Source organism: Muscardinus avellanarius, assembly GCF_963383645.1.
Source record: "Muscardinus avellanarius genome assembly, chromosome: 10".
In the NCBI taxonomy this organism is placed as follows: Eukaryota; Metazoa; Chordata; class Mammalia; order Rodentia; family Gliridae; genus Muscardinus; species Muscardinus avellanarius.
This window is the reverse complement of record NC_137796.1, coordinates 58,275,912-58,417,093: the sequence shown is the minus strand read 5'-3', so window position 1 is coordinate 58,417,093 and position 141,182 is coordinate 58,275,912. Positions and strand designations below refer to the sequence as shown.

Here is a 141,182-nt window from a genome sequence, read left to right as displayed (position 1 = left end):
TTACAAGCATGCGCCACCACGCCTGGCTTTTATTTTTTATTTTGAAACAGAGTCTCACTAAGTTATGGAAGGCCTCACTAAGTAGCTGAGACTGTCCATGAAACTGTGATCTTCCTGTCTCAGTGGATCAGGGTTCACGGACAGCCTCAGCTACTTAGTGAGGCCCTCTGCAACTCAGTGAGACCCTGTTTCAAAATAAAGAATAAAAAATAGGACTGGGGTGTAGCTCAGAGATAGAATGCCCCCAGGTTCCATTCCCAGTACCTCAAAAAAAAAAGACTTTTTAAAATAACTTTAAAATTTTTTATTTATATATTTTTTATGGTTGTGAGGATTGAACCCTGGGGCATTCTACCTCCAAGCTGCACCCCAGCCCTATTTTTTATTCTTTTTTTTTTTTTTTTTTTTTTTTTTTTGCGGGTCTGGGGATGGAACCCAGGGGCATTCGACCTCCAAGCTATACTTCCTGTCCTATTTTTTTTTTTATTCTTTATTTTGAACAGGGTCTCACTAAGTTGCAGAGGGCCTTGCTAATTAGCTGAGGCTGTCCGCAAACAGCAATCTTCCTGTCTTAGCCTCCTAAGTGCTGGGTTTACAAGTATACACCACCACGCCTGGCTTTATTCTTTTATTTTGATACAGGGTTTCACTGAGTTGCAAAGGGCCTCACTAAGTAGCTGAGGCTGTCCATGAACCATGATCCTCCTGTCTCAGCCTCCCAAATGCTGGGATTATAAGAGTGAGCCAAAAGCCAGGTAGTTTATATATATATATATATATATATATATATATATATATATATATGTATGTATGTATATATATGTATATATACGTATATATACGTATATATACATATATACATATATATAATATATATATAAAACATATATATATGTTTTATATATGTTTTATATATGTTTTATATATATTTGGCAGTACTGGGAATGGAACCCAGGGGGTATCTTACTAAATTGCTGAGAGCCTCACTAAGTATCTGAGGCTGGCCACAAACCTTAAATCCTCCTGTTTCAGCCTCCCAAGTACTGAGATTACAAGCATGCGTCACCATGCCCATCTTTATTTTTTTTAATTTTTGTTTCTGGTGTGTGTGTGCGGTACTGGGGGTGGAACCCAGGGGCCTTCTACCTCTGGGCTACCCTCCCAGCACTATTTTATATTTTATTTGGAAACAGGCTCTCACTAAGTTGCGAGAGCCTCACTCAGTAGCCGAGGCTGGCTTCGAACCTGCGCGATCCTCCTGTCTCAGCCTCCCAAGCGCTGGGATTACAAGCGTGCGGCACCACTCCCAGCTTTATTTTTTTTAATTTTAAAACAGGGTTTCAAGTGGGGTTTGGTGGCACATGCTTATAATCCCCGTACTTGGGAGGCTGAGACAGAGGATCACAGTTTTGCAGCCAGCCTCGGCTAGTTAGTAAGGTCCTGCACAACTAAGTGAGACCCTGTTTCAAAATAAAGAATAAAAAATAGGGATAGGGTTGTAGCTCAGAGGTAGAATGCCCCTGGATTCCATCTCCAGTACTCAAAAAAAAAAAAAAAAATCAAAACAAAACATAACAAAAACAGAGTCTCACTAAATTTTCCAAGCTGGCCTTTAACTTATGATCCTCCTCCCTAGCCGGGCATGGTGGCGCAATTTTGTAATCTCAGCATTCGGGAGGCTGAGACCGGAGGATTGTGGTTCGCGGACAGCCTCAGCTACTTAGTGAGGTCCTCTGCAACTCAGTGAGACCCGGTTTCAAAATAAATAATAAAAAATAGGGCAGGGGTGTAGCTTGGAGGTCAAATGCCCCTGGATTCCATTCCCAGACCCGCAAAAATAAATAAAATAAAATAAAATAAAATAAAATAAAATGATCCTCCTCCCTTAGCCTCTTATATTGAAGTCATAGTTCTGGGTCACTGTGTTCTGCTCAAAACATGTTTCTTGAGAACCTGCTATATGCCTTACACTGTTCTAGATATGGGGGATTTGAGGGAAAATATCAGTATGTGCCAAATTATCCTACCCTGATGGAGGTGACATTCTATTGAGGGAGAGAAGACAGTAGATAAATATTTCTTAGCTGGGTGTGTTGGCAAATGCCTGTAATCCCAGTAGTTGGGAAGCTGAAATAGGAGGTCCACAAGTTCTAGGCTGGCCTCAGCCACTTAGTGAAACTTCAGCAAGTTAATGAGTCCCTGCTTCAAAACAAAAGTACAAAGAGACTGGGCATGATGGCTCATGCCTTTAATATCTGTATTTGGGAGGCTGAGTCAGGAGGATTGCAGGTAGGAAGACAGTCTCAAGAACTTAGCAAGACCTTGTTGAAAATGTAAAAATTAGCCATAGCTGGGTATGGTGGTGCCTGCTTATGATCCCAGAATTTGGTAGGCTGAGACAGGAGGACCTCAGTTCATGGCTAGCCTCAGCTACTTAGTGAGGCCATTTGCAACTCAGTGAGACCCTGTTTCAAAATAAAGAATAAGGCCTGGTGTGGTGGTGCATGCTTGTAATTCCAGCATTTGGGAGGCTGAGACACGAGGATCGCGATTCACGGACAGCCTCAGCTACTAATTAGTGAGGCCCTTTGCAACTCAGTGAGACCCTATTTCAAAATAAATTAAAAAAAAATAGGGCTGGGGGCGTAGCTAGGAGGTAGAATGCCCCTGGGTTCCATCCCTAGTACCGCAAAAATAAATAAATAAATAAATAATAAATAAAGAATAAAGAATAAAAAAACAGAGCTGGGGGTATAGCTCGAAGGTAGAATGCTCCTAGGTTCCATCCCCAGTACCGCAAAAAAAAAAAAAAAAAAAAAAAAAAATTAAAATTAGCCAGGCTTGTTGAGCGTCTGTAATCTCCTTAGATCAAGTATAGCCACAGCAACTTGGGCCCTGTGCAACTTAGAGAGGCCCTGTTTCAAAATAAAATAGGGTTGGGTTGTAGCTCAAAGACAGAATGCCCTTGGGTCTATCCGCAGTACCATTAAAAAAAAAAAAAAAAAAAACAAAGGCTGTGAGTGAGCCAGGTGTGGTGGTGAGCAGTCTGTAATCCCAGTACTTGGGAGGCTGAGCTAGGAGGACCAAGGTTTGAGGACAGCCTCAGCCACATAGTTAGTTAGACTCTCAGCAACCTGGTGAGGCCCTGTTTCAAAACAAAAGTTAAAAAGTGCTGGGGGTATTGTGGGAGGTTTACCATGACTGGGTTCAATCCCCAGTGCTTAAAAAAAAAAAAAAAAAAAAAGTGACATTTGAGCCAAGCGTTGCAGGAGGTGAGAAAGGGTGCCACAGGGTTCTCTGGGGTGAGGGTGGGAAGAGCAAGTACAAAGGTCGAGGTAGTGAGTCCATGTGCCCTAAGACCAGGAAGGAGCACGGCGGGGCTGCAGAGGAGAGAGGGAGGAGCACGGCGGGGCTGCAGAGGAGAGAGGGAGGAGCACCGCGGGGCTGCAGAGGAGAGAGGGAGGGGCCTGGAGCCTTCTAGGCTTCTGTCCAAAATTTGGCCTTGGGGACAGAGGGTGCAGCTCAGTGGCAGAGCCCTTGCCTAGCACTGGCGAGGCCCTGGGCCCTGTCCCCAGCACCCGCCTCTCAAAAGCGCCTTTTGCTCTCTCATCTGGGGGACCCATCTGTGTCTTAGTGTGCTCTGGGGATATTTCTCAAGAGGAGATTGCTAAACTTTGGGGAATTTTGCAAGCCAGTTGTTAAACATGTCTATTATTATTATTTTGTGAGTGTGTGTGTGTGTGTGTGTGTGTGTGTGTGTCTGGGGATGGAACCCAGAGGCATTTGACTTCCGAGCTACACCCCCTGCTCAATGCTTCTTTCTTTCTTTCTTTCTTTCTTTCTTTCTTTCTTTCTTTCTTTCTTTCTTTCTTTCTTTCTTTCTATTTATTTATTTTTTGGTGGTACTGGGGTTCCTGGCAACCCTTCTACCTCCGGGATACACTCCCAGACCTATTTTTATACTTTTTATTTGGAAACAGGGTCTCTTAAGCCAGCTCGGCTGGCTTCAAACCTGCTCAATCCTCCTGTCTCCGCCTCCCAAGCGCAGGGATTACAAGCATGCGCCACCACGCCCGGCTTATTCTTTATTTTGAAACGGGGTCTCACTGAGTTGCGGAGATCCTCACTAAGTAGCTGAGGCTGTCCGCGAACCGCGATCCTCAGGTCTCAGCCTCGCGAATGCTGGGATTACAAGCGTGCGCCACCACGCCTGGCTAACATGGCTATTATTAAAACTGAAATGACATAAGTTACAAAAAATAAATGATATTAAACATAATAAAAAGCCAAATGTTATTGATTCCTAAATCTTTTCTACTTTGTGTTATTACCTCTTTTTTAATTAATTACTTAATTTATTTATTTTGTGGTACTTGGGATGGAACCCAGGGCCATTCTACCTCTGAGCTACACCTCCAGCCTGATTTTTTATTCTTTACTTTGAAACAGGGTCTCACGAGTTGCACAGGGCCTCACTAAGTATCTGAGGCTGTCCTCAAACTGTGATCCTCCTGTCCCAGCCTCCCGAATGCTGAGATTGCAAGCTTGCGCCACCACAACTGGCACCTCTGGTTTTTGTTGTTGTTTTGGTGGTGGTGGTAGTACAAGGGCATTCACTGAACTCAGGAGCACTAGACCACTGAGCTACAACCCCAGCCCTTATTTTTTGATTTTGAGACAGGATTTTGCTAAATTGCCCAGGCTAGCCTCACACTTGTGATCCTCCTGCCTTCCCCTCCTAAGTAGGTGAGGTTCCAGGCAAGCACCAGCATACCCAGCTCACCTTGGCTCCTGAGGTTACTAATATCCAGTATAGCTGTACCTGGAAATCTTACACTGTGAGGTAGTTATCTCTCCCAAAATCTGCATTCTGTGAAGTCACTTTGGTAACTTACAATCAGCCACGGTGGGGCCCAGGGTGGAGCTCAGTGGTAGAGGGCTGTTTAGCATGCACGAAACCCTGCGCACTCTATCCCCTGAACCATAAGCAAATAAAAATGAAACCTGGGTGTGGTGGCACATACCTGCAACCTCAGTACTTCGGAGGCTGAGACAGGAGATTCTTAAGTTCACAGCCAGCCTCAGCTACTTAATGAGGCCCTGTGCAACATAGTGAGAACCTGTTTCAAAATAAAGAAACAAACAAACAGGCCAGAGCCTGTAAACCCAGCATTTGGGAGGCTAAGCTTGGAGGGTCATAGTTTGAGGACAGCTTCAGCTACTTAGTGAGGCCCTCCACAAATTAGTGAGACCCTGTTTCAAAATAAAGAATAAAAAATAGGGCAGGGGGTGTACCTTGGAGGTCAAATGCCCCTGGCTTCCATTCCCAGACCCGCAACAAAACAAAACAAAACAAAAAACAAAAAACAAAAAAACCAGACCAGGAGTGGTGGCACACGCTTGTAATCCCAGCATCTGGGAGGCTGAGACAGGAGGATCTTGGTTTGCCAACAGCCTCAGCTTCTTAGTGAGGTCCTTTGCAACTTAATGAAACCCTGTTTCAAAGTAGAGGATAAAAAAATAGGGCTGGAGTTGTAGCTCAGAGGTAGAATGCCCCTGGGTTCCATCCCCAGTACTACAAAATAAAAATAAATAAAATAAAATAACATATAAATTTAAAAAAACCCATAAGACTGATAAGAGATAGAATGCCCCTGGGTTCAACCCTCAGTACCATAAAAAGAAAAAAAAAAGGGGGGAAAGCTGGGGTGTAGCTCAGAGATGGAATGCTCTTGAGTTCAATTCCTAGTGCCACAAAAATAAAATAAATAAAATTAAAAAGAAATAAAAATAGGTCTGAGGGTATAGCTCAGGGGTAGAATGCCCCTGGGTTAAATCCCTATTAACACACACACACACACACACACTAAAAAAAGACAGCTGGGTGTGGTGGTGCACACTTGTCATCCCAGCATTCGGAGGCTGAGACCAGAGGATCGCGGTTCGTGGACAGCCTCAGCTACTTAGTGAGGCCCTCTGCAACTCAGTGAGACCCTGTTTCAAAATAAAGAATAAAAAAATAGGGCTGGGGGTGTAGCTGGGAGGTAGAATGCCCCTGGGTTCCATCCCAGTACCACACACACACAGATAGAAAGGAAAGAAGAAAATTAAATAATTTTAGAAACTCTTTGGTGGGAGTATTTACACTAGAGAAATGGGCAAGCATTGTAAGTCAGGACTGTTTCCTCCCCAGACAGTTAGTGGTTAAATATTTATCAGCACACCACCACACTGCAGATTTTTTTTTTTTTTTAGGTACTGAGGATGGAACCCAGGAGCATTCTACCTCCAACCTATACCCCCAGCCCTATTTTTTGTTCTTTATTTTGAAACAGGGTCTCACTGATTTGCAAAGTAGCTAAGTAGCTGAGGCTGTCCTTGAACCATGACCCTCCTGTATCGGCCTCACAAATGCTGGATTACAAACCTGCACCACCATGCTCGGTTTATTATTTATTTTAGTTTAGTTTAGTTTTGGCACTGGAGATTCTTCTTCTTCTTCTTCTTCTTCTTCTTCTTCTTCTTCTTCTTCTTCTTCTTCTTCTTCTCCTCCTCCTCCTCCTCCTCCTCCTCCTCCTCCTCCTCCTCCTCCTCCTCCTCCTCCTTCTTCTTTTTTTGGTGGTATTGGGGTTCCTGGAAGCCCTTCTACCTCCGGGCTACACTCCCAGACCGATTATATATTTTTATTTGAAAACAGGGTCTCTTAAGCCAGCGATGCTGGCTTCGAACCTGCGCAATCGTCCTGTCTCTGCCTCCCAAGCACGGGGATTACAAGCGTGTGCCACCACGCCTGACTTTATTCTTTATTTTGAAACAGGATCTCACTAAGTTGCAGCGTACCCTCACTAAGTAGCTGAGGCTGGCCACAAACCTTCAGTCCTCCTGTCTCAGCCTCCCAAGTACTGGGATTTCAAGTATGCGCCACCACACCTGGCTCCCATCCCCATAAAATTTAAGGTGATATCAGAAGTTCTGAAGGGCCAGGCGTGGTGGCACATGATTGTAATCCCAGCATTTGGGAATCCCACAGCGTATTTCAAAATAAAGAATAAAAAATCAGACTGGGATTACAAGTGTGCACCACCATGCCCAGCTATTCTTTATTTTGAAACAGGGTCTTACTGAGTTGCAGAGGGCCTCACTAAGTAGCTGAGGCTGTCCACGAACCGTGATCCTCCTGTCTCAGCCTCCTGAATGCTGGGATTACAAGCGTGCACCACCACACCTGGCTTAACTTTTTATTTTGATATGAGGTCTTGGTAAATTAACATGCTGTGGCATTGAACCAGCACTCCTCCTGTCTCAACCTCCCAAGAGCCTCCTTCTATTATAAAAGCAGCATAGAGTTCCATTGCATGGAAGGGCTGTCATCCTCTGCTGGTCCCTTCCAGATGCCCCCTTCGCTTGATGACAGTCTTTTGCTAATGCAGTAGTCTCCTAGAACTGCCCAGACTACAGCTATGATCTTAGGGTTTCCAATTGTTTCTACCTTTTTTTTTTTTTTTTATTGCAGTACTGGGGATGGAACCCAGGGACATTCTAGCTCTGAGATACACCCCCAGCCCTTTCTTTCTTTTTCTTTCTTTCTTTCTTTCTTTCTTTCTTTCTTTCTTTCTTTCTTTCTTCCTTTCTCTCTTTCTCTCTTTCTTTCTTTCGTACTGGGAGTGGAACCCAGGGGCTTTTTCTACCTCCAGGGTATACTCTCAGACCTATTTTATATTTTATTTTCAAACAGGGTCTCACTAAGTTGCCCGAGAGCCCCACTAAGTAGCTGAGGCTGGCTTTGAACCTGTGTGAGCCTCCTATCTCTGCCTCCCAAGCTCTCCCAAGCTCTGGGATTACAAGCGTGCACCACCACGCCTGGCCTTGTTCTTTTATTTTGAAGCAGGGTCTCACTCAGTTGCAAAGGGCCTCACTAAGTAGCTGAGGCTGTCAGCGAACCTGGACCCCCCTGTCTCAGCCTCCCAAATGCTAGGATTACAAGTGTGAGCCACCACTCCTGGCCATCTCTAAGTATTTTTACAGCTAAAGTCTTTACTATAGATAAACATTAGGGCAACCAACATAAATCCCTTAAAGAATTGTTGTGTTGCTGGGGGCGGTGGTGCATGCCTGTAACCTCAGTATTTCGGAGAATGAGGCAGGAGGATGGCAAGTTCAAGGCCAGCCTTAGCAATTGAGTGAGCTACTCAGCAATACAGTCGGACCCTGTTTCAAAATAAAAAATAAAGCCGGGTTTGGTGGCGCACGCTTGTAATCCTAGCATTCAGGTAGCTGAGACTGGAGGATCCTGGTTCGTGGACAGCCTCAGCTACTCAGGCCCTCCACAACTCAGGGAGACCCTGTTTCAAAATAAAGAATAAAAAATAGCGCCGGGCGTGGTGGCGCATGCTTGTAATCCCTGTGCTTGGGAGGTGGAGACAGGAGGATTGCGCAGGTTCGAAGCCAGCCTCGCTGGCTTAAGAGACCCTGTTTCCAAATAAAAAAAAAATATAAAATAGGTTTGGGAGTATAGCTCGGAATTAGAAGGGTTCCATCCCCAGTAACACCAAAAATATAAATAAATAAATAATAAAAAATAATAAAAATAGGGCAGGGGGTGTAGCTTGGAGAACAAATGCTTCTGGATTCTATCCCAGACCCGCAAAAAAAAAAAAAAAAAAAAAAAAAGAATAAAAAATAGGGCAGGGAGGGGTTAGGCCGGTGCCGGGGCCAGCAGCTGGCATCAGAGCCTTCTGTGAGGCAAGGCCGCTACTGAGGCCTCCGAGGCCAGGATCGAAGCCTGCTGAGGGGTTAGGCTGGTGCTGGGGCCAGCGAGGCCGGCATCGGAGCCTGCTGTGAGGCAAGGCCAGTGCTGGGGCCTCCGAGGCCAGGATAAGAGCTAGCAGAGGGATTAGGCCGGTGCCAGGGCCAATGGCTGGCATCGGAGCCTGCCATGAGGCAAGGCCACTACTGGGGCCTCTGAGGCTGGGATCGGAGCCTGCCAAGGGGTTAGGCCGATGCCGGGGCCAGCGGCCAGCATCGGAGCCTGCTGTGAGGCAAGGCCAGTGCTGAGGCCTCCGAGGCCAGGATCGGAGCCTGCTGAGGGGTTAGACCGGTGTCGGGACCAGCAGCTGGCATCGGAGCCTTCTGTGAGGCAAGGCCGCTACTGAGGCCTCCGAGGCCGGGATCGGAGCCTGCCAAGGGGTTAGACCGGGGCTGGGGCCAGTGAGGCCATCATCGGAGCCTGCCGTGAGGCAAGGCCGGTGCTGGGGCCTCCAAGGCCGGGATCGGAGCCTGCCGAGGGGTTAGGCCGATGCCAGGGCCAATGGCTGGCATCAGAGCCTGATAGGAGGCAAGGCCGCTACTGGGGCCTCCGAGGCTGGGATCGGAGCTTGCCGAGGGTTTAGGCCGGTGCCGGGGCCAGTGAGACCAGAATCAGGGCCTCCCATGAGGCAAGGCCGCTGCTTGAGCCAGCGAGGTCTGGATCAGTCCACCGAGTAGCCAGGCCACTACTGGGGCCGTCAAGAGTGGGATCGGTACTTGCAACGCGGCATGCACAGAGAAATATCACAGAAAATAAAAATCAGATGCTTCTTCTAATCAGCAATAACTAGGAGGAAAGGGGCAACAGGAAGAGGTCGAGCTATAGAAAGGGCCCTATAGTGAAGCAACTAAGGTGACCAATCAGAGGGTGTGGAGTAGGGGAGGATGGAGCCTCTTTAAAACGCAGGAGGTACATAAACAAATGTATCAAAGTTAATCACCAAACAAGCATGGGATCCAAGGAGGGGGAGGGAATGGGATGGGGACTGGATGAGGGCTAATTGGATGATGTGTGCTTGTATATCCTCTCAAATCTTGTACTCCAATGTGACTGATATATGACTACAATGCACCAATTTATTTATTTATTTATTTATTTATTTATTTATTTATTTAGCGGGTCTGAGGATGGAACCTAGAGGCATTTGATCTCCGAACTACACCCCCTGCCCAAATTTTTTGTTCTTTATTTTGAAACAGGGTCTCACTGAGTTGCAGAGGGCCTCACTAAGTAGCTGAGGCTGTCCGCGAACCGCGATCCTCCAGGTCTCAGCCTCCCAAATGCTGGGATTACAAGCGTGCGCCACCACGCCCGGCTTTACAATGTACCAATTTAAAAAATAAATAAATAAAATGGAAAAAAATAAAGAGAAAAAAAACTGACAGTTTTATTAGTTTCCAATAAAAAAAAAAATAGGGCAGGGAGTATAGCTTGGAGGTCGAATGCCCCTGGGTTCCACCCCCAGACCCACACACACACAAATAATAATAATAAATAAAACGGGCTGGTGGTATAGGTTGGGGGTAGATTGCCTCTGGGTTCAGTCCCTAGTACCACACACAAACAAACAACAACAACCAAAAAAAAAGACTTGCTGTACCAAAGGGTGTGGGAGGTTCTAAGGGGACTGGCTGCTGCCTGGTAAGTTTCCAAAGAGGTCGTACGAGTTCCACCCCCAGCAAATGTGTCAGAGTGCACAGGCGGCTTCCAATGTGGCCAGCTGGGCTGCCCAGGCCCTTTGATGTTCCTGCTGCCCCTAGGACAGAAGCCTCTGGACTTTCATAGTCAGGCCTTGTCCCTTCTTACAAGACAGAAGTTTATACTATGACCTCAGGGTGACCCCTTGCAAGTTCTACATGGCAGCCACCTTGAAGATCTGGTCTCTGTCCCTGAAGTGGGCCCTGTCTCCACCACATTTACATATGCCTTTCTTTTTGTTTGTTTGTTTGTTTGTTTGTTTGTTTGTTTGTTTGTTTTAGTGATACTTGGGATAGAACCCAGGGGCATTCTATCTCTGAACTATACCCCAGATTTTTTGGGGGGGAATACTGGGGATGGAGATCAAGGGCGGTCTACCTTCAGGCTATACCTCCAGCCCTCTTTTTTATTCTTTATTTTGAAACAGGGTCTCACTGTATCGCGAAGGGCCTCACTTGTCTCAGCCTCCCAAATGGTGGGATTACAAGCGTGCGCCACCACACCCAGCCACCCCAGACTTTTTATTTATTTATTTTTTGGCAATAATACTGGGGATTGAACCTAGGGACATTCTACCTCCTAGCCCTATTTTTTTTTATTCTTTGTTTTGAATTAGGGTCTCACTAAGTTGTGCAGGGCCTCACTAAGTAGTTAAGGCTAGCCTTGAACCTGCAATCTTCCTGTCTTAGCCTCCCAAGTACTGGGATTGCAAGCATATGCCACTATGTCTGGCTCACCCTAGTGTTTTTTTTTTTTTTAATAGTGTCTTGTTAAATTGCTGAGGGTCTCAGAAAATCGTTAAGGTTGGCCTTGAACCTAAGATCCTCCTGTCTCAGCCTCCCGAGTATTGGAATTACAAGTGTGTACCACCATTCCCAGTTTTGCTTATGCCTTTCTTTCCTGGCAACTTAATTCCTATGGCTTCTCATCAAGATAAAGCCACTTGTCTATATCCTCTATCAATTTGACCTGTTTTTCTTTCCAAATGTTGAAAAATTGATGTTAACTGTATTTAGTAAAATCTGGAATTGCCAGGTGTGGTGGTACACACCTTTTGTCCTAGTACTCAGGAGTCTGAGGTAGGAAGATCACAAGTTTTAGGCCAGCCTTAGCAATTTAACAAGACCCTGTTTCAAAATAAAAATGGGTGGGAGTGTAGCTCCTGGCGTGGTGAAGCATGCTTATAATACCAGCACTTAGGAGGCAGAGACAGGAGGATCGCACAGGTTCGAAGCCAGCCTCAGCTACTTAGTGAGGCTCTCAGCAACTTGGTGAGACCCTGTTTCCAAATAAAGTATAAAAAAGGTCTGGGAATATAGCCCAGAAGTAGAAAGGTCCCTGGCTGGGTTCCACTCTCAGTACCACCCAAACAAAAATAAAAAAACAAAGCCCCAACATGTACACACACACATGCAATGCATACATGCACACAGACACACAGACACAGAAAAAAGTTTAGCCAGGCACGATGGTGCATACTTGTAATCCCAGTACTTGGTGTTATGGTTGTAATGGCACCGTGGGCTCTTTTCCTCAATTCAACTAAGATTTGTTGAATTGGAAAATTAAAACTAATAGTTTGGTTGCAGCCTCAACAATTCTTTATTACAAGGTCAGTAGGAAATAGAAAGGGAAGAGAAGAAAAGTAGTGTGCCTAGCAGCCACACTGGAGAGCCCAAAAATGGAACTCTGCCCCCTCTCCATCCTTGATCGTGTGTGTGTGTGTGTGTGTGTGTGTGTGTGTGTGTGTGGTACTGGGGATGGAACCCAGGGGCCTTCTACCTCTGGGCTACCCTCCCAGCCCTATTTTATATTTTATTTGGAAACAGGGTGTCTTAAGCCAGCTGAGGCTGGCTTCGAACCTGTGTGATCCTCCTGTCTCAGCCTCCCAAGCATGGGGATTACAAGCATGCGCCACCACGCCCGGCTATCCTTGATCTTTTAAATATAGATTTTGTATTGTATGTTCTTATCAGTATTATCAAGGCAATGGGCTAGTCACTTTTTTTTTTCCAGGTGGTGCCTCTTTGTCTCTAGACAGTGTACTTACTAAGTGCAGGGGTCAATAATTTACCTTGCTTTTACCTCTGTTGTCTTGGGCTGTGTTGTTTGTCCATCAACTATAGGTGCTTTGAAGTAGCAAGTGAGGTTACTTTCCTGGGTCCCAAAGAATAGGAGGGGGCCGGGCGTGGTGGCGCACGCTTGTAATCCCAGCATTCATGAGGCTGAGACCGGGGGATCGCGGTTCGCAGACAGCCTCAGCTACTTAGTGAGGCCCTCTGCAACTCAGTGAGACCTGGTTTCAAAATAAAGAATAAAAATAGGCCAGGGGGTGTAGCTCGGAGGTCAAATGCCCCTGGGTTCCATCCCAAGACCCGCAAAAAAAAGAAAAGAAAAAAGAATAGGAGGGAAATAGAAGCACAAATTCCAGCTAATGTAGCTGTGTGTAATTTCTAAGAGCAAGGCATAAATAAGGCTTTTGCTATCATTATGGCTCAAGAAATGCACCAGGCAGAGTCACTGTGATCTTAGGATTTTCAGTTGTCTATACATATTTTTTAAAATTTTATTATTATTATTTTTTTCAGTACTGGGGACAGAATCCAGGGCCTTTCTACCTCCAAGCTACACCCCAGCCCTATTTTTTATTCTTTTTTTTTTTTGTTTTGTTTTGTTTTGTTTTTTGGTGGTACTGGGGTTCCTGGAAGTCCTTCTACCTCCGGGCTACACTCCCAGACCTATTTTTACATTTTTATTTGGAAACAGGGTCTCCTAAGCCAGCGCGCGCGGCTGGCTTTGAACCTGCGCGATCCTTCTGTCTCTGCCTCCCAAGCGCGGGGATTACACGCGTGCGCCACCACGCCCGGCTTTTTATTCTTTATTTTGAAACAGAGTCTCACTGAGTTGCAATGGGCCTCACCAAGTAGTAGCTGAGGCTGTCCTTCAGCCCGCGATTCTCCTGTCTCAGCCTCCCAAATGTGTGGATTACAAGTGTGCGCCACCACACCTGGCTCTATATGTACTTTTAAGGCTAAAGGCTTTACTATGGATAAACATTAGGAAAAAGGGCAGAATGAGAGGGAAGCCCTGCAGTGTAACAGCTGCTGCCCCTTCCTGCCTGCATGCCTGCATAGGCTCTCACTCTTTCTTTTACATTTTGGAAATTAATACCGGAGCAATTTTCCAATAACTGCACACCTGGGAGGCTCAGACAGGAGGATCACAGGTTTGAGGACAGCATCAGCAAGTAGTGAGACTCTCATCAACCTTGAGAGACCTTGTTTCAAAATTAGCTGAGACTAGAGGATCATGGTTTGCGGACAGCCTCGGCTTCTTAGTGAGGCCCTCCGAAACTTAGTGAGATCCTGTTTCAAAATAAAGAATAAAAAATAGGGCATGGGGCCGGGCGTGGTGGCGCACGCTTGTAATCCCAGCATTCGGGAGGCTGAGGCCGGAGGATCGCGGTTGACGGACAGCCTCAGCTACTTAGTGAGGCCCTCTGCAACTCAATGAGACTCGGTTTCAAAATAAAGAATAAAAAATAGGACAGAGGGTGTAGCTCGGAGGTCGAATGCCCCTGGGTTCCATCCCCAGATCCGCAAAAAATAAAAAAATAATTAGGGCTTGGGGTGTAGCTCAGAGTTAGAATGCCCCTGGGTTCTATCCCCAGACCTGCAAAAAACAAAAACAAACAAAACAAACAAACAAACAAACAAAAAAAACCCAAAAATAAAAAACCCTAAAATGTGTGATTTACATCCTTCCACATGTGGTCCTCCCCACCCCAGGGCACCCAGTTGGGCAGTTGGATGCATAAGGATTCTGAGCTCCTATTCCTCTGTTTCTTTCTTGAAGTGGGACTTTGGGGCGCACTTTCTTTGTCTGTACCTGAACAAATCGGGCTCACAGGTTTCTTTTTTCTTCTTATCCTGTACTAGGGATTGAAATTAGGAGGTGCTCTGCCACTGAGCTACATCTCCAGCCCTTTTTATTTGCTTTAAGAAAGGGTCTTGCTATGTTGTTCAGGCTGGCCTCAAACTTGCAATCCTTCTGCCTTAGCGAGCTTCTAGAGTTACTCTCTCTCTCTCTCTCTCTCTCTCTCTCTCTCTCTCTCTCTCTCTCTCTCTCTCTCTCTCGGAACTGAGGATTGAGTACAGGGGCATTCTACATTAGAGCTACACCTCCGGGCCTATTTTTATTTATTTATTTACTTATTTATTTACTTATTTATTTATTTTTGGTGGTACTGGGCTTCCTGGAAACCCTTCTACCCCTGACTACACTCCCAGACCTATTTTTATATTTTTATTTGGAAACAGGGTCTCTCAAGCCAGCGAGGCTGGCTTCAAACCTGCATGATCCTCCTGTCTCTGCCTCCCAACCGAGGGGATTACAAATGTACACCACCACGCCCAGCCTCCTCCAGGCCTATTTTAATTTTTATTTTGAAACAAGGTCTTGCTAGGTTGATGAGAGTCTCACTACCTACTGAGGCTGTTCTCCAACCTGTGATCTTTCTGTCCCAGTCTCCCAAGTACTACCATGCCCAGCTAGGCTAACTGATTTCTTTCTTTCTTTCTTTCTTTCTTTCTTTCTTTCTTTCTTTCTTTCTTTCTTTCTTTCATTCTTTCTTTCATTTTCTCTCTCTTTCTTTCTTTCTTTCTTTCTTTCTTTCTTTCTTTCTTTCTTTCTTTCTTTCTTTCTTTCACAGATCTGGGGATGGAACCCAGGGGCATTTGACCTCTGAGCTATACCCCCTGCCCTATTTTTTATTTATTTTGAAACTAAGTCTCACTGAGTTGCACAGGGCCTCACTAAGTAGCTGAGGCTGTCCGAAAACCCCAATCCTCCAGTCTCAGCCTCCTGAATGCTGGGATTACAAGTGTGCGCCACCACGCCCGGCTTTCTTCTTTCTTTTTTTTGCAGAACTTGAAATTGAGACCAGGGACATTCTATGTTTGAGCTACACCTCCATCCCTATTTTAATTTTTATTTTGAAATAGGGTCTTGCTAGGTTAGTGAGAGTTTCACTACTTGCTGAGGCTTTCCTCAAACCTGTGATCCTCCTGCCTCAGCCCTCCAAGTACTGGAATTACAAGTGTGTGCCACCATACCAGCTAGGTTAACTTTCTTTCTTTCTTTCTTTCTTTCTTTCTTTCTTTCTTTCTTTCTTTCTTTCTTTCTTTCTTTCTTTCTTTCAGTACTGGGGATGGAACCAAGGAGCATTCTACCTCCAAGCTATACCTCCAGCCCTATTTTTTTATTTTTTATTCTTCTTTTTTGTGATACTGGGGATAAAACCCAGGGGCAGTGTACCTCCGAGCTACACCTCAGCCATATTTTTTAAATCTTTTTATTTATTTAATTAAATTAAATTAATTAATTTATTTATTGTAGTACTGAGGTTGGAACCCAGGGGCATTCTACTTCTGAGCTATACCCCAGCCTTATTTTTATTCTTTATTTTGAAACAGGGTCACACTGAGTTGCAAAGGGCCTTACTAAGTAGCTGAGGCTGTCCGTGAACCACTGCGATCGTCTGGTCTCAGCCTTCAAAATGCTGGGATTACAAGCGTGCGCCACCACAGCCAGCTAGGCTGACTGGTTTCTAATCTGCACTTAGCCAGGCTCAGTGGTGCACACCTGTGATCCCAGTACTTGAGCGACTGAAATAGGAGGCTTGTACACTGGAGGACAGCCTCAGTAATGTAGCAAGAATCTCAGCAACCTAGCAAGACCCTGTTCCAAGACAAATAATTAAAAAGAGGTTGGAGGTATTACCGTTTAAGTGGTGGGGGTTCTTTTTCTTGTTTAACTAAAGTTGGTTGAATAGAAAAATTAAAACTAATAGGCAGCTGGGTGTAGCTTTAACAAATCTTTATTACAGAATCAGTAGGAAAAGTGAAGGAAAAAGCAGCTGGTACACACGCTGGAGAGCCCGAAAATGAAACTCTGACCCTTTTTGGGACCCCAACCTTTATTTATTTTTATATTTATTTATTTATTTATTTATTTATTTATTTTATTTTATTTATTTATTTTTGTGGTACCAGAGATGGAACCCAGGGGGTTTCTACCTCCGGGCTGCACTCCCAGACCTATTTTCTATTTTATTTGGAAACAGGGTCTCACTAAGTTGCTGAGAGCCTCACTAAGTAGCTGAGGCTGGCTTCGAACCTGTGCGATCCTCCTGTCTCAGCCTCCCAAGCTTGGGGATTACAAGCGTGCGCCACCATGCCCCGCGGATCCCAAACTTTAAATAGATTTTTTTTGGCGAGTCTGGGGATAAAACCCAGAGGCATTTGACTTCCGAGGTACACACCCTGCCCTATTTTTTATTCTTTATTTTGAAACAGGGTCTCACTGAGTTGCAAAGGGCCTCACTAAGTAGCTGAGACTGTCCACAAACTGCGATCCTCCTGTCTCAGCCTTCCAAATGCTGGGATTGCAAGGGTATGCCACCACGCCTGGCTTAAGCAGATTTAGTACTGGTCTCTTCTTATCAGCGTTCCCAAGGCAGTGGGCTGGTAACTTATTCCTTAGGCAGGTGGTCCTCTTTGTCTCTGGACAGCGCACTTACTGAGTGCGGGGTCAAGGCTCTGCCTGGCCTTTGTCTCTATCGTATCGGGCAGTATTGGTTGCTCATTGACTATGGGAGCTTCAAAGCCGCACACGGAGCTTACCTTTCCTACACCCAGCCAGGCCACAGAGAAGAGGAGGGAGACAGAGGCCCTGATGCCTCCATATTGTTTTAGGGCTAACAGCTTCCACTGACTCTGAGGCTTTTACTATAGGTTAATCATTAGAACGAAGGGCAAAGGCAGAGGGGAGCTCTGCATCGTAACAGCTGCCGCCCCCTCCCTGCCCGGGGGCCTGCAGCACCCAGGCCCTGACTACTTTTTACATTTAGGAAATTAATACCAAAGCAATTTTCCAATACCGGCATAGGAGGAATAGCTCACAGGTAGAATGCCTCTGAATTCAATCCTGTAACACACACACACACACACACACACACACACACACACACACACACACCAATGCCCTTCAGCCCGCTGGGATTACAGGTGTGCACCACCAGGCCTGGCTGCCAGCTGCCAGCGCTCCTTAGCGGGCTGGGAGGACTTCACCCAGAGCCTATTAATCAGCAGCTGGCCTTTCCTTTGCTGACATGCAAATTCTGGCACATCTTAAACCGTGAGGCTGTGGCTATTTGGACCTTTCTCTTGGGTCCAGTTGGCCTCACACAGCTACAAGGAGAATCTACTTCAGGGCTTCTCTAGCCCCAGGTAATTTGAGCCAACACTCAAAATGTCCTAGTCCTTTAGGCCAGCCGGCCCAGCAGGTGACGCCCACAGAGCTACTAAGAACGGGCTGTGTGTCTACTTCCAGAATTAGCCCCTCACAGGGCCATGTCCTCCCATCTCCCCCTCCACTCCACTGTGTTCCCTCAACCTCCAGTGCAGAGCCTAGTCCCTTCAGAACCCCCAAGGCAAGGCCATTTCTCCTCAGCTCCAAGCCCCACCCACCAATAGGCTGTGTCTCTCCAAGCCACCAGGGTAGAGCCTGACTAGCTCCAGACCAGGCTCCCTTAAGGGAAAAGTTAAGGATCCCAGTACAACATGCAGTAGCCAATCATGATGGTGCATGTTTATAATCCCAGTACTAGGAAGGCTGAGACGGGAGGATTACAGGTTCAAGACCAGCCTTAGCAATTTAGTGAGGCCCTTGGTAACTTAGCCCCTGTTTCAAGATAAAAAGATAATAAACCAGGCATAGTGGGAACACTTGTAATCCCGGCATTCCCAAATGCTGAGATTGCAAGGTGCGCCAACACACCCGACACTATTTTTTTTTAATTCTTTATTTTGAAACAGGGTCTCACTGAGTTCCAAAGGGCCTAAGTGGCTGAGGCTTATCCGAGAACCATGATCCTGTCTCAGTCTTCCAAATGCTGGGATTACAAGTGTGTGCCATCATGCCTGGCCCTGAGACCCTGTTTCAAATTAAAGAATAAAAAAAAAGAGGGCTAGAGGTGTAGCTTGGAAGTAGAATGCCTCTGGGTTCAATCCCTAACACTAAAATTAATTAGTTAATTAAGGCTCCACCTCCCATCTACCGATTTCTGGCATTCCTGGTCACGCTAAGGGCTTTAGCAGTCCTTGCTACTGATCTAGGGACTCATAAATGCAGACCTGAGGCTTGGGCTGGAATACCTCCCCAGGGAGAGCTGAAAAGCTGGGGCCACCTCCACCACCACTATCCTATCCTCTTTGGAAGCATCGAATGTCTTTCTATTCTAGGTCACCTGAGCCCCAGGACACTAAAGACTGCCAGGCCAAGCTAGTGGTGACAGGGACAGTTGCCCTGGGAAACTCCCCCCCACACACACACACACTTTGGCTGGATCTGGGGAAGTGAGGAGGGCAGTGCTGGACACTCCAGCCTCCAAGTGCAGAAACCCCAGTGACAACGTGTCTCACAAGCCACCGACCGGACAGCCCGCAAGTGGGGGAAGTCAGCTCTTAAATAACTAACTAGGAAGGCTGGAGGGGCAGGGCAGGCCCTTCTCCAGTTCCCCAGGGTGCAGTGTCCTGGCCAGGCACGGGCGGAGGCTCCTCCACTTCTCAGATCACCTGTGCCCGAGGGTCCCACCACAGCGTCCTTTCCTTCCTCTTTGTCTGAGTCAACCCACAGGAAGGAGGGCCATCATGGGGACACAGCAGAGTTGGACACAGCCCCCACGCTCAATTCAATGGAGAAGGAAGATCCATCCCCAGACAGGGACCACCCAGCGTGGAGAGGGTTGGGATGGGGAGTCTGAGGGCCTGGAGGGACACCAGCCTGGGAATGTACGGGACTTGGGGTCCTTGAGTGGGAAACTGAGGATATTGCTCAAAGGGAGGAGACGGGGTATGAGAAACAGAAGCGACAGGGTGGGGCTGAGCCGGCCAGAGGGACAGTTGGTAGGGCTGTTAGGCCAGTGTGGGCGACACAGTGTTGAACTTGAGACACTTGATATACAATAAGATGTGTATGTTACTTGCAGTACAGTATGTGTACACACATGAACATATAAATTAAACAAAAATTTCACAAGACAATAATAAATTTTATGCCGGGCGTGGCGGTGCACACTTGTAATCCAGGTGCTTGGGAGGCGGAGACAGGAGGATCGCACAGGTTCAAAGCCAGCCTCGCTGGTTTAAGAGACCCTGTTTCCAGGTTCTTTTTTTTGGTGGTACTGGGTTCCTGGAAACCGTACTACCTCCGGGCTACACTCCCAGACCTATTTTATATTTTATTATTTTATTACTGAGAGCTTTACTAAGTAGCCGAGGCTGGCTTCGAATCTGTGCGATCCTTCTGTCTCAGCCTCCCAAGCACAGGGATTACAAGTGTGCACCACCATGCCTGGCTTATTTTTATTTTTAAAATAGGGTCTCACTAAGTTGATTCAGAGTCTTATTATTTGCTGAGGATGTCCTTGAATCTGCGATCCTCCTGTCTCAGCCTCCCAAGAACTGGATATATATATATATATATATATATATATATATATATATATATATTATATGCATATATATGTATATATGTATGCATGAATATATATATATATTAGGGCTGACCATATAGCTCAGAGGTAGAATGCCACTGGGTTCACTCACTGGTGCAACGAATAAATAAAATAAAATGGGGCTGAGGCTGCAGCTCAGAGTTAGGGTACCCCTCAGCTTAATCCTCAGTACCTATAAATAGGTAAAGAAAGAAAGAAAGTAGCTAAGTGTGGTGGTGCATGCTTGTAATTCCAGCATTTGGGAGGCTGAGACAGGGGGATCACAGTTCTGACAGCCTCAGCTACTTAGTGAGGCCCTTTGCAACTCAGTGAGACCCTGTTTCAAAATAAAGAATAAAAAATAGAGCTGGGGATGTAGCTTGGAGGTAAAATGCCCCTGGGTTCCACTTCCATTACCACAAAAAGAAAGAAAGAAAGAAAGAAAGAAAGAAAGAAAGAAAGAAAGAAAGAAAGAAGAAAGCTAGCAAGCTAGAGAAACGAGTCTTACAATCAATCCTCCAATGATAACAATATCTACTGACACAAGAGTCCCTTGGATAAAAATGGCACAATGTTTGCACAGAACCTACACACATCCTCTTCTTTACTTCAAATGATCTCTGGACTACTTATAAGACCTAAAACAATGTAAATTCTATATAATTAGTTATTAAAGCTGGGCGTGGTGGCATGTCTGTAATCCAAGTACCTGGGAGGCTGAGACAGGAGGATCACACGTTCGCGCCAGCCTTGGATACTTCGTGAAGCCCTCTGCAACTTAGTGAGACCCTGTTTCAAAATAAAGAATAAAAAATAGGGCTGAGGGTGGAGCTCGGAGGTATAAAGACCCTGGGTTCAATCTCCAAAACGGCAAAAAAAAAAAAAAAAAAAATCCTTCTAAAATCACAGGTGGGCTCTTTAGGACCTTTCCAAAGCCCTGCCCCTCGGGGCAGCGTCCGGTCCTCCCTGGTCCCGCCCCTGTACAGGGCTGCCCCTGGATATAGGCTGAGTTATTCAGCCTTCGGGTGACTGGCCCTCCCGGGTCTCAGGCCCGCAGCTCGCTCCCAGCAGGGTTCCAGCCAATCGGCGCTCTCGGGCCCACCCCGCCTTCCTAAGCCCCGCCCCACCCCGCCTTCCTAGGCCCCGCCCCACCCGCCTTCCTAGGCCCCGCCCCTGCCCTTAACCCTGGCAGCTTCCGCCGAGCTGGCTCTTAAGCCACATGGCAGGCTGGGGAAGGTTGTGTCTCCGCGCTTACCTCGCGCAGCCTCTGGCCGCCGGCTCGCGCACCCAGGGGTCTGGATTTCCTCTCCCAGACCCAAGGGTCTAAGTTCCTTCCTCCTGGAGCTCTGCTTCCCGGGCTCCAGATTCAGGCTCCTAGCCTTCAGTTTCCAGGACCCAGACACCTCGGATCCCCGCCTTCCGGACCCCGGCGTCCAGGATCCCCGTCGCCTGGATTTAACTTCTTGCAGACCTCTGCCACCTGGGCACCCTCCTGAAGCCAAGGACCCCACGTGCCTGAGATACTCCTGTGTTCCCAACGCCCAGGGCTCAGAAACCCAAGCGTTCAACTCCCAGCGTGGGGGCGTCCGAGTCCACCAGAACAGAGGAGCCCCCGCGCTCCCCCTCACACTCAGCCACTGCAGCTTCCGAGAGCCAAGGAACCGCGACGCCTCGAACTCGCGACGCCGAGGCACACTCCAAGGTTTCAGCCAACTGATCTCTCAGTGCAAAGAACGTCAGCCTCGGGGGAAGACGCCCCAAGAGCTTCCAGCCCCAGGCGCTGAGGAGCCCCGGAGCCTCCCATCATGGTGGCGGATGCTCCTAAGGCGGACCCCAAGGGGTTTTCGGAGCCCGCGGCGAACGGCGGCCCGGTGCTGGATCCCAGAGAGGACCAGGATGCGGTAGCAGGCTGCAGCTGCCGTTCCTGGGACCAGGTGCGCCGCTGCCTTCGAGCCAACCTGCTGGTGCTGCTGACGGTGCTGGCCGTGGTGGCTGGCGTGGCGCTGGGGCTGGGGGTCTCGGCCGGCGGCCCGCAGGCGCTGAACCCCGGACGCTTGACGGCCTTCGCCTTCCCGGGCGAGCTGCTGCTGCGCCTGCTAAAAATGATCATCTTGCCGCTCGTGGTGTGTAGCCTGATCGGCGGCGCCGCCAGCCTGGACCCGAGCGCGCTCGGCCGCCTGGGTGCCTGGGCGCTGCTCTTTTTCCTGGTCACCACGCTGCTGGCCTCGGCGCTGGGCGTGGGCTTGGCTTTGGTGCTGCAACCCGGCGCCGCCATGAACGCTTCGGCCCTGGCCCTTGTCGCGGTGGAGCAGCCCTTCAGAAAGGAGGTGCTAGATTCGTTCCTGGATCTCATGAGGTCAGACCCTGGCGGCGAACCGTGGGAAGGGCTCCGGTAGTAGGGATGGAGGGGTTGGCCACGTGGACCGGAGGGGTGTGGGCCCACTAGAGCGAGACATCCCCTCTTAGAGCCTTAGGTAAATGGGACAGGGTGATGGAGGGAGCTCCGGTACCTTGAAAGGGTGAGGATAAACTCCGGGGGGCGGGGGGGGGCTTCTAAGTTTGGGAACCTGGGTACATAAGGGACTCCATATGACAGCTACAGGCATCTCCATGTAACAGTTATAGATCTTACAGGGGGAGGAGGAAAAGCAGAACTTGGGGATCTTGTGGTACACAGGGTCTGGAGGCTCTGAGGACACCCCTAACTGGACAGGAGCATGAGAAACTATGCAGGGATCTCCAGCATCAGCTGGATATCTGGAATCTTTGGGCAGCCGAGGGCCCTAAGATGGGGCTTCTGGATCAATATTTGGGACCAAGGGTGTCCACACCAAGTGCCACCTGGACACAGCCAGGCCTTTTTGTTGTTGTTATTTTGGCTTTTTTCTTCTTCTTCTCAGTCTCTGTTCCTTTTCCCAGGTTTGCAGAGGCCTGCCCACTTTCTTTTTTTAGCTTCCAAATCAGCCCTGTGACCCCCTGCTGCCCCCACCTTTCCATCCCACTTCCTTCTCTGTCTGAGCTACCCCACCTAGGGGAGCCAGTTAGAAAGAGAAGCAGATTCGCTTCCTTTCTTCTGCTACCCTCCCCTTTAAGGGGGGCAGACTGGGGTCTATGGAGCCCTGCCTTTGAGACCTCTGATTCAATGTCTCCAGGTTGGGGAGTTCCTGGGCGAAGAGGAAGTAATGAGTCACTGGGGATGCCTCCCCCCCTCCCCCGCACCCTCCCCTGTCCCCCTGCCATCAGTGCCACCGAGATGAGACACACGCCAGGCTGGGTATCCACAGTTGCCGTGGACAACACCTCCTGGCTGGGGGAGATTAGCCTGGTCTTGGCCCAGCCCCGGGCTGTAAGGGGCACACCCACTCCCAGGCTGTTTATGAGCTCAGGCTCCCCCCATTTGGAAGCACTGCGAGACTTAGCTGGAACATCTCACGGTCACATGGCCTTATAGACAGCTGACATGCAGCTGGACACTGGCACCCAGAAATCCTCAGAGACGTGGCCTTACACCAGCTGCCACACACATACGCACCGTTTAGCCCGTCCACCTGGATTCCTAAAGCCAGGCTCAGAGCGCAGCACACGCTCACCTGCGTGGCCATGCATGCAGAGCTGTACTGTGCCGGGTCTACCCGCTCCGCCGACACTGCTCCTAACCCGCACCCAGGCCCCCAGCTGGATTTGAACACTTGACGGCCTGTCTGTGGTCACACGGGAGCTGCTGTGCATACACATCCTCAGGAGGGGGAGGATACGGGGAGTTAGTGCTCCCGAGACAGCTGCCAGCTCCAGGGCCCAGTCCTGCCATTTCCTAGCTGGGCAAGTTTTCTCGCCCTTCTGTGCCTCGGTTTCCCCTTCTGCAAAAGAGTGTAATCGTGCTTATCCCAGGGCTGTGTGGGTGGAACGAGTTGGTCTTTGTAAAGTGCTAACTGCCTGGCCACAGATGGGTTAGCAGCGGCTCTTTCCACCTTCACACAAGAGTGGCCTTGTGAGCCCCATGCATATTCATGACGTGAGCAGCCACCCCTGGTTGCCCTCTGTGGGCCTCCCCCTGCTGCTTTCCAACCTGCTCAGGCAGCACCTACGGGCCTGCAGCACCCCGGGGTGGTACCAGCCCTTTTCTCAGTCTTCCAGGAAGTAGCTGATGCAAGACGTCCTGGGATTAAGTTGACTGTGGGGGCAGGCCTAAGGTACAGGGTGACCAGACCCGGCCTGCCTCTGGAGCCTGGCATTCTTTACTTCTAACCCATAATCCCTTGGGCTTGGAATGCCAGAGGAGTCCAGTTCAGATTCCCACACTCTGAAAAGGTGTGCAAGCCACATCCAGCTGCCTGACAGAACCTGGAAGAATGGGTGACGGTTCCTCTCACCTCGCCAAGAGGCCAGTCCAGACCCTCCTGCTCTCCCTTTCATGATGCCATCTAATGCTACTCCTCACCCCCGTGTTTATTTCTACAGAAATATCTTTCCCTCCAACCTGGTGTCTGCAGCCTTCAGCTCTGTAAGTCTTTACTGGTAACCTGAGGGGCAGGGTGGGGGTGGGCAGGAAGGGAGACAGTCATAGCCTTTGCCCCCTGATTTGGGACTGTCCCTGGGAACATGCAAGTAGCTACATGTGAAATCCTAGGACTCGAGTAGCTCCTGGAACCCACCAGTGCCTTTCCCCACAGAGAGTATGGACAAGAAATGATCCCAGCTACTCTGAAGTTGAGAAAAGGGGGTTGAAAGGCCAGCCTACACAACTCAGCCACACCCTGTCTCAGAAAAATAAAAAAGGGCTGGGGCCTGGTTTGTAATCCCACCATTTGGGAGACTGAGACAGGAGGATTGGGGTTCGAGGGCAGCCTCAGCTATGTAGTGAGGCCCTTTGCAACTCAGTGAGACCCTGTTTCAAAATTAAGAATAAAAAATAGGGCTGGGAGCTGGTCGTGGTGGCGCACACTTGTAATCCCAGCATTTGGGAGGCTGGAGAAAAAAATAGGGCTGGGGGTGTAGATCAGTAGAATACCCCTGGGTTCCATCCCCAAAACCACAAAAAAGGGGGGGGTGGATGAATTGTATTATGTAGCTCAGAGGCAGAATGCCCCTGGGTTCAATCCCCAGTAGTATGTGTGCATGCATGCATGCGTTTGCATGGGTGCGGGCGCGCACACACACACACACACACACACACACACACACACACACACACGTTATTAATAGTCTAATAGTCCTTCCTTAGCGGGGCTACTGGCAGATGAAATTGAGTCGCATGGGTGCTGAGGACAGGCTGTGAGCATCGGTGGCTCCAGGAGGAGGTGGGGAGCCTCCGTGCCAGGTGATGCTGACTCTTGGCCCCTCACCTGCAGTACTCCACCACCTCCTACAGTGAGAGTTGGATCAATGCCACCTCCCCTGGACAGGAATGGATCAGGATCAGGGTGAAGGTAAGTGCTGGGGGCCACGCCACGGGTTTTCCAGTTTTCTTCCTGCCCCAGTCTTTGTCTACCATCTGGGTCCTTTGTCTACCATCTTTGTCTAACTGTGCTCTGTAAAATTTGCTTTGAACTCTGCAAAATGCCGGGCACAATACCCTTGTGGTCCCAGGATTTGGGAGGGTGATAAGGAAGGATTGCAGATTTTTTTTTGGGGGGGGGGGTTCTGGAGATGGAACCCAGGGGCATTCGACCTCCAAGCTACACCTCTGCCCAATTTTCTTTCTTTCTTTCTTTCTTTCTTTCTTTCTTTCTTTCTTTCTTTCTTGGATCTGGGAATGGAACCCAGGGGCATTCGACCTCCGGAAAACACCCCCTGCCCTATTTTGTATTCTTTTTCTTTGGGGGGGGGTTCCTGGAAGCCCTTCTACCTCCGGGCTACACTCCCAGACCTATTTTTACATTTTATATTTGGAAACAGGGTCTCCTAAGCCAGCGCGCGCGGCTGGCTTCGAACCTGCGCGATCCTCCTGTCTCTGCCTCCCAAACGCGGGGATTACAAGCGTGTGCCACCACACCCGGCGCTATTTTGTATTCTTTATTTTGAAACAGGGTCTCACTAACTTGTGGGCGGCCTCACTAAGTAGCTGAGGCTGTCTGCGAACCGTGATCCTCCGGTCTCAGCCTCCTGAATGCTGAGATTACAAGCGTGCGGCACCACGCCCCGCTTATTCTTTATTTTGAAACATGGTCTCGCTAAGTTAAGGAGGGCCTCACTAAGTAGCTGAGGCTGTCCGCGAACCACGATCCTCCAGTGGAGCTCAGTCTTCTGAATGCTGGGGTTACGAGCGTGCGCCACCATGCCCGGCTAGGATTACAGATTTGAGACCAGTGTGGAGTATATTACCATGACAGTTTCAAAATAAAATAAGCTGGGTGTAGTGGCACATACCTGTAATCCCAGTACTTGGGAGATTGAGACAGGAGAATCACGGGGTTGAGGCCAACCTCAGCTACTTAGTGAGTTTCTTCGCAATTTAGTAGGACCTTGTTTTCTTTTTTTTTTTTTTTTTTTTTCTTTTTGGTGGTACTGGGGTTCCTGGAAGCCCTTCTACCTCTGGGCTACACTCCCAGACCTATTTTAACATTTTTATTTTGAAACAGGGTCTCCTAAGCCAGCGTGCGTGGCTGGTTTAGAACCTGCTCAATCCTCCTGTCTCTGCCTCCCAAGTGTGGGGATTACAAGCATGCGCCACCACGCCCGGCTTAGTAGGACCTTGTTTTAAAATAAAATACAGGCCAGGCATGGTGGCGCACGCTTGTAATCCCAGTACTTGGGAGGCTGAGATAGAAGGATCGTGCAGTTCGAAGCCAGCCTCGGCTATTAGTGAGACCCTCCACGACTTAGTGAGACCCTGTTTCAAGATAAAAAATAAAAAATAGAGCTGGGGGGGTATAGCTTGGAGGTGGAATTCCCCTGAGTTCAATCTCCAGTACCACAAAACATAAAAATAAAACAAAAAAGTAAAATACAGCCAGGCATGGTGGTGCACGCTTGTAATCCCCACGCTTGGGAGGCTGAGACAGGAGGATCATACAGGTTCAAAGCCAGCCTCAGCTACTGAGTGAGGCTCTCAGCAACTTAGTGAGACCCTGTTTCCAAATAAAATAGAAAATAGGTCTGGGAGTATAGCCCGGAGGTAGAAAGCCTTTGGGTTCCACCCCCAGGACCACCACCAAAAAAAAAAGTAAAATCAAAGAGGGCTGGGGGTATAGCCCAGAGGTTGAATGCCCCTAGGTTTGATCTCCAGTACCAAAAAAAAAAAAAAAAAAAAGATAAGGCTGGGGTTATAGCTTAGAGGTAGAATGCCCCTGGAATTCATAACCAAAATAACAAAGAAAACAAAAATTGGCCCCACTTTGCCACTCCCCAGCCCCTGCCATGTCCCCCTGTGCCCTTAGGACGAAGCCCAAGCTCCTCGTCACAGCCCTTGGGCCGCTTCCTCGTCCCCAGCCTCATCTTGTGACGCCCTCTGTCCAGCTTATTTTTCTCTAGCCGCAGTGCATTTCTTTCTATTCCTTTTCCCATGGGTCTGGGAATCAAACCTCAGGGCGCTCTATCTCGGAGCTCTCCCACCAGCCCTTTCAGTTTTTTCCATCTTGAGCCAAAATCCCGCTAAATTACTGCAGGTCTCGCTACGTTGCTGGCCTGCAACCGTGATCCTCCCGTGCTGGGATTACAGGCGTGTGCCACCTCTCCCCGGCTCTTTGCATTATTCGAACGGCCAGCGTGTGCTCACGTCTAGGCTTTGCACTTGTTTCCTCTCTCTAGAATCTTCTACCGCCCTTCTTTACTCCATTCGCGTCTCCTGTCCTCCGGCTTCAGCTCAGATGCCTCTTCCTACAAGAAGCTCTTCCTGACACCGCCCCCCACCTCCGAGCTGGCACCCCTTCTCAGCTCCCCCTGCCGGCCCTGCTGACTCGGGGTGACTCCTGGCGACAGATCTGCTTCCCCAGGACCTGGACTGGGAGGCCTGGGAGGAGGGTCCTGAGGGCTGTCTTGTCTCGCTGGGCAGTTGGCTGAGTGCCTTCGCTCCCCCTCGTCTTGCAGGTGCCTCAGGGGAAGGAGGTGGAGGGCATGAACATCCTCGGCCTGGTGGTGTTTGCCATCGTGTTTGGCGTGGCCCTGCGGAAGCTGGGCCCCAAGGGGGAGCTGCTCATCCATTTCTTCAACGCCTTCAATGACGCCACCATGGTGCTCGTGTCTTGGATCATGTGGTAGGTGGTGGGAGAGGAGCCGATGCTATATTCCACAAGTTGCTAAGACTCTGATGCCGGAACACTGTTGGTCTTGTGGGAAGCTGACAAAAGGCACCTAGGCTCTAGCCACCGCTGGGTTAATGCATCTCAGAATTGTAGTGGAATCATATAGTCACCTCTCTTTTTTGAGGGTAAGGGGCTTAAACGCAGGGGTGTTCTACTTCTGAGCCACACCCTCAGCCCTATTTTATTCTTTTCTTTTGCAGTACTAGGGATGAAACCCAGGGGCATTCTACCTCTGAGCTACGCCTCCAGCCCTTTTTATTTTGTAATGGAGTCTCATGAAGTTGCTGAGGGCCTCCCGAGTAGCAGAGGGTGGCTGCGAACCTATAATCCTGCTCCAGCTTCCTAGGTGCTGAGATAAGGGGCATGCGCCACTGTGTTCCACACGTTAGTCCCCTTTGAATGAAGGAGCTAAAGTAGTGCCTACTTCATAGGGTTAGATGAAGACGGAATGCGTCACTGAAGTACAGATGAACTGCCTTTGAAAGTGATTTAGGAAGCGGGCCACAGTCCTTTTAACTACAGTATTTCGGAGGCTCAGATAGTAGGTTTACAGGTTCTAGACCAGCCTTGGCAATTTAACATGACCTTCTTTCAAAATAAGAAATAAAATAGAGCTGGGGTAGCCGGGCATGGTGGTACACACTTGTAATCGCAGTACTTGGGAGGCTGAGACAGGAGGATCCAGGTTCGCACCCAGCCTCAGCTTCAATATAAAGAATAAAAAATCAGACTGGGAGTATAGCTCAGAGGTAGAATTCCCCTAGGCTCCATCCCCAGCATCCACCCCCCTCAAAAGGGCTGCGGTGCAGCTCAGAGATAGAATGCTCCTGGGTTCAATCCCTAATACCTCAAAAAAAGTGGTTTACGGGCCAGTCGTGCTGATGCAGGCCTGTAATCCCAGTATTTGGGAGACTGAGACTGAAGGATTGCAGGTTTGAGGCCAGTCTTTGCAACTTAGGGAGGCCCTCAGCAAATCAGCAATAGCTTGTTTCAACATAAAGAGGTCTGGAGCTGGGCATGGTGGCACACACTTGTAATCCCAGCATTTGAGAGGTTGAGACAGGAGGATCATGGTTCACAGACAGCCTCAGCTACTTAGTGAGACCCTTTGCAACTCAGTGAGACCCTGTTTCAAAAAGTAAAGAATAAGAAATAGGGCTGGGGGTATAGCTCAGAGATAGAGTGCCCCTGGGTTCCATCCCCAGTACCGCAAAAAAAAAAAAAAAAAAAGTAAGCTGGGCGTGGTGGCACACGCTTGTAATTCCCACGCTTGGGAGGCTGAGACAGGAGGATTGCACAGATTTGAAGCCAGCCTCAGCTACTTAGTGAGGCTTTCAACAACTTAGTGAGACCCTGTTTCCAAATAAAATATAAAACTAGGTCTGGGCCGGGAGTGGTGGCACACACTTGTAATCCCCGCTCTTGGGAGGCTGAGACAGGAGGAGCACATGGGTTCAAAGCCAGCCTCAGCTACTTAGTGAGGCTCTCAGCAACTTAGTGAGACTCTGTTCCCAAATAAAATAGAAAAAGGTCTGGGAGTATAGCCCGGAGGTAGAAAGCCCCTGGATTCCACCCCCAGTACCCCCCCCCCACACACACACCAAAAAAAAAAATAGGTCTGGGAGTATTGCCCGTAGATAGAAAGCCCTGGATTCCGCCCCCAGTACCACCAAAACAAAAACAATAAAAATAAACTCATTAATTAAAAAATATGCTTTTTTTGTGGTATTAGGAATAGAACCTAGGAGCATTCTACCTCTGAGCTACACCCCACTTCTATTTTTTATTTTCTTTCCTTTCTTTTCTTTCTTTCTCTCTTCTTTCTTTCTTTCTTTCTTTCTTTCTTTCTTTCTTTCTTTCTTTCTTTCTTTCTTTCTTTCTCTTCTGGGGATAGAACCCAGGGGCATTCGACCTCCAAGCTACCTTCCCAAATTTTTAATTCTTTATTTTGAAACAGGGTCTCACTAAGTTGCGGAAGGCTTCACTAAGTAGCTGAGGCTGTCTGCGAACCGCAGTCCTCTATCTCAGCTTCCCAAATGCTGGGATTACAAGCATGCACCACCATGCCTGGTTTATTATTTATTTTGAAAAAGAGTTTAAAAATTGAATTTTTTTTTTTTTTTTTTTTTTTTTTTTTTTTTTTTTTTTTTTTTTGGTGGTACTGGGGTTCCTGGAAACCCTTCTACCTCCGGGTTACACTCCCAGACCTATTTTTATATATTTTTTATTTGGAAACAGGGTCTCTTAAGCCAGCAGGCTGGCTTCGAACCAGCGCGATCCTCCTGTCTCTGTCTCCCAAGCATGGGGATTACAAGCGTGTGCCACCACGCCTGGCCTAAAAATTGAAATTTTTGAAAAAGGGTTTCTAAGTTGCAGAGGGCCTCACAAAGTACTGAGGTTGGCCACAAATGTGTGATCCTCTTTTTCTCAACCTCTCAAGAACTGGATTACAAGCGTGCTCCACCATGCCAGGCTTAAACAATGTGCTTTTTGACAGCCTCAGCAAATAGTGAGACTCTCATCAACCTAGTGAGACCCTGCTTCAAATGTGAAAATAAAAGCCGGGAGTGGTGGCGCATGCTTGTAATCCCTGCGTTTGGGAGGCTGAGACAGGAGGATTACGATAAATGGACAGTCTCAGCCACTTAGTGAGGCCGTTGTAACTCAGTGAGACCCTGTTTTATTTATTTTTTTATTATTTATTTATTTTTGGTGGTACTGAGGGTGGAACCCAGGGGCTTTCTACCTCCGGGCTATACTCTCAGACCTATTTTCTATTTTATTTGGAAACAGGGTCTCACTAAGTTGCTGAGAGCCTCACTCAGCTGAGGCTGGCTTCAAACCTATGTGATCCTCCTGTCTCAGCCTCCCAAGTGCGGTGATTACAAGCGTGCGCCACCACACCCGGCTGAGACCCTGTTTTAAAATAAAGAAAAGAGCCGGGCGTGGTGGCGCACGCTTGTAATCCCTGAGCTTGGGAGGCGGAGACAGGAGGATCGCGCAGGTTCGAAGCCAGCCGCGCTGGTTTAAGAGACCCTGTTTCCAAACAAAAATATAAAAAATAGGTATCTTGGGAGTGTAGCCCAGAGGTAGAAGGACTTCCAGGAACCCCAGTACCACAATAAAAAAAAATAAAGAAAAGAAATAGGTCTGGGGGTATAGCTCATGGGTAGAATGCCCAGGTTCCATCCCCAGTACTGCAAAAAATAAATAAATAAAATAGAGCTAGGCATGGTGGCGCATGCTTGTAATCCCAGCATTCAGGAGGCTGAGGCTGGAAGATCGCAGTTTGCAGACAGCCTCAGCTATTTAGTGGGGCCCTCCGCAACTTAGTAGGACCCTGTTACAAAATAAAGAATAAAAATAGAGCAGGGGTTATAGCTTGAAGGTCGAATGCCCCTGGGTTCCATCTCTAGGCCCTCAAAAATAAATAAATAAACAAACAAATAAATAAAATAGGGCTTCAGGTATAGTTTGGAGGTAGAATTCCCTGGGTTCAATCCCCAGTACCACAAACAGACACATACACAGAAAGGTGCACACCTATAATCTCAGTACTTAGGAAGCTAATATAGGAGGATAAAAGTTTAAAGGCCAGCCTCAATAACTTAGTAAGACCCTGTCTTAAAGTGAAAAATAGCTGGGCGTGGTGGCACACGCTTGTAATCTCAACATTTGGGAAGCTAAGACAGGAGGATAGCAGTTTGAGGCCAGCCTCAGCTACTTAGTGAGGCCCTTTCCAACTGAGTGAGACCGTTTCAAAATAAAGAGTAGAAAAATAGGGCTGGGGGTATATCTCAGAGGTAGAATGACCCTGGGTTCTATCCCCAGTACTGCAAGGAAAAAAAAAAAGGCCAGGCATGGTGGCGCAGGCTTGCAATCCTAGCATTCTGGAGGTGGACACTGGAGGATCACAATTTGTGGACAGCCTCAGCTACTTAGTGAGGCCCTTTGCAACTCAGTGAGACCCTGTTTCAAGATAAAGAATTAAAAAATAGGGCTGGGAGTGTAGCTCAGAGGTAGAATGCCCATGGGCTCCATCCCTGATACCGCAAAAAAAAAAAAAAAAAAAGTCTTGACTAATAGAAACCCTGTGCTGCAGGGTCAGCCTGGGCCCCCACCCTGGTTCTGCCGCTGTGTCTGTGTGCTCTACTATTGGTTACTTAGTCCCTGTATGCTTTGCTTTCTCACCTGGAAGATACAGTAAATCGTACCATTCTCAAAGGGCACAAGTGAATTAAAACATATAAAGTTCTTGGAGCAATGCCAGGCCTGTACCATGTCATAGTAAATGATAATAGTAAATATTTATTTAGCACTGTCTTGTTTAATTTCTGGGCACGGCCCACTGGCCGGAACTTGGGCATCTGGCCACACCTAGCTGCACAGGTGGCTAGGAAGTGGTGCCCTCCTAATGAGGAGGAACAGGGAGAGAACTCAGGCACGGAGGTGATCGTAGGGGGCCTGAGGAGGATGTACAGGCAGCCCTGGACTCTTCCCTCCAGGAGAGGGTGATGACAGTCCCACCAAAAGCACAGCTTCTTCCAGCTGGCATCTTTCTTTCTCTCTTCCTTCCTTCCTTCCTCTTTCTTTCTTTCTTTCTTTCTTTCTTTCTTTCTTTCTTTCTTTCTTTCTTCTTTCTTTTAGTACTAGGGATGGAACCCAGGGAGGGACATTCTACCTCCAAGCTACACGCCCAGCCCTATTTTTTATTCTTCATTTTGAAACAGGGTCTCACTGATTTACAGAGGGCCTCACTAAGTTGCTGAGGCTGTCCGCGAATCTGGATCCTCCTGTCTCAGCCTCCCAAATGCTGGGATTACAAGCGTGCGCCACAATGCCCGGCTTGGCATTTTAATTTCATCTCGCAGTTTTTGTGAGGCTGGCAGCATTCCGGGCTCTGTTTTATAGAGCTGTTTGGTGTTTCATTCTATAATCAAACTCCTTGTGGGCTGTGGCAAAGATTCAGTGATGATCAAGGGCCCCGTGCGTTGTAAATGCCCCATACCTGGGAGTTACTAAGATCTGAGCCACGACTTCTTATTTTTCATGATATGCTGAGAGCCCGTGGGTTCAAGGTCATGCCAGCTGCTCTAACAAGCAAGCCCAGAAAACAATTGAGTCACACGTGGTGGGTGTTTCTTTCTCACTCATGACTTAAGTCCAGATCTGAGGACGCTCCTCCAAGCTGCGTTGGAGCACATGCTGGAGCACCCAGGCTTTTATCTCCCCACTTCACTCCTCCCAAAGAGAACAGTCTTAGGAGACAGCGGAGGGTTCCATGGCCAGGCCTGTGAGTCGGGCCCCACCTTCAGCCCACAGCACTATAGGCATCTTGACCTTAGGGAACACTGGGAAATGGGGCCAGGCGGGGTACTAAGCACAGCACCTGGCCATTGTGGACAGCTGGTCTGCAACGGTAATCTGTCTTTCTTCTGATTAGGTATGCCCCTGTGGGCATCTTGTTCCTGGTGGCCAGCAAGATTGTGGAAATGGAGGATCCGGTGGCGCTCTTTGCCAGCCTTGGCAAATATATCCTGTGCTGCCTGCTGGGCCACGCCATCCACGGGGGCCTGGTGCTGCCCCTCATATACTTCTTCTTCACCCGCAAGAACCCCTACCGCTTCCTGTGGGGCATCATGATGCCACTGGTCACCGCCTTTGGGACCTCCTCCAGGTGTGCCTTGCTGCCAACCGGGGTGGGAATTTTGTGTAAAGGGGATGGAATGGGTGTCAGGCATCTGAACTCCTGAAATTTGTTTAGGGACATTAGATCACAAGGGGCTAATTCATCAGATTCTCAAGGTCCTGGATTCTACCACCATCTCTTAAAACTATTAGGAGCCAGCAACTTAAGACTTTGAGACCCTGTTTCAAAATAAAAAATAGTTTTGAAGATGTAACACAGAGTTTATTTTTTATTTATTTATTTAATTAATTTATTTATATTTATTTTTGGTGGTACTGGGGTTCCTGGAAGCCCTTCTACCTCCGGGCTACACTCCCAGACCTATTTTTACATTTTTATTTGGAAACAGGGTCTCCTAAGCCAGCGCGCGCGACTGGCTTCGAACCTGCGCGATCCTCCTGTCTCTGCCTCCCAAGCGCGGGGATTACAAGCGTGCGCCACCACGCCCGGCTAACACAGAGTTTAAATGCTCCCAAATTTAATTTCCAGTACCACAGAAAAGGAAAAAAAAAAAAAAATTAGGAAACCACTGCCTTAGAGATTTCTTCCTCTGAAAAAGCCAGACATGGTGGTGCACGCTTGTAATTTCAGCATTTGGGAGGCTGAGACAGGAGGATCATGGTTGGTGGACAGCCTCAGCTACTACTTTAGTGAGGCCCTTTGCAACTCAGTGAGACCCTGTTTCAAAATGAAGAATAAAAAATAGGGCTGGGGCCGTGCGTTGGGGTGCATACTTGTAATCCCAGCATTTGAGAGGCCGAGACCGGAGGATCGCGGTTCAAGGACAGCCTCAGCTACTTAGCAACTCAGTGAGACCCTGTTTCAAAATAAAGAATAAAAAAATAGAGCTGGGGGTGTAGCTTGGAGGTAGAATGCTTCTGGGTCCCATCCCTGGTACCGCCCAAAAAAATTTCTTCCTTTGAGCTGGGCATGGCGGCTTACACCCACAATCTCAGTACTTGGGAGGCTAAGACAGAGGATCCCAGGTTTATGGTCAGCCTCAGCAATATAGCAAGACCCTCAGTAACTTAGTGAAACCCTGTTTCCAAACAAATATAAAAAGGGCTGGGAGTATAGCTCAGAGGTAGAATGCCCCTGGAATCAATCCCCAGTACCATAAATAAATAAATAAATAAATAAATAAATAAATAAATAAATATTACCAAAAAGCAAAATAGGGCTAAGGGTGTAGAATATCCTGGGTTCAATGCCCATTACCATAAAAAAAAAAAAAAAAAAATTTTAAAGCCTTCCCAGACTTCACCTGGGGGCTCCTGCTCTACTCCAGATCCAACCTGGGAGAGCGCTCAGGTGCTGTAGGGTTTAGGTGTGAATGAGGTGGGTATTTTGAGAGCTAGTCTCCACTTCCCCAGGCTCATCAGTAGTATTAGTAGTACTCCTGCACGACGTGGGATCCCTAGTGCCCTCCTTCTGTGGGAGGAGAAGGGCGCTGAGCCCAGGTGGCTGCGGGAGGCAAAGCAGATAGGTGGGGCCTGAAAGTGGGCGGGGCTCTTGGCTGGGCGGGGCCTGGGTCTCAGCCTCCGGTGCTCCTTGTCTGCAGCTCCGCCACGCTGCTGCAGATGATGCAGTGTGTGGAGAAGAACGGCGTGTCCGAACGCATCAGCCGCTTCATCCTGCCCATCGGCGCCACGGTCAACATGGACGGCGCGGCCCTCTTCCAGTGCGTGGCTGCCGTGTTCATCGCCCAGCTCAACCGGCAATCCCTGGACTTAGTGAAGATCATCACCATCCTGTGAGCGCCGGCTGGACCCCGGGACTCACCCGGCCCCGCCCGTCGCGCTCCGGAGCGGCCGCCTCACCTGTCCTCTCTCCCCAGGGTCACAGCCACGGCGTCCAGCGTGGGGGCGGCGGGCATCCCCGCGGGCGGTGTCCTCACCCTCGCCATCATCCTTGAATCCGTCAACCTTCCCGTCAAAGACATCTCCTTGATCCTGGCTGTGGACTGGCTGGTGTGAGTGTGGTTTGGGGGTTGGATGGATGAGGGGGACCCTGAGAAAGGAGATGTGTCAGAATGTAATTGAAGGAGAGAGGCAGGAAGGAGTTTTTTTTGTTTTTTTTTTTGTTTTTTTTTGTTTGTTTGTTTTGCGGTACTGGGGATGGAACCCAGGGGGGATTCTACCTCTGAGCGACACCCTCGGCCCTAATTTTTTATTCTATATTTTTGAAACAGGGTCTCACTGAGTTGCAGGGGACCTCACCAAGTAGCTGAGCCTGTCGGAAAACCACCATCCTCCTATCTCAGTCTCCTGAATGCTGGGATTGCAAGCGTGCGCCACCACCAGCCTGGCCCTGGGAAGGAGTTCTAAAGGGCCTTCCCTTTAGACCTCAAGCTTGCCAGTCAGGAAGAAGGTTGGCATCTTTGGGGTTCTAAAAGGAACCCCGAGCCCGGTGTGGTGGCTGAGGCCTGTAACCCCAGTACTTGGGAGGTTGAGAAAGAAGGATGGCAGGTTGGAGGCCAGCCTCAGCAATTTATCCATGCCCTCAGCAAATTAGTGAGACCCTGATTCAAAACAGAAAATAAAAAAGGCATCCCACTACTTGGGAGACTGAGACAAGAGGATTGCAGGTTCAAAGCCAGCCTTGGCGTCTTAGCAAGATCTTGTTTAATAAGACATAAAGTCAGGCTGGGTGTATAACTTGGAGGCAGAATGCCTCTAGGTTCAATCTTCAGACACACACACACATACACGGAGCAAGGGGTGTAGCTTGGAGGCAGAAAGCCCCTGAGTTCAATTCCTAGTATCACACACAGAGAAAAACAAAAAAATATAGAGCCAAATGGCATGTTGGCACACACCTGATAGCTCGGAGATAGAATGTCCTGGGTTCAGTCTGTAGTAAAACACACACAAAAAAAAGAAAAGAGCCGGGCGTGGTGGTGTACGCTTGTAATCCCAGCATTCAGGAGACGGAGACAGGAGGATCATGGTTCGCAGACAGCCTCAGCTACTTAGTGAGGCCCTTCATAATTTAGTGAGACCCTGTTTCAAAATAAAGACTAAAAAATAGGCCAGGGGGTATAGCTCAGAGGTCGAATGCCCCTGGGTTCCATCCCCAGACCTGCAAAAAAAAAAAATAAAAATAAAAATAAATAAATAAATAAATAAATAAATAAAAATAAAAAATAAAGAAGGAAATACAGAAAAGAGAAGGGTTTCAGGAAGAGGGGCAGGGCTTGGGCCTTGGCCCCTTTCCTCCCATCCCTTCCTGCTCACTTCCCAGACACTTGTTCTCTTTTAGGGACCGATTCTGTACTGTCATCAACGTGGAAGGTGATGCTTTTGGGGCAGGACTCCTCCAAAATTACATGGATCATGCAAAGCTGCAGAGCCCGGAGCCTGAGCTGATCCAGGTGAAAAGTGAGGTGCCCCTGAACCCGCTGCCTTCCATAACTGAGGAAGGGAACCCTCTCCTCACACAGTATCGGGGTCCCACTGCCAACGCTGCCACCTGCGAGAAAGAGTCAGTCATGTGAACCGCAGGAGAGAGCTTCCCTGTGCTGCTGGGGGGCACATTGGACATGGGGTGGATAAATGGACAAACTGGGGCTCGGGAGAGCCAGGGACCCCTGCCTGGCTTCTGGAAGGAGAGCTGGGGGCCTTACTGCTGGGTATATTTGCATATATGTTGAGTGCCCTCCCCAAATTTCCTACTCCTCAATTCTTATCTTCCAACCAAAGCAATAATCCCCCCCCCTTACCACCACCACCCAGACTCACCTGGCCTTCCTGTCTCAAGGTGCAGGTCATGAGACAGAATTCTGGTCTACACCTCGGAGGGGAAGGATGTACCCATGTAAGAGTGGTTATTTTGGTGGCTGTAGCTATAAATGTCATTACTCCAGAGGACATTTTTTAGTAATAAAATTGAGTGTCAAATATATTTAATCAGGTGTCCTAAGAATTTGACTAAAAGCAGTAACCATGACAACAATAAAATGTATATTGAGATGGAGTCTGAGCCAGGCGTGGTGGTGAACACATAATTGCAGTTCTTGGAAGGCTGAGTCAGGAGAATCACAGGTTCAAAGTCAGCCTCAGGAACTTAAAACCAGGTGTGGTGGTGCATGCTAGTAATCCCAGCATTTGGGAGGCTGAGACAGGAGGATCGTGGTTCGTGGCCCGCTTCAGCTACTTAGTGAGGTTCTTTGCAACTTAGTAAGACTCTGTTCCCATATAAAATATAAAATAGGTCTGGGAATATAACCCGGAGGTATAAAAGCCCCTGGGTTCCACCCTCAGTACCACAAAAATAAATAAATAATAAAAAGAAGAAGAAGAAGAAGCAAGCCGGACATGGTGGTGCACGCTTGTAATCCCAGCATTTGGGAAGCTGAGACAGGAAGATCACAGTTCGTGGCCAGCCTCAGCTACTTAGGCCCTTTGCAACTCAGTGAGACCCTGTTTCTAAATAAAGAATAAAAAAGAGGGCTGGGAGTGGAGCTTTGAGGTAGAATGCCCCTGGGTTCCATCCCCGATACCCCCCCACCCCCCCAAAAAAAAGAAGAAGGAAAATAGTGTCTTGCTATGTTGCTAAGGCTAACCTCAAACCTGTGATTGTTCAGTCTCAGCCTCCCAAGTACTGGATGACAGACATTCACCAGCACGCCTGGCTCCTTTCTTGAGTATTCTAATGGGATCTTGCCCTGTGCATGTTGAACTGTGTTGCTATTGATATTATCTTCCCACAAGCCTATGATTGCACCAACCCAAGTCCAATTGTAGATGGTATCTTGAATATCTTTGACATCTTTTGGGTTGGTTATAGCCCATGTTCATTGCTCTGTAGAAGGGAAAGAGTTCATATCTGATTGTGCATGGTATACAAACATAGCCACTAATAAGTCTCAGTGTTGAGTAATTAAACAATTTTTGTTTTATTTTGGTACTGGGGATTGAATCCAGAGGCATTCTACCTCCTTCTCACCAGCCTGTCCCCTGGGGCTCCTCCTCCCCGTCGCCTTGTGGGCCCCATGTCTTCCCAGTTCCCCTTCACTGCTGGCTTGGTCACTCCAGCCACGTTGGGCCCTGTGTTCTTTTCTTCTTCTTCTTTTTTTTCTTTTTTCTTTTTTTGGCACTGGGGATTGAACTGTTATATACAAGTTTAGCAAGAAATGAGACTTGAGAGTCCAAGGGAATGTGCCAATTGAAGCCTTTATTAGCTGGCCAGCGGCGGTACCCTCTGTCTAGAAATCTGACTGGAGGGGCACGCCGTCTGTGGGGAGAGGGTTTTATAAAAGGAAGAAGAGAGAAAGAAACCAGAGGGGGGAAAAAAACCCACACGCAGGTGGCAGCCTTGAGTAGCAGCACTCTTCCCTGAGAAAGAGGCATGTACCACCCTTTCCTGCAGTTAATAAAGCTAATGCTCGTTGATTCTGTAAGCCCACCTTTGGCAAGGAGAGATTCAAAGGAGGTAGAGGGGGCATTGACTTGCTGTCCTAAGCTTGTTTTCAAAATCCTAGGCTAGCTGGGCGTCGTGGTGCACGCTTGTAATCCCCACACTTGGGAGGCTGAAACAGGAGGATCGCGCAGGTTCGAAGCCAGCCTCAGCTACTTAGTGAGGCTCTCAGCAACTTAGTGAGACCCTGTTTCCAAATAAAGTATAAAATAGGTCTAGGAGTATAGCCTGGAGGTAGAAAGGCCCCTGGGTCCCACTCCCAGTACCACAAATCCTGGGATAGAAAGACACTGTGTCCAAGGGCTCCTCCAGCCAATCCAGCGGCCCCAAGGGATTATACTGAATTGGCTTACCAATATGGGCAGAAAGGCTGCCCTACAGGACGATGGGTGGTGTGTGTGTGTATGTATGTATGTGTGTGTGTGTGTATATATATATATATATATATATATATATATATATATATGGTGTGTGTGTGTGTGTGTGTGTGTGTGTGTGTGTGTGATACTGGGGTTCCTGGAAACCCTTCTACCTCCAGGCTACACTCCCAGACCTATTTTTTATATTTTTATTTGGAAAAATATTTTATATTTTATATTTTTATTTGGAAATTTATATTTATTTTATATTTATTTATTTTTATTTTTATTTGGAAACTCTTAAGCCAGCGAGGCTGGCTTGGAATCTGTGCGATCCTCCTGTCTCTGCCTCCCAAGCACAGGGATTACAAGTGTGCGCCACCACGCCCAGCTTGAGGGCAGCTTTTTGGTGTAAACTTGGTCTCCTGGCTGGTATGAGTGCAGGATGGGTAACTTGTGACTGCCAACCGAAGGGCAGGCTACGTCAGTGGTCTTTTTAATCTCTGCCTGGACTGATTGCAATGCTGGAAGTCAGTTCCCTGCTACCCCCAGAAATTCATGGATTTGCCACTTGGTGGTAGGCTGGGGAATCTGCAAAATAGCTTGAACACGATCAACTGAGAGACTTCGGTTTTATTTTTACAGCCTATACCTCAGGTAGATGACTTGGGAATGGCAAATCTGAGCCTTTTTGCAGATACTCTGCAAAATCGGGAATAAATCGGTCAGGTAATGTGGGCAAAATGTGTAGAGGCCCCACTGGTTTTAGGGCCACCTCCTTTGCCGTCTGATCAGCCAAATTGTTGCTTTGAGCCTCATGGGAGTTTGAAGACCTCGAAAATGGATAATGGCCACTTTTTTGGGGAGCCAGATGGCCTTCAGGAGGGCTAGGAATTCAGGGACATTTTTTATTTCTCGTCCTCCCGAAGTTAGGAGGCCTCTTTCTTTGTATATGGCCCCATGCACACGGGCAGTGGCAAAAGCATAGCGACTGTCCATGTAAATATTAATAGTCTTTTCTTTCCCATAACGGAGGGTTTGTATCAGGGCAATCAGTTTGGCCAAAGTCCCGTGTCCTAAGGCTTGGGCCCATATTACCTTGTCAGCCAATACCACAGCTGCACCAGTGTACTGAACACTGTCCAGGATGAAACTGCTACCATCTGTGAAGAGTTCCTCGTCCAGCTGTTCCCAGGGTGAATCCTTTAAGTCAGGTCTTGTTCCCTGGAATCTCAAGGCAGTCATGTTCAGATGTAGACGGGTCACTATCCAGCAGTATGTAGCTGTATTTAAAGCTGATGTAGAGAGAAACTTGACCCTCTGGGCATCAAGGAGGAAAGTTTGATAATGGGTCAACCGAGCATTAGAAATTCATTGGTCTGGGCCGGGCGTGGTGGCGCACGCTGGTAATCCCCGCGCTTGGGAGGTGGAGACAGGAGGATCGCGCAGGTTCGAAGCCAGCCGCGCTGGTGTAAGAGACCCTGTTTCAAAAATATAAAATAGGTCTGGGAGTGTAGCCCGGAGGTAGAAGGGCTTCCAGGAACCCCAGTACCACCAAAAAAAAAAAAAAAAAAAGCCAGCCTCAGCTACTGAGTGAGGCTCTTAGTGAGACCCTGTTTCCAAGTAAAGTATAAAATAGGTCTGGGAGTATAGCCCGGAGGTAGAAAAGCCCCTGGGTTCCACCCCCAGTACCAAAAAAAAAAATAAATTCAGAAATTCTTCAGTCTGGGAGAGACTTGATAACAGTCTCAACTGCATGTGGTGCCACTCTTTGAAGTTCTTGTCCCATCGCTAGCTTGGAGGCCTCCTTAGTTAGCAGAGCTATGGCAGCTACTGCCTGTAGGCAGTGTGGCCGCCCTGAGGCAACATAGTCCAGACGTTTGGAAAGGTAGGCCACTGGCTTTTTCCAAGGTCCCAGGCTTTGGGTAAGACCTCCCTTAGCAATACCCCTTCTTTCATCAACATACAACTAAAATGGTTTGTCTAGGTCAGGGAGAGTCAATGCAGGTGCCTAGATTAGGGCCTGTTTTAGAACCTTAAAGGCTTTTTCTTCTGCTTCTGCCCAACATACCTCCTTCCCTGTTCCCCATGTAGCTTCATACAATGGCTTAGCTATTTCTGCAAGTCCTGCTATCCACAGACAGCAGTTCCCTGCTACCCCCAGAAATTCATGGATTTGCCACTTGGTGGTAGGCTGGGGAATCTGCAAAATAGCTTGAACACGATCAACTGAGAGACTTCGGTTTTATTTTTACAGCCTATACCTCAGGTAGATGACTTGGGAATGGCAAATCTGAGCCTTTTTGCAGATACTCTGTAACCTAATTCCTGTAATGTCTAATAAATCCAGGGTTGCATCATAGCAGTCAGACATAGTTTGGGTTGCCAGAAGTAATTATCCACATATTGTAGCAAGACAGTCTTGGGGTGAGCATATCTAAACATTTGCAAATCTGTGTGTGTGTGTGTGTGTGTGTGTGTGTGTGTGTGTGTGTGTGTTACTGGGGGTGGAACACAGGGGCTTTTCTACCTCCGGGCTATACTCCCAGAACTATTTCATACTTTATTTTTTTATTTTTTTATTTTTTTTTGTGTGTGGTACTGGGGTACCTGGAAGCCCTTCTACCTCCAGGCTACACTCCCAGACCTATTTTATACTTTTTTAAAATATTTGGAAACAGGGTCTCTTAAGCCAGCACGGCTGGCTTCAAACCTGCGTGATCATCCTGTCTCCGCTTCCCAAGCACGGGGATTATAATCATGTGCCATCACGCCCAGTTTATTTTATACTTTATTTGGAAACAGGGTCTCACTAAGTTGCTGAGAGCCTCACTAAGTAGCTGAGGCTGGCTTTGAACCTGTGCAATCTTCCTGTCTCAGCCTCCCAAGCGCTGGGACTACAAGCATGTGCCACCGCACTCGGCCTTAAATATTTGCAAATCTTGACTGAGGGTTTCATTGAACAGAATCAGCGAGTTTTTGAACCCCTGGGGGCAACCTGGTCCAAGTTAGTTGCCCTGAGAATCCTCCCTCTGGATTTGTCCATTCAAAAGCAAACGGGGGCTGACTCACCTTGGCCAACGGTAGGCTGTAAAAGACATCCTTTAAATCCGGAACACTGGCCGGGCGTGGTGGCGCACGCTTGTAATCCCCGTGCTTGGGAGGCAGAGACAGGAGGATCGTGCAGGTTCGAAGCCAGCCACGCGTGCTGGTTTAGGAGACCCTGTTTCCAAATTAAAAAAAAAAAAAAATGTAAAAATAGGTCTGGGAGTGTAGCCCGGAGGTAGAAGGGCTTCCAGGAACCCCAGTACCACCAAAAAAAAAAAAAAAAAAAATCTGGAACACTGAAGCTGGGCGTGGTGGCGCGTGCTTGTAATCCCAGCATTTGGGAGGCTGAGAACGGAGGATCGCGGTTCATGGACAGCCTCAGCTACCTAGTGAGGCCTTTTGCAACTCAGTGAGACCCTGTTTCAAAATAAAGAATAAAAAATAGGGCTGGGGGTGTAGCTCAGAGGTAGAATGCCTCGGGTTCCATCCCCAGTACCATATAATGAATAAAAGGAGCCCTGACCTCCTCAGTCCTCTTCAGTCTCCACTAATTATAGGACCGGGCTATGGGCCTTTTTACTCTTAGGGCATTCATTTTTCCAATGGCCCGCCTCCTTACAGCAGGCACACTGGTTTTTATTTAGCAAAGGATGCTCCTGGTGTCATTTCTTGTCTCTTACAGCTGCTTTTCTTGGACCAGGGGACCCACCAGAGGGGGGAGTTAATAAAATCCTTGCCAGCTGTTTAGCCTTTCTATCCTCCAGAGAATCTCTGTTACTGAAGACTCACTGGGCAATTTCCAGCAATTCAGACAGCACCTTTCCCTCAATACCCTCCAGTTTCTGTAGTTTCTTTCTAATATCTGGGGCCAATTGGGAGACGAAAGCCAGATTAATGGTCCATCTATTTTCAGGGCCTCAGGGTGTATGGGCGTATAAAGCCATAGGCCTCCAGGAAGCACTTAAGGAAGGCACCGGGTACCTCTAAGGGCCCCTGAATTATCTCGCTTATCTTAGACAAATTAGTGGGTTTTCGAGCGGCTGCTTGGACCCCACGTAGAAGAGTCTGGCGATACCGGTCCAGAAACGCCTTGCCTCTGTCATCATAAACTGCGGGCACTTGGGAAAATGGCCTCAAGGAGGTCCAAGTCGGGGGTAGGGTGTCCACTGGGACTCAGGACAGACTACCGCTCTTCCTGGTAAACACGCTCCCTTTCTTCAGAAGTAAAAAGGGTTGGAGCAGCGGCTGACAGTCATTCCAAGTAGGCTGGTGGGTAAAAAAGACTGACTCGAGGAGAGAAATGAGGCCCTGGGGGGGCCTCAGAAAAGGAGAGATTCTGATGTTTCCAATTGTAGAGCTGGCTAGTAGTGAAAGGGACTTAGACCATAAAAGGGCCAGAGGGTGATGGAGCCTGGAGCAGGGGAAGAATCGGTTCCCCTATTGGCTCATATGCAGAGCCTGCCTGAGTGTGGGAAGGGGAGGGAAGGGAAGGGTGTCTGGAGAACCAGGGGAGGATGGGGCAGATGGGAGGACAGGAGGGAGAAGCGGAGGGTAAAGGAAATTTAGGATGGGTTCGGGGTCTGAGGACTGATCCGGAGTTTGAAGAACTTCCGGAAGATTAGGGACCGGGGAAGGGGAAGAAGAGGAATTAGAGATTTTAGAATTGGTGACAAAAATAGCTTTCTTTGTCCGCTGTCACGAAACACTTGAAGGTAGGAGATCACGCAGGCAACCTGAAAGATAAACGTGAAGCCACTTAGGTCTATCAAAGAGGGTATCTAGCAGCATTCGGGAGGCTGAGACCGGAGGATCGCGGTTCACGGACAGCCTCAGCTACTTAGTGAGGCCCTCTGCAACTCAGTGAGACCCGGTTTCAAAATAAAGAATAAAAAATAGGGCAGGGGGGTGTAGCTCAGAGGTCAAATGTCCCTGGGTTCCATCCCCAGACCCGCAAAACCAAAAAACAACAATAACAACAACAACAAAAAAAACCCAAAGAGGGTATCTATCCAGATTTGTATACATGCTACTTGGTCTGATCTGGATGCCCATTGGACCTGGAGGGCTGTAGGAAGATCAGTGGTGTCCAGCTGACATTGAAAGCCGGCCAGTCTATTTCACACAATCCCTTGCAGCGGCAACACGATTCTGAAAATCCTGAAAATGGCCAAGAAAACACTGGAGGACAGTGGGGCATAGGTCTGCTGATGATCCTTGCTGATGATACAGCCCAGCAAAGCAAAAGCGCAGCACCAGACACAGGCCACAATGTCAAGACAAAGACAAAAACTGAAAGACAAAGACTAAAAGACAACAGATATTTGGTCAAAATGGCGTTTGAGAGTGAAACCGAGGAACATCTTCTCAGAAGCTCTCCCCTTCCCTCTTTGCCGACCCAAAGACCTAACAATGGACCTGGATGACACTTGTCCAGTCCTGGGAGTCAGAGTGAGCGGCTGCATCCAGCCTGGTCGCGACCTACTTAAAATCCAAGCGGCTTCACCAGAGGGCGTCCAATCCTGGGATGGGGGTGATGGCAGAGAGTGAGGCTGAGGAACTTCTCAGGAGCTCCCTTCTACCCTCGTAGCCAGCCCCAGGGGACCACGAGGGGAGGCGAAATTTGAATTCCACCGGTAACTCCGAAATTCTCTCACAGATCTTGCTGGGGCCTCCAAAATGTATGCAGGTTCAGCGAGAAATGAGAGACTTGGGGTCCAAGGGAAAGTGCCAATTGAAGCCTTTATTAGCTGGCCAGTGGCGGTACCTTCAGTCTAGAAATATGACTGGAGGGGCGCGCCGTCTGCCAGGGAGAGGGGCTTGTATAGGGGAGGAAGAAAAGAGAGAGAGAGAGAAAAAAAAACCAGAGAGAAAGAAACCACACGCAGGTGGCGGCCTTGAGATGAGCTAGAGCGAGTGAGCCATCTTACAGAAGCAGAACGGGCAGTTATCTCTATCTTATTTGGCAAGAGCTTAATGTCCCAACCTTGAGCAGTAAAATTTACTTCTGTGCGGTGGGAAAGGAAGGGAGGGGGGGTAAGTGAAACAATGTAGAATGGCTGACAGAAACAACAGGCGATGACTAGAAACAAAATGGGGTTACTTTGGTTCTTATAGAACCCAGGAGTGCTTTACCTTTGAGCTATATCCCTAGCCTTTTTTTTTTTTTTTTTTTTTTGGTGGTCCTGGGGTTCGTGGAAACACTTCTACCTCGGGGCTACACTCCCAGACCTATTTTATACTTTTTTTTTTTTTTTTGAAACAGGGACTCTTAAGCCAGTGAGGCTGGCTCCGAACCTGCACGATCATCCTGTCTCTGCCTCCCAAGCGCTGGGATTACAAGCGTGCGCCACCACGCCCGGCCTTAGCCTTTTGAATTTATATTTTATTATTTATTTATTCATATTTATTTATTTATTTATTGGTACTGGGGATTGAGTCCTGGGGCATTCTACCTTTGAGTTACATCTCAGCCCTATGTAATTAAATTTATTTATTTATTGCTATACTGGGGATTGAACCCTGGGGCATTCTACCTCTAAGCTACACTCCCAGCCCTATTTTTTAATTCTTTATTTTGAAACAGGGCCTTACTAAGTAGCTGAGGCTGGCCACAAAACCGGATCCTCCTGTCTCAGCCTCTCAAATTCTGGGATTACAAGTGTGAACCACCAGTTCCGACTTTACCATGTCCGATTTTATTTTTATTTTTGAAACAGGGTCTTACAACATTGATGAGAGTCTCACTACTTTTTGAGGCTATCCTTCAACCTGCCATCTTCCTGTCTCAGCCTCCTAAGTACTAGGATTTCAGGCATGTGCCACCACGCCTGGCTATTTTTAGTTTTTGTGTGGTACTGGAGATGGAACCCAGGAGCATTTCACCTCCAGTTTTGTTTTGTTTTAAAACAAAGTCGTGTGTGTGTGTGTGTGTGTGTGTGTGTGTGTGTGTGTGTGTTTCTGGGAATTGAACTCAGGGACATTTTACCCCTGAGCCATATCCCCAGACCATTTTTATTTTTTCATTTGGAAACAGGGTCTCACCACGTTGCTGAAGCCTCAAGAAGTGGCTGAGGCTGGCTTTCAACCAGTCAGTGGTCCTCCTCTCTCTCAGGCTCCCAAGTACGAGGATTTCAGGTGTACACCTCCATGCGTGGTTCTGAAACAGAGTCTTAACCTTAGTTTTTATTTCTAGCTGGATGTAGTGACACACACCTGTAATCCAAGAACTTGGGAGGCTGAGACAGGAGGATCACGGTTTCACTATCAGCCTCAGCAATTTAGTGAGGCTCCCAGCAGTTGCTTAGTAGGACCTTGTTTCAAAACAAAAACTAAGCCCAGTCTGGGGGTGTAGCTCAGAGATAGAATGCCAGAGATCAACCCCCCCCCCGCACCACACACACACACAAACACACACACACACACACACACACACACACACACACACACAGAGAGAGAGGAAACATTGTAATCCCAGCATTTAGGAGGCTGAGACAGGAGGATCGTAGTTCGCAGACAGCCTTAGCTACTTAGTGAGGCCCTTTGCAACTCAGTGAAACCCTGATTCAAAATAAAGAATAATTAAAAAAAAAAATAGGGCTGTGGGTGTAGCTCAGAGGTAGAATGCCCCTGGGTTCCATCTCTAGTACAAAAAAAACCAAAAACAAAAAATAAAGAATAAAAAAAATAGGGGCAGGGTGTACCTCAGAGGTAGAATGCCCCTGGGTTCCATCCCCAGTACCACAAAAAAAAAAAAAAAAAAAAAAAAACAGGATTACAGGTGTGCACACTAGGACCTCTACAGTATTAGTCTTTTTTTTTTTTTTTTTCTTCTTCTTCTTCTTTTTTTTTTTTGCGTGTCTGGGGATGGAACCCAGGGGCATTTGACCTTTGAGCTATACCCCCTGCCCTATATTTTTATTCTTTCTTTTGAAACAGGGTCTCGCTAAACTGTGGAGGCCTCACTAAGTAGCTGAGGCTGTCCGCGAACTGTGATCCTCCGGTCTCAGCCTCCCAAATGCTGGGATTACAAGCGCGCGCCACTCCCGGCTACAGTGTTAGTTGCTGAGCATTGCAGGCCTGCACCTTTCTCACGGTCTTCACACTGGCTGTTCTTCTGCCTGGACACCCCCCCAAATCTATTCTGGGCTAGGTCCTCACCTCCTTCACTGCTGAGCACAGCATTCCCCAAGCCTCCTCCCTGTCCCTTAGCCTCACCTACCCAATACCTACCTTGTTCAACTTGTTTGTATTTTATTTATTTTTTGTGGGACTGGGCATTCCAACCCAGGCCTCATATTTCATGTAAACACACCACCATTGAGCCACACCCCCAGCCTAGCCCTCTACTTGGTTTTTGTTTTTGTGATTTTTGGGTACTGAGGATTGAACTCAGGAACATTCTACCTCAGCGCTACCCCTAGCCCTTTTTGTTTTGCTTTATTTTGGAAGAGGGTCATACTAAGTTCCCGAGAGTCTCCCTAATTTTTATTTGTGTGTGTGCTACTGGGGATAGGATTTAGGGGCATTCTATTCTACCTCTGAGCTAGACCCCCAGCCCTATTTTTTATTCTTTATTTTGAAACAGTGTCACCAAGTTGTGGAGGGCCTCATTAAGTAGTCTGGCTGCGAACCCGGATCCTCCGGTCTCAGCCTCCCAAGTACTGAGATTACAAGCATGCACCACTATACCTGGCTCCTATCTTCTATTCTTCATTCTTTTTTTCAGTACTGAGGATGAAACCCAGGGGCAGTCTACCTCTGAGGACACCCCCAGCCCGACTTTTTATTCTTTATTTTGAAACAGGGTCTCACTAAGTTGCAAAGGGCCTCACTAAGTATCTGAAGTTGTCACAAATGGCATCCTCCTGTCTCAGCCTCCCAAATGCTGGGATTACAAGCATGTGCCCATGCCCGGTTTATTCTTTATTTTGAAACAGAGTTTCACTAAATTGCAGAGGGCCTCACTAAGTAGCTGAGGCTGGTTGTGAACCTCCAATCCTGTCTCAGTCTCCCAAATTCTGGGATTATAAACTTGTGCTACCATACTCAGATGAGTCTTGCTAATTTGATGAAGCTGATCTCTAACCTGCAGTCTTGGTCTCCCAAGTACTGGGAATACAGGTGTGTACCACCATGCTAGGATTTTTTTTTTTTTTTTTTAGGTTTTGAAACAACCTTGCTAACTTGCTGAGGCTGACCTCAAACACTTGATCCTCCTGTCTCAGTCTTCCAAGTATTGGGATGACTGTTGTACCCCTTCCAAGTATTGGAATAACTTGGCTCTACTTGTTTTTTTGTTTTGTTTTGTTTTGTTTTAAGAGTATATATGCTAGGCCGTGCGTGGTGGTGCACGCTTGTAATCCCCGCGCTTGGGAGGCAGAGACAGGAGTATTGCACAGGTTCGAAGCCAGCCTCAGCTACTTAGGCTCTCAGCAATTTAGTGAGACCCTGTTTCCAAATACAAATGTAAAATAAGTCTGGGAGTATAGCCTGGAGGTAGAAAGCCTCTGGGTTCCACCCCCAATACCACCAAAAAAACAAAAACAAAAACAAAAAGGCCAGGCATGGTGGCGCACGCTTGTAATTCCCGCGCTCGGGAGGCTGAGACAGGAGGATCGCACAGGTTCAAAGCCAGCCTCAGCTACTTAGTGAGGCTCTCAGCAACTTAGTGAGACCCTGTTTCCAAATAAAATATAAAATAGGTCTGGGAGTACAGCCCAAAGGTAGAAAGCTCCTGGGTTCCACCCTTAGTACCACCAAAAAAAAAAAAAAAAAAAAAAAAAAAAAAAGAGAGAGAAAGAAAAGAAAGAAAGAAAAAAGAGTGTATATGCATTTATTTACTGTGTATGTGGGGATTATTGGGGATTGAATTCAGGGGCATTTTACCCTCAAGCTCTACCCTGAGTCTTATTTTATTTGTGGTATTGGAGATTGAACCAAGGGGCATTCTATCTCTAGCTACACTCCCAACCCTCTTTTATTCAATTAATTAATTAATTAATTAATTTGCGGCACCGAGGATAGAACCAGGGGCATTCTACCTCCGAGCTACACCCCAGCCCTACATTTTATTCTTCATTTTGAAACAGGGTCTCACTAAGTTGCAGAGGGCCTAAGTAGCTGAGGCTGGCCGAGAACCTGCAATCCTCCTGTCTAAGCCTCCCAAGTACTAGAATTACAAGCATGCGCCACCACATCCGGCTCCCCCAAGCCCTATTTTTTAGTCTTTATTTTGAAACAGGGTCTCACTGAGTGCAAAGGGCCTCACTAAGTAGCTGAGGCTGTCTGTGAACCGCGATCCTCCTGTCTCAGCCTTCTGGATGCTGGAATTACAAGTGTGTGCCACCACGCCCAGCGTATTTTTTCTTTTTCTTCCTTCCTTCCTTCCTTCCTTCCTTCCTTCCTCTCTTTCTCCTCCTTCCTCTTTATTATTATTATTTTTTTTGGTTGTACTGGGGATGGAACCCAGGAGCCTTCTACCTCTGGGCTACACTTCCAGTCCTATTTTATATATTATTTGGAAACAAAGTCTCTTAAACCAGCTGAAGCTGGCTTTGAACCTGAGCGATCCTCCTGTCTCAGCCTCCCAAGCGCAGGGATTACAAGTGTGCGCCACCATGCCCAGCTATTCTTTATTTTATTTATTTATTTTTTGATGGTACTGGGGTTCCTGGAAACCCTTCTACCTCTGGGCTACACTCCCAGACCTACTTTTATATTTTATTTGGAAACAGGGTCTCTTAATCCAGCGAGACTGGCTTCAAACCAGTGCAATCCTCCTGTCTCCACCTCCCAAGCACGGGAATTACAAGCGTGTGCCACCATGCCTGGCCTTTATTTTTTTTTTTAATTAATTAATTAATTTATTTTTTTGCCGGTCTGGGGATGGAACCCAGGGGCATTCAACCTCCGAGCTACACTCTCTGCCCTATTTTTTATTCTTTATTTTGAAACTGGGTCTCACTGAATTGCAGAGGGCCTCACTAAGTAGCTGAGGCTGTCCGCGAACTGCGATCCTCCGGGTCTCAGCCTCCCGAATACTGCAATTACAAGCACGCGCCACCACACCAGGCTTATTCTTTATTTTTGAAACAGGGTCTCACTAAGTTGCAGAGGGCTTCAGTAAGTAGCTGAGGCTGTCCAAAAACAGCAGTCCTTTGGTCTCAGCCTCATGAATGCTGAGATTATAAGCATTTGTTACCACGACTGGCTTATTTTTTTATTTTTATTTTTATTTTATTTGTTTCTGGTATTGGGAATTGAACCCAGGGGCATTCCACCTCCGAGGTATACCTCCAATTCTATATTTTTATTCTTTATTTTGAAACAGGGTCTCACTAAATTGCAGAGGGCCTCACTAAATAGCTGATGCTAGCCAGGAACCTGTGATCCTCCTGTATCCTACTGAATCCTACTGAACCTGATTGCTCCTGGGATCCTACTGAATCCCAGTATTCCAAGTACTGGGATTACAAGTATGTGCCACCATTCCTGGCTATTTTTTAAAATTTATTTATTTGGTGGTACTGGGGTTCCTGGAAACCCTTCTACCTCCGGGATACACTCTCAGACCTATTTTTTATATTTTTATTTAGAAACAGGGTCTCTTAAGCCAGTGAGGCTGGCTTCGAACCTGCGTGATCCTCCTGTCTCCGCCTCCCAATCTTGGGGATTACAAGGGTGCGCCACCACGCCCGGCTTATTTATTTATTTTTGTGTATGTGGTACTGGGGATTAAGTCCAGGGAGATTCTACCTTCAAGATACACCCCCAGAAGCCAGATGTGGTGATGCACACTTGTAATCCCAGTTTTGGGGACGCTGAGACAGAAGGATCGGTTTCCTGGCCAGCCTCAGCTACTTAATGAGGCCCTCCGCAACTTAGTGCGAGTCTGCTTCAAAATAAAGAATAAAAAATTGGGAGTGTAGCTCAGAGGTACAATGCCCCTAGGTTCAATCTCTAACACCACACACACGCGTGCGCACACACACACACACACACACACACACACATACACACACACAAAGATACACCTTCAGACCTATTTTTATTTTTGTTTTGAAACAGGTTCTCACTAGGTTGATGTGAATCTCAATTCTTGCTGAAGATTCCTCAAACCTGTGATCCTCCTGTCTCAGCCTCCCAAGCAATGGTATTACAGGTGTGAATCATCATGCCTGGCTTTTTTTTCCTTTTTCATTTTGAAACAGAATCTCACTAAGTTGCTAAAGCTGCCTGCCTCAGCCTCCCACTTACTGAGATTACAGACAGGAGCCACGATGCCTATCTTACTTGTTTTTTATTTTTATTTTATTTTTTTGAGCATGGTACTGGGAATTAAATCCACAGGCATTCTACCTTTGAGCCACACCCCTAGTTTTATTTTATTTTATTTCTAATTTGGAAACAGGGTCTTGCTAGGTTGAGTCTCGCTACTTGCTGAGGCTATACTCAAACCCGTGATTGTCCTGTCTCAGCCTCACAAGTACTGGGATCAGAGGAGTGCATCACCACACCCAGCTTACTTGTTTTTGTTTTTTTGGGGGGTACTAGGGATGGAACCCAGGGACATCAAACCTCTGAGCTATACCCCAGCCCCAGTTTTTAGTCTTTTTCTTTCTTTTACTTTTTTTTTTTTTTTTGCAGGTCTGGGGATGGAACCCAGGGGCATTCGACCTCCGAGCTACACCCCCTGCCTATATTTTTTATTCTTTAATTTTGAAACCGGGTCTCACTGAGTTGCCAAAGGCCTCACTAAGTAGGCTGAGGCTATCCGCAAACCGCGATCCTCTGGTCTCAGCCTCCTGAATGCTGGGATTACAAGCGTGCGCCACCACGCCCGGCCTGAGGCTGGCTTTGAACCTGTGCGATTCTCTTATCTCAGACTCTGAAGCGCTGGGATTACAAGTGTGAGCCCTCATGCCCGGCTCTACTTGTTTTTTTTTTTTTTTTTAATAGCAATTATCCCCTCCTAACATGCTACAGAATTCCCTTCTTTGTTATGTTTATTGTTTTCTGCCTCTTCTGGCTAGGTCACCCACTTTGCTGGGCACCATCTTTGCCTTGTTCTCCGCTGTCACTGGAGCTGGCAGAGTGCTGGGCATGTACACCAGGGGTGCGGGTGGGGTGCTCTGTATTTGCAGAGTGAATGAATACATTGGGCTCAAGCTATGCAGCTGCCTGGCCACAAGAAGCTGGTTCCATCCTGCGTCAGCCACGTGCCTGCTACGACCTTGGGTGAGAGCTGCCAAGTTCACTGGCTGGTGACTATGGCTGTGTTTTGCCTCTCCCAAAGGCCACGTGGTGCAGGTTCCAGGGAGCGGGAGAGAAAGCACCAGATGGCTACTCTGGGGACCTATCTTCTACCTCCCTCCTCTTTTTTCCTCCTTCTCCTCCTCCTTCTCCTCTTCTTCTTTCTTTTTCTTTTCTTTCTTTTTGTGTGTGTGTGTGATACTGGGGATGAAACCCAGGGGCACTCTGTCTCTGAGCTACACCCACAGCCTTATTTATTTATTTATTTATTTATTTATTACTGGGGATTGAACCCCGGGGGCATTCTTTCTTTGAGCTATATCACCAGCCCTATTTTTTATTCTTTTTTAAAAATTCTTTATTTTTATTTTTATTTTTTTATTTTATTTTATTATTTATTTATTTATTTATTTATTTTGGTGGGTCTGGGGATGGAACCCAGGGGCTTTTGACCTCCGAGCTATACCCCCTGCCCTATTTTTTATTCTTTATTTTGAAACCGGGTCTCACTGAGTTGCAGAGGGCCTCACTAAGTAGCTGAGGCTGTCCGCGAACCGCGATCCTCCAGGTCTCAGCCTCCCGAATGCTGGGATTACAAGCGTGCGCCACCACGCCAGGCTTTTTTTTTTTTTTTTTTTTTTTGGTGGTACTGGGGGTGGAACCCAGAGGCTTTCTGCCTCCGGGCTATACTCCCAGACCCATTTTATATTTTATTGTAAACAGGGTCTCACTAAGTTGCTGAGGGCCTCACTAAGTAGCTGAGGCTGGCTTCGAACCTGCATGATCCTCCTGTCTCAGCCTCCCAAGTGCAGGGATTACAAGCGTGTGCCACCACGCCCGGCCTTACTGTGCCTGATTTAGAACATACATTCCAACAAGCAAATGTATGGGGCCATCTCCCCAGAACCTGGGGAGGTAGCTAGGTTTTTACACCTGCATGTTGGTACCTCTGAACAGGGTGGACACATGCTTCTGGTGTCTAATTACAAAGGCCCCAGTGCACTGTGGTTTTCTAATATGGTGGACAGTGCTTGGCTGGGTTTCTAAGAAAACAGGACACAAGCTTCCCTTACTTTACACAGTGGTTCACTTCCTGGAAAATTCAGAGGCTGTTAAAGCCTCACAAAAAGAACTGTGTTTGCAAGAGAGTTCAATTCAGGGCTCAGATAAATAGCACCAGTGTTTTCACCTCCATGTGAAGCTAAATTTTAGTTATTCTGTAGGAGGATGGATATGTTGGTTGTTAAAGTATTTGAAATACACCTGGGCTTCGTAGCACAGGCTTGAATCCCTGTCCTTTGGACCTGAGACAGGAGGATCCCAGATTTTCAGCCAGCCTCAGCTTTTTAGTGAGAACCTCTGCAACTTGGTGAGACCCTGGTCCAAAATAAGGAATAAAAAAATAGGGCTGGGAGTTTTAGCTCGGAGTTAGAATGCTTCCCCCAACCCCCCGTTCAATCCCCAGTGCTGACCAAAAAAAAAAAAAAAAAAAAAAAAAAAAAAATATATATATATATATATATATATACTGGCTGGGTGTGGTATTGCACACCTGTAATCCCAGTTCTTGGGAGGCTGAGACAAGAGGATTGCAGGTTCAAGGCCAGCCTCAGCATCATAGTGAGACTCTGAGCAGCTTAGTGAGACCCTGTTTCAAAGTAAAAAATGAACTATTGCTGGGGGTATAGATTGAATGTAGACTTCATTTGGGGTCAATCCCCACTACTCCCCCCCCCCCTTCAAAAGTACACCCAGGTGGTATGGTCATTGAGGTGAGGCAGGAAAACATAAAAACCTGTATTCATATTCATTTTTATTTTAAAATGGAATCATTTAAACCTTATTAGTAATATATGACAGTATAGTACACATACATCATTTATAAATAAATATATACATTCTGGGAGTACATGCCCAAATTAGTCAAATTATTATCTACTCTTAGGTGCAGAATCAAGACAGGAATCTCAGCAGGTGGTTCCTAAGTGGCACGTCCTCCTCTAGCCTCCTCTTGAGTAACATGTCTCGAGGTGGTCAGAGAGGAAGTCACCTGCGGGTCTGGAGCCTGACTGCCTGCGTTCAAGTCCCTGGTCTGCTATTTCCTAAGTAATCTGCCATTGGGCAAGTGACTTCACCATCCTGGCCTCCGTTTTCCTCGCTGCCAAACGGACTTAATAGCAGCTGTCACTTCAGAGGGCTGATGTGAGGGAAAGTCAGTTGGCCCTTGTTTAACACAGTGGTATCCTGGCACTCAGGAAGGGCTCCAGTGATCTCCGGATCATTGTCCACGGGTGCAGAGAGCTGAAATAACGAGGTAAGGAATGGAGCCGGGATGCGGGCGGGTTCTTAACCACGGCCGCACCAGCTCTGAGCTCTGATCCTGTCTCCGCCCGCTCAAGATGAGATTGCAAGCAATAAGCATCTCCTAGGGCTGTTCCAGAGGAAAGAAGGCACCTTCCAGAAGGGGGGCCGGTCGTTGCTGCCCCACCTCCCACAGGGTCTCTGAGACCAAAGCCTCTAGAGACCGGATGGCGCCCTCTAGTGGAAGAAGCGATCCTAGTAGCCAAGGGTCCTGCGCGTGAATTCCTGCTAGACAGCACATTTAGGAGACTTGAAATCCTGGAGCAAACCGAGGTGGCGCACCTTGTAATCCCAGCATTTGGGAGGCTGAGACAGGAGGATCGCAGCAAGCGTCCAAGCCTCAGCTACTTAGTGAGGCCCTTTGAAACTCAGTGAGACCCTGTTTCAAAATAAGTACTAAAAAAAAAAAAAATAGGGTTTGGGGTGTAGCTTGGAGGAACCCTTGGGTTCCATCCCCAGTACCAAAAAAATAAAAATAAATAAAAGTAAATTACTGGGATGACCCAGGATGTCCCCATGCATATCCGTCGCTCACTGTGGGCAGAGCAGGGCCACTTTGAGGATCTCTGGATGTCGCTTCAGTCCACGGCCTGGTTCTCTCTTCCTGCCAAAGCTGGGCTTCTCTTGTGCGCTCCCTAGTCTTACTTTCTCCGTTAGTTCACTCTTTTCCTCTGCAGTACATGGCCCCTACTGCCCAATCAAAGATTCACCATATAGACCCCCTTTCCCTCCCCCCCAAAAAGGACAGATCCTCTGTACCAATGTCCATCCCCCCCACCCCACCCCGGAACCCAGGTGAGGGCGCCAGGGCTTCAGCCTCGGGTCAAACTCAGGAGTGTGGGGTTGGGGTACTCAGGGTTCTCAATGACCCCGGGGCCGAACTTGAGCTCCAGGAAGCGACGGTAGTTGTTCGGGGCCTTCGCCATGAAGCCGGCAAAGGGCAGGGTCACCAGCGGCTGCAGGAAGTGCTCCGGGAACTCGACGTCCTGCCGGTGGCCCAGCCAGGTGTCCTTGGTCATGACCCCGTTGCGGGGGTAGAAGGGCCACACGTCCACGTGCAAGTGGTTGCTCTCGCTGTACTGCACGCGGAAGAAGTCACCCTCGACGGCCTTCTCCCACACGAAGCCGCGCTCGTCCACCATTGAGCCGCCCTCGGCTTCCCGCAGCTGCTCGCAGTTGCCCACGTCCTCCAGGTAGATGCCCAGGTCCACGTCGTAGTCCCAAGGGATGATGTCCCCGTGGCGCGCCGCCCCCAGCAGCGAGCCGCCCTCCAGCCAGTAGCGCACGCCGGCCGCCTCCAGCACGCCCACCACGTGGCGCGCCGTCTCGCGCAGCGCGCGCAGGCAGCACGGGGGCGTCCAGCGCTCCTCGTAGAGGTAGGCGGGCGTGTCCCCCTCCACCGTCCCGAAGCAGCGCGCGCTCTCCTTGCTGCAGCCGAACCACTCGAGCTGCGCGCCCTCCCAGCTCACCAGGCGGATGCCCAGCGTGCGGAGCAGTGCCGCCCTCCGCGTGCGCCCCTCGCGCTCCGCCTTCCAGCGCGCGTGGGCCGTGGCCAGCGGGGGCTGGCGCGCCGCGGCGAAGGGCAGGTCCAGCAGCCGCACCGTCCAGCCGCGAAGGGCGGTCTGCAGGAAGAGGCTGGTGCCCAGCGGCCGGGCCAGCGGGGCCGAGAGGTTGAAGAGGTCGCGGGCGCGCAGGAGCACCACGGCATCCCCCTCCAGGGCGTCGCAGCGGGGCACGGCGGGGGCCCGGTCGTAGCGGGCTGTCCACTCCCTCAGGCTGACGTTCAGGGCCAGGCACTTGGCAGGGTTGGCGGTGGAGACCGGGGCGGCCACGAGGCGTGTGCTGCCCGTTCGGAGCGCCTCCACCATGCGCTCCAGCTGACCTGGGGAGTCAGCCCGCGCCCCATCAGGCACCAGGGCCACAAATTCGGTGGCCACGTAAGTCTCTGGGCGAGAGGCTGCGGCGGGCCGGTCCAGGGCGGGCTGGAGCAGTGCCAGGCGGACGTTGGGGATGCGGGGCAGGGCCAGCGGCGGGTAGGGGAGCGCGTCTGCCGCCACCACAATGGGCTGGGCTGGGTCCTGCTGCAGGAAAGAGTCCACCAGCTCCGGTACCGCGTTGTCAAAGGCTTCAAATTCTCGCACCAGGATGGTGACGCGGGGGCCTGCGGCAGACACGCGCCGTGAGCCTCGGGTCGGGGAGTTCCTGGGTCGGTGCTGTGGCCATGGCCCATAGAAGAGGAACAGGAGGTTGAACGTGATGGCAGCTGCTGCCAGACCAACCTTGCAGCGTGTGAGCCGCATGGGTCCGAAGGCAGGCTCCGGCTGGGCGTCCAGAGCTTCCTGGGGAGACAGGATGAAAGGGGAGGCTGGAGCCGGTTGTCACAAGTCTCCCTCACCCCAAACTCAGCCTTGCCCTTTTTGGCTTCAGCTGTCACATCATCTCCTCCAGGAGGCCCTCCCTGACCGGTGGGCTGCCCTACCCGCTGCTGGGTTCTCCCAATCAAGTCATCACCGCAGCAGAGCCCCCCCCCCCCCCAGGTAGGACACCACGAAGGTAGAAGCTAGGCCTTGGTCACTGGCGGGTCCCCAGCATCACCCAGGACAGAGCCAGGTACACATTAGGTGCTCAGTAAGTTTTTGTTTTTGTTTTCCTTCAAGTGAATCACATTCATTGTTCAATATCATCCTTCACCTATTCTCTGTCAAATTCTCATTCAGATTCTAGGCCAAGTATAAATACCGTCAGGCCCATTCCCAAGCCCAGCTTGGACCTTCCTCTCCACCATTCCATCCTCCCAAAAAAGCCACCCCTGATCTCTCCTTTCCTCCTCTCCCACACCTGGCCCTGGCCCCAACATTAGCTCCAGCCTTTTCCTTCTGAACCCTTCTCTTTTATTATTTATTTATTTTTGGTACCGGGGATTGAAGCCAGGGGCATTCTGCCTCCAAGATACATTCCCTGCCTTATTTTATTCTTTATTTTGAAACAGGGCCTCACTGAGTTGCAAAGGGCCTCACTAGGTAGCTGAGGCTGTCCTCCTATCTCAGCCTCCAGAATGCTGGGATCACAAGTGTTCGCCACCATGCCTGGCTTCTTATGTTTTATTCTGAAATAAGGTCTCGCTAGGTGGTTGAGAGTCTCACTAAATTGCTGAGGCTGTCTGTGAAAATGGGATCCTCCTGTTTAGCCTCCCCAGTTACTAATTACAGGTGTATTCCCCCACACCTGGCTTTTGGCCCCTTCTCAATTCCTTAAATCCTGTACCGTCTGGTCATTTCATGATGGTCAACCACATCATTTTGGCTTTGGTTTTGCAAGAAAAAAACAGATTTAATTAATTTATTTATTTATTGTACTGGGGATTGAACCCAGGGACAGTCTGCCTCCGAGTTATATCCCCAATCCGATTTATTGATTTTGCTACTTGTGATTAAACTCAGCAACATTCTACATCCAAGCTACACTCCAGCCCCCCAACCCCTGTCCGCCCTTTTGTAGCACCGGGGATTGAACCCAGAGGCATTTACCTCTGAGCTAAAGCCCTAGCCCGATTGTATTTCTTAATTGAAAACAGGGTCTCACTAAGTTGCAGAGGGTCTTGCTAAGTTGTCAAGGCTAGTTTTATTTATTTATTTATTTATTTATTTATTTATTTATTTATTTATTTTGGTGGTACTGGGGTTCCTGGAAGCCCTTCTACCTCCGGGCTACACTTCCAGACCTATTTTTGCATTTTTATTTGGAAACAGGGTCTCCTAAGCCAGCGCGCGGGGCTAGCTTCGAACCTGCGCGATCCTCCTGTCTCTGCCTCCCAAGCGCGGGGATTACAAGCGTGCGCCACCATGCCCGGCTGTCAAGGCTAGTTTTAAACCTGCGATACTCCTGTCTCAGCCTCCCAAGTCTTGATATTACAAGCATGCACCACAATGCCCAGCTTACCCCAGCCCTTTTTATTTTTTGTCTTGAAAAAGGTTTTATTTTTCGTCTTGCTAGGTTGCTGAGAATCTCGCTATATTGCTGGAGCTGACTTCAAACCCTGTCTCAGCTTTTACAGTACTGGGATTATAGGTGTGTGTCACCATATCTGGGAATTTTTTTTTTTTTTTTTTGTAGTACTGGGGATGGAACCCAAGGGCACTGTACCTCTCAGCTACACCCCCAGCCCTATTTGTTAAATCTTTTTTATTCCTAGCTGGGCATGGTGGCGCACGCTTGTAATCCCAGCATTCAGGAGGCTGAGACTGGAGGATCGCGGTTCGCAGACAGCCTCGGCTACTTAGTGAGGTCCTCCGCAACTCAGTGAGACCCTGTATCAAAAATAAAGAATAGGGCAGGGGGTGTAGCTCGGAGGTCAAATGCCACTAGGTTCCATCCCCAGACCCCCCCCTCCAAAATCATTTTTATTCTTGTTTATTTTTTGTGGTACTAGAGATGGAAACCAGGGACATTCTACCTTTGAGCTATACCTCCAGCACTATTTTTTTATTCATTTTGAAACAGGGTCTCACTGAGTTGCAAAGGGCTTCTCTAAGTAGCTGAGGCTGGCCGCAAACCTGATCTTCCTGTCTCAGTATTGGGATTACAAGCATGAACCACAATGACTAGCCCCATTATTTATTTATTTATTTATTATTTATTTATTTATTTATTTATGGTAGTAGGGATTGAACCCAGGAGAATTCTACCTCTGAACTTATACCTGCAGCTCTATTTTATTTTTCTTGGGATTGTCCTAGGGATTGAATCCAGGGCATTCCACCCTGAGCCATACTCCCAGCCTATTATTTATTTTTATCTTGAGACAGGGTCTTGCTAGGTTAACGAGAGTCTCAACTATTTGCACAGGCTACCCTCAAACCTGCAACCCTCCTATCTCAGCCTCTGAAGTATTGAGATTACAGGCATTTGCCACGATGCCTGGCTTATTTTTTAATTTGAAACAAGGTCTTACTAAGTTGCTGAGAGTCTTGCTAAAATCCTGAGGCTGGCCCCGAACCTGTGATCCTCCTGTCTTAGCTTCCTAAGCTTTTGGATTACAAGTGTGCACCAACATGCCTGGCTCTATTTTTTTTAAAATTTTATTTAGAAACAGGGTTTCACTATACTGATATAATCCTCATGTTATAACCACATTTAAGGATGAGGAAACCGGAGCACAGAGAGGTAAAGTCACTTGCTAAAGTGTCATACAGCTGGACCGTGGCTAAGACTTGATCCAAGAAGCTGGCTCCACAGTCATGCTAAAAACAATAAACTCTGCTTTCTCTCTTTGGGCCCCATCAGATAGCACAACTCTAGGTCCATCTTCAGTGAGTCTTCCCCAGGTAATGCTGAATATGGTATGGTACTTAATTAATTCAGCTCATTAACTCAACAAATATTTTCAAATGCTCTCTGTGACAGACCCCGTGTTCTGAGGACACAGGAAGAAGAGGTAGTTATTGGGTTGAGCTTGTCCTCCAGATGTGAGAAGTCAAAAAGCAAACAATTTAGAGATTAGGCAGGACACAGTAGGGGGCATGAGACAACAGGGGCCTGTCAGAAAAGGTGGTCAGGGAAGGTGAGGAACGGGAGACCTTATCGGTGTCTCCACTCCCCACACACCAGTGTAAGTGCACAGCTCTCTAGCTCTGATCTGGCCTGGACCTCAGCCCTGCAGCAGGTAGATAAAAGGGGATCTATGTGGGAAAGCCTTTGGGGATGGAGAAAGAGCAGATCCCACGTGAGTCTTGAGACACTCAGGGATTCTTACCTCCTAGACTGCAGGATGGGTTAGTTCCAGAAGGGCAGTTCCAGTTCAGCTCAGATGCTCTGCTGAGGGAAGAACCAGAAAACATCAAGTCAGCCAATTCAGCACAATAGGGCACAATTTCATATCACCACAAAAGTAGTTTTTACAAGGTCAGAGAATCTTTTTTTCTTGAAATCTCCTAAGCTTGGGTACCTCCTGGGGCATCTCACTGGTGGGATGGGGTGGGTGGGAGGGATGTCAGTTAGCATAGGAACCTATAACCATTCCTGTCTCATGAATGTGTCCAGAAAGTTAGGGCTAAAAGTGACAGAAGCTGTTACCATGACAACCTCTTCTCTAGACATACTCCATCTCCTAGAGACAATCCTAAAATGTCCCCTATTTGTTGGGGGCCTGGTTCCTAGGGTCACTGGGGTGGGGTGGGGCGGTAGAGACTGCTCTGTTATTCTAGTAACCAAGGCTTGGTCTTGTCTGTTTCTCACCTCCTTGGGGTTGGTCCAGGCACTGTAACCATAGTAACTGCCCTGAACCAGAGCATCTCCTCCTTTAAAAACAAAAAAACCACCTGGGTGGTTTGGTCCATGGAATTCCCAGGATGGGAAGGGGGAAATGGTTACCATGGTAATGCCAACTGAGTAGCTACAAGGGAGGGGTTGGGGAAGAGGTATTTTTTTCTTAGAGATCAGTGTCTTTGGGGCTGGGGTCCTTTCTACCTGAGTGGTAGGTGAGGGAAGGTTGCCATAGTAACTAATGAGGGTAGGGGCACAAGATCCACCAGGGACTTAGGTTACCTTAGCAACCTCCTTGTGGTGCAGAGCCAGGAGAGGTTTGGGGCTCCATAACTACACAGGGAAAGGAGAGGCTGGGGGGGGGGGCTCCAGGCTGGGGGTTACCGTGACAACCGACCTGGACAGGAATCAGAGATGATGGGACCGCGGCTGAAAACCACCCGCGGTGGTCGCCCTTTTTCTCACAGAGCGAAGGCGACTGCCCAGCGGAGTATCTGAGCCGGCGGGGGGCAGGACTCTGCCTGGGGCGCAGTGGGAGGAGCGGGTCGGGAAGCGGCCCCTTCCAGACCTCGCTCGGGCGAGGAGGACCGGCCGTCGCGCGGGCCTCGGCGCGGGCGCGGGTGCGCGCACGCGCGGCGCCGGGGTCGGCCCGGGTGGGCGCGCTCGCGTCCCCCGCCGGGCGCGCGCGGGGTTGGCGCGGCCGCGCAGGCGCGCGAGACACAGCGGGCGCGCGGGCCGGCCCCGGGGCCTCCATGATGGAGGAGCGTGCGGCCGCCGCGGTCGCTGCCGCCGCCGCCTCCTGCCGCCCTCTGGGCTCCGGCGCGGGCCCCGGCCCGACCGGGGCGGCCCCGGCCCCCGGCCCTGCCCCGGGGCCCGGCCCGGCAGGCAAGGGCGGCGGCGGGGGCAGCCCCGGGCCCGCGGCGGGCCCCGAGCCCCTGAGCCTGCCCGGGATCCTGCACTTCATCCAGCACGAGTGGGCGCGCTTCGAGGCCGAGAAGGCCCGCTGGGAGGCGGAGCGCGCCGAGCTGCAGGTGAGCGCCGCCCCGGCCCCCGCCCGGCCCCGGCCCCGGCCCCGGCCCCCGCCCGGCCTCACCCGCCGCCGCCGCCGCCGCCGCCGCCGCCGCCATCTTGGAGCAATGGCCGCCGGGACGGCCGGGGGCGGGAGGGGCCGCGGGGCTCGAGCGCCCGGCCGAGCGGGGACGGGGCCCCGGGGCGGGGGGCCGCCGAGGAGGGCGGGGGGCGCCGCCGGCCGCCGGGCGTCGGGAGGCCGGGAGAGCGCGGCCGCCGGCTGGACGGACCGCGCCGCGGGGGCGGGGCGGGGCGGAGGGAGCCCCGTCTGCGGGGCCGGGGGTTGGTTTGAGGCGTTTGGACCCGAGGAGCTGAAAGGTGGCGGTGGGAGGAAGGTTTCCGGGGGTCCCAGGATGAAGGTGTGTGCCCTCCCCTCCGAGGAAACTTTGGCAAGCGCCGACATTTGTGGCAGAGTGCACGGGGGTCCCCGGAGGGGGTGTGCACAGGGCCGAGGCTGCACCCTAGAGAGCCGGAGAATGGGCGCTTGAGCTTGGGGTGCCGCGGAGGGTGAGTGATGGTCCTGAGTTGGGAAGGGTAGAGAGAACCCTGAGCTGGAGGGGGGCAGAATTGGCCATGTCCAGTGTGGACTTGGACCTGGAGCGGGGACCGTGAGGGAGCATTTTGTAGTGCTGGAAGACAGTGTGAGGGGGCTTCTCAGACCCTGGGGGAAGTGTGTGTGTGTGTGTGTGTGTGTGTGTGTGTGTGTGCGCGCGCGCGTGTGTAAGCTCTGGAAAGGACCCCATGGATTGTGGAGTAGCTGGGCTGAGGAATGAGGTCTGGGATGGTATGGAAGAGTCTTAGGTGTTGGGCTGGGTCCTATGACCTTGAAGAGCACGGGTCCATTTGTAAGACAGGAGGAGCCTGGGGATCAGAAAGGTAAGGATTTGAGGAGACCCAAGGATGGGCCTCCTCAAGTCTAAGGATTCCTAGACTGAGGTATTATCAAGCTGAAGTACTTGCTTTTAGCAGACCATCTTTCCCCCATGGTTTCCTATTTCCTATCTAAGGACCCAAATACACTGGTTAAGATTTTGTCCATAGGATAAAGAAAGATGGGATTCTACAGTGCCCCCTCCCCTCCCCATCTTAGTGGTAGCTGAGGCTCTGGCTGGGATGGGAGGGGAATTCTTACATAAGTGCGCCTCACTTTTGTGGCCCACTCTGTACTTCCAAAGTTCTTTTCCAGCATACATCTCATTAGTTCTTCTCAATTCCCCATTATGTAGGCAGGGCTAATGTCATTACCTCACTCAGCAATGATGATAGCAGCTGCTATTTATTCAGTGCATATTGTGTGCTGGGCACTGTATTAAGCACTTTAGATACATGCTATCATTTAATTCTTGCAACATTCTGGGAGTTTAAATGATACCCTTCCCTTCCTTTTTTAGTAAAAGCAGAGGAGGAAACAGTTGAAGAGGGCAAAAGACTTATCAAGGACTCAGCAGTGAGTGGCAGGGCTGGTCTATGTTTTTTTGTCTTTCTGCCACCCAGTACAGAAGAGGAAAACTGGCCCAAGAAAGTGCCTTCCCCAGATCAGCAAAGTGGTCATAGTGGAACTTAGGCTGTATCCTGGTCTCCAGTGCATCCTGCAGCATCCAGCATACCCCCTTCTTGTCTTTTTTTTTTTTTTTTTTTTTTTTTTTTTGCGGGTCTGGGGGTGGAACCCAGAGGCATTTGACCTCGGAGCTATACCCCCTGCCCAATTTTTTATTCTTTATTTTGAAACAGGGTCTCACTGAGTTTGTGGAGGGCCTCACTAAGTAGCTGAGGCTGTCCGCGAATCCCCATCCTCTCTGGTCTCAGCCTCCCGAATGCTGGGATTACAAGGGTGCGCCACCACGCCTGGCTTCTTGTCTTTTCTTAATGAGAGAAAGGATGTGTTTGTCCCCTTGCTTGGTGACCCTTCTCAGAATTGAGGGGAACTTGTGGGAAGCACCCTGCTAGGCTTTCTCTCGTCTAGGCTCCAGTGTCATTTAGCTTGTGCTTTTGTTTTCTTTTGTTACACTAGTAAACATCAACCATCTCTGTGGTGTGTCTGTGTGCATGCATGCATGTATGTAGTATATGTGCATGTATGTATGTGAGTGAAAAGGAAAACTTCCCTCCGACTCTTCTCTCCAGCTCTCCTACCAACTGTTGTTACTGTCAGAGTCCTTCAGTAATCCAGCGTCCAGCACCTGTGTGTGTGTGATAGGTGAGATCATAGTTATGTACCACATTGTGACTTTTCACAGAATCGTGTGTATGTTCCTTTCCTATTAGCACAGAGTGCTTTCTCATTATTTTTAATAACTTGTTAGTATTCCATTGGGTATTTGTACTGTAGTTTGTTTGTTTGATTCTTGTCAATGTATTTTTAGGATTGTTTTCATTTTTCTCCATAATAAATGGCATGGTGAATATGCTTATTTTCCTGTATAAAGTGGAATATGGGTAGAATAGTGGAGTAGATGTGTTTATAAAATGGTAGGTTGTTCCTCCAGTTCACAGGCCCATCAGGGGCACCTCTTCTTACACACCTTTCCTCCAGCACTTACTATAGGCAGAAAGGGCAACTTCCCAAATGGATCCTTTACTTGTTTGGGCAGTTTCCTGTGTGTGTGTGTGTGTGTGTGTGTGTGTGTGTGTGTGTGTGTGTGTTACTGGGGATTGAACCCAGCAACATTCTACCTCCAAGCTATATCCCCAGCCCTATTTTATTCTTTATTTTGAAACAAGGTCTTAACTAAGTTGTGGAGGGCATCACCTAAGTTGCTGAGGCTGGCTGCGAACCTTGGGTCCTCCTGTCTCAGCCTTCCGAGTTCTGGGCTTATGAGCATGTGCCACCATGACCAGCTTAGTTTTAGATATTTTTTATGTGTCCCAGCTGCTCCTAACACAAGACCTGCTGTGTAGTTAGTGTAGTATACATGGGTTAGATGAGATCCTGCTAGGAGGCACCCAGAGTTTGGAGTAGGAAGGTGGTGGAGATGGAGTCAAATAATAAGCAAGAAGGTGCTCTTGGGGATTCTGAGAAGAAAGCAGTGTGTTTTCTTCCCCTCAGAAATCTCCAAGCTGGGCGTGGTGGCTCCTGTGATCCTAGTACCTGGGAGGCTGAAACAGGAGGATCATATGTTAGAGGCCAGTTTTACCAATTTAACAAGACCCTCAGCATCTTAGATCCTGTTTCAAAATAAAACAATTAAAAAGGGCTGGCAATATAACTCAGGGGTAGAAAGCCCCTAGATTCAGTCCTCAGTACCAAAAAATTAAAACATAAACTTTTAGGTTAGCTGAGGAGGCTGGTTTATGCATGAGACTGCGGAGAATTATACACACTCATGCACAATTGAGTTGTCGATTGTGTGGTCCTGCCTCTGTGCTGTGTGCTTCCAAGAGCTGAAACTCTTTGAGGACTACAGGGATTGACCCAGCCATTCATGTGGGACCGAGCTGGTGCTAGGTGTGGAGCCAGCTTCACTTCTAGCCTCCCATGGGGCTCTGGAATCCAATGGGGATTCACCCCTGCCAGGAGCTGTGGGGCTTGGGAAGGAGGAGCTGAGGGCTCCAGGCACTGCACAGGGACCTGGGGACAGAACAGTCAGCAGCAGGAGTGGAGAGGCATCAGCCCCTGGGACTGAGGCGCTGGCTCCTCTGGAAGCCTGGGGAATGCTGCCTTTCTGAAAAAGGAATAGCCAGCAGCCGTGTCTCAAAACTAAGGTTTTTGGGAGGGGTGTGTTTTCCCTCCGTCAGAGGGAGTGGCAGTGGCAGTGGGTGGCTGTGGTAAGCAGAGTACTTCCAGATCCCAGCCTCACCTGCCTGCTTGTGGCCCACAGATCAGTCAGCGGGATTGGTGGCATTGCAGCACAGAGGGACTGTCTGGCGACCACACTTCCCCTTTTTGGTGGGATTCCACCAATTCGAGACACTTCAACCACATCTTTCTGCTTCTCTTTTCTCCCTTCTCTGCCAGAGGAACTGGGAAAGGAGCGGTGAAACAAAGTGGGCTGATGAGATCCTTGCATCACAACCAGAGCTGTGATCAGGGCTCCCAAGGTGGCAGGCAGGGAGGGGAGCAAGGGGGAGGGCTGGGGGACCAGACTCCTCTCCCTTCAAATCTGCTTATCCCTGCTGTGCTGATCCTGCTTCAGGCCACTATCATTTCTCCCTGAGATTTCTGTAACTGCCCGCTTCTGTGAGTGTCTGTCTGTCTCTGTCTCTGTCTCTGTCTCTCTCGTCTCTGTCTCTGTCTCTTTTGTGGTGCTGGGGATTGAACCCAGAGCGTTACACGTGCTAAGCCAGCACTCTAGTACTGAGCTATATCCTCAGCCCTCTCTGCTTTTAACTTTGCATTTTTTGCTGGCGTTACCTTTATACAGGCAAATCTAATTATGTTTCTCCTGTGCTTTAAATGCTTCTACAACTTCTCTGTTGGTCCTGGGAATAACATGATCCATAATCCTCTTTTTTTGTGTGTGTGATACTGGGAATTGAACTCAGGAGCATTCTGTCTACTAGCTATATTCTCAGCCCTTTTTGTTTACTATTAATTTTATTATTTATTTTTCCCATACTGGGGGTGGAACCCAAAAACATTCTACCTCTGAGCTACACCCAGCCCAATTTTTTATTCTTTTTATTCTTTTTATTTTTATTTTTATTTTATTTTATTTATTTATTTATTTATTTATTTTTTGGTGGTACTGGGGTTCCTGGAAGCCCTTCTTCCTCCGGGCTACACTCCCAGACCTATTTTATATTTTTGAAACAGGGTCTCTTACGCCACCACGCCCAGCCTTATTTTTAATTTTTTTAATTTTAATTTTTTCGTGGTACTGGAAGTGGAACCCAGGGGCTTTCTACCTCCAGGCTATACTCCCAGACCTATTTTATATTTTATTTGGAAACAGTGTCTCGCTAAGTTGCTGATAGCCTCACTGAGTAGCTGAGGCTGGCTTCAAACCTGTGTGATCCTCCTGTCTCAGCCTCCCAAGTGCGGGGATTACAAGCGTGTGCCACCATGCCAGGTTCCAATTTTTTATTCTTTATTTTGAAAGTGTCACTAAGTTGCAAAGGGCCTCACTAAATAGCTGAGGCTTTCTGCAAACCTGGATTCTCCAGTCTCAGCCTCCCAAGTACCAGGATTACAAGCCTGAGCCACCATGCCCTCCCTGCTGGTTTGTGTGTGTGTGTGTGTGGGGGGGTACTGAGGATGGCTATACCCCCAGCCTGTTTTTTTTTTTTTTTTTTTTTTTTAATTTCTTATTTGGAAACAAGGTCTCATTAGGTTGATGAGAGTCTCACTACTTGCTGAGGCTGTCCTGAACCCAAGATCTTGTCTCAGCCTTTCAAGTACTGGGATTACAGGCATGCACCACCACAGCCTGCCTCTTAATCCTTTGTTGGGCTACATCCTTCTTTTAACTCCTCGCTGACCCAAAGGAACTGTATAACATATTCCTTTTTCCCCCTAAGGTATAGGATTGGAACCCAGGACCTTGCTTTGCGAGGCAAATGCTTTACCATGGAACCACAGCCCGGGCCTTTTATACTTTCTGGCATTCTGGTGCAGCCGTGCTGACTGTTTTAGAGTCCTTAGACTCACTGTGCCACTTTTGGCTCTTTCTTCTGCCCACAGCACCTTCCTTCTGGGCCACCCTAACTTTTGAGCAACCTCAGGTCTTAGCTAAATGGTCACTTTGATGTCCCTCCTCCCATAACATCCTTTGCTCTTGCCCCATGGCCCCAGGCAGATCACTGTCCACACCTGTCCTCTGCACTGGACTGAGAGCCCTGGGGGAGCAGGAGTCACATGGCTTCCTTCCTCCTCGATGTTCTGCACCATGCCTGACACATAGCTGGCAGTGCAGGGTGGTGGTATGAACACACGTGGTCTCACGCCAGGCCTTACTGGCTCTGGGAAGTGAAAGCATCAGTAAGGAAAGCCCCAGAGGGCAGGTGGTAAGACTGACTTTGGGATTTGTATATGGTGATAGCCCTCTTTCTCTCCACTTTCCTTCCACCTTCTAAAACAACTTATAGAGTAAATATGGGAACCAAGAACATACATAGAGAATAGGAACTCAGACTTCAGAGACGTTGATCACATGTGAGGAGTCTGCCTGACAGGCCTTGAGTATTCATGGACATACATGTTGGTGAAAGTTTTAAGAGGAAAAAAGTCCCATCTTCTCAGTGGACAGATGAGGTGTCTTCCATAGAGTATCTAGGGACATGTATTATTGCTTATTTGTTTTACCCTCCCCACTAGAAAACCCCAGCCAGGCATAGTGGCTCACACCGATAATCCCAGTACATGGGAAACTGAGACAGGAGGATTGCAGTTTTGAGGTCAACCTCAGCAACTTAGTGAGACCCCTGTTTCCAAATAAAAAATAAAACAGGGCTGGGAGTATAGCTCAGAGGTAGAACCTCCCTAGGCTCAATCCCACCACCCTCCCCCCACATGAAATAAATATATAAATATATAGAGAGAATAAGTGAATGAATGACTTGTTATATAGTAGTACATGTATATCCCCTTTCTTTCTTTTCTTTTTTTTTTTTTTTTTTTTTTTTTTTTTTTTGCAGTCCTGAGGGTTGAACCCAGGGTCATTCTACCTCTAAGCTACACCCTCCAGCCCCCCACCCCATTTTGTGGCACTGGGGATGGAACCCAGGTGCATTCTACTTCTGAGCCACACCCCCAGCCCTATTTTTATTTTGAAACAGGGTCTCACTGAGTTGCAAAGGGCCTCACTAGCTGAGGCAACCTATGGAATACTGGGATTACAAGCATGCACCACCACACCCAGCTCTTATTTTTTATTTTGAAATGGGATCTCTTTACATTGCTGAGGGTCTTGCTAATGTATCTGAGGGTATTCTCAAACCTGAGATCCTCCTGGTTCAGCCTCCCAAGTACTGGGATTACAGGCCTGTGCCACTACGCCCAGCCTATCCCTTTTCTGTTATTCTTAAGGAAACATACCATTGCAGATATTCCTTTAGTACACATTCCTAGCAGTTGGACTCATAGGACAAAAAGAATGAGCATTGGTTCTAGATCGTTCCAGATTCCCTTCCAGGAAGGGTGTCTCAGTTCATGACCCCAGCAGTAGATGGGTGTGCCTGTGGCCCTGGCCCAGCCTGGTGCTAGCTGTCATTTAACATGTGCTCCCTTGTCCCTGGAGCAGGACAGCAGTGATGACAGTCCTACAGCCCAGGGCTGTGCCCCGGCAGCCCCGAAGACATGGGTGGGCATCTGAGAGGCTGTCCCAGATGCTTGGACAAAGTCTGGAGGAGGTGCCTGGGCCCACCAGGCAGCTTCTGGTGGAGTCACTGAAGCTCCCCAGCAGCACACGGATGGGGAGCTTGGCGCCAGGAAGCTGCCACCACTTAGAGGGCAGGAGGCCTGCACCTGCAGCAGTCCTCCTTGATGCTCTTATATCTTAGAGGGATCTTTGCTCCTCAGAGGAACTGGGCCTGTTTTGGAATTGCAAAAGAAATGGACAGAGTGGGTAAAAGTGGCAAGAGAGTAGAGGTAGGAGCTGGCATCTCTTAGCTCTCATACTCTTGCCTGAGAACTACACACTTGAGGGGAGGCGCTCTCATGTGTCCCATTTTCTAGGGGCGGGGGGTGCAGAGGGAGGCTCCTTGATCAACCTAAGCTTATGCAGCAAATAAGTGCTAGACCAGGCTTAAAACTCAGGCTGTCCTGGGCCAGGACAGTGGAGCCCTTGGAGAGAAGCCAGGGATGAGCTCCACACCCTGGGCTTTGGCAGAAGTGCTTCCAGAAGATGGGAAGGGGCCAGGATCCTGCCTTGGCTGCTGTTGGCCCAGTGACTTGTAGACAGATGAGAGACCAGGGCAGCCTGAGCCAGCAGATGGTGTGAAATGCTTGGCAGGAGCCCTGGGCCCTGTCTACACCTCTCCCTTGTGTCCTGGGCATACTGCAGGGGTGGTTGGTCCCATGGTGGGGGTTGGACAGTGAAGCTTCTGCATTGCAGTGGGAGCTGAGCCGAGCCACCCACTCTTGTCCCTAAGCTCCAGAAGTAGCCTCCTACGCCACTGAGAGACAGATGCTCTGGAAGGAGTAGTGGGATGTCACCACCTCCACCAGCACCCTGGGCGACAGCAGCTAATCAGGGTGCAGGAGGGAGCGCCTAGGGCCCTTAATTCCAGTATACATGCCCTGTACCCACAGTTCCTGACCTGGCCTCTTCCCAGAAAGCAGCAGCTCAGTTAGACCCATGTAGCCCCATTGCAATGTGAGGGATTAAGGACTCCTCAGCTCTTTGTTGTGGGTGACATGGCTGGGGACTCAGGAGGCATACAGCATGTCCTCTCAGTGCTCTGTTAAATACTGGGATTGTCGGGTGGGAGCTGGGGCTGCACCTGAAGGAGGGGGCGACAAACTGTCACTGAGCCAAAGCCCTGAGCCCTCCTGTCTTCCTCTCCCTTCTGTCCGTAGGCCCAGGTGGCCTTCCTCCAAGGAGAAAGAAAAGGGCAAGAAAACCTGAAGACAGACCTAGTGCGGCGGATCAAGATGTTAGAGTATGCGCTGAAGCAGGAGAGGTGAAGCCTGAGCCTGAGCCCCACCCCCGCCTCCACCCTGTCTTCTGAGCTCTGTGCCAGCCACGCTCTCTTCCCACCATCCCTGTGGATGTAGTGAAGCGAGACATAGCAGGGTTCAGGGTAGACATCAGAAGCAGTGTCCACCGCATTAGCAGCCCTTTGTGTGCCAAATGCTAGATATTTGTCATCTTGCTTCCCCTTCTAGTAGCTTGCTGGCTGTTATTGGTCCTGTTTCTTTTTCTTTTCTTTTTCCTTTTCTCTCTCTCTCTCTCTCTCTCTCTCTCTCTTTCTCTCTCTCTCTTTTTTTTTTTGGTTACTGGAGATTGAACCTAGGACATTCTTATCTCTGAGCTACACCCCCAGCCCTATTTTTTTATTCTTATTTTTATTCTTTATTTTGAAATGGGGTCCCACGAAGTTGTGGAGGGCCTCAATAAGTAGGTGAGGCTGGCTGTGAATTTGGGATCCTTCTGTCTCAGCCTCCCAAGTATTAGGATTACATGTGTGCACAACTATGCCCAGCTCTTTAATTTATTTATTTATTTATTTATTTATTTATTTATTTATTTATTTATTTATTTTTCAGGTCTTGGATGGAACCCAGGGGCATTTGACCTCTGAGGTACACCCCCTGCCCAATTTTTTATTCTTTATTTTGAAACAGGGTCTCACTGAGTTGCTCACTAAGTAGCTGAGGCTGTCTGAGAACTGCAATCCTCCTGTTTCAGCCTCCCAAATGCTGGGATTACAAGTGTCCGCCACCGTGCCCAGCTTCTATTTTTTTATTCTTTATTTTGAAACTGGGTCTCACTAAGTAGCTGGGGCTGGCTGCAAACCCAGATCCTCCTGTCTCAGCCTCCCAATTGTTGGGATTACAAGTATGTGCCACCACGCCTGGCTAGCCCTATATTTTTTATTCTCTATTTTGAAACAGGGTCTCACTAAGTAGAGGAGGGCTTCACTAAGTAGCTGAGACTGGCTGTGAACCCAGATCCTCCTGTCTCAGCCTCCCAAATGCTGGGATTACAAGCATGTGCCACCACATTCGGCTAGTCCCAGCTCTTTATTTTTTATTTTGAAACAGGGTCTCAATAAGTTGCAGAGGGCCTCACTAAGTAGCTGAGGCTGGCTGTGAATCTGGGATCTTTCTGTCTTTGCCTCTCAGGTACTGAGATTACAAGTGTGCGTCACCAAGCCTGGCAAACCCAAGGGTGTTCTACCTTCAAGCTATGTCCCTAGCTCTATTTTTTTTATTCTTTATTTTCTTTATTTTGAAACAGGGTCTCACTAAATTGCAGATGGCCTCACTAAGTAGCTGAGGCTGGCCACAAACCTGAGATCCTCTTGTCTGAGCTTCCCAAATACTGGGATTACAAGCATGTGCCACCACACAACACACACCACACCTGGCACCTGGCCCTATCGGCCTGGTTTCTTTCTTTCTTTTTTTTTTTTTTTAATGGTGGTACTGGGGTTCCTGGAAGCCTTTCTACAAAACTCTAGGCTACATTCCCAGACCTGTTTTTTTTAATATATATATATATATATTTTTTTTTTTTTTTTTTTTTTTGAAACAGGGTCTCTTAAGCCAGCGCAGCTGGTTTTGAACCTGCATGATCCTCCTGTCTCCGCCTCCCAAGCGCGGGGATTACAAGCGTGCGCCACCATGCCCGCCCTGGCCCAGTTTCTGATAAGGAACTGAGGCTTCAGGGGGGGGTGCATTCTCCAAGGAGTCCTCTAACTGGGGTGGGTGGCAGCCCCGCCAGGCTGACTCCAAGGAGGAGCTTCCCCACCATGCCCCCGTGGTGCCTTCAGGTCTGCTTCAGAGGTGGCAAGATAGTGAGGACAGCCCTGGGATTTGGGGTTCCTGAGGTGGCCCTGTCCACTCTCCTGTCTCTTATTTATTCATTATTTGCTCTTTTAGGGCCAAATATCACAAACTGAAATTTGGGACCGATCTGAACCAGGGGGAGAAGAAACCAGAACTGTCTGAACAAGGTACCCAACCTCGGAGCCTCCTGTTGGCCCACCCTTCCCTCCAAGTTCACCATGATGGAGAAGTATGGAAAAGGGGTGCCCTTTCTTACTCTGTTCCACGAAAAGAAAATCGGCCGTATGGTGGGGTGAGGGCTGGGTGGCATTCTCAGTATCCCCCCTCCCTGCTCTGGTCTGGGGGCCTCCTGCTGCCTCCCTCCCTCAGTGAGAGAGAGGCTGACAAGGCACCCAGCTTGCTGGCTCCCTGGGAGGAGAGGGAGCCGGGCTATTTATAGGGCTGTGTGGAAGGCGTAGGAAGGCTGGAGATGACTTCGCTTGGGAGGCAGTGTTCTCACTGAGTTGACATTCAGTTATCCCAAAAATGTATTTGTGGAGTGTTGGCTTTCTGTCACAGAGCAAGGATCCAGCAGAGACCAAGATAAGACGTGGTCCCTCCTGCTAGGTCTCTATAGGCTAAGCTCCGGGAAAGAGGGACCAGGGGCAGGGAGTAGTTGTGTGACTGGAACAGATGGTTAGGGTGGTGGGCTGGGGACACTGAAGACCTTGCCTGCTAGGCTAATGGTTATTACTATCCTGTCATAGTCTCTAGCATAGGTTCCATAAGTGCAGAGCTTTGAGGTCCAGGCTTCTTGCCAGCTGAAACAGAGATGCCCAGTAAATACTCAGTAAATGTAATGCTAAACAGATGGTCTGAGTCCCCACAGCAGTCCCAAGAGGTAGATGCTGTTGTTACTCCCATTTCACAGGAGAGGAAGCTGAGGCTCACCTAGGTAAGGTAACTGCCCCAGGTCTCATAGCAGGTATGGGAGGTGGTGGAGCCACCTGTGCTCTTAACCTTGACTAGCTTGTGAGGCAGGGATACGAGTGTCATCTCTGTTTTGGAAGGTACTGCTCTGTTCTCATCTGGGGGGGTTTGGGAAGCAGCCAGTTAGGAGACTAGAGATGAGGGCTGCTTCTAGGAGCAAGAATCACCAGGAACAGGAAGAATGGATTTTGAATACTCGGGATGTGACATCACAGGCCAGGGCTCAGGAGTGAGGAAGATGGAGGAGGTGCCCGGGTTGCAGGCGGTGCTCTGACTGAGACAGCCTCCTTTCTCTCTCCACCAGTCTCCAATGGCCCTGTGGAGTCTGTCACCCTGGAGAACAACCCTCTGGTGTGGAAGGAGGGGCGACAGCTTCTCCGACAGTGAGTCTGGGGTGGGGACAGGATGAGGGGCAGGACGTGGCACATTTGGCTCTGGAGATAAGCTCAAAGACTCCAGGGTCCTTCCTGTCCCCACCACTGGGGACACTGAACTACTAGGATCCCAGCCAGCCTGACAGGACTGGCCTGTCACTGTACTGGTGAAGCTCTGCCTGGGGAACAGGAGGGAAGACTCGCTGCAGGAAGCAGATGTGGGGACCCCTACTCTTGGAGTATAGGCCTGCATGCCTCTGTGCCCTTTTTTTCCCAAGGGTAATGTTGTTTATTTTTAAATTTTTATTATTATTTTTGTATTACTAAAAAATTTACACTTTTTTTGGCGGGGGGTACTGGGGATTGAACTCCGGCATTCTACCTCAGAGTTACACCTCCAGCTCTATTTTTATTTTAATTTTTTATTCATTCATTTTTTGTGGTACTAGGGATGTGGAACCTAGGGGCATTCTGCCTCTGAGCTATCCCCCAAGTCCTATGATTTATTCTGTATTTTGAAACAGTGTCTCACTAAGTTGCAGAGGGTCTCACTAAGTAGTTGAGGCTGGCCACCAACCTGCAATCTCCCTGTCTCAGCCTTCCAAGTACTTGGGATTATCAGTGTGCGCTACCACTCCCGGTTGAAATTTATACAGTTTAGAAGACTTGAGGCTGGGCATTTTGCATGTCTGTAGTCCCAGTTATTGGAGAAAGTTTGAGTCCAACTTAGACAACTTAGCAAGACCCTGTTTCAAAACTAAAATAAAGTTGGGTTGTGAAGCACATGCCTATAATCCCAGTATTTGGGAAATTGGGACAGGAAGATTATAAGTTTGAGGCCAGCCTTAGCAACTTAGGGAGACTCTTTTTCAAAATAAAAATATTGTTTTATTATTTATTAAATAGACATGAAATAATATTTTATTATGAACATTATTTTTATAGCTTGGAGGTAAAATGCCCCTGAATTCAATTCTCAGTACCACACAAAAAAATAATATTTCCATAACTTAAGTGAGACCCTGTTTCAAAATAAAGAATAAAAAATAGGGCTTGGCAGTGTAGCTCAGAGGTAGGATGCCCCTAGGTTAAATCCCCAGTACTCCAGAAAATAATAATTGTAATAATCACGAACGCTAATAGGCTTCACTTTACCAAGTACCTATTATGAGGCTGGCACTGCACTAAATACTCCTCACACATTGATTTGTCTCATGAGTCCCTGTCCCTATGCAGTGTGCCTGCCAGCGCGCCTTCACTTTCACAGGTGAAAATAGTGAAAGTTGAGGTGTAAATAGTGATCTGTCTGCCTAAGTCCGCATGGTTAATATTAATACCTGGAAGGTCTGTGGTGGGTGACTGTCTCTGGCAGTCAGCCCCTGGTACCTACCTTGTTATCCACCATGCTTCCCTGCTTCTTATGGGACAGTGGGAGCCGCAGACACCACGGGTACTTAAGATGGGACAGGCAAAAGAAGGCACAGGCAGCCCAACCTAGGAGATGTGGCCGTGGGAAGTCAGGATCCCTGGCTGCAGATGAATAGTCAGGGTTTTCTGTTCAACTGGCCTCTTTGGAGCAGCTGTCTCTTATCTTTTGAAGCTACAGATACCCACAATTGACTTCTTGTTCTTTTTTCTTCTTCCTTGTTTTTTCTTCTTTCTTTAGGCCAGTTTTAGCTGGCTTCAATTATTTTTAGTTGCTGAAGCAATAAAGGGTCAGTTGTAGAAAAAGTAATCTGCAAAAGCTCCTCCTGCATCTTAATCCCATTCTGCAAAGGTCACTGTTGCTCAGTTTTTATTTCTTTCTTAGGCCTCTTAGGCATAATCCAAACTTGTATATACCTTTTTTATTTTAGCGATACTAGGGGTGGAACTCAGGGGCATTCTACCTCAGAGTTACACCCCCAGCCCTATTTTTTATTTTGAAAAAGGAGTTGTAAAGGGCCTCACTAAGTAGCTGAGGTTGTCTGTGAACCTCGATCCTCCTGTCTCAGTCTCCCAAAAGGTGGTATTACAAGCGTGCACCACCATGCCCAGCTACTTTTATACTTTTTAAAAGCGGTTCATTTTTTTGTCTTTTTGGAACCAGGGATTGAACCCAGAGCAGGTGCTTTGCCACTGAGCTACATTCTGGCCCCTACTTTTATACTTTAATTTTTTTTTTTTTTTTTTTCAGTGCTGAGGGTGGAACCTAGGGGCATTCTACCTCTGAGCTACGCCCTCAGCTCTATTTTTTATTCTTTATTTTATTTATTTATTTGTTTGTTTGTTTTTATGGTACTAGGGATGGAACCCAGGGGCATTCTAATTGAGCTACACCCCCAGCCCTATTTTTTATTCTTTATTTTGAAACAGGGTCTCACTGAGTTGCAAAGGGCCTCACTAAGTAACTGAGGCTGTTCGCAAACCACACTTCTCCTGTCTTAGCCTCTCAAATGCTGGGATTACAAGCATGCACCACTACTCCCACCTCTAAAAATTTTTTATAAAAACTGTAATCAAGCCAGGCATGATGCTCCACACTTGTAATCTTAGTACCTGGGAGGCTGAGACAAGAAGATCCCAGGTTTGTGGCCAGCCTCAGCCACTTACTGAGGCCCTCCACAAATTAACGAGACCCTGTTTCAAAATAAAAAATAAGCCGGGCGTGGTGGCGCACACTTGTAATCCCAGCGCTTAAGAGGCGGAGACAGGAGGATCGCGCAGGTTCGAAGCCAGGCGCTCTGGCTTAGGAGACCCTGTTTCCAAAAATTAAAAAGTATAAAATAGGTCTGGGAGTGTAGCCTGGAGGTAGAAGGGCTTCCAGGAACCCCAGTACCACCAAAAATAAAAAATAAAAATAAAAAATAAATAAATAAAAATAAAATAAAATAAAAAATAAAACAGGGCCTGAGGTATAGCTCAGAGATAAAAGGCCCCTGAGTTTAATCCCCAGTACCGCAAAAACAAAAAACAAAACAAAAAAACTGGAATCAATGGAATATATAACTTACCATTTTTACTTTGCCATTTATTGAAGCCATCTTCCCATGGCCCTCTGCTGCAGTCACTTTTTGCCTAGCATTCCTTTTAGTAATTTGCTGACACATTTCCTTTCAATGAATGTTGAGGCTGATTCCTGCACCTGAGTGCACCCCTATAATATAGCAGAGCCACCTTGTGCAGTAGCAGTGTGCATTTCTATTGGAAATAGTCTTAAAAGCAAAGCTGTTGTGCCAGGGAGTGTGCTTATGGAAAACTATGGGGTCTGCTCTTAAATGCCTTTCAAAAGGCTGTTGCAGTAGCCAGGCATGGTGGCACACACCTAGTAATCCCAGTACTTGGGAGACTGAGGCAGGATGATCACAGGTTCAAGGCTAGCTTTAGCAACATAGTGAGACTCTCAGCAACCTAGGAAGACCCTGTTTCGAAACAAACATTTTTAAAAACGGCTGGGGTGTAACTCAGAGGTAGAATGCCCCTGGGTTCAATCCCAGTACCACAAAAGAATAGGGGTCCTTGGGCTGTATCTGAGAGGTAGAAAGCCCCTGGGTTCAATCTCTAGTACCAAAGACAGAAATAAAAAAAAAAAAAAAAAAGACTGTTGCAGTCTGTATTGTATGTGGTCTGTGAAGAAGCTCAGGGAGTGTCTGGCCCACCCTGGCTCTGACCTTTGCAGGTACCTGGAAGAGGTGGGCTACACAGACACCATCCTCGACATGCGGTCCAAGCGTGTGCGTTCCCTTCTGGGCCGCTCACTGGAGTTCAATGGAGCTGCCGAGCCTAGCGAGGGGGGCCCCCAGACGGCCCCAGGCCCTGGGGGGCTCAGCGGTGGGGAGTCGTTGCTGGTGAAGCAGATTGAGGAGCAGATCAAGAGGTGAGCCTTGGGGCCTGTTGCTCCTGGTGGAGGTGTGTCAAGAGAGTCAGCAGGTGCTCTGCTGGTCTTTGCTGGAGTACATTGTGGGTCCACTTGTACTCAGTTGCTGGCATGTCCTGAGTTCTGTCCTGGGTTCCCCTTCTGCACACCTCTCAGCAGCACAGAGCACCTACAGACAGCGACCTGAGTAGCTCATCAGAACCTGGCGGGGACAGCATGGGACTCGCTAACCACTGTTAGTGATTGTTATTCATCAGCATAAGTAATGTCATTATTAGGTGATGCCAAGAAAACCTGAAGAACATGGAATGTAAGAAGAGAGACAGGAGCTGGGTGTGGTGGCACATGCTTGTAATCCCAGCATTTGGGAGGCTGAGACGGGAGGATTGCGGATCATGGACAGCCTCAGCTACTTAGTGAGGCCCTCCACAACTTAGTGAGACCCTGTTTCAAAATAAAAACTAGGGCAGGGAGTGTAGCTCGGAGGTCAAATGCCTCTGGGTTCCAGACCCGCCAAAAAAAAGAAGAAGAAGAGTGACAGGAGGTAGTCAGGCATGGTGGCAGCTCCTAGAGCCCAGCTACTTGGGATGTGGAGGTGGCAGGATTGCTGGAGCCTGGAGTTTAAGGCCAGCTTGGACACCATAGTGAGACCCCAGTAACAACAAAAATCCTGACAGGAGAAGTGGTGCTGCTTTGATGGGGCAGGCACGGAGGACCTCTTCATGGAGGTCCTTTGTTTAGACAGAGGGTTGCTGGAAGGAGGTATGCATCTGGGAGAGGCAGGAAGGCTGAGAGGAGATGACTGGACTGATGGGCCTTAGTGGCGGAGGGATAAGTGTTGCCTCTCCACTGTGGACACAGAGGTTTTAGGTGAGGAAGTGGGTAGCTCTTGGGTTTGGAGAACCAGAGGAGGGTGTGTGGTTACTGAGGGAGCAAATGTGGCTGGAAAGAGTTGAGTGTGGTGCCCTGGGGATTGCCATGCCTGGAGGCTGGGGAGAGGAAGGAAGTCCCGGAAAGTGGTGGTCCTGTTTGGCCTGGCAACGAATGGATCTGACTGCCAGAGAGGCTGAGCAGGGCAGTGGATGGGCAGGCGAGTGAGTGAGGCAGCCTGAGGTGGACAGGTGCTGGCGTTTACCTGCACTCGCATCTCGCCCTGTTCTGCTGTGCAGTCAGGTTTGGCAGGCGCTCCTCTGCTAGAACTTGTCATCAAGTGAAGGCTGGGATTCCACGTCAGAGTGCTTTGTGGCTGGGGCAGCCCAAGCTCCCTAGCGAAGGAGTCTCTGATGTCCCCAGTGGTTCGTGGCCGGGCAGGCTGAGCCTTTGCTAGGTGCCATTTCTTCCTTCTTGCCTGGCAGGCGTACTGGTGGGAACACGGGCCACTGAGTCGGCGCCACTTTCCTGTCCAGTTTTCCTCTGAATGTGTCTCATGCACAAGTGGGGCCAGTCTTCTGGAACCCTGGTCGAGAGCCAGTGAGGTTCCTGGCCTTGGTCTGGTTGAACGAAGAAGGTTCTGGTGGGGCCGAGGGTCCATTGGACAGAGGCTGCGTTGGAGACTGGGCATTATCAGGTTTCAGGCTCCTTGGGTTTAGCTGAGCCCAGACTCCGGCCACTGAGCTTGGACACCTTCATCCCACTTCATGACCTAGCAGGACTGACACTCCTTCTGCCCCTGTCGTGGGCAGGAATGCGGCAGGCAAAGATGGCAAAGAGCGCCTGGGTGGCTCAGTGCTGGAGCAGATTCCCTTCCTGCAGAACTGCGAGGACGAGGACAGCGACGAGGACGATGAGCTGGACAGCGTGCAGCATAAGAAGCAGCGCGTGAAGGTGAGCCCTCCTGCTGTTGTCCCTCGGCCTCCAGCCTGCCAGTTCCACTTCCATTTCCCCAAGTCCCTCTCCCACAGCCAGGCCTGTACCTCAGCTGTAAAGGTGCCTGGGTCTTGGCTCTCAGGGTGTTTGTCTGCTCCCCTTTTTCTACCTAGTACTCCCCACACTCCTTTTCCTCAGCACACAGTCTTAAGAGGCCTTCCCTGACCTCTGGGCGAGGTCAGCGCCACCACAGCAGGGCACCGCATGTGGGGCTAGCCTGCCCGTGGGGTTGAGTGCTTTTGCTGTCATTGTACTGTTCTCAGTAGATTGGAGCTCCACCAGGCAGGCCTTTGCTGCTCTGCCCCAGACCTGAAAAGAAAGTGGTGGCGCGTGCTTGTAATCCCAGTATTTGGAGGCTGAGACAGGAGGATCACACAGGTTTGAAGCCAGCCTCAGCTACTTAGGCTCTCAGCAACTTAGACCCTATTTCCAAATAAAATATAAATAAGGCTTGAAGTGTATCCTGGAGGTAGAAAGCCCCTGGGTTCCATCCCCAGTACCATACACATACAAAAAAAAAAAGTAAATATCTGTAAATCGAGTGCTTGTGGCTGAACCCAAGGCTTGATGTGGGTGGGGGCCGGGGTGCTCTAGGATGTGGGTGTTCCATCTGGAGCTGGCATGAGGACCCAGGCCTGGGCACACTACTGTTGAGGCAGCTTCTGCATTGCCTCAGCATGGTCTTAAGGTCTGGGGTGGGGGTGGGGGTTGGTGGTACTGGAGATTGAATCCAGAGGTATTCTACCTTTGAGCTATATCCCTAGCCCTGTTTTATTTCTTATTTGCACACAGGACCTCACTAAGTTGCTGAGGCCAATTGTGAACCTGTGCTCCTCCTCTCAGCCTCCCAAGTACTGGGATTATAGGTGTGCACCACCACGCCCGGCTTTGGTCTTAAGGTCTGATCCCTGCGTAGCCTACACATTTCCCCACTGGCCCTTTCCTGATGGAGCCCCCAGGCTTCTGCCATTGTGATGCTATCCTTACGACAGTGGGGTTCTCTAGTCAGTATTAGTTTGGGGCTTCACAGGGCAAGCTCTGTGTGGGCAGCGAGGATGAGGAGACAGTCTGGTCCCTGGCCTGGAGCAGCTTGTGACTGGTGGTGGCCTTTAACATAGTCGTGTCTAGAAGGACCTGCCATGGTGGAGGCAGGGACACATGGCAGTAAGGAGGGGCTGCCCTGGCCTTCCCGGCACTGGCCTCTGCTGGACAGTCCCCCTTTGCTTCCTGTTCCCCTGTGGAGTCAGGAGCCTCCTGTGGGCTCCTGTAGGTCCTGGGCTCTCCCTTCCCGGCCCTGACTGCTCTAGATTCGAATTTGCATACCTCTTCTACATCCCCTGTGAGGAATTTGTCTTTCTGGACTAATCCTCTGTCACAGTGTCCCCAGAGTGGCTCAGCACAGCATCCTGCCCAAATGAGGCCTTTGGTGAAGGAGGGTGACTTTGAGTCTGGGGTCCAGCATTGACCCTTGGGCCAGGATCCTCTGTTGCCCCTTGGGATTTTTATTATTATTATTTTATTATTATTATTATTATTCCTTTCCTTTTCTTTTTTTTTTTTTTTTTTTTTTTTTTTTTTTTTTTTTTTTGCGGTACTGGGAATGGAACCCAGGGGCATTGTACCTCCAAGCTACACCCCCAGCCTTATTTTTAATTCTTTATTTGGAAACAGGGTCTCACTGAGTTGCAGAGGGCCTCACTAAGTGGAGGTAAGGCTGCCCGCGCACCGCAGTCCTCCTGCCTCAGCCTCCCGAATACTGGGATTACAAGCATGCACCACCATGCCCAGCTTTATTTCAATTTTTTAAATTTACTTACTCTGCCTAGGATGGCATGCATGCTTGTGATCCCAGTACTTGGGAGGCTGAGACAGGAGAATCCCGGTTCACGACCAGCCTCAGCTACTTAGTGAGGCCCTCTGCAGCTCAGTGATGCCCTGTTTCCAAATAAAGAATTTAAAAAAAAAAAAAAAAAAAAAGGGCTGGGGTGTAGCTTGGAGGTAGAATGCCCCTGCGTTCTATCCCCAGTACTGGGGGAAAAAAAAAAAAAGCTGAGGGTGTAACTTGGAGGTAGAATGCCCCTGGGTTCAGTCCCCAGCATCACCCCCCCAAAAAAAAAAAATTTATATTTGATGGTACTGGAAATAAAGAATAAAAATAGGGCTTCCTATTTTTATTCTGTGTGTGTGTGGGGGGTACTGGGGATGGAACACAGGGGCCTCTACCTCTGGAATACATCCCCAGACCTACTTTATATTTGATTTGGAAACAGGGTCTCACTAAGTTGCTGAGAGCCTCACTAAGCTGCTGAAGCTGGCTTCAAACCTGTGATCCTCCAGTCTCAGTTTCCCAAGTACTGGGATTACAAGGGTGCACCACCACGCCTGGCTTATTCTTTATTTTGAAACAGGGTCTTGCTAAATTGCTGAAGCCGGTTGGCCTTACTAGGCTGAGGCTGGCTTCAAACCTGCAATCCTCCTGTCTCAGCCTCCCAAGTACTTGAATTTACACGTGTGAGCTACCACGCCCAGTTATTTAATTAAATTAATTAATTTTTTTGTGGTACTGGGGATTAAACCCAGGGCCATTCTACCTCTGAGCTATACTTCCAACCCTATTTTTTATTCTTTATTTAGAAACAGTCTCACTAAGTTGGGGAGGGCCTCACTAAGTGGTTGAGGCTAGCTGTGAACCTGCCATCCTCCTCTCTCGGCCTTCCAAGTACTGGGATCACAAGCATGAACCACCACCACGCCTGGCTTATTCTTTTTATTTTTTGGTACTGGGGATTGAACCCACAGATATTTTACCTCCAGGATACACACCCAGCCCAATTTTATTTCTTATTTGGAAACAGGATCTTACTAGGTTGCTAAGAGTCTTGCTAAGTAGCTGAGGCTAGCTTTGAAGCTGAGGCTAAGATCCCCCTGTCTTAGCCTCCCATGTACTGGAATTAGAAGAATGTACCACCATGCCCAGCTTATTCACTCTCTCTTTCTTTTCTTCTTTCTTTCTTTCTTTCTTTCTTTCTTTCTTTCTTTCTTTCTTTCTCTTTTTCTCTTTTTCTGTATTTTTGGTGGTACTGGGGATGGAACCTTCTACCTCCGGGCTACACTCCCAGACCTATTTTTTTATATTTTATTTGGAAACAGGGTCTCTTAAGCCAGCGAAGCTGGCTTCAAACCTGCACAATCCTCCTGTTTCCACCTCCCAAGCATGGGGATTACAGGCATGCACCACCATGCCCGGCTTATTCTTTATTTTGAAACAGTCTCACTAAGTTGGAGAGGGCCTCACTAAGTACCTGAGTCCCAAGTACTGGGATTACAAGTCTGCCTCACCATACCTGGCTCATTCATGCTTTTTATATAGTGTTTCCTCTGGGGAAAAGTCCTCACCTCTCTCTGATCCTCCTAGTAGAAATTCTCACTGACTTTTAAATACTCCCCAGTCCTTGTTTCCGTCAGTACACTTGTCCCTGTGCCTTGTTAGCTGGCTCATGAGTAGGGATCTGTCTCCACTCATAGAGCTTCTATGACACTTAGCCACAAACCCAGACTGTGACCCAAAAGACCTGCCGTGACTCCCAGATTGGCCACTGACCTGACCGCGGGACTTGGGGAATTCAGGTTCTGAATCCATAAAATGGGGCTCACAGCCGGGCATGGTGGTGCACGCTTGTAATCCCCGTGCTTGGGAGGCGGAGACAGGAGGACCGCGCAGGTTCAAAGCCAGCCGTGCTGGCGTAAGAGACCCTGTTTCAAAAATATAAAATAGGTCTGGGAGTGTAGCCTGGAGGTAGAAGGGCTTCAGGAATCCCAGGACCACCAAAAAAAAAAAAAAAAAATGGGGCTCACAGTCCTTGTCTCTGGGGTGAGAATTTGCTTAAAATGAGCCAGTGTGTAGAGTGTGTAGATGCTCTTAGCTGCCCCCACGCAGTGGTCGTTGTTAGGAGGACTTGTGAAGGCTGTGCCCTCGGGGTGCCGGACATGGTCAGCATGGTGTGCCACAGCAGGACCCCTCCTCGTGCCCTTCAGAGTGCCTTGGTGAGTCCTGGCCCTGGCCACGGCCTGGCTGGGCAGGCTGTCTATACCTTGACCTTGGGTCTTCTGCATGCCCACTCCTCTGGTCCCCCAGTGCAAGTCAGAGGCTGGCCTCTCCCAGGTGTCTGAGTGATATTGCTTCTGGGTGCAAACTCTCCAGACCCAACTCAGCGCCTGCCCTGTGAAGGGGTCAACCATGCCTGTAAGTATCTACAGGCTGCTAAGGCTGCCCGGGGCCTAGCTTGGCCTTGGTGGCCTGGGTCAAGCAGCTTCATTTTCCTCAGCCTCAGTTTTCTCACCTATGAAATGGGAATAATCAGAATAGAGCCAGGCTGGGTGTGGTAGCACATGCCTGCAATCCTAGTACTTGGGAGGCTGAGACAAGAGAATTGCAGGGTCGAGGACAGCCTCAGCATCTGAGTGAAACCCTGTTTAAAAATTTTAAGAAAAACTTAAATAGAGCCGGGCGTGGTGGCGCACGCTTGTAATCCCCGCGCTTGGGAGGCAGAGACAGGAGAATCGCGCAGGTTCGAAGCCAGCCGCACGCGCTGGCTTAGGAGACCCTGTTTCCAAATAAAAATGTAAAAATGGGTCTGGGAGTGTAGCCCGGAGATAGAAGGGCTTCCAGGAACCCCAATACCACCAAAAAAAAAAAAAAAACTTAAATAGAGCTGGAATGTGGCTTGAAAGTAGAATGCTCCTCCCTGGTTCAATCCCAAGTACAAAAAAAAAAAAAATATATATATATATATATATATATATATATATATATATATATATATATATATATATATATAGGGTTCTGGGGTAACAAAGCCATGTGCAAAACTCATTCATGTCATTTGATCTTGCATAAGCACAGTGGCAGGTGCGTTGTGTGTGATGAGTAGTTATTCTCATCCTCACCATTATACTTGTGGTTAAAATGCTAGGTTTCAGCTGGGGTGGTGACACATCTGGAATCTCAGTACATGGTAGGCTTAGACATGAGGGTTGCAGGTTCAGGGTCAGCTACAGCAATGTAGTGAGACTGTCAGCCATCTACTGAGACCCTGTTTCAAAACAGAAACTAAAAAGGTCTAGGGGTATAGCTCAGCGGTAGAATGCCCCTCAGTTCAGTCCCCAGTCCAAAAGAAAATGCTGGGTTTCAGTCTTTCGTTGACACAAATGCACCCCTCATACACACACCACCCCAGATTGTCTTCCTGAGAAATACTGTGCTAGGGTGCAGGAACAGCCTCAGCAAGGTTGAAGTTGCGGGGGGGGGGGGGGGCTGAATGTGCAAGGCCAAGGGGGTTCCAAGGGGAGGGAGAGGAGCACCCCCAGGGGGCCTCCAAAGCCGGGCTGAGGGGCCTCCCCTCCCCATCCTGCCCCTAGCTAGAGCAGCTGCTGAGGCCCCCAGCAGGGGGAGCCCCTGGGTTAGAGCTGCTCCAGTCTGTCTAATAGGATCACACACAGACTGGAAGCCCCGTCTTTTCCTGAAGACCTACAAGAGCCCTTGACTGTCTGGTTTTGTCTACACCCCAGCTCCCATCCAAGTCCCTTGTGCCTGAAATGGAGGATGAGGACGAGGAGGACGACTCAGAAGATGCCATCAATGAGTTTGATTTCCTGGGCTCAGGAGAGGATGGGGAGGGCTCCCCAGACCCTCGGCGTTGTACTGGAGAGGGGAACCCACATGAGCTGGGTGAGTTGAGGACCATCTGGCCTGCCTCCATTTGTCTTCCTCCAGGATGGAGACAGTCCTGGCCCTTGCACACACAGATGCCTGCAGCTGCTTCCTGCTAGGTCTCCACCGGATGGATATACTTCCGAGAGGGAGGGGCAGTGTCCAGGCCCTCACCCTTCCCTGGAAACTCCCTCTTTGTGGGGCCACAGCCAGGCCGCTCTTCTGGAGCCAGGCTTTAGGCCTTCCATGCCTGAGTGCAAGGCAGAGACAGGATGAGGGACCCGGTGGGGGAGAGGCAGGTGGGGCAGGGCTGCGTCTTCCTCCCTGGCCCGGGACTCTCAGCCAGGAGGGCTCTTGAGTCATATGGGTGGGTGGCTGGGGACAGCTCAGGGTAGGGCAGGGACTTGCCCACCGCCCCACAGAGGGTCCCCATCAACCTCAGTTTCCTCTGTATCCTAGGACCAGAGCCTCACAGGCCCCACAGTTGCAGGAGGCCTGTGGCATTGGGGAGGGTATCTCCCTTGAGAGGCTGGGTAGGAACTGGGGTTGACTCCTGCGTTGTGTCTTGTCCCTGCAGAAAGCCGCCGGGTCAAACTCCAGGGAATTCTGGCTGACCTTCGGGATGTGGATGGGCTGCCCCCGAAAGTGACTGGCCCGCCTCCTGGCACACCCCAGCCCCGGCCCCACGAAGGTAAACCCCCATGCCCCAGTCCCTTGGGGCCCATGGCAGAGGGAGGCTGCAGAGCGTCTGTGTCCTCAGGGGCAAGGCCCAGCCTCTAGTCTGCAGCCTCCCTGTCCCAAAAGTTCGTCTGTCTGTCTCTGTCTCCCTCTCTTTTTGTCTGTCCTACCCTGTCTGTCTCTGTCTCTTCCTTTCCAGCTGTGATTCTTGATCTTGTCCTCCCCTTATCTTTCTTTCTTGCTCCTTATCTCTCTCTCTGCCTCTTTACCTTTCTCTCTTTCCCTGGCCCTCTCTGCCCCTCCCTCCCCTCCCCCTACCAGGTTCCTTTGGCTTCTCCTCAGACGTTTTCATCATGGACACTATCGGGGGCGGGGAGGTGAGCCTGGGGGACTTGGCAGATCTCACCGTCACCAACGACAACGACCTCAGCTGTGATGTAAGTTCTTGGGGTGTCTACCAGGCATCAAACGCAGTGCTAGTTCTTGCCTAAGTAGGGATTCTGTGAGGCCATAACCCAGCCCCGGGAGGTGGCTTCACCTCATTTTATGGAGAGGTACAAAGCAGATACACCGAAGGACTGACTCTAATCATTGAAGTGTACAGCCCAGAGAGTCTGGAGCTGGGGACTCAGTACCAGGCTCCTCATTCAGCAGCCCCCCATGCCTGGAGATTGAGGATGGGGCTGGGACGATGGCCTCAAGCCAGAACCCTATACTTGGGCCATTCTACAGTGCATAAGCATCTGGGCCACGAGGGACCCTTGTGGTCAGCATTCTGAGCCTGAGTGCCACCGTCAGGCCTCTGGGGTGGGCACGTGTGTGCTTTGTCCCAGGCAGAGCAGGACCTTGAGGGATTGGTGGGTCCAACAAGGTGGGGCATGGTGTGGAAAGCAGAAGTGAGGCCATGCGTGGGGCCTCTTCAGGAAAGCGGGGAGGGGCCTGGGAGGCCACACTGGTACAGAGCCTCTGGCTTGAAGGAATGGAGGCCGAGGCGGGAGCCTGTGGTAGGCTGAGCCACAGCCTGGGGCAAACACTCAACCTTGCCTGACAGTTTGTCTTTTCTAAGCATGGCCTTCCTGGGGTCCCCTTTTGCTGAGCACCACCACATTCAGGGCTCACGTAGGTCCTCAGGGAATCTCCCACAGGGCCTGTTGATTCTGCTCCTAGTCGCGTGCCCCCCCCCCATTTATTGCCTTCATCTTCATGGATGTCTGGTCTTTCTCTGAGGCCTCGTGGCTTCTTTTTCTTCTTTTTTTTTTTTATAGTAATAGGGATGTAACCTGGGGACTCCCTCCAAGCTAGACCCCCCAGCCATTTTATTTTTTGCTTGGGAACAAGGTCACGCTAGGTTACTGAGAGTTTTGCTACTTGCTGGGGCTATCCTCGAACTTGTGATCCTTCTCTCTTGGCCTCCCAAATACTGGGATTACAGGCATGGGCCACCATGCCCGGCTTCATGACTTCTTAACTGATCTCTCTTCAGCTACTCTTACCTTCTCCTAATCCGAGCCTCTCTAATAAACCTCCTTGGGGTGGCCAATCAAGCCATGTCACTCTCTTGCTCTGAGCGCTTTTGTGGTCCTCTTTTCCCTGAGGCTTTTTCTCAGGATGGAGGGCAGACTTCTGACGTGGCTCATCATTCTGGCTCCTGCAACCTCTGGGCTCATCTACCCCTCATCCTCTTACTTCGCGCAGCCCAGCTGCCATGTCTCAGGCTCTGGACCTGCCCTTGCCCCTCCTGCCTCTGCACCTTCCACTTCCTTCTCAGTCCTCTCCCCTTACCTAGTTTTATTTCAGTCCTGTTCACTTATCACTGCCTCAGGGAAGCCCATTTGTTCCTGCGGAGGCATCTAGGCTGCCTTGTGCCCCTCCTCCTGCACGTCTGATTCATAATGTGGTGTGTGCACACAGGATCAGCCTGTCTCCCTTGAGCCCCTCTGAACCGGAGACCCTGTGGGGTCAGGCCCACCTTTCTCTCCCCAGAACCTGGTACACAGTAGGAACTCTCTGAGGGGTGAAGGGACTTTGCCAGGCACAGAGGAAGAACAACATGACCGGCTAGAGCCAGTCTGGGTGGGGGCAAGAGGGTTCCTGAGGCCTGAGTTCACGAGACTTCTGGGATGGATGAGGGGACACTAAAGCAGCTCTCCCCTCCAGCTGTCTGACAGCAAAGACGCCTTCAAGAAGACGTGGAACCCCAAATTCACCCTGCGCTCCCACTACGATGGCATCCGCTCTCTGGCTTTCCACCACAGCCAGTCGGCGCTGCTCACCGCCTCTGAGGATGGCACGCTGAAGCTCTGGAACCTGCAGAAGGCTGTCACGGCTAAGAAGTGAGGGCGCCTTCCCCGCAGGGGTACCTCTGGGCCCAGGCTGGGGCTCTGAGTGACATTCCCTCCTCTCTCCCCACAGGAATGCTGCGCTGGACGTGGAGCCCATCCATGCCTTCCGGGCTCATAGGTAGGAGGTGCCCGAGCCCGCCAGAGGCCCTGGCTCCCCTGCCCCCGCCCCTCTGTCTTGTATGGCATGAGCCTCTGTGCACCCCCTCCCTCCGGGGCTCCGCATGCCCTAGGCATGGCCCTTCCAAGTTGGAAACCAAGTGGGGGTAGGGAACCAGCCACTTGCCTGAGTGCGACAATCAGGCCCCACATGCTAAATTCCTTTTGGCCATCCTTGAAAAACATTGGTGGAAAACTGGAAGGTGTTGGACATCTTATCTCATGTCCTTTTGCCTGCCTTTGTACCCTTCAGGGGTCCCGTGTTGGCAGTAGCCATGGGCAGCAACAGTGAATACTGTTACAGCGGTGGGGCAGATGCCCGCATCCACAGCTGGAAGATTCCAGATCTCAACATGGACCCCTATGACGGTTATGGTGAGGATCTCAACATGGACCCCTTCCTTCTTTCTTTCACCCCCAGCCCACACAGTGTCTGCCTTGTGCTGATGCCACAGGCGCTGGAGTGTACAGGAAGGGTCTCTGCTTGGCTACTTGGGACAGCGCGATCGGCATGTGGCTGAGGGCCGGGCCCAGCCTTGCTGAAGCTCGCTTGGCCTGACAGCCTCTGTGCTCGGGGGCCAGCTGGGTTTTTCATGGTTGAGTGGAGGGGTTTGGGAGGAAGAAGTAGAGACGGTGAGTGGAGGAGTTCCAGGTGGCAGGTGTTTGGCCTGCATCTTTTGGACTCTTTTGAGAGTTAAGTGGAGAGGTGACAGAATTGACACTTTTACTTCTGCTCAGTGTCTGTCCCCCTTCCCCTTGATGCCACTTGCTCACATGCGTGGCCCTGTGCTGCATTGTGTCGTGGCAGAGCACAGAGGTCTGCCTCCTCTGGAGAAACATGTGCCATTTCAGAGAATAGTCACTCTTTGAAAAGTCAGGGTCAGACCCAGCCCAGTGTGCTGCCACATTTGGGTGTCAGCAGGGTTTGGGCGAGAGCCACCTGTGTGGAGACCAGGAGGCACAGCCTTTGTGCCGAGGCTGTGAGCCATTCTGTAAGAACAGGCCGCTAAGGCCTTCCAGGCCACGGAGCCACACTGTTCCTTCTTCCATTTGGTGGCTCTTCTCAGTAGTGCATTGAGCACCTAACTTCTGGGCCCAGGGGAGACAGCAGTGAACAGGGAAGTTCTCTCTCAGGAGCCTTGGGATCTGCCCAGAAGAGCTAATATTTGGCGTGGGGGCAGCCCTGAGGGGCCAGGGTTCGGGGGTGAAGCTGGGCAAAGGGACAGCTTGGTCCAGCTACCAGGGACCCAGCAGAATGGGAGCCCCTGGATTGTTTCTCATGCCTGGAGCCCTGACATCCTGTTTTCCTCCTTGGGCGGTCCAGACCCAAGTGTGTTGAGCCACGTCTTAGAGGGCCATGGGGATGCTGTGTGGGGCTTGGCCTTCAGTCCCAGCTCTCAGCGCCTGGCCTCCTGCTCTGCCGATGGCACTGTCCGCATCTGGGACCCCAGCAGCAGCAGCCCAGCTTGCCTGTGTACCTTCCCCATGTCCAGCGGTAAGTGGAGGCTCTGGTACCTCACAGTGGCTCAGTACAGAGCCAGAGGCCTGGAGGAAAAGGGGAGCTCCTGAGCACGGCCCTTCGCCCTGGGGCTGGACCAGGTCCCTTGGGTAGCCTTCTCTTCCCTCTGTCCTTAGAACACGGGGTCCCCACCTCAGTGGCCTTCACCAGCATGGAGCCTGCCCAAGTCGTGGCCTCCTTCCGCTCTGGCGACACTGTCCTGTATGACCTAGAGGCTGGCAGCGCCCTCCTCACACTGGAGTCACGGGGGAGCAGTGGTAAGGGAGCTGCCCATGGCCGGGCCAGGCCAGGGTGACTGGGGTCTGAATGCTAGTCAGCTCAGGATGGCCCTGTGCCTCAGGGGCTCTGCAGGCAGGCAGGAAGGTTCTGGGAGGCTGGGGTAGCATACCATGGATGCCTGCTGAAGCAGAGGGAACGTTTTCATGTGTGCCCACAAAGCAGGGCCCAGGTTCTTATCTTGCAGAAGCAGCACTGTGGCCCAGGAGGTCGGGTGGGGATGGTTGGCATCTCTTCATTGCCTCTGTCCTGGTCTCCCTGATTTTCCCTTCGATGTTTTTCCCTCTCCCCCTTTCCTTCTAGGCCCAAGCCAGATCAACCAGGTGGTGAGTCACCCAAACCAGCCCCTCACCATCACCGCCCATGACGACAGGGGAATCCGCTTCCTGGACAATCGGACAGGTGAGGCCCAGCCATTGGCCTGCTTGCTCACCTGTGCTTGAGGGGTGGAGTGCAGCCAACTCCGACCCCAGCATGTCATGTCCACGTTGGAGGCTCTCAGAGCCCCTCCTCCAGCCCCCTCCCTTTCCCAGGCAAGGTCCTGAGTGGGAAGAGGACTTGCCACCACCCTCTCTCCCTCCCTTCAGGTAAATCCGTGCATTCCATGGTTGCCCACCTGGATGCAGTCACCTGCCTAGCCGTGGATCCTAATGGTGTGTTCCTGATGTCAGGAAGTAAGTTGAGATGTCTTGGCTGTCCTTTTCTCACTGGGAAAAGGAAAGTTGGCTGCTGGGTGATGACCCAGAGCCCTGGGGTTGGGGTCTGAGTGGAGTGGGAGGCCGCCAGTGGCTGGAGCGTGGTCATGACTGGCCATGCTGGCCACGGCACAGCTCTGCTCAGAGCTCTCCAGAGGCACTTCACCTGTGTGTGGGCTTTTTTTTTTTTTTTTTTGGTTTTGGTACTGGGGATTGAACCCAGAGGCATTCTACCTCCAAGCTACACCCCCAGCTTGATTTTTTTTTTCTTATTTGGAACAAGGTTTCACTAAGTTGCTGAAAGTTTGCTAAGTTGCCAAGGCTGGCTTTGAACCTGCAATCTTCCTGTCTCCGCCCCCCAAGTACTGGGATTACAAGCGTGAGCCACCATGCTGGCTCAGTTCCTCTCAGTAACCCTCTCCAGTGGGTGGTTTTATCTCCATTTACAGATGTGGGACCTGAGGCTTCAGAGTTTCATAATGTGACCACAACCTAGTAGGTCGTGGGACCAGGCTCCTGTGGGGACTGGAGCACATGGTCCTGTCCTCTGCATGAGGGCTCTGCCGCCCTTGTCAGTGGGGCTGTGCTTGGAAAGGGCAAGCTGGGCTTAGAGGGAGACTGGGCTAGAGCTCCCCAGCGGCTGAGGGCGCCCTCCCAGAAGGGGCTTCCCTGGACTCTGCCTCCCGCATCAAGCCCACCCACATGTGCGAGGTAGTGGTAGAGGCTGTAGGTGGCTCGGAGCCGGTCATGGTTGGGTTCACCTCGTCTCATCCAGGGATGGTATCTGAGCAGCTTGGTTCAGGCCTTGTCCTGTCCCTGCCGATGATGGCAGAAGGTGAGTCTGGGGCTCTGCAGGAAGCACTCCAGCCTGGGAGCTGTGATGCCTGTGGCGGGGGCAAAGCCTCAACCTGGCCTCTACAGCCAGCACCAGCCTCACCCTGACTTACAGGTCAGGCCTTGAGCCCCGAGGTCCCAGCTGGTCTGCCGGCAGTCTCCTCCAGCCTGTCGTCCTAGCTATAGCATTCCCCCCTTGGGGCCCTACTGGCTGACCTCAGCCTGGACAGCTCCCCTCTCCCTCCCACACTATTGTCCTCACTGACCACAGGTAGTAGTGTCTGCTATTTTCTTCCTCCCTGTTTTTTTTTTTTTTGGGGGGGGCAGCTATTTATTTATTTACTTTTTTTTTCTGTGGGACTGGGTATTGAACCCAGGGTCATTCTACCTCAGAGCTATGCCCCCAGCCCTATTTGATTATTTTCAAATAGGGCCTTACTAAGTAGCTGCAACTGGCTGCCTGGAATCTGTGATCCTCCTGTCTTGGCCTCCAAGTACTGGGATTATAAACATACATCACTGTGCTGGGCTTTGTTTGGTTGGTTGGCTTGTGGTTCTGGGGATAGAACCAGGGCCTGGTGCACACCAGGTGGGCACTCTGCCACTGAGCCCTGCCCAGCCCCACCTGCTGTTTTCTTTTCCAGTCTCATACTGCAGTGTCCTCTGGGTGGGGAAGTGTGCCCATTCTGTTGAGTGAACCCCCCAGGGCCTGGTCCACAACAGGTCTCAGTAAATACTTAGTGACTACATGGATGGTTGGCAGGATGGGGACAGAAGTTCTGTTCTTTGGACAGAACAATGGGAGGAAGAGGGCCAGGTCTGAGCAGAGCTTGGTAACACCTATCTGCTCGTACCCCTGTGCAGGCCACGACTGCTCCCTGCGCCTGTGGAGCCTGGACAACAAGACGTGCGTGCAGGAGATCACAGCCCACCGCAAGAAGCACGAGGAGGCCATCCATGCCGTTGCCTGCCACCCCAGCAAGGCTCTCATCGCCAGTGCTGGCGCTGATGCCCTGGCCAAGGTCTTCGTATGATGCCACCTGGCCCCGCCCTAGCCGCCACACTGGCTGGGGAGTGGGCCCAGCAGGTGGAGCTGAGGTGAGGGTGGGCCACTTGTCTTGGATAGGAGGGCGGGTGCTCCTGTGTCCTCGCCCCCAAAGCGCCCTCTCCAGCCCCTTTGCCTGGCACTTCTGGTTGCGCCAAGTCCCACAGGCCTCGGAATGGTATGTGGGGGAGGGGCAAAGGCCCTGAGTGGGGCCATGAAGGTCATGGTGCAGCCTCCCTTTCCTCTGTCGCCTACAGGCAGCCTCCGGCCTCACTCCAGGGATTCAGAGGCCGGCTTCTCCCCACCTGCTGTGGAGCCTGGTGGTGCTAACGGCCCTTTACCCAGGAACGCCTTCCCCAAGCCTCTCACTGGGGGTGGGCCTCTTCCGCGATTGCCCCTCGGGGATGGCCTTGGGGGTTCCACCCACCCCGGGTATCTACTGCCTCCGCAAGGCAGCACAGCCAGGGCCAGAAGTCCTTGGGGATCAGTTTTTCCAAGATGCCAGAAGGTGCCAGGTTTTTCCCTTCAGCCCCTCCCCTCCCTCTCCCTGCAGACCTGATGGGGACTTACTGGGGGAAGTCTCCACATGTCCTCTGCCTGGTCCCCTCCACCTGCTTTCCAGACACTAACCAAGCCTCCAGGGCCAGGACCAGCCTGGGGGAGGTGGCGCCCCACCCTCCCCCACGCCTCCAAGGGCAACCCTCCACAGGGGGGACGGCCTTCTCCAGAGGGCTGTCTCCGCTCGAAGAGCACGGAGGTTGGGCTGGGGGCCCTGGGGCCCCGTAACTCCCTGTATATCTGTATAATAAACGGGATTTTAATGGCACCCGGCCCCGTTATCACTGTGTGATAGTCTGTCGTCTCCTCCCAGCTCCACACTTTCCTCTATTTATTTCACTCTTCGTTTGGGCTCCACCCTCTGCCTGTCCCCTCAGTCCCCCTTGGGTTCCTGTTTATAAGCCCCATCCCCTCTTCCCTGAACTTGTATGTGAAGACTTGTCTCAATAAACCCTTTGGAGTAAGATGGGTGCTGCTGCTGTCTGTTGAGGGGCCCAGGGCTTTGGGGGCAGGATCACGCCTCTGCCTGGGTGGGTGGAGCTTGGGGAGGGGATGCGAGGGGCTGGGGTTTTGTGGTTCAGCGAGGGGGGTAGAGAGGGGCCCAGAGCTCAGCAGGGTGTTGGTGGTGAGTACAGCCCAGGTACTTGTCAGGGAGCACTGGGGACTGAGCCCCCTTCCTTGCCGCACCCACACCTGGGCAGCCAGGAGCAGGAAGGGAAGGTCCCTGGAGGACATGTGGGATCAGTTGGCGTTGGTGTTCCTGTGTCAACCAGGAGCCAGGCCCACTCCCATACTCAGTCCTACTCAGCCCTTTTCCTCTCATTTTACCTCATGACCTTGGAAAGCGAGGCTCATTACCACCCCCATACTGCAGAGGATGAGATGAGGCCAAGCTGCCGCAGGCCTCCAGCAGGGTCTTGGGGAATCTGTCGGTCCCCTCTCCCTTTGCTTGCTCTGAGGCCTCCGCCTCCTCCCAGCCCTCTGTGACACTGATGCCCGTGCCCCCTCTGGCTTGGTGGAGGGCTGTGCCACAATATCCTGGATGAGCCCAGTCCCTGGCAGGCCTCGTGGACACTTGAAGGAAGAAGCCTCTGGACCACACTCTGTCGGCATTTCACTCTGCCTGTCACCTGCCCCGCTGGAAAAAGATGCAAGTGGGCAGATGACTATGGGGTGTGGGAGTCGGGCTGTGGTGCCACGTGGCCTTGCTCCCCCAGCCCTCGGGCCTAGCTTCCCCAGGTGGTGGTTTGGGTTCTTACTCCAGCCTCAGACTTCCTTCCCCACCCCAGCCCCCGGATGTGGTGACAGAATCGACACTACCAACCTCAGCTGCCCCAACAGCCCTGTACCAGGAAGGGGTTCTTGCAACCCTCATCCCTAGCCAGTCCTGCTGGCCCAGGAACTCCGACAGGTGGGTGGCCCGTCTTTATTAGGAGGCCTTTTGGAGTTTCAGCCTGGGTCTTGACCTGTGTCAGTGGAGGGGTCATCTCCAACCTTGTCCCAGGCTTTAGCTTCCACTATTTGATTATGAGCTGGAGAGGAGAAATCAAGTCAGAACTGCTCTTGAAGGGTCTGGGGTGTGTTCAGATGGCTGGCACACAGTAGGCCCTCAACAGATGCTTGATGGGTGACTGAGTGACCAAACCTACACATAACCCCCTGAGCACTGAGGTGCTGTCCTTCTTTCTCTGCTAATTATGACTGACAGCCACTACTCACCAAACTTCTGCTGGGCCCTGGGCACCTGTATAACGGCTCATCAGTCTCCCAGACCCCCTGTGGTCAGTCCTATTGCAATCCCTTCTGACGATGACTGAGGCTGAGGCTTACAGAGGGAATCCTCTACCTAAGATCACATACTGAGAAAGACCTGTGCATGAACCTCAGGGAGGCCGGGCCGGTCCTCTCTTCCTAGTTTTCCCCCAGACCTTTGGAATGCCACCGTCCTCGGGGGTCAAGTGGAAGGGAACGACACCCTCGGCAGCCCCCCTCCAGAAGGCTCCATGCACCTTGACCGTGCTGAGGCTAGACTCTCCGCTCGGTCCTCCCACTTGTGGAATGGGCGGGAGTGATCTGCAGAGGCGACACTCTGGGAAGAGAGAGGCGAAGTCCGGAAAGCGGGCCGGACCCTGTTTCCGACCCTGTCCCCTGCGGTGGGCACCGGATGCAGGCCAGCCGGGCCGGCTGCCCTCCTTAAAGGACCAAGCGCCTGCTGGCGCCTGCCCCCGCCACCTGCAGGCGGGGGAGGGTGGCTGGGCCCTCCCTGGCAGCTCAGGGAACAAAGTTAACTTTCCAGACTTGGGTGTGCAGGGGGGAGGGATCGGTCGGCCCGCCAGCCCTCCGTCTGCCACCCGGGACCCCGGACCCCGCAAAGGAGGCCCAACCCTCAACTCGGACGCCCGGGGCCCGCCCTTCCCTTCCGCCCCCGGCCCGCGCAGGCCCCGCCCCTCCGTGACGTCACCGAGCCCCGCGCCGATTGGCCGACCGCACGGTCGCTCCGGACACTTCCTCCTGGGCCGCCGCCGCCGACTTAAACTTTGAAGGGGGAAAAAAGAGCCACCCACGCTGTGCGACGGTCCCTTGCCCCCCACCCACCCCACCTCCGGTAACGCCCCCTGTCCCGCGGCCCGCGACCGAGCTCTCCTCCAACTTCCGTGACCTGTGAGCGTCCCTCCTTTCTACCCGGCCTGGGGGCCCCTCTGCTCATCCCTGGGCCGGCCGGATCCTGGGATCCACTCGATCCCCAGCAGAGACTCCTGCCCTCTACATCCCAGGTGGCGAATCCCTCGGGCCCTCTTTTTAGCGAGAGCTTCTCGGAGCCACCGGATCCTGGGATTCCCGGCTCCTCTCGCCGAGGGGCCTCTGGATCGCAGTGTCTCCGGATCCCTGTAACCCTGACCTGCTAGGTTTTCCTCTCTGATTTCTTGGAATCTCTCGACCGGTGGTGGCTCCCCCAAACCACTACTTTTCTTCTTTCTGATATCCTGGGACCCCCCGGCTCCGGGTGTGTGATCCACTAGAGTCCTTTTCTCTCTTTTCCCAGGACCCTGTCATCCTCGTGTCCCTCGACGTGCCAGATTTCTCTTCTCGGCTCCCTGCCATCAGTCCTCGTTTTCCCTCGGACCTCAGACCCGGGTTCCCAGGGCTCTCCCAGCCCGACCCGGGTGGCGCCGCGCGGGGCGTCCGGGCCTGCCCCCATGGCCGCCGCCCACTCCCATCCCGCCGGGCTCGGCCTCCCGGGCTCTCCGGGGCCCGGGTCTCCTCCACCCCACGGCGGCTTGGAGCTGCAGTCACCGCCACCGCTGCTGCCCCAGGCCCCCGCCCCGGGCTCCGGGGTCTCCTTCCACATCCAGATCGGCCTGACCCGCGAGTTCGTGCTGCTGCCCCCCGCCTCGGAGCTGGCTCACGTGAAGCAGCTGGCTTGTTCCATCGTGGACCAGAAGGTGAGGGAGAGGGGCTCCCCTCTACAGCCTGGGGAGAGGAGCCTGTGGGAGGGGATCTGGGCAGCTTAAGGGAGAGGCACTGACCCCCAATCACGTCCTCACTCCCACCCGCCTGAGGGAGGCCAGGGCAGGCGTGGGGAGGACCCAAAGGCCTCCCCAAATTGGGCGTCCCTGCATGTTATTGTTTTCTGCAGCCTCTGGGGAGGAAGGGAGGTGCTGCCAGGTGCAGAGTGGGGAGGAAGGGGCAGGTGGGGGCAACAGATGTGGGGGGACCTCTCCATGCAGGTCCATCCCGGCCCTCCCATTTGGTGGAAACTGTAGACACTGAAGCCAGGCTGGCTGTGGTGATCGGGTAACAAGTGTGGGTGCGAAGCTGCCAGGGGCAGATGAGGTCTTAGGGCCCAATCCCTGTCTGTCCCCGTCCTGAGGTGGGTGTGGAAAAGTCACCAGAGGCCCCGAGAACTCAGCCCCCTCTCCTAGGGCAGTGCCCCACTCTGCCCTTAGTTAGCATCAGGGTCCCCAGGGCCTTGGCCCCAGGGGTTGTAGCATGAAGGAACCAGATGGAACTGGATGCCTATCCTAGAATGTCACTTGAGAATAGTGGGCTTCTATGTGGTTCAAATACCAGACTGTAAAAATGTTAATACTGTCCAAACTTAAGCAGTCAGAATACACATCCTAGGTAATTGAATTCCTCTGATGTTCAAGTATTAAGAGTCCTAAATTACTCCATGAGTAACTTAATAAGACTCTGCTTCAAAATAAAAAAATAAAGCTTGGTGTAATTGGTGCACAGTTATAATCCCAGCACTTGGGAGGCTGAGACAGGAGGATCGCAAGTTTGAGGACAACCTCAGCAATGCAGCAAGGATCTCAGCAACCAAGCAAGACCCCGTTTCAAAACAAAACAAAACAAAAAGGTCGGAGGGGGTATATATGTAGCTCAGAGGTAGAATGCTCCTTTCAGGTTCAATCCCCAGTGCCAAAAACAAACTAAAACATTAAGCTGGGCGTGATGCCATATACCTGTAATCCCAGTACTTGGGAGGCTGAGGCAGGAGAATCTGAGTTTTGAGACCAGCCTCAGCAATTTGATGAGACCCTGTTTCAAAATAAAAAGGGCTGGGAATGTAGCTCAGCGTGAGAATGCCCCTGGGTTTAATCTCTAGCACCAGAGGTGGGAGGGAATTGTTGAAATATTAAAACAAGGCTGGAATTTTGGGATTCCTAGGTGTTGAAAAGTAGATTTGGAATCATAGACTGTCAAAATGTTAGATTTTTGGAATGCTGGACTGGTGAAATCTTAGAATGCTCAGGTAGTTAAATATTAGAATCTTAGTTTGTCAGACGCCTAGAACATAAAGCTATTAGGCTACAGCTGATCTAGGTTATGGAGATCCTAAAAATGTTGTGTTAATATGTTAGAATCTAGAATGTGTAATTTCTATAATGTGAACCTGTTGGAACCCCAAAATATCCAAATTCCAGAATTTTCTCAGACCCCTGAAAACGAATCTTTTGTGCTTCAGAGAAGCCTCAGGAACTAGGCCAACTCCTTTATTTTACAGACAAGGAAACTTTAGAGAAAGACTCCCTCCCTGGTGATCAGGGCCAGGGCAACCCTGTGGCCTGTGAACAGACAAGGTTTTGCCCACCAGCCCCTTTCTCCCAAATCTGGTAGACTCAGCTCCCACCCCTGACAGGCGGCTCCACCGGAAACCAGGGGGGACTGGAGACAGATTGTCCTCTGGGTGAAATTCTTTGTCCAACAGCTCAGATGCTCACACTGCCCCCACCAGGCCTCTGCCCTGTGTTTCTTCCCTCTCTGTCCAGGTGCTTTGTGGGGGCCCTTCCCTCCCGCCCTCCCGGTGCCCCACCTGGCCAGTTTCACTTTCTGTTCTACCGGTTTCATTTCCGCCCCCCCCCCAGCTGGGGACCTGGACATCTGGGTCCTTTGAGCCCTGGGTGAGGGGCACCCTCCCTACCTTCAGCTACCCCCCCTTCCAGGAGTCCTAACCCCCTCCCACCAGCTCCCTCTGCCCCAGTGCTGGGCCCTGAGCCAGGTAGCTGGGACAATAGATCCAGGAAGGAAGCTGGGGTGGGGGTGGCGGCGGACAGGGGAGGGGGTGCTCACTCAGAGAGGAGGTGCCCCCCAGCTCTGGAAAATTCGAGGTGTCCCCAGCTCTCGCCCTCTCTCAGCGCTCTCTCCAGCAGGCACACCTGGAGCCCTGGCAACCTGCCTGCCCAGCCGAGCGAGCGGAGCCGGGGTTGGGAGGGTCCCGGCAGGAAGCGGGGGGCTGCGGGGTCCGCTGGGTTTCCGGGGAAAACCGCCGCCCTGCCCTGGGAGGGTTCAGCTGCAGGCGGCCGAGCTCTTCCGTCGCCACCTCCCTCTCCCGCCCCGCAGTTTCCCGAGTGTGGCTTCTACGGACTTTACGACAAGATCTTGCTCTTCAAACATGACCCCACGTCCGCAAACCTCCTGCAGCTGGTGCGCTCCGCCGGGGACATCCAGGAGGGCGACCTGGTGGAGGTGGTGCTGTCCGGTGAGGGGTGGGACCTCGGCCGGGGGCGGGGCATCTGCAGAAAGGGGGCGGGGGATTGGACTCAGCCCCGGCACTGTGGAGTCCTCTGGAGGGGCCCAACATTGGGGAGATGTATCCTAAGGTATTCACCCAGACCACAGCACCCAGGATCCACAGGAACAGGGGCGAATCTCCCGAACCTAAGGCTGATGGAAAGGAGCCTGGCGCCCATTAGCACTGTACTGTGTTTCTGAAGCACAGAGACAGGAGGATCGCAGGTTCAAGACTAGCCTCAGCAATTTAGTGAGACTCTCAGTAAACTGATAGGACCCTGTTTCAAAACAAGAAGTTAAAAAGGGCTGGAGGTATAGCCTGGAGGTAGACAGGTCCCTGGGTTCAATCCCTGTGCTGGTATCAGGAAAGAGAGAGAGAGGGAGAGGGAGAGGGAGAGGGAGAGGGAGAGGGAGAGGGAGAGGGAGGAAGGAAGGGTCGGGAACCCAGGAGGGTATCCCAGGGACTTTGGAAGACTGATCTATATCAGTCATTATGCTGATAACGTGGTTTGTGCAGTATGAAGATCTCGATAGGTGCCATTTCCTGGACCAATGTTATATTTGTTACACTTGAATATAAAGGTAAAAATGTTCTGATACCCTGGGGCTCAATAGCATACACCGGTACTCCCAGTGCATAGGAGACTGAGACTGGAGGGTTGCAAGTTCAAGGCCAGCCTCAGCAACTTAACAAAACCCTCAGCTAAACTTAGTGAGACCCTGTTTTGTTTGTTTGCTTGTTTCTTTCTCTCTCTCCCTCTTTCTTTCCTTCTTTTTCTTTCTTTCGTACTGGGGATTGAACCCTGAGGCACTCTACCTCCAAGCTACACCTCTTGCCCTATCTATCTATCTATCTATTTATTTAGGTACTGGGGATTGGACCCAGGGGCATTCTGCTTCCGATTGACACCCCCAGTCCTATTTTTTATTCCTTATTTTGACACAGGGTCTCACTAAGTTGCAGAGACCTCACAAAGTAGCTGAGGCTGGCTGCAAACCTGCAATCCTGCTGTCTCGGCCTCCCAAATACTGGGATTACAAGCATGCACCAACACACCCAGCTACCCCAGCCTATCTTACTTTTTTTTTTTCTTTTTTTTTTTTTTCTGCAGTACTAAGGGCATTCTGCCTCTGAGCTACACCCCAGCCCTATATTTTATTCTTTATTTTGAAATATGGTCTCACTGATTTGCAAAGGGTCGCACTAAGTAGCTGAGGCTGTCCATGAACCGCGATCCTCCTGTCTCAGCCTCCCAAATGCTGAGATTACAAGTGTGTGCTATCACACCTGGCTTTTTACTTTTTTTTTTTTGGTGGTACTGGGGGTAGAACCCAGAAGCTTTCTACCTCCGGGCTATACTCCCAGACCTATTTTCTATTTTATTTGGAAACAGAGTCTCACTAAGTTGCCGAGAGCCTCACTAAGTAGCTGAGGCTGGCTTCGAACCCGTGCGATCCTCCTGTCTCAGCCTCCCAAGCGCGGGGATTACAAGCGTGCGCCACCACGCCCGGCTTTTTACTTTTCATTTTGAAACACAACCTCACTGAGTGGATGAGTCTCACTACTTGCTGAGGCTGTCCTCAAACCTTCAATCCTCCTGTCTCAACCTACCAAATACTGGGGTTACAAGCGTGCACCACTATGCCTCGCTGAGACCCTGTTCCAAAATAAAAAATAAAATAGGCCTAGGGGAGCCAGGCGTGGTGGCACACACTTGTAATCCCAGTTCTTGAGAGGCTGAGACAGGAGGATCCATGTTCACAGTCAGCTTTCGATACTTAAGTGAGGCCCTCTGCAATTTAGGGAGACCCCGTTTCAAAATAAAGAATAAAATAAATAGGGCTGGAGGTGTAGCTCACAGGTAGAATGTTCCTGAGTTCAATCCCCAGTACTGAAAAACAAACAAACAAATAAATAGGCCTAGGGGCAGAGGTCAGAGGTAGCTTCCCCACAAAACCTGGGTTCAATCCCCTGTGCGATTAAAAAGAAAAAGGAGATGGTGGATGGTCTTGCTATATTGCTGAGGCTGTCCGAATCCCTGGACTCAAGTGATCTTCCTGCCTCAGGCTTTAGACTAGTTGGGACTATAGGCAGATGTCCCTGGTTCCTGTATATTTCATTACTTCAGATTTTCAGAGAGGCAGTAAGTATGGTGTGGATGGCATGAACTCTGGAACCTGGGTTCAAATTCCATGACTATCTGTGTGGCCTGGGGCAAGTTGCTTCTCCTATCAGTGCTGCAATTTTCTCATGGAGAAAATGGGGATGATCAAGCCGGGTGTGGTGGCGCACACTCGTGATCCCAGTATTTGGGAGGCTGAGACAGGAGGATTGCAGGTTCAAAGCCAGCCCTGGCAACTTAGGCTCTCAGCAACCTACTGAGACCCTGTTCCCAAATAAGAAATAAAATTGGGCCGAGAGTATAGCTCGGAGGTAGAATGGTAGGATGCCCCTGGGTTCCATCCCCAGTACCAAAAAAAAAAAAAAAGAGGATGATCACAAGATGTACTCCACAAGGCTCTTGGGATGGCTAATATTTGCATATTTTTATTTTTATTCTATTTTTGTAGTATCTGGGATTCAACTCAGGGACTCTCTACCACTATATTCCCAGACTTGGTTTTTTTGTTTGTTTGAATTTTGAGATAGGGGCTCACTAAGTTGCTGGGGTTGGCCTCCAACTTGTGATCCTCCTGCTTCAACCTCCCTAGTTGTTAGCTGGTACACCCACAGCCCTTTTTAATTCTTAAGCTTTTAATTTTGAAACAGGGTCTCACTAAGTTGCTGAGCCGGCCTTGAACTTGCCATCCTCCTGTCTCAGCCTCCCAAGTACTCCAGTTATAGGTGTGGGCCACCATGCCCGCCTCCATCTTAGCCCATTTCAGGGCACACTCCAGTAGTGTTAACTACATGCACAGCAACCAACCTCAAGAACTGTTTTAACTTTGCCAAAATGACACTGTTGGCTCATTAAATAAGTTCCTATTTCGCCTCCACCCCGGTCCCTGGTGTAGTCTTGTAGGTGTTTTGCCCAGTGGTGGAGCTGGGCTTTGAACCCACGCAAGTAGAGAGAGGAAATGAAGGAAAGAAGGAAGGAAGGAAGGGAAGAAAGGAAGGAGGGAGGGAAGGAGGAAACCTTGCAACCGGGAGGCCTGTAGGAAACCCGGGAACGGGGGCGGGGTTGGAACAGCCTTGGCCCCCTGGTTCCAGCTTGCGCCCCTCTGCTGCCCGCAGCCTCGGCCACCTTCGAGGACTTCCAGATTCGCCCTCACGCCCTCACGGTGCACTCCTACCGAGCGCCAGCCTTCTGCGACCACTGCGGGGAGATGCTTTTTGGTCTGGTCCGCCAAGGCCTCAAGTGCGACGGTGAGTGGACCAGGGGTGGAGGCGGGACCGGGCAAGCTGAGGCCCTGAGTTTTGGGAGAAGGAACAGGCTGGAGGTAGGAGTGAAGTTAGAGGTGGAGCCTAGGAGGGGGGCTCGGAGAGAAAGGTGAGGTTTCTGGGGCGGAGCTAGGGGAGGATGGGGCGGGGCTGAGCTCTGGGGGGGGCGGGGCCTACTCAGAATTCACTTGCCCTGCGAGAGAGCTTGGGGGATAAGTGATGGGGCTCTGGGGAGAGGGCAGGCTTCCTCTGTCAGGAATCTGGGAGAGAGAAAGGACCAGTCGGAGATAATAACAAGAGATAATAGTAAGAGTTTTATAGTCAACCGTTAATCCCAGTACTTGGGAGACTGAGACAGAAGGATCGCAGGTTCGAGGTCAACCTCAGCAATTTAGTGAGACTCTCAGCTCCTTAGACCATTTCAAGATAAAAAATTTAAGCCGGCATGGTGGTGCACACAGTACTTGGGAGGCTGGGACAGGAGGATTGCAGGTTCGACACCAGCCTCAGCTAAGTTATGTGAGGCCCTCAGCAACTTAGTGAGACTTTGTGTGTGTGTGTGTGTGTGTGTGTGTGTGTGTGTGTGTGTGTTACTGGGTGTGGAACACAGAGGCTTTCTACCTCTGGGCTATACTCCCAGACCTATTTTATATTTTATTTGGAAACTGTCTCACTAAGTAGCTGGGGCTGGCTTTGAATCCGAGTGATCCTCATGTCTCAGCCTCCCAAGCGCGGGGATTATAAGCGTGCCCACCACGCCCGGTGAAACCTTGTTTCAAAAAAAAGAATAAAAAATAGGGCTGGAGGTGTAGCTCAGAGGTAAAATGCCCCTAGGCTCAATTCCCAGCACCGCAAAATAAATAAATAAATGAATAAATAAATGAATGAATAAATAATAAATAAATAAATAAATAAATAAATAAATAAATAAATAGAGCTGGGGGTATAGCTTGGAGATAGTATGCTCCTGGGTTCAGTCTTCAGCACCCTCTCCTTTCCAAAAAGATTTATCTGAAAAAAATTGGTTGCCAATTAGCTGTCCTGCCCAGATCTGCAGGGCAGCCTGTTGGGAAGGACAGGCAGGAACTCTCGGGCACAAGCTACTGTCCACAGGCAGAAATCTTTTATCAGGAAGTCTCAGCTTCTCTCTTCAAGCCTTTCAATTAATTTAATCCGGCCCATCATGAAGTAGGCTAATCAGCCTCTCTAACTGGTCATAGACTTTATTTATTTATTATTTTTTTTGCGGGTCTGGGGATGGAACCCAGGGGCATTTGACCTTTGAGCTGCACCCCCTGCCCTATTTTTTATGCTTTATTTTGAAACCGGGTCTCACTGAGTTGCGGAGGGCCTCACTAAGTAGCTGAGGCTGTCCGCGAACCGCGATCCTCCAGGCCTTAGCCTCCCGAATGCTGGGATTACAAGCGTGAGCCCCCATGCCCGGCTTGATCATAGACTTTATTTTTTATTTTTATTTTTATTTATTTTTTTTTTTTTGTGGGTCTGGGGATGGAACTCAGGGGCATTCTACCTCCGAGCTACACCCCCTGCCCTATTTTTTATTCTTTATTTTGAAACCGGGTCTCACTGAATTGCAGAGGGCCTCACTACGTAGCTGAGGCTGTCTACGAACCGCGATCCTCCAGTCTCAGCCTCCTGAATGCTGGGATTACAAGCGTGCGCCCCCACGCCCAGCTTGATCATAGACTTTAATCCCATCTACAAAATACCTTCCCAGCACCCCTAGATTAGTGTGAGAGCCACTGTTTAGGGCACTGTCCTGGCCAAGTTGACACACAGAGCTGACTGTCAAAGTCCACTGCTAGGACAGATAGAACAGAATATCACAGGCTGAGCTGGGCACAGTGATGATACCTATAATCCCAGTGCTTGGGAGGCTAAGGCAAGGAGGATCATAGGTTCCAAGACTCAGAAATTTAAAGAGACCCTCGGCAATTTAGCCAGACTGTTTCAAAACAAAAAATAAAAAGCGCCAGTAGTGTAGGTCAGAAGTAGAATGCCCGGGTACAATCCCCGGTACCATCCCCCCCAAAAAAATTACCAGTATAGCACAGGCTGGGTAGCTACATTATGGAGCAAGACATTTCCAGAAAAGGGGCACAGAGGGAAGTCAGAGCAGGTGTGGGGAGTGAAGTCTAGGGAGAGGGGTGGAGCTGGGGTGGAGTTCTGGAGTGGGAAGGGTTAGGGTAAATGTGAGGCCCAGTGTGCAATCCGGGATGGATTACAAAATGGAATTAAGAACAGGTCTGGAAGCCGGGCGTGGGTGGCGCACACTTGTAATCCCAGCATTCTGGAGGCTGAGACCATAGGATCGCGGTTTGAGGACAGCCTCAGCTACTTAGTGAGGCCCTCTGCAACTCAGTGAGACCCTGTTTCAAAATAAAGCATAAAAAATAGGGCAGAGGATGTAGCTTGGAGGTCAAATGCCCCGGGTTCCATCCCATGACACACACACACACACATACACACACACACAGAACAGGTCTGGGATTTATGACTCAAGGGGTATAGTGCTTTTTAGAGGAGATTGTGTATGGGGAGAGTTGCAGGGGCAAGTCTTGTTCAGAAGGGGCGACGGGCCTAAGAGGGGTGTAAGCTGTGTCTCTGACCTCTGGCGCCCCCCGCAGGCTGCGGGCTGAACTACCACAAGCGCTGCGCCTTCAGCATCCCCAACAACTGCAGCGGTGCTCGCAAGCGGCGCCTGTCGTCCACGTCGCTGGCCAGTGGCCATTCTGTGCGCCTCGGCAGCTCGGAGTCCCTGCCCTGCACGGCCGAGGAGCTGGTGAGGAGCTGCGGAGCACGGTGAGTTGGTGGCTGATGGGCCCGAGCGTGGGCAACGCACTGATAAGGTCCTTTCCTCCCTCACGCTCCGCAGAGCCGTAGCACCACCGACCTCCTGCCTAGACGGCCGCCCTCCTCGTCCTCCTCAGCCTCGTTCTACACGGGCCGCCCCATTGAGCTGGACAAGATGCTGCTCTCCAAGGTCAAAGTGCCGCACACCTTCCTCATCCACAGCTACACGCGGCCTACCGTTTGCCAGGCTTGCAAGAAACTTCTCAAAGGCCTCTTCCGCCAGGGCCTGCAGTGCAAAGGTCAGTGGGGCCTCAACAGGGAGACCGGACCACCCCACACCCCTAGTCTGGACTTGTGGCCGAATGTGAATCTCAGGGAGATTTTTTTTTCTTCTTAATTTGGGAATGGAACCCAGGGGCATTACTTCCGAGCTGTACCTTCAGACTGTTTTACATTTTATTTGGAAACAGGGTCTCACCAAATTGCTGAGAGCCTCACTAAGTTGCTGAGGCTGGCTTGAACCTGCGATCCTCCTGTCGCAGCCTTCCAAGTACTGGGATTACAGGCATGGCCCACTACCACGCCCGGCTCTTGGGGAGTTTTTTTTGTTTTTTAATTTTTTTTTGTGGGTCTGGAGATGGAACTCGGGTGCATTCGACCTCTGAGCTACACCCACAGCCCTATTTTTTATTCTTTATTTTGAAGTCGGGTCTCACTGAGTTGCAGAGGGCCTCACTAAGTAGCTGAGGCTGTCTGCGAACTGCAGTCCTCCGGTCTCAGCCTCCCGAATGAATGCTGGGATTACGAGTGTGCGCCACCATGCCCAGCTTCTCAGGGACTCTTTTTTTTTTTTTTTTTTGCGCGGTATTGAGGATGGAACCCAGGGGCCAGGGGCATTCTACCTCTGAGCTACACGCCCAGCCCTATTATTTATTTATTTATTTATTTATTTATTTATTTATTTATTTTATTTTGGTGGCACTAGGGATGGGACCCAGAGGCATTCTACTTTGAGTTACATACCCACATACCCAGCTCTATTTTTTTTTTTTTTTTTTTTTGGTGCTGGAGATTGGACCCAGGGGTATACGACCTCTGGTCTACACCCCTGGTCCTATCTTATTATTTGTTTTAAATTTTGAAATAAGGACATGCTAAGTTGCCAAGGCTGGCTCATACCTGCAGTCCTCCTGTCGCAGGCCCCCAAGTATTCAGTGTTGACTGTTACGAGCACAAGGCCTCAAGGAGAGGAATGCTCTGAATGTTGTCATTCTAGAACTTACGGAATCCTAGGATCTTGGAAGTCTAGGTTCATAGGCACTCTAGAACTTTAGGATTCTGGAATAAGAGAACCTGAGAAGAACCTGAGAAACATAGGATTCAGGAATTCTGGAATCAGAATTTAACTAAAATCACCCAGAACGTTAGGCCATACATCTAAAACTAATGAATTATAGATTTTCAGAACATTGGAATTTATTTGTTTGTTTGTTTGTTTGTTTGTTTATGGTACTGGGGATGGAACCCAGGGGCATTCTACCTCTGAATTAAACCCCCAGTCCTATGTTTTAGTCTTTTTATTTATTTTTTTGTTTTTATTTTTGTTATTTTATTTTATTTTTGTGGTACAGGGGATGGAACCCAGGGGCATTCTACCTTTTAGTTACATCCTCAGCCCTATATTTTATTCTTTATTTTGAAACAGGGTCTTACTGAGTTGCAAAGGGCCTTAGTAAGTAGCTGAGGCTATCCGTGAACCATGATCCTCCTGTCTTAGCCTCCTAAATGCTAGGATTACAAGCGTGTGCCACCATGCCCGGCTTTCTTTTAATTTTTTTTTTGGGGGGGGCTACTGGGGATGGAACCCAGGGGCATTCTACCTCCAAGCTACACCCCCAGCCCTATTTTTTTATTCTTTATTTTGAAACAGGGTCTCACTGAGTTGCAAAGGGCCTAAGTAGCTGAGGCTGGCCACTAACTGTGATCCTCCTGTCTTAGCCTCCCAAATGCTGGGATTACAAGCGTGAGCCACCATGCCTGGCTTTTATTTTTTGAAACAGGGTCTCACTGAGTTGTGAAGGGCCTTGCTAAGTAGCTGAGGCTGTCCACCAATCCCAATCCTCCAGTCTCCACCTCCCGAATGCTGGAATTACAAGTGTACACCACCAGCCACCAGTGTGCACCATTACCCTTGGCCTTATTCTTAATTTTGAAACAAGGTTTCACTAAGTTGCAGAGGGCCTCACTAAGTAGCTGAGGCTTTCCTGGAATGCAATTCTCCTGTCTCAGCCTCCCAAATACTGGGATTACAAGCATGTGTTACCATGCCTGGCTAAAACCTTGTTTTATTTATTTATTTGTTTGTTTGTTTGTTTATTTTTGGTGGTGGTGGTGGTTCTGGGGTTCCTGGAAGCTCTTCTACCTCCAGGCTACACCCCTAGACCTATTCTTATACTATTTTATTTGGAAACAGGGTCTCTTAAACCAGCAGGGCTGGCTTCGAACCTGTGCGATCCTCCTGTCTCTGCCTCCCAAGCTCGGGGATTACAAGCATATGCCACCATACCCGGCTGCAGACCTTGTTTTATTTTATTTATTTTTTATTTTTTATTTTTGGTGGTACTGGGATTCCTGGAAGCCCTTCTACCTATGGGCTACACTCCCAGACCTATTTTATATTTTTTTATTTGGAAACAGGGTCTCTTAAGCCAGCGAGGCTGGCTCCAAACCAGTGCAATCCTCCTGTCTCTGCCTCCCAAGCACGGGGATTACAAGCGTGCGCCACCACACCCGGCAAGACCTTGTTTTTTTTTTTTTTTTTTAAAAAAAAAATATGCTCGAGCTGTAGCTCAGAATGTCCCTAGGTTCAGTCCTTAAAACCACAAAAAGAAAAAAAAAAAAAACAACTCTGTGAAGTTCAAAGTCTAGAGGCCTTGAATGTTAGAACCCACCACATTCTAAATTTTAGGAGTCTAGGTTAATGGAAACCTACAACCGTAGAGCGTAGATTCTTAGAGTTATAAGGGTCTTGTGTCTCCCTGATTTATTCTCTCCATAGTTGGGGAAACTGTGGCTCAAAATGGGGGAACAAAAAGGGAGAGCCAAACTGGGCATAGTGGTGCACAACGGTAATCCTAGTACCTGAGAGGCTGAAACAGGAGGATCACAGGTTTGAGCAGGTCCTGTTTCAAAATAAATTATAAAGTAGACCTGGGAGTGGGGGTGCAGCTCAGAGGTAGAATGCCCCTGTGTACAATCACCAGTACTATAAACCATAAACACACACACACACACACACACACACATACACACACACACACACACACACACCCCCCTAGGAACAAGAGCAGACTGGAGCCTGGGGTTTAGAACTGAAGGTTTGCCAGGCATGGTGGTGCACGCTTGTAATCCCAGTACTTGGGAGGCTGAAACAGGAGGATGGCGGTTTGCAGACATCCTCAGCTACTTAGTGAGGCCCTGTGCAACTCATTGAGACCCTGTTTCAAAACAAAGAATAAAAATATAGGGCTGGGGGTGTAGCTCGGGGGTAGAATGCCCCTGGGTTCCATCCCCAGTAACACACACACAAAAGAAGCGAAGGTTTGACCCGTTAAGGTAACCTCTCTTCCCCTCCCACCCTCCCTGCTGCCTGTCCTCCTACCAGACTGCAAGTTTAACTGTCACAAGCGCTGTGCCACCCGCGTCCCTAACGACTGTCTGGGGGAGGCCCTCATCAACGGAGGTAAGAAGCTGGAGGGCCCCAGTGGGCAGGGCAGGGGCAGGACCAGGCGCAGGCCCTTCTGACAGCCTGTCCCCTCAGATGTGCCCATGGAGGAGGCCACCGATTACAGTGAGACTGACAAGAGCGCGCTCATGGATGAGTCGGACGACTCCGGAGTCATCCCAGGCTCCCACTCTGAGAACGCCCTGCATGCCAATGAGGAGGAGGAAGGCGAGGGAGGCAAGGCCCAGAGGTATCGTGGGCCCCAAGTAGGTCTTCCCCATACCTCAACCTCCCCATCTCTACAATGGGCCAGCACCAACTCTGGTGGCAGTTTACCTGGTTCCTAAGGCAAGCCTTTTATGTTTGTTTGTTGTGGTACTGAGGATTGAACCCAGGGCATTCTGTCTTCCAGCTACACCTCCAGCTCTGGTTTTTGTTTTTTTTTTTTTTTTTGTTTTGTTTTTTGTGGTAATGGGGTTGGAACCTAGGGGCATTCTACCTCTGAGCTACACCCCTAGCCCTATTTTTATTCTTTATTTTTGAAACAGGGTCTCACTGTGTTGCAAAGGTCTTCACAAAGTAAGAACTGAGGCTGTCTTCGAACTGTGATCCTTCTGTCTCAGCCTCCCAAATGCTGGGACTACAGACGTGCGCCACCACGTCCCACTTCCTCCAGCCCTATTTATTCAAACTTGTGATCCTCCTGTTTCAGCCTCCCAGGCACTGAGATTACAGGCATGTGCCACCATACCTGGCCAAGAGGCAAGCCTTTGAAAGCACCCAAACTACTTATTTATTTATTTATTTAGCAGTACTAAGGATTGAACCCAGAGGCATTCTATCCGAGCTACACCCTCAGCCCTTTTTCTTTTTCTTTTCTTTTTTTTTTTTTTTTTTTTCTGTAGGTCTGGGGCTGGAATGCAGGGGCATTCAACCTCCAAACTATACCCCCTGCCCTAGTTTTTATTCTTTATTTTGAAACAGGGTCTCACTGAATTCCAAAGGGCCTCACTAAGTAGTAGCTGAGACTATCCTCGATTCGCAATTCTCCCATCTCAGCCTCCCTAATGCTGGGATTAAAGCGTGCACCACCACGCCTGGCTCAAAACACCTCCTATTTTCTATTCTTTATTTTTGAAACAGGGTCTCACTGCGAGGCAAAGGGCCTCACTAAGTAGCTGAGGCTGTCTGGAAACCTTAATCCTCCAGTCTTGGTCTCCCAAATGCTGGGATTACAAGTGTGCACCACCATGCCTGGCTGCTAACCTTATTTTAATAGACCTTTTTTTTAAGTTTTAATAGGGGCCGGGATGTAGCTCAGTGGCAAAGTGCCTGCTTTGCAGATGTTGTGCTCTGGGTCCGACCCCTGGTTCCAAAAAATGATTTTAAAAAAGCTGGGCGTAGCCGGGCATGGTGGCGCACGCTTGTAATCCCCGCACTTGGGAGGCAGAGACAGGAGGATCGCGCAGGTTCGAAGCCAGCCGCGCGCGCTGGCTTAGGAGATCCTGTTTCCAAATAAAAATGTAAAAATAGGTCTGGGAGTGTAGCCGAGAGGTAGAAGGGCTTCCAGGAACCCCAGTACCAAAGGAAAAAAAAAAAAAAAAAAAGCTGGGCGTAGTGGTGCACACTTGTAGTCCCAGCGCTTGGGAGGCTGAGACAGGAGGGTCGCACAGGTTCGAAACCAGCCTCAGCTATTTAGTGAGGCTCTCAGCGACTTAGTGAGACCCTGTTTCCAAATAAAATATAAAATAGGTCTGGGAGTATAGCCCAGAGGTAGAGAACCCCTGGGTTCCACCCCCAATATACAACAAAAAAAGATTTAAAAAAAAAGTTTTAATAGGTACTTGGGAGGATGAGACAGAAAGGTCTCAGGTTCCAGCTCAGTCTCAGCAGTTTATTTATTTATTTATTAACTCATTGTGGTACTGGGGATTGAACTCTGGTTCATTCTACCTCCAAGCTACACCCTCAGCCCTAATTTTTATTTTTTATTTTGAAACAGGGTCTCACTAAGTCATGGAGGGCCTCACTATGTAGCTGAGGCTGTCAGTGAATTTGGGATCCTCCTGTCTCAGCCTCCCAAGTACTGATATTACAAGCGTGGGCCACCACACCAGGCTTCAGTCTCAGCAATTTAGAAAGGCCCTCAGCAACTTAATGAGACCCTGTTTCAAAATAAAAAATAAGCCAGGCATGGTGGCGCATGCTTGTAAGCTCAGCATTTGGAAGGCTGAGATAGGAGGATCCTGGTTCAAGGACAGCCTCATCTATGTAGTGAGGCCCTTGCAACTCAGTAAGACCCTGTTTCAAAATAAAGAATAAAAAAAGGGCTGGGGGTGTATCTCGGTCAAATGCCCCTGGGTTCCATCCCCAGTACTGCAAAATAAATAAATAAATTTTAAAAAGTAAAAAGTAAATAAATAAAAATAAAAAGGGCTGAGGTATAGCTCTGAAATAGAATTCTAACTGGGTGTGGTGGGACACATCTGTAATCTTAGGAGGTTGAGACAGAAGGATCACAGGTTCGAGGTCAGCCTCAGCAATTTATTGAGGGCTTTGGCAATTTACTGAGACCTTAACAGGGCTAGGGGTGTATCTCAGAGGTAAAATACCCCAGGTTCAATTCCCAGTACCACAAAAGAAGTAGAACACTTCTGGGTACACACACACACACACACACACACACACACACACACACACTTCCCATTCCTTGTCTCCCAGTTATGGGATCAGTTTTTTAGTACTTTCAGAAATAGTCCGTATTGCAGTCTATGATAGTGTAAATAATATGGACATGAACTCTGAAATCAGGCTGCTGTGTGGCCTTAGTTAAGATATTAATCAGCCAGGGTGTGGTAGTGCACACCTGTAATCCCAGTGCCTGACAGCCTGACACCCAGGATCCTAGGTTCAAGGCCAGACTGAGCAATTTAGCAGAGATTGCTTCAAAATAAAAAATAAAACAACAGGGCCGGGCATGGTGGTGTGCACTTGTAATCCCAGCATTTGGGAGGCTGAGACAGGAGGATCGCGGTTCTCAGAGAGCCTCAGCTACTACTTAGTGAGGCCCTCTGCAACTCAGTGAGACCCTGTTTAAAAAAAAAAAAAAAAAAGAATAAAAGAAAAAAATAGGGCTGGGGGTATAGCTCGGAGGTAGAATGTCCCAGGGTTCCATCCCCAGTACCAAAAAAAAGAACAGGGCTGAGGGAGTAGGTCAGAGGTAGAAGAATGCGTTTGGGTTCAAGTCCCAGTACCAAACAAAGAGAGAATCCCTTCCTCACGCTGGAAAATCTGGAAAGCACAAGCAGAAAAGGTGGCAGCTCCCTCCCACACGGACAACCCAGAGATGCTCGTGGTGGCCCCAGGAGACGCGGTCATTTTCTGCATGTGACTTCTCAACCCTTTGTCGACCCCCCCCCCCCCAGCAGTTCCCTGGGATACATCCCCCTGATGAGGGTGGTGCAGTCAGTGCGGCACACGACCCGGAAATCCAGCACGACCTTGCGCGAGGGCTGGATGGTTCATTACAGCAGCAAGGACACGCTGGTGAGTGGGGGGGCGGGGCCTAAGGTAGGGGCGGGCTGGGCAGCCCTCGAGGGCGGGGGCCGGCTAGGGGCGGCCGGAGGAGCCAGTTTAGGCGGGTCGGGTGGGGCGGGGCTGGAATAGCCTGAGAAGGTGGGGTCTGGGTGGAGCGGGGCCGAAGGCGGCTGCGATCAGATGTGGGTTATAAAGAGGGGCGGGGCAGAGCTGGGGCGGGGCTGAGGAGCGGGACCTCGTGGGAGGTGGAGAAACAGGAGTCAGGCAGCCGGTGTGGGCGCTCGCTTGTAATCCCAGGATTTGGGAGGCTGAGACAATAGGACCAGGGTTCGCGGACAGCCTCAGCTACTCAGCGAGGCCCTTTGCAACTCAGTGAGACCCTGTTTCAACATAATAATAGCCGGGCGGGGTGGCACACGTTTGTAATCCCAGCATTCGGGAGGCTGAGACTGGATCGCAGTTCCTGGACAGCCTCAGCTACGTAGTGAGGCCCTCATAACATAGTGAGACGCTCTTCAAAATAAAGAATACAGAATAGGGCAGGAGAAGCTGGGCGTGGTGGCGCACGCTTGCAATCCCCGCGGCTTGGGAGGCAGAGACAGGAGGATCGCGCAGGTTCGAAGCCAGCCGCGCTGGCTTAAGAGGCCCTGTTTCCAAAAATAAAATAGGTCTGGGAGTGTAGCCCGAAGGTAGAAAGGCTTCCAGGAACCCCAGTACCACCAAATATATATGGAGAGAGAGAGGAGAGAGACAGACAGACAGACAGACAGGAGGTGTGACTCGGAGGTTGAATGGCCCTGGGTTCCATTCCCGTACTGGGAAAAAAAAAATTGGAGGAAGCCAGGCGAACACCACACCAGTTATTGTAATCCCTATAATTGGGAGGCTGAGACAGGAGGATCCCAGTTTCGAAGCCAGACTTGGCAATTTAGTGAGGCACTCAGCAACTCAGCAAGATCCTGTTTCCAGACAAAATATAAATTGGGCTGGCGGTGTTATTTGGAGGCAGAAGGCCCACTGGGCTCGATCCCCAGCTCCACTAAGTAAATAAAATAAGGGCTCTGGGATAGAATACCCTTGGATTCAAGTCCCAGAACCACACACAGCTGGAGGAAATGAATGTGTGGTGTTGCGCACATCTAAATTAAGGTGGTGGAGGGGGAAAAGTTAGACCAGATGAGTCAAAGTAAGGAAAGAGGTTAGTAAGGAGAGGTAGCAGTGTTTGTGGTAGGCTGGGAGCAGGTGTGGGCAGGGTTAGGTGCGAGGAAAGGCCCAGAGCAGGGAGAGGCCTGAGGTTGACCTAAAGTTGGAGGGGGGCTGCTGGACCGGCCCGTGTGGGGCGGAGTCAGAGCTGGCGGGGACGGCGGGGTTGGGGCTGGAATTAAGGATGCCCTAGAATCCAGGGCGGGATTTAGTGTTGAGGGATTAAGAGCGTGCTCAGAGGTGGGGCTGTGCGGAGTGGATCTTGTTAAGAGAGGGCCGGGCAGGGGGCATGTGGGTGAGGCCATGTTAGGGGAGGAGCTTGCTTAGGGGGCGGGCAGGAACATGTGGATGGGGCCAGGTTAGGAGAGGGGCACGGGCAGTGTGGCCAGGGGTCATGCCATACGGGTGGGGCTAGGTTGGGAAGGAGCTTGTTTAGGGGCGGGCCCACGTGGGTGGGGCCATGCGGGGGAGGAGCTTGTTTAGGGGCGGGGCCATTGAGTGAGGCCAGGTTGGGAGGAGCTTGTTTAGGGGCAGGGCACATGGGGCGGTGGCGGGGCCATGTGTGTGAGGGCAGATCCTGGAGGAGCCTTTTAGGGGAGGGACCATGTGAGTGAGGGCAGGTTGAGGAGGAGCCTGTTTAGGGGCGGGGCCACGTGGGTGGAGTCGTGTGGGAGGAGCCTGTTTAGGGGCGGGGCCATTGATTGAGGCCAGGTTGGGGAGGAGCCTGTTTAGGTGAGGGGTCATGTGGGTGGAGTCATGTGGGAGAAGCCCACGTGGTTGGGAGGAGCTTCTGGGGGCGGGGCCGTGGGTGGGGCCTGCAGGGAGGGGCTTACTTGGGGAGGGGCCTGTGAGTGAGGCCAGATTGGGAGGAGCTTGGCTGGGAAAGCATTGGGCCCTCGCAGTGCACTCAGGGCCTGAGGGCCCAGCGGTCAGCCTCACCCTCAAGCATCTCTCCGCAGAGGAAGCGGCACTATTGGCGCCTGGACTGCAAGTGCATCACGCTCTTCCAGAACAACACGATCAACAGATACTATAAGGTGGGTCTTCCAGCCCAGCTCCTCTAGACCTTCTCTTCGCTCATGTCCTTCCCCAAGCCTCCTTCACCCCCAGTTTCTCCACCTGAATCTTGCCACTTACACCCTCTCGCCACCCCCAGCTTCGTACTTCCACCCATCAGCAGGTGCCACCCACTTGCTTTGGGCCCCACCTCTTCACAGCTGGGCATCCCAGGGCAAGTTCTTTCACCTCTTTGGGCCTCAAATCTCACACCTGTAAAATGCTGCAAATAATGGTACTCACCGCAGGACTGGTGCAAAAGTTCAGAGATAATCCATGTAAAGCAATTAGTCACTTTAGGGCCAGGCATATCTGAGGCCTGCCGGAATGCTCAGCCTGATATTATTACTTTAGAATTAATTTATTGCATATTTATTTGTCTTCATGCCCCCCCCCCCCGCCAGCACTTTGACCCAGCCTCAGCTACTTAGTGACCCAGTTACTTTGACCCAGCCACTGCCTTTGCCTGGCTTGTTGTATCGTTTCTTGTGGGCTGTTGCTTGTATCTTGGTAGCCACAGTCTTTTCCCACAGAACAGTCAGGGAGTGTTTTTGTTTTATTTTTATATTATTTTTATAGTACTGGAGATGGAACCTAGGGGCATTCTCCCACTGAGCTACACCCCCATCCAATTATTTATTTGTTTATTGCTGCTGGAGATCAAGCCCAGGGGCATTCTACTCTACCTCTGAGCTACACCCCCCCCAGCCCTTTCTTTTTTTTTCTTTTTTTCTTTTTTTTTTTTTTTTCCGCTACTGTGGATTGAACCCAGGGACATTCTACTTCCAAGCTACACCCCCAACCCTATTTTTTATTCTTTCATTCTTTATTTTTTTGTGTGTGGTACTAGGGATGGAACCCAGAGGCATTCTACCTCTGAGCTACATGCCCCATCTCTATTTTCTTTCTTTCTTTCTTTCTTTCTTTCTTTCTTTCCTTATTTTTTGGTGGTACTGGGTATGGAACCCTTCTCCTGGCTACACTCCCAGACCTATTTTTATATATTTTTAATTTGGAAACAGGGTCTCTTAACCCAGTGAGGCTGGCATCAAACCTGCACGATCCTCCTGTCTCTACCTCCCAAGCGTGGGGATTACAAGCGTGCGCCACCACGCCCGGCTTATTCTTTATTTTGAAACAGGGTCTTACTGAGTTTCAAAGGGTCTCACTAAGTAGCTGAGGCTGTCCACAAACCATGATCCTCCCATGGGAGGATCTCAGCCTCACTTGCAATCTCAGCCTCCCATGCTGGGATTACAAGCATGTACCACCACACCTGGCTTTTTATTGTTTACTTTGAAACAGGATCTCAGTAAATTGCAGAGGGTCTAAGTAGCTGAGGCTGGCTGCAAAACTGTGATCCTATCTCAGCCTCCCAAGTACTGGATTACAAGCACGTGCCACGCCTAGTTTACTTTTTGTGTTAAAAGCAGGATCTCATGAGATTTTCCTATTTTTTATTTTTTATTTTGAAACAGGGTTGCAGCCTCACTAAGAACCTGAGGCTGGTCTTGAACCTGTGATCCTTCTGTCTCAGCCTCCCAAGTACTAGAACTACAGGCATGCACCACCACTACTGGCCTTATTTATTTATTTATTTATTTATTTATTTATTTATTTATTTTGAAACAGGGTCTAAATTGTTGAGAGCCTTGCTAAACTGATAGGGCTGGCCTACAGCCTGAGAGCCTCCTGTCTGAGCCTCCCAAGTACTGGGATTACAGGTGTATGCCATCACGGCTGGCTGTTTTTATTTTTATGAATATATATTTGGTACTGAGGTTTGTTTTGTGATTCTGGAGATTGAACTCAGGGGCATTCTACCTCTAAGGTACACCCCCCTCTGGCCCGATTTTATTTTTGATTTTGAAACAGGGTCTCACTAAGTTGCTGAGGCTGGCTGAGAACACACGCTCCTCCTGTGTCAGCCTCCCAAGTACCGGGATTATAGGCGTGTGTCACTGCCCAACTATAACACATTGCTAAACATTGACTGCATGTCAGGCCTTAGGCCTCGAGCTGCAGATACAGCATGTCCTTTGAGCACGGCGGGTTTTCCTTGGGCTCTGGACGTGCCCTCCTCTCCTGCTGGCCTGCTCTTTCGGGTCTCTGCCTCAGCATCGCTCACACAGGGTGGCCTCTCCTGACTGCTCTCCGCACCCCAGGCCCCTCCGAGCGAGCCCCTGGGCTGCCTCGTGCCCTCACCTGCGCTGGCCCCTTGTCCTAACAGGAAATTCCACTGTCAGAGATCCTCACGGTGGAGACAGCCCAGAACTTCAGCCTTGTGCCGCCGGGCACCAACCCCCACTGCTTTGAGATTGTCACTGCCAACGCCACCTATTTCGTGGGCGAGACTCCTGGCGGGGCCCCGGGCGGGCCGAGTGGGCAGGGCGCCGAGGCCGCCCGGGGCTGGGAAGCCGCCATCCGCCAGGCCTTGATGCCCGTCATCCTTCAGGACGCGCCCAGCGCCCCAGGCCACGCGCCCCACAGTAAGCCCCCACCCCGCCCTTAGAGGCCGGGCCTGGAAGGGAAGAGCCGGGGAGCCAGCACGCCCTCACCGAGTGTCTCCTCTTTGCCCAGCCTGTGCTGACGGTGCTGGGACATAGCAGTGACCAAGATAGCTCACCGTCCAGAGGGAGAGAGGATCAGGACAGCAGGACTGGAGTAGGGGGGCCAGGGAGCTGGAGAAGCCCAAAGGAGGTGCCCAGGAGGGCTTCCTGGGGGAGGCCACATGTACACTGAGAACCAGATGTGGAAGGGATGAACAAAGGAAAGCAAACAGGAAGTCACTTCAGGCAGGGGCAGGGTGTGATCGGAGAGCAGCAGGATCCCACCCTTCAGAGCCAGAAATCCAGTGTGAGTGACAGACATCAATCATCCAGCGCAAACACGAACATCTGGCGTGGCCCCAGGACTGGTGGCATCCGAGCCGAGACTAAAGGCAGAGGAGGATTTAAGCCATGCCTAGAGTGATGGAAAGCGTGCTCCTGGCACTGGATCAGCATGTGCAAAGGCCAGAAAGTGGATAGCGCTTGTTGTATTTGAACCCCAGTGTGTTGGGGACACACACCAACCTAGTGCAGGTTGAGGTCAGAGGTAGGTGAGGGGCTGGATCATGCCTTTGTCCAGTTAAGGGGCCTGTGCTACCTACGGAGGGTCCCGGGGAGCCATGGTAGAGTTGTGAGAAAGGGAAGGACAAGGTCAGCCTTGTGCTTTCTTTAGCAGTATCCCCGTTTGCCAGGCATGGTAGCGCAGCCTGTAGTATAATCCTAGTACTTGGGGGGCTGAAGCAGGAGGATTGTGGGTTTGAGGCCAAACCTCAGCAACTTAGCGAGACCATTTCAAAACAAAGCAAAACAAAGTAAGAATGACGGGTGTGGCTTGGAGGCAGAACACCACTGGGTTCAATCACCAGTTCTAAAAAGTAAAGCAAGATCCCCCTGGCTTCCTTATGGAGGGTGCATATAAGGGGCAGGATTGGGGTGAGAAGACTGGGAAAGAATCTGGTGGTTTGGGTTTGGGTAGGGGGTGATAAGCAGGTGCCTAGACCGGCTGTGGGGAGGTAGAGGAGAGGCACTCAGATAGCAGAAGGAGCTGGGCGTGGTGGCACACACGCCTATAATCCCAGTAGTTGGGAGGCTGAGGCCGGAAGATTGCAGGTTCAAGAATAGCCTCAGCAATAGCTGGGCGTGGCGGCGCACGCTTGTAATCCCAGCATTCAAGAGGCTGAGAAGAGGATCGCGGTTCGCAGCCAGCCTCAGCTACTTAGTGAGGCCCTTTGCAACTTAGTGAGACCCTGTTTGGGTTTGTGTGTGTGTGTGTGTGTGTGTGTGTGTGTGTGTGTGTGTGTGTGGTACTGGGGTTCCTGCAAGCCCTTCTACCTCCGGGCTACACTCCCAGACCTTTTTTTTTTTTTTTTTTTTTTTTGGAAACAGGGTCTCCTAAGCCAGCGCGGCTGGCTTCAAACCTGCGCTATCCTCCTGTCTCTGCCTTCCAAGCGCGGGGATTACAAGTGTGCGCCATCACGCCCGGCAAGAGAGACCTTGTTTTAAAATAAAGAATATAGTCGGGCGTGGTGGTGCACGCTTGTAATCCCTGCTCTTGGGAGGCGGAGACAGCAGGATTGCACAGGTTCGAAGCCAGCCTCACTGGTTTAAGAGACCCTGTTTCCAAATAAAAATATAAAATAGGTCTGGGAGTGTAGCCCAGAGGTAGAAGGGTTTCCAGGAACCCCAGTACCACCAAATTAAATAAAATAAAATAAGAAAGACAAAATAAAGGATATAAAATAGGGCAGGGGGTATAGGTCAGAGGTCTAATGTCCCTGGTTCCACCCCCAGACCCACACACAAAAAAAAACTAGCAAGACCCTGTTTCAAGCCAAAAAATAAAAGGGCTGAGAGTGTAGCTTGGAGGTGGAATGCCCTTGAGTTCAATCCCCAGTACCACACACACACAAAAGCAGGATCAGGACCTCAAAAGCATCTTTCTCTAGTTGAGTTTGTAGTAGGGCAAGTTCAGGGGAAGTTGCTGGAATCTGTAGACTTTCCCTCCAAGCCTCAGTTTCATTCTCTGTAAAACAGGATCAACAACCCACCATTGGCGCTAAGATCACGGGGGAAGATGCTAGGCATACGTTTTGTGACGTCACTTCCTGAGCCCCTAGGTATATCTCATTCTTCCCAGTAAATGAGAGGGAGGTCATTTTATTGTTTATTTATTTATTATTATTTTTTTGCAGTACTGGGGATCGAACCCAGGGGCATTGTACCTCCGAGCTACACCTCCAGCCCTATTTTTTTAGTCTTTTTAGTTTTGAAACAGGGTCTCACTGAGTTGCTAAAGGCCTCATTAATTAGCTGAGGCTGTCCATGAACTATGGTCCTCCAGTCTCTGCCTCCTGAGTGCTGGGATTACAAGCGTGCATCGCCATGCCCGGCGGGGAGGTCTTTTTAATATCCCCATTTTTCAGATAAAGAAACTAAGGTTCAGAGTGGCCAAGTCACTAGCCTATGCAGAGTTGCACCTTGTATCACCTGGTTCGATCCTGAGTGGTCAGGCTCCAGACGTGGCCTTTGGAGGAATGGGTGAAGATAGCCCTGAGCCTGGGGTCCTTTATCTCTGTCTCTTCCCTCGCCCCAGGACAAGCTTCCCTGAGCATCTCTGTGTCCAACAGTCAGATCCAGGAGAATGTGGTAAGACCCTTGCCCATCCCTGATGCCTTCCTGCTCCCCTTGAACCTCCCCAGTCTCCTGTTTCCATCACCTCCATCTCCATTTGTACCCCTATCCCACCCTGTCCCACCCTGCAGGACATCGCCACTGTCTACCAGATCTTCCCAGATGAGGTGCTGGGCTCCGGGCAGTTTGGAGTGGTCTATGGAGGTAAGAACACGTCTAAGAAGCTCACCCTGCAGTTGGACGGAGCCTTTCTGGTACCCAACCTTCCTCTCTGATTGGCCACGTGCTCACCTCCTGTTTTGATTGGTTTAGAATGCTGGGCATGGTGACACACACTTGTAATTAAATGCTTGTAATCCCAGCATTTGGGAGGCTGAGACAGGAGGATTGCGGTTCGCGGACAGCCTCAGCTACGTAGTGAGGCCCTATGTAACTCAGTGAGACCCTGTTTCAACGTAAAGAATAAGCCAGGTGTGGTGGCGCACACTTGTAATCCCCGTGCTTGAGAGGTAGAGACAGGAGGATTGCGCAGGTTCGAAGCCAGCCTCACTGGCTTAAGAGACCCTGTTTCCAAATAAAAATATAAAATAGGTCTGGGAGTATAGCCCGGAGGTAGAAGGGTTCCATCCCCAGTACCACCAATAAAATAAATAAATAAAAATAAAAAAGAATAAAAAAAATCGGGGCTGGGGGTGTAGCTCAGAGGTCAAATGTCCCTGGGTTCCATCCCCAATACTGTGTTTGGGGGGGGGGGGGCTCAGTCCTGGGTGTACTGGGTTATAGGCCCTCCCTCCCTCAGTGGGAAAACCAATGGGCTTTCCTCCTGCTGATGGGGATATAAATTCTGTATTCTGATTGGCCACAGAGCTAGGTCTTAGATTCTGATTGGCTAGACATCTCACTTCCCATGTTCTCTATTCCCCTCTTTGAAACATTTACCTTCTTTCTTTCCACTTTTACGCCGGACCCCCTCCCATCCTACCCGTCTCATATGGGGGATTGCTCAGAGATACCTTGATGGCTCAGCTCTGTGCCAACCATGGCTGTGTCTCCATGGTGGGGTGAGGCAGCAGCAGTTAGGGTTCCTCTTTTTAGGACTGGGAGATCTTTCTCCCTCAACTCTCGCCTTTCTTACCCCCAACCCCCAGGAAAGCACCGGAAGACTGGCAGGGATGTGGCAGTAAAGGTCATTGACAAACTGCGCTTCCCCACCAAGCAGGAGAGCCAGCTACGGAACGAAGTGGCCATTCTCCAGGTGACCACCAGGATCCATGGACCAGGTTGCGCCTGACCAAGAAGGGTCGCCCCCTCCTGCTTCCTCCTTTCAAGGGGCAACTAACTTAGTCTAGGGGTGGTCAGAGAGGGCTTCCTGGAGGAGGAATATACATGGGATCCAGGGGGAGAAAGTCTGGGCATGGTGATGTATACCTGTAACCCCAGTACTTGGAAGGCTGAGACAGGAGGATTGCAGGTTGGAGGAGCGCCTCTGCAATTTAGCAAGGCTCAACTTACCAAGACCCTGTTTCACCAAATAAAAATAAAATAAGGCTGGAGGTTTAGCTCATAGAATGCCCCTGAGTTCGATTCCCAGTGTCACAAAACTAAACAGATCCTTCTGGACTCTGGGCGTGGGGTCGCTCTGTCTTAGCCTGAAAGAAACCCCTTTTATCCCCCAGTGCAAACCCCAGGGACAGCCTTGTCTGTCCCCCACCTGCTCCTATGGCTGACCCTCTGGGTCTGAGTTTGTGGGTGACCTGGGCCCTGGCTCTTTCCCCTCCTCAAACCCACAGAGCCTGCGGCACCCCGGGATCGTGAACCTGGAGTGCATGTTCGAGACGCCCGAGAAGGTGTTCGTGGTAATGGAGAAGCTGCACGGGGACATGCTGGAGATGATCCTCTCCAGCGAGAAGGGTCGGTTGCCAGAGCGCCTCACCAAGTTCCTCATCACACAGGTGCGCCGCCGCAGGACACCAGTGCCTTGCCCCGGGCGTCCCCGCGCGAGGGCCTGGTGCCTCAGCAGCCGGGCAGAAGCTGGGTGGGAATCAGGACAGCAGATAACAGGAATTTTTTTTTTTTTTTGGTGGTACTGGGGGTGGAACCCAGAGGCTTTCTACCTCCGGGGTATGCCCCCAGGCCTATTTATATTGTATTTGGAAACAGGGTCTCACTAAGTTGCTTGAGAGCCTCACTCAGTAGCTGAGGCTGGCTTCGAACCTGTGTGATCCTCAACAGGAAACTTAATAGGGTCGTAATAATAACAGAGAAAATATATATATATATATATATATTTCGGTATTGGGAATGGAACCCAGGGGCATTCTACCTCAGAGGTATACCTCCAGTTCTATTTTTTTATATTTTATTTTGAAACATGGTTTCACTAAGTTGCAGAGAGCCTTACTATGTAGCTGAGGCTGGCTGTGAACCTGAGATCCTCCTGTCTCAGGCTCCCAAGTATTGGGATTACAAGCGTGTGCCACTACACCTGGCTCTAGAGATAATTTTTTTTTTTTTTTTTTTTTTTGTGGTACTGGGGTTCCTGGAAGCCCTTCAACCTCTGGGCTATACTCCCGGGCCCTTTTTTTTTTTTTTTTTTTTTGGAAACAGGGTCTCTTAAGCCAGCGCGGCTGACTTTGAACCTGCACGATCCTCCTGTCTCTGCCTCCCAAGCCCGGGGATTACAAGCGTGTGCCACCACCAGTGTCAGATGTGGGTTTTAAATAATACTTTCTAGCTGGGCGTGGTCCACGCTTGTGATCCTAGCATTTGGGAGGCTGAGACAGAAGGATTGAGGTTTGTGGCCAGCCTCAGCTACTAATTAGTGAGGCCCTTTGCAACTCAGTGAGACCCTGTTTCAAAATAAAGAATAAAAAATAGGGCTGGAGGTGTAGCTCAGAGGTAGAATGAATGCTCCTGGATTCCATTCCCAGTACCGAAAAATAAATAAATAAATAATACTTTCTTTCACCCAGGAGGGATGGCACATACCTGTAATCCCAGTACTTGGGAGGCTGAGTGACAAGCCTCAGCAATTTAGTGAGACTCTCAGCAAACTAGTGAGTCCCTGTTCCAAAAAATTAAAAAAAAAATTTTTTTTTTAAAGGCTAGGGAGCTGGGCGTGGTGGCTCACACTTGTAATCCCAGCATTTGGGAGGCTGAGCCCAGAGGATCACGGTTTGCGGACAGCCTCTGCTACTTAGTGAGGCCCTCTGAAACTTAGTGAGACCCTGTTTCAAGATAAAGAATAAAAAATAGGGCAGGGGGTGTAGCTTGGAGGTCAAATGCCTCTGAGTTCCATCCTCAGCGCCCCCCCCCCCAAAAAAAAGGCTAGGGTTTGGCTGGGCGTGGTAGTGCACACTTATAATCCCAGTGTTTGGGAGGCTGAGGCAGGAGGATCGCACAGGTTCGAAGCCAGCCTCAGCTACTTAGTGAGGCTCTCAGCAATTTAGTGAGACTCTGTTCCAAATAAAGTATAAAATCGGTCTGGGAGTATAGCACGAAGGTAGAAAAGCCCCTGGGTTCCACCCCCAGTACCACCAAAAAAAAAAAAAAAAAAAGGCTAGAGGTTGCCAGGCATGATGGCGCAGGCTTGTAATCCCAGTACTTGGGAGGCTGAGATAGGAGGATCCAGGTCACAGCAAGCCTCAGTTACTTAGGCCCTCTGCAACTTAGTGATACCGTGTTTCAAAATAAAAGGACAAAGGCTGGGTGTGGTGGTGCAGGTTTGTAATCCCAGCATTTGGGAGGCTGAGACAGGAGGATCGTGGTTCCAGGACAGCCTTAGCTACTATTTAGCGAGGCCCTCTGCAACTCAGTGTGACCCTGTTTCAAAATAAGGAATAAAAAAAATACGACTGGGCTCGCAGCCTCCCCACCCCTCCCGCAACGTACGACTCCGGGATCCCAGACTAGCCCGCCGCCATGGCCGACAAGGAAGCAGCCTTTGACGATGCAGTGGAAGAACGAACGTGTGATCAACGAGGAGTCCAAAATATGGAAAGAGAACGCCCCTTTCCTGTGTGATTTGGTGACGACCCATGCTCTGGAATGGCCCAGCCTAACTGCACAGGGGCTCCCAGATGTAACCAGACCAGAAGGGAAAGATTTCAGTATCATCCACTTGTCCTGGGGACACACACGTCGGATGAACGACACCACCTGTGATGGCCAGCGTACAGCTCCCTAATGGTGACGCTCAGTTCGACGAATCACACTGCGACGGTGAGAAAGGAGGATTTGGAGGCCTTGGCTCGGTTAGTGGGAAAACTGAAATAGAAAATAAGATCAACCATGAAGGAGAAGTAAACCGGGCCCGCTCTGTGCCCCCGAGCCCTTGCATCATTGCAACAAAGACTCGTCGTCTTGTTTTTGACTATACAAAACGTCCTTCTAAACCAGACCCTTCTGGAGAGTGCAACCCAGGCGTGCATCTCCGTGGACGTCAGAAGGAAGGCTAATGGGCTTTCTTGGAACCCAAATCTCAGTGGGCGCTTACTCAGTGCTTCAGATGACCACACCATCTGCCCATGGGACATCCATCAGTGCCGGGCCAAAGGAAGGAAGAGTGGTCGATGCAAAGACCGTCTTTACAGGACATGCAGCAGTAGTAGAAGATGTTTCCTGGCATCTGCTCCATGAGTCTCTGTTTGGGTCCATTGCTGATGATCAGAAACTTATGATTTGGGATACTCGTTCAAACAATACTTCCAAGCCAGGCCATTCAGTTGACGCTCACACTGCGGAAGTGAGCTGCCTCTTTCAATCCTCATAGTGAATTCATTCTTGCTACAGGATCAGCTGACAAGACTGTTGCCTTATGGGATCTGAGAAATCTGAAGCTGAAGTTGCATTCCTCTGACTCACAGAAGGATGAAATATTCCAGGTCCAGTGGTCGCCTCACAATGAGACTACTTTGGCTTCCATTGGTACTGATCGTAGACTCAATGTCTGGGATTTAAGTAAAATTGGAGAGGAACAGTCCCCGGAAGATGCAGAAGATGGCCCATCAGAGTTGTTTATTCATGGTGGTCACACTGCCAAGATATCCGATTTCTCCTGGAATCCCAATGCACCTTGCGTGATTTGTTCTGTATCAGAAGACAATATCATGCAAGTATGGCAGATGGCAGAGGACATTTATAATGATGAAGATCCTGAAGGAAGCGTGGATCCAGAAGGACAAGGATCTTAAATATGTCTGACCTCGTGATTTTAGACTCCCCTTTTTTCCCCTCTCACCCCGGAGATTGATTTAACACTGGTTTTGAGACACAGACTTTGTTCGGTGATCCCTCTATTACAAGTACCACCGACAATGCTATTAACCCAAACAGTGGGTGTTTTCTAAATATTAACTTGGGTACTTGATTCAACAAAGCCAGACTTATATTTAAATTTTCTTCAGGAGCCGGGCATGGTGGCGTACGCTTATAATCCCCACGCTTGGAAGGCTGAGACAGGAGGATCGCACAGATTCGAAGCCAGCCTCAGCTACTTACTTAGTGAGGCTCAGCAACTTAGTGAGACCCTGTTTCCAAATAAAATATAAAATAGGTCTGGGAGTATAGCCCAGAGGTAGAAAGCCCCTGGGTTCCACCCCCAATATCACAAAAAAAAAAAAAAAATTTTTTTTTTCTTCAGGAATTTTGTAGTAAAAAACCCAGGTCTAAAGTAGCTACAGAAAGGAGAATATTATGTGTGGTCATTTTTCTTCTCAAGCTATATCCCCGAGTTTTTCAGACTCATTTAAGTAAAGGCCAGATTGTATAAGGAATAGAGCCAGGTGAGGTGGGTGTCTGAGCCATGAAGTATAAATACTGTAAGATGACATTTTTATTCAGGAATTAGGGGAGATTCAAGTCAATATAGATTCCTACTCTAAAATCATCACATCTGACTTTCCAGAACGCACATTTTCCTATAAAAACCAGTCTCTTGGTTTCTTCAGTTAAGTCAAAACTACATGTACCTCCTTCCCCATATATCTTTGCTTGTTAGTGTATTTCTTGCTGTTTTCATATTATGCATTTCCTATCTGTGAAATGGTTTTGTTGTTTTTTTTTTAAACTCGGGACCACCAGGTTGTAAAGATGTATGTTTTTACCTGACAGTTGTACCACAGGTGGACTGTCATGTTGAGAAGGGTGAATTGATAGCTTGTATTTGTTTTGAAAATTAAATTAATCCTTGATAAGAGTTGCAATTTTTTAGGAGTTAGTCCTTGACCACTAGGTTTGATACCATCTCCATTTTGGGTGACCCGTTTTACCAGCAGGCCTGTTACTCTCCATGACTAACTGTGTAAGCGCTTATCATGGAATAAATTGCTTTTCTACATTAAAAAAAATACTACTGGGGGTATGTAGCTTGGAGGTAGAATGCCTCTGGGTTCCATCCCCAGCACCACAAAAATAAATAAATTAATTAATTAATTAAATAATAACAAAAAAATGGGGCTGAGGCTATAGCTGGGTGGTAGAATGCCCCTGTGTTAAATCCCCAGTACCACACACATACACACACACACACACACACACACACACACACACACACACACACACACACAAAAGGCTAGGGGTATAGCTTAGGGGTAGAATGCCCCTGGGTTCAATCCTAGTACCACCAAAAAAAGGGGGAGGATTATTTCTAGAAAGTCGCATAATAAAAACGGGATAAACACAAAAATGTAAATTCTGAGATGTAGCCGGGTGTGATGGCGCATGCTTGTAATTCTAGTACTTGGGAGGCTAAGACAAGAGGGTCTCAGGTTTGCGGCCAGCCTCAGCTACTTAGCGAGACCCTGTTTCAAAATAAACAATAAAAAATAGTGCTGGGGGTGTAGCTTGGAGGTAGAATGCCCCTGAGTTCAGTCCCCAGTTTTGGGGAAAAAAATTCTGAGATGTGGCTTACAATTGAATTGCATGCTTCCATAACTATGGGCTTCTGGTATACTTGATATTTTGTTTGGATTATACAAAATCAAGGAAAATTATAGTGCCCGTAGGAGAGTGGTTTGCAAATGGTAACAGGTTTTTCTTTTGTTTTGTTTTCCTCTATACTGGAGATTAAACCCCGGGGCATTCTACCTCCAAGGTACAACTCCAGCCCTTTTTTATTTTTTTATTTTGAAGCAGGGTCTGCCTAAATTGCCCGGGCTGGCCTTGAACCTTCTGTCTCATCTTTCCAAGTACTGGGATTACAGGCATGCACCAAAACACCTGGCTCTGTATTACAGCCTGTTAGAGGATGAAAAATATTTTTAAGACTTGTACAAGCCCTCTTGAAAGCCCCTGCTCTATTAATAACTTTTTTTTTTTTTTTTTGGTGGTACTGAGGATGGAACCCAGGGGCCTTCTACCTCCAGGCTACACTCCCAGACCTATTTCACATTTTATTTGGAAACAGGGTCTCTTAAGCCAGCAGAGGCTGGCTTCGAACCTGCACAATCCTCCTGTCTCTGCCTCCTAAGCGCGGGGATTACAAGCGTGCGCCACCACGCCTGGCTTATTAATAACTTATTAGGAGTTTACTGCATGATGGGTGAGTCTTGGGTTTTTCCCAAGCCTATCAACGTGGCCCTGACTTTCTATAATTTCACATCCAGCTCTTAGCTCTGGAGGTAAACAGAATCTCTGTCTTTCCCAACGCCTCCCCTGGCCTCTCGGGCATCTTTAGGGGTACATAGATTAAGTCATGGATGGGCCTTGGGGGACTGGCTGCTGAAGGAGACTTGGGGGCAGGTTCCTTCCCACCTCTCTCACCGCCTTCTCTCCTCAGATCCTGGTGGCTTTGAGACACCTGCACTTCAAGAACATCGTCCACTGTGACTTGAAACCGGAAAATGTGTTGCTGGCATCAGCCGACCCATTTCCTCAGGTCAGTTATGCTCTGTCCTAGGATGGGGACTGATAATCATGGTAGAGGCTTAGTGCTAATGCGTGATCTTGAAGCCCGGGAAGGCAATGGTGTAAGTGTAGTAAAGGCTTGATCTCACTCCTGCAGAATCTGCCAGAAGCATTTGGGACTGAAAAGGCCCTGGGGTTGGAGGCCAGGCTTCCTGCTATCTTACTCTGGCCTCTCTGTGGTGGCACAGGCCTTCCTAGTCCATGATGGCCCTGCCATGTCTGGTGTGTGTGTGTGTGTGTGTGTGTGTGTGTGTGTGTGTGTGTGTGTGTGTGTGTGTTACTGGGATTGAACACAGGAATAATCTATCTCTGAGCTAAACCCCTGGCCCTATTTTATTTTATTTTTATTTTCTGTGGTACTGGGGATGGAACCCAGGGACATTCAACCTCTCAGCTATACCTCCAGCCCTATTTTATTTTATTTATTTATTTATTTATTTTTGGTACTGGGAATGGAACCCAGGGACATTCTAACTCCAAGCTACACCCCCAGCCCTATTTTTTATTCTTTATTTGGAAACAGGGTCTCACTGAGTTGCAAAGGACCTAAGTAGCTGAGGCTGCTCTCCAACCGCAATCCTCCTGTCTCAGCCTCCCAAATGCTGGGATTACAAGTGTACGCCACCATAACCAGCTTTTCTTTTCTTTTCTTTTTTTTCTTTTCTTAATTTTGAAACAGAGTCTCTCTAACTTGCAGATGGCCTCACTAAGTTGCTGAGGCTGCCTTCCAAGTACTGGGATTACAAGTACTTCTTTTATTTTATATTGATACTGGAGATTGAACCCAGAGGTGTTCTACCTCTGAGTTATACCTACAGCCTGATTTTTTTTTTCTTTTATTGTGAAACAGGACTTCACTAAATTGTGGAGGCTGGCAGTGAACCTGCGATCCTCCTGTTTCAGCCTTCTAAGTACTGAGATTACAGTCACATATCCCCACATCCAACCCCATGTCTGCATTTGCTAAGAAAAAGGAGGAAAGAAAGGAGGCAGAAAACAAAACAGAACAAAAAGGACACACCCCTCTCCTTCACTAAGGCTGCACTTGGAAGTCACACCATTTCTTCTCACATCCCACTGGCCAGAACTTGATCATATAGTCACGGCTGGCTGCTAGAGGCTAGGAAATGTACTCCAGGCAGCCTGGACCCATTCAGGTTTTTTTTTTTTTTTAATATATATATTAGGGATTCTACCTCCAAGCTATACTCTGAGACCTATTTTTGGTTGGTTGGTTTGTTTGTTTGCGGGTCTGGGGATGAAACCCAGGGGCATTCGACCCCTCCGAGCTACACCCCCTGCCCTGTTTTTTATTTTTGAAACAGAGTCTCACTAAGTTACAGACGGCCTCACTGTAGCTGAGGCTGTCCTCGAACTGTGATCCTCCCTCTCAGTCTCCGGAATGCTGGGATTACAAGTGTGTGCCACCACACCTGGCTTACTCTGAGACCTATTTTATTTTTATTTTAAAACAGGGTCTAGCCGGGTGTGGTGGCGCACGCTTGTAGTCCCCGCACTTGGGAGGTGGAGACAGGAGGATTGCGCAGGTTCAAAGCCAGTCGCTCTGGCTTAAGAGACCCTGTTTCCAAATTAAAATATATAGATATAGATATAGATATATGTAGATATAGATATAGATATAGGTCTGGGAGTGTAGCCTGGAGGCAGAAAAGTTTCCAGGAACCCCAGTACCACCAAAAAAAAAAAAAAAACAGGGTCTAAATTCATAAGATTCTTACTACTTGTTGAGGCTGTCCTCATACCTGTGATACCTGCGATCCTCCTGCCCAGCCTCCCAAGTACTGAAATCCTGGCGTGCGCCATCAGGCCTGGCTTGCAACAAGCCTTTGCTTGCGTTTGGGATACCCTGTGCGGGCGGCACACTGGAGGACCTCACTGCCCGCCCCACCCTCTGCAGGTGAAGCTGTGTGACTTCGGCTTCGCGCGCATCATCGGCGAGAAGTCTTTCCGGCGCTCAGTGGTGGGCACGCCTGCCTACCTGGCGCCCGAGGTGCTGCTCAACCAGGGCTACAACCGCTCGCTGGACATGTGGTCAGTGGGCGTGATCATGTACGTCAGCCTCAGCGGCACGTTCCCCTTCAATGAGGACGAGGACATCAGCGACCAGATCCAGAACGCCGCCTTCATGTACCCGGCCAGCCCCTGGAGCGGCATCTCCGCCGGAGGTGAGCGGCTGTGGGCGGGGCCGCGCGGGCGAGGGGCGGGGCCTCGGCCCTGCTGCTGCCTGGAGGACAGAGCCTAGTGTGCAGCGGGTCACCCCGTAAAAGAGAATGGGATGGAGCCCAGGTGGTGATCCCAGTGCTTGGGAGGCTGAGACAGGAGGATGACGCAGGTTCGAAGCCAGCCTCAGCAACTTAGTGAGGCTCTCAGCAATTTAGTGAGACCCTGCTTCCAAATAACGTGTAAAATAGGTCTGGGAGTATAGCCTAGAGGTAGAAAGCCCCTGGGCTTCATCCCCAGTATCACAAAAAAGAAAAATGAAAAGGTTAGATGAAACTGTGGACGTCTCTAGAACCAGGAGCCTACAGACTCAGCTTTAGATGAGGCTATGTGGTTTAAAAAGGCAGCACAGCAGCCGGGCGTGGTGGCGCACGCTTGTAAACCCCGCGCTTGCGAGGCGGAGACAGGAGGCAGGTTCGAAGCCAGCCGCGAGCGCTGGCTTAGGAGACCCTGTTTCCATATTTAAAAAAAATGTAAAAATAGGTCTGGGAGTGTAGCCCGGAGGTAGAAGGGCATCCAGGAACCCCAGCACCACCAAAAAAAAAAAAAAAAAAGGCAGCACAGCCAGGAGTGGTGGCGCGCACTTGTAATCATAACACGGGAGAGGCTGAAGCAGGAGGGTCGCAGGTTGGTGGTCAAGCCTCAACAATTCAGCAAGCCCCATAGTAACTTTTTTTTTTTTTTTTTTTTTTTTTTGGTGTTACTGGGGTTCCTGGAAGCCCTCCTTCCTCCGGGCTACACTCCCAGACCTATTTTATATTTTTGAAACAGGGTCTCTTACGCCAGCGCGGCTGGCTTCGAACCTGCGCGATCCTCCTGTCTCCGCCTCCCAAGCGCGGGGATTACAAGCGTGCGCCACCACGCCCGGCCCCATAGTAACTTTTTAAGACCCTGTTTTAAAAAAGAAGACAGGCATGGTGGTGCTCGCCTGTAATCCTAGTACTTGAGAGGCTGAGATAGGAGGATCACAGGTTCCAGGAGAATCTCAGCAAGTAGTGAGACTCTCATCAACCTAGCAAGACCCTGTTTCAAAATAAAAATTAAGCCGGGCATGGTGGCGCACGCTTGTAATCCCAGCATTTGGGAGGCTGAGATAGGAGGTTCGCGGTTCGTGGACGGCCTTCGCTACTTAGTGAGGCCCTTTGCAACTCAGTGAGACCCTGTTTCAAAATAAAGAATAAAGCTGGGCGTGGTGGTGCACGCTAGTAATCCCCGCGCTTGGGAGTCGGAGACAGGAGGATCGCGCAGGTTCGAAGCCAGCCGAGCGCACTGGTTTAGGAGACCCTATTTCCAAATAAAAAAGTATAAAAAATAGGTCTGGGAGTGTAGCCCGGAGGTAGAAGGGCTTCCAGGAACCCCAATACCACCAAAAATAAATAAATAAATAAATAAATAAATAAATAAATAAATAAATACAAAATTAAAATTAAAAAATAGGACCGGGAGCTGGGCGTGGTGGCACACACTTATAATCCCAGCATTTGGGAGGCTGAGACAGGAGGATTGTGGTTCACGGACAGCCTTAGCTACTAAGGCCCTTTGCAACTCAGTGAGACCTTGTTTCCAAATAAAGAATAGAAAATAGGGCTGGGGGTATAGCTCAGAGGTAGAATGCCCCTGGGTTCCATCCCCAGTACCAAAAAAAAAAAAAGGCTGGGAGTGTAGCTGGGTAATAAAATGCCCCTTGGTTCAATCCCTAGCATAACAAAATAAAAGAAAATAGGACTAAGGTGTAACTAACAGGTAGAATGCCCCGGAATCAATCCTTAAAGGGGGAGGGAAACTAAAAGTGGAAAAAAAAAAAAAAAAGGAGACTGGTATGGTGGCGCTTGCCTGTAATCCTCACCCTTGGAAGACTGAGACAGGTTGAGGTTTAAGGCCAGCCTTAGTAATTTAGCAAGGCTCTCATAAACCTAGCAAGACCATGTTCCAAATAGAAAATAAAATAGGGCTGGAGGTGTAGTTTAGAGGTAGAACACCCTTGGTTCAATCACCACCAGTGCACACACACACACATGCACACACACACATGCACGCACGCACGCACACAAGCAAGAAAAAAAGTTCACACACATCCAGAGTCTTGGGTGTCAAGTAAGGCCAGGCCTGTGGACTAGGAGAAGCCAAAGGGCAGGGTAGCTCTGATAAGGGGCAGGCCCTCTCAAGGCAGTCCTTGGTGCCTGGGACCATGATCAGAGTGGAAACAGGCCACAGAGCATGGCCCGAGGGTGTCCTAAGAGGTCCAGGAGAGAGGCGGCCCTTTTACCTGGAACCTGAGAGTGGCTGGGTGCCCTGCAAGTATCAAGGGACGGCTATGCTCACCTGGGCCTTCAGGGATTGAACTCAGCAGTGTGCCACCTCCAAGCTATACCCTCAGCCCTATTTTATTTTTATTTTTATTTTTTGGTGTGGTACTGGGGGTGGAACCCAGAGACTTTCTAACCCCGGGCTATACTCCCAGACCTATTTTTTTTTAATATATATTTTATTTGGAAACAGGGTCTCACTAAGTTGCTGAGAGCCTCACTAAGTAGCTCAGGCTGGCTTCGAACCCGTGCGATCCTCCTGTCTCAGTCTCCTAAGCGCAGGGATTACAAGCGTGCGCCACCACGCCCGGCTTTAGTTTTATTTTGAAACAGGATCTCATTAAGTTGCTGATGGTGTCCCTAAATTTCTGAGGCTGGCCTCAAACCTGTGATCCTCTGTCTCAGCCTTCTAAGTACTAGAATTTCAGGTGTGTGCCACCACACCCAGCTCTTCAAGGCTTCTTACCAAGGAGGGAGCCTCAGATGAATATCAGCTTGCCTTGAACACCTGACATTCAGTAATTCTCTTTTTTTACTGAGTAGAAGCCTTGTCTCTGAGCCTTGTGCAGGCAACAGTGACTACCATCTGATCACATTCTTTTTTTTTTTTTTTCATTTTACTTTTGTGAGTAAAGATTGAATTTCTACTTACCAAGCTGATGTATTTTTTTGTTTTTTGGGGTTTTTTTGGGGTTTTTTTGGTTTTTGGGGGGCTTTGGGGTTGTTTTTTTGGTAATACTGGGGACTAAATCCAGGGGCATTCTTCATTCGAGCTACACCCCCAGCCCTATTCTTTTTACTTTGAAACAGGGTCTCACTAAGTTGTGGAAGGCCTTACTAAGTTGCTGGGGCTGGCCACAAATCTGTGATCCTCCTGTCTCAGCCTCCCAAGTACTGGGATTACAAGTGTGCACCACCTCACCTGGCTTGAAAAGTGAATTTTTTTAAAGGAAGTTATTTAAAATAATTTTTTTTATGGGCACAGTGGTGTATACCTATAATTCCAGTACTTGTGAGACTGAGACAGGAGGATTGCAGGTTCAAAGCCAGCCTCAGCAACTTGGACCCTGTTTCAAAATAAAAAATAACCGGGCGTGGTGGCACATGCTAGTAATCCCAGGACTTGGGAAGCTGAGATAGAAGGATCACAGGTTCAAAGCCCGTCTTGAAAACTTAGCAAGGCCCTCCACAACTTAGTGAGACACTGTTTCCAAATAAGAAAATTGGGCAGGGGGTTTAGCTCAGAGGTAGAATGCCTCTGGGTTCAATCCGCAGTGTCACAAAAATAAATAAATAAATAAATAAATATAAAAAATAAAAATGGGCTGGGAGTATAACTCAGAGGTAGAATGCCCCTGGGTTCCATCCCCAGTTGTGGCCTTCCACAACTTAGTGAGACCCTGTTTCAAAGTAAAAAGAATAGGGCTGGGGGTGTAGCTCAGATGAAGAATGCCCCTGGATTTAGTCCCCAGTATTACCAAAAAAACAACCCCAAAGCCTCCCCAACCCCCCCAAAAAAAAACCCCAAAACCCCCCAAAAGCCAGCCTCAGCAATTTAGGGAGACCTTTTCTCTTTCCGAAGTAGGGATCAAACCCAGAAGCATGCTACCTCTGAGCTGAACCTCCCGCCCTATTTTTTATTCTTTATATTGAAATAGGGTGTCACTTAGGTGCAGAAGGCCTCACTGAGGCCTGAGTAGCTGAGGCTGGCCTCAAACCTGCGATCCTCTTGTCTCAGCCTCCCAAGTACTGGGATTACAAACGTGTAACTACCATGCCTGGTTTAGCGAGACCTCTGCAAATACAAAATAAAATAGGGTTGAGGGTGTAGCTCGGAGGTAGAATGCCCTTGGGTCCAATTCCCAGTACCATCAAGAAAAAAAAAAAGTCTTCAGAGCCACCTGGGCTATTAATGGAAGGAAACAGCTGCTTGGCCCTGGGAACCCTGCAGGACTTCAACTCTCTCTTTCCCGCGCAGCCATCGATCTTATCAACAACCTGCTGCAGGTGAAGATGCGCAAGCGCTACAGCGTGGACAAGTCCCTCAGCCACCCCTGGTTACAGGTGAAGTGGGAGGCGGGGCTGACACTCCTGCCGGGCTGGAGGAAGAGGCGGGACTAGATCTCTTATTGGCCAGTCGCACCGTAATGGGTGTAGGTGTATTTTCCTTGAATGGGGGGGTGTGGCTGAGCGGAAGGGGTGGGGCTAAATGGCTATTGGCTGGGCTGGTTGCAAAGGGTGTGGCTTCACCATCTGGTCTCTGTCTTTCACTGATGGAGCCGACCTCACCCCCTTCGTGCACTCACTAGTCCCAATTCATGGCCCTCGGAGCAGCCCCCAAGCTAACCCCAGTTCTCCCGCGCCCAGGAGTACCAGACATGGCTGGACCTCCGAGAGCTGGAGGGGAAGATGGGCGAGCGCTACATCACGCACGAGAGCGACGACGCGCGGTGGGAGCAGTTCGTGGCGGAGCAGCCTCTGCCCGGCCCGGGGCTGTCTACCTACGGCGTGCTCAGTGGCACCTTTTCGCCGCAGGACCATGAGATGCAGGGGCTGGCTGAGCGTATCAGCATCCTCTGAGGCCCGGTTGGCCTGCGTGGCTGCCCTCCTAGGGATGGTCGCCCTCCACACCATCCCAGCAGTGAACTGTTCTAGGGGAAGCAATTTTTCTGCCCCAACCACATAGGATATGTGGGAGTTATTCCCAAAGGCCTCCCTTCTCTCCGCAACAATTAAAATGGACTCTCTGCCCCCCTGGCCTTAGTCTCTCTGACCTCATGCACTGTGTGTGTGTGTGTGTGTGTGTGTGTGTGTGTGTGTGTGTGTGTGTGTGTGTGTGTTACTGGGGATGGAACCAGGGACATTCTACCACTGAGCTACACCCCCAGCCCTATTTTATTTTTATTTTTGTTTGTTTGTGTACTGGGAGTGGAACCAGGGGCTTTTCTACCTCTGGGCTATTCTCCCAGACCTATTTTATATTTTATTTGTTAACTCTCACTAAGTTGCTGAGAGCCTCACTAAGTTGCTGACTAAGTAGCTGAGGCTGGCTTTGAACCTGTGCGATCCTCCTGTCTCAGCCTCCCAAGCACTGAGATTTCAAGTGTGTGCCACCATGCCTAGCTATTTATTTTTATTAATAATTTATTATTTTGCAGTACTGGGGATGGAACCCAGGAGTATCCTACTTCTAAGCGGCACCCCCAGTGCTGCTATTAATTTTTTTTGGGGGGGGGCTGCGGATAGAACTCAGGGGCGTTCGAACTCCAAGATACTCCCCCTGCCCTCCTTTTTATTCTTTATTTTGAAACTGGGTCTCACTGAGTTGCAGAGGGCCTCACTAAGTCGCTGAGGCTGTCCACGAACCACGATCCTCAGGTCTCAGCCTCCTGAATGCTGGGATTACAAGCGTGCGCCACCACGCCCGGCTATCTTATTTTCTTGAAATGGTCTCACTAGTTTACTGAGTCTTGCTACATTGTTGAAGCTGGCCTCAAATTCTGATCCTCCTATCTCAGCCTCCCAAGTTCTGGGGTTATAGGAGTGTGCCATCATGCCCAGCTTGTGATCATCATTTTTCTAATGGTGTTATACTAATCATGTTATTATTATTAATATACTCAGTTATTAATAATAATGCACTCAGCATACATTTAGTCCATAATAGATGCCTGATGGTATTTTCTTTCATTCTTCCCTCCTTCCTTTTCCCTCTCTTCCGTCTTAATAGGGATGGAACACAGGACCTCACATACTAGGCGAGTGTTTTACCACTGATCTACATCTTCTTTTTTTTTTTTTTTGTACTTGGGATTGAAACCAGGGGCATTCAATCTCTGAACTACACTTCTAGATCTGTTTTGTTTTATTTACTGTACTGGAGATTGAACCCAAGGGCAGTCTACCTCTTAGCTACACCCCTAGTCCTAATGTGTGTGTGTGTGTGTGTGTGTGTGTGTGCGTGCGCGCGTGTGTGGTGCTAGGGATGAAACCCAGGAGGCATTCTACCTTTGAGCTATACCCCAGCCCTGTTTTTATTATTATTTTATTTGGAAACAGGGTCTCACTAAGTTGCTGAGGCTGGCCTTGAACCTGCAATCTTCCTGTCTCAGCCTCCCAAGTACTGGAATCACAAACATGCACAACCATGCCCGGCTGCCAGCTCTATTTTTTAATTTTTTATTTTGAACCAGGCCTCAGACGCCTGAGCTGCATCAGTGTCGTGCTCCATTTATTCTGCCTCTGAGCTACACCCCCAGCCTTACATTATTTTTTATTTTGAAACAGGGTCTCACTAAGTTGTGGAGGGCCTCCCTAGGTTGCTGAGGCTGTCCTGGAACCTGCAACCCTCCTGTCTTACCCTCCCAAGGCCTGGGATTTGAAGCATGTGCCACCACGCCCAATTTCCCTTCTTTACTTTTTTTTTTTTTTTTTTTTTTGGTGGTACTGGGGTTCCTGGAAGCCCTTCTACCTCCGGGTTACACTCCCAGACCTATTTTTTTTTAATATTTTTTTATTTAGAAACAGGGTCTCCTAAGCCAGCGCGCGCGGCTGGCTTCGAACCTGCGCGATCCTCCTGTCTCCGCCTCCCAAGCGCGGGGATTACAAGCGTGCGCCACCACGCCCGGCTCCCCTTCTTTACTTTTAACACCTGACATCCAGCTCCCTTGCTCCCCGTTGTCACCTGACTTTTGACTTTTGACTCTCTGCAGCTGAGAATAAACAGTCTGAACGTGCATCCGGACATGTTCTCTTTAAGGTTTGGACATGCTCAGACATAGGCACCACCATAATTAAAGACTTGCCTGAGCTCTTCAGGGAAGAATTTGGCATCCAGCTGAACCTAGGAATGGAACTCTTTGCCACTTACCAATTTATGCCAACTCGTCCACCTACCAGCCAGACCCATGGCTGCAGCCTTTGATTTGCAAAAGCTAAGTGAACCTCAGTAAATTACATCAAATGAGCAGGAATACCTCTGACGCATAGGCAGGGCTAATATTATAGGAGAAATTCTCTTAGATCCATCCTCAATGCCTGTCCTAAGATGGAATTAAGATCCAGGACTGTATGCAACACAGTCCATCTCCAGTGATAAACCCCGGCTGGAAAATGTAAAGAAAAACTCAATGGACGTGGCGGCACATGCCTGTAATCCCTGTACTTAGGAAGCTGAAAAAGGAGGATCACAGGTTCCTGGCCAGCCTCAGCTACTTAGTGGACCCTGTTTCAAAATAAAGAATATGAGCCAGGTGTGGTGGGGCATGCTTGTAATCCCCGCGCTTGGGAGGCTGAGACAGGAGGATCGCATGGGTTCGAAGGCAGCCTCAGCTACTGAGTGAGGCTCTCGGCAACTTAGACCCTGTTTCCAAATAAAATAAAGGTCTGGGAGTATAGCATGGAGGTAGAAAGCCCCTGGGTACCATCCCCAGTACCACAAAATGAAGAAAGAAGGAAGGAAGGAAGGAAGGAAGGAAGGAAGGAAGGAAGGGAAAGAAAGGAAGAAAAAGATTTTAAAATGGAGCTGAGTGTATAGCTTGGAGGTAGAATGCCCCTGGGTTCAATCCCTAATACCCCCTCCCCCCAAAAAATAAAGAAAAACTATTGAGGCCTGATCTTTGATCAAATGACACTACTTCACATACTACCTTTGAATCCTGAGGCCAGAACTTAGAGAAATTTTTCAAAAACATAATGTTAAAGCTGCACGTGGTGACACACGCTTATAATTTCAGCACTTGGGAGTCTGAGAAAGGAGGATTACAGGTTCAAAGCCAAACTCAGCAATTTAGACCCTGTTTCAAAATAAAAAATAAAATGGGAAAATAGGTCTTGGGTGTAGACCAAAGGTAGAAGGTCCCTAGGTCTCACCCTCAGTGCCATAAATACAAAACATGTCAGCTGGGCATGGTGGCACTTGCCTGTAATCCCTGTACTTGAGAGGCTGAGACAGGAGGGTAGAACGTTTAAGGCCAGCTAGTGGGGGGGGGGCATGTGTGTAATCCAGCGCTTGGGAGGCTGAGACAGGAGGATCGCACAGGTTTGAAGCCAGCCTCAGCTACTTAGTGAGGCTCTCAGCAACTTAGTGAGACCCTGTTTCCAAGTAAAATAGAAAAAAAAAAGGTCTGGGAGTATAGCCTGGAGGTAGAAAAGCCCCTGGGTTCCATCCCCAGTACAACAAAAAAAAAAAAAAAAAAAAAAAAAAATAAGTAAATAGTGTAAACTTTAAAAAAAAAAAAAAAGAAGGTTCAAGACCAGATTCAGCAACCTAGCAAGATCCTGTTTCAAAATAAAAATAAAATAGGGCTGACATTTATAGCTTTGAGGTAGAATGACCCCTGGGTTCAATCCCCCGTATGGGGTGGGGAGAGCTGCAATTACAGAATTCTAGGATACCCAACGTCATGAGAATGGCAGGTATACAAAATACCCCTTAAGCCACAAGGGGGCAAGACCACCATCCCATCAGCAGACATCCCCAGGGTTTTAGCAGATGCAGGACCACACCCCCTGTACACAGCCATGATTGTCATGAGGCCACATGTGCTACACGGTTTATGCATGTCTAAGCCCATCTCAGGCTCACTGGGGCCCCCACTAATTAGCAGAGTTTCTTACTCAAAACTATTCCAATCAGTCCCTTAGAAGGGAGCCGGTGTGGTGGCGTACCCTTGTAATCCCCGCACTTGGGAGGCGGAGACAGGAGAATTGCGCTGGTTCGGAGCCAGCCTCGCTGGTTTAAGAGACCCTGTTTCCAAATAAAAATAGAAAAATAGGTCTGGGAGTGTAGCCCGGATGTAGAAGGGCTTCCAGGAACCCCAGTACCACCAAAAAAAAAAAAAAAAAAAGGAATAAAATAGGGCAGGGGGTGTAACTCGGAGGTCAAATGCCCCTGGGTTCCACCCCTAGACCTGCAAAAAAAAAAAAAAAAAAAAAAAAAAAAAAAAGGAAGAAAGAAAGGGAAAAAAATAAAAAAATAGGGCTGGGTGTAGCTCAGAGGTAGAATGTCCCTGGGTTCTATTCCCAGTACTGGGGGGGGGGGAACACTTTAGAAGGGGATTACGAATCTGAAATGTTCAGATTCACAAGAGCACCTGTCTCAGTCCCTAACTGCTCCCATCCATCTCAGTCCAGTCCAGTTGCCTTCCTCACCACCCTAAACCCTCCTGGGACCGTCAGCCCCTCCCTCAGACCCTCACACTCAAGATCTGCTCACCTGTGCTTGATTCTCTAGGAGCGTCCACTCCAGCCAACAGGAGGCCAAACCTCCAGCGCTGGAGAGCTGCTCCTCCTGAAACTGCCTTAATATTCCCTGACACAGGCTCGCCAGGGCCTCAACACGTCATCCAGAGCCTCCTCACGCTCACCTCCGGCTTCCCGTCTGCGGTATCACGAGCGCCAGTAACAAAGGACACTGGCTAGTGCGGGACCTCTGTGCTGTCAGTGAACCTGCCCAACCTTAGGTTCCTGCTGGTCCCCAATCCCAACACCATCCCGGCCTCTCTGCCTCCCACTTTACTGTATAAATACCTCTTATTTCCAGGTGTGGTAGGCACACACCTGTCATCCCAGTACTTGAGAGGCTGAGACAGGAGAATCACAGGTTCAAGGATGGCCTCAGCAACTTAGTGAGACCCTATTTCCAAACACTTTTTTTTCCCCCCAGTACTGGGGATGAAACCCAGGGGCATTCTACCTCCAAGCTACACCCCAGCCCTATTTTTTTTTTAATTTCTTTATTTTGAAACCGGGTCTCACTGAGTTGCGGAGGCCTCGCTAAGTAGCTGAAGCTG

General features: G+C 49.8%; 4 protein-coding genes and 1 pseudogene across 6 annotated transcripts; 4 read left to right on the top strand and 1 right to left on the bottom strand.

Annotated features, from left to right (window-relative positions):
- Positions 1-21,865: 21,865 nt before the first annotated feature.
- SLC1A5 (solute carrier family 1 member 5) lies at positions 21,866-37,485 on the top strand (the record flags this gene model as incomplete). The annotated part of the gene is given in 8 exon segments (XM_080704591.1): positions 21,866-22,416; positions 24,519-24,575; positions 28,051-28,069; positions 28,071-28,252; positions 33,744-33,977; positions 35,551-35,742; positions 35,827-35,961; positions 37,251-37,485. Coding segments are annotated over 8 exon segments (1,605 nt in total).
- Positions 37,486-56,238: 18,753 nt separating this feature from the next.
- Positions 56,239-57,726, bottom strand: FKRP (fukutin related protein; the record flags this gene model as incomplete). Its single annotated transcript, XM_080702373.1, has 1 exon — positions 56,239-57,726. The coding sequence occupies one exon, from the start codon at positions 57,724-57,726 to the stop codon at positions 56,239-56,241; it is 1,488 nt and encodes a 495-aa protein (XP_080558499.1).
- Positions 57,727-62,439: 4,713 nt separating this feature from the next.
- Positions 62,440-93,454, top strand: STRN4 (striatin 4; the record flags this gene model as incomplete). Of its 2 annotated transcripts, none has more annotated exons than XM_080702092.1 (17): positions 62,440-62,718; positions 71,211-71,314; positions 73,239-73,312; positions 74,419-74,497; positions 78,147-78,344; positions 80,027-80,168; positions 85,779-85,938; positions 86,498-86,611; positions 86,941-87,035; positions 88,756-88,931; positions 89,011-89,058; positions 89,350-89,471; positions 90,421-90,591; positions 90,732-90,872; positions 91,195-91,293; positions 91,479-91,565; positions 93,285-93,454. In XM_080702092.1, the coding sequence occupies 17 exons, from the start codon at positions 62,440-62,442 to the stop codon at positions 93,452-93,454; spliced, it is 2,259 nt and encodes a 752-aa protein (XP_080558218.1). The 2 variants fall into 2 exon arrangements, with proteins under 2 accessions (XP_080558218.1, XP_080558217.1); XM_080702091.1 differs by having other exon boundaries at positions 86,920-87,035.
- Positions 93,455-97,220: 3,766 nt separating this feature from the next.
- PRKD2 (protein kinase D2) lies at positions 97,221-135,969 on the top strand (the record flags this gene model as incomplete). Its single annotated transcript, XM_080704063.1, has 18 exons — positions 97,221-97,466; positions 99,871-100,009; positions 103,277-103,408; positions 106,072-106,226; positions 106,320-106,536; positions 109,902-109,979; positions 110,058-110,211; positions 113,390-113,507; positions 115,661-115,738; positions 117,988-118,246; positions 120,900-120,952; positions 121,069-121,141; positions 122,086-122,192; positions 122,728-122,889; positions 128,715-128,813; positions 130,761-131,028; positions 135,368-135,453; positions 135,757-135,969. The coding sequence occupies 18 exons, from the start codon at positions 97,221-97,223 to the stop codon at positions 135,967-135,969; spliced, it is 2,637 nt and encodes an 878-aa protein (XP_080560189.1).
- Positions 124,859-126,129, top strand: LOC308267629 (histone-binding protein RBBP4-like; annotated as a pseudogene). Its single transcript has one exon. The product of its transcript is annotated as a histone-binding protein RBBP4-like (transcript).
- Positions 135,970-141,182: the final 5,213 nt, after the last annotated feature.